General features: G+C 32.6%; 10 protein-coding genes and 2 long non-coding RNA genes across 12 annotated transcripts; 4 read left to right on the top strand and 8 right to left on the bottom strand.

Moving 5' to 3' along the window:
- The first annotated feature begins 21,875 nt into the window (after window positions 1-21,875).
- LOC140051563 (receptor-type tyrosine-protein phosphatase epsilon-like) lies at window positions 21,876-31,574 on the top strand. The gene is made up of 21 exons (XM_072096815.1): window positions 21,876-22,162; window positions 22,318-22,538; window positions 22,725-22,797; window positions 23,160-23,241; window positions 23,654-23,718; window positions 24,159-24,298; window positions 24,709-24,796; window positions 24,967-25,040; window positions 25,313-25,349; window positions 25,456-25,553; window positions 25,817-25,939; window positions 26,191-26,354; window positions 26,731-26,866; window positions 27,309-27,458; window positions 27,571-27,670; window positions 28,004-28,077; window positions 28,255-28,392; window positions 28,832-28,954; window positions 29,380-29,537; window positions 29,685-29,820; window positions 30,623-31,574. The coding sequence occupies exons 1-21, from the start codon at window positions 21,895-21,897 to the stop codon at window positions 30,695-30,697; spliced, it is 2,523 nt and encodes an 840-aa protein (XP_071952916.1). The 5' UTR covers window positions 21,876-21,894; the 3' UTR covers window positions 30,698-31,574.
- A 1,066-nt stretch (window positions 31,575-32,640) lies between these two features.
- LOC140052279 (receptor-type tyrosine-protein phosphatase alpha-like) lies at window positions 32,641-37,916 on the bottom strand. Its single transcript, XM_072097752.1, has 11 exons — window positions 37,843-37,916; window positions 37,540-37,697; window positions 37,319-37,454; window positions 37,092-37,241; window positions 35,507-35,558; window positions 34,972-35,048; window positions 34,680-34,787; window positions 34,173-34,286; window positions 33,705-33,865; window positions 33,141-33,273; window positions 32,641-32,904 (listed from the first exon to the last, which is right to left on the bottom strand). The coding sequence occupies exons 1-11, from the start codon at window positions 37,912-37,914 to the stop codon at window positions 32,824-32,826; spliced, it is 1,242 nt and encodes a 413-aa protein (XP_071953853.1). The 5' UTR covers window positions 37,915-37,916; the 3' UTR covers window positions 32,641-32,823.
- A 4,594-nt stretch (window positions 37,917-42,510) lies between these two features.
- Window positions 42,511-43,113, bottom strand: LOC140052282 (uncharacterized). Its single transcript, XR_011845613.1, has 3 exons — window positions 43,023-43,113; window positions 42,766-42,897; window positions 42,511-42,599 (listed from the first exon to the last, which is right to left on the bottom strand). It is a non-coding gene; the product is annotated as an uncharacterized lncRNA (long non-coding RNA).
- Window positions 43,114-44,117: 1,004 nt separating this feature from the next.
- On the bottom strand, window positions 44,118-49,774 carry LOC140052574 (scavenger receptor cysteine-rich domain superfamily protein-like). Its single transcript, XM_072098184.1, has 6 exons — window positions 49,708-49,774; window positions 47,494-47,805; window positions 46,866-47,180; window positions 45,376-45,687; window positions 44,516-44,853; window positions 44,118-44,252 (listed from the first exon to the last, which is right to left on the bottom strand). Exons 1-6 carry the CDS (start codon window positions 49,772-49,774, stop codon window positions 44,118-44,120), a joined length of 1,479 nt encoding a protein of 492 aa, XP_071954285.1.
- Window positions 49,775-50,066: 292 nt separating this feature from the next.
- LOC140052620 (receptor-type tyrosine-protein phosphatase T-like) lies at window positions 50,067-57,155 on the bottom strand. The gene is made up of 16 exons (XM_072098276.1): window positions 56,851-57,155; window positions 56,600-56,687; window positions 56,282-56,355; window positions 55,906-55,942; window positions 55,626-55,720; window positions 55,377-55,499; window positions 54,704-54,849; window positions 54,249-54,384; window positions 53,837-53,986; window positions 53,577-53,676; window positions 53,167-53,240; window positions 52,640-52,777; window positions 52,271-52,393; window positions 51,981-52,138; window positions 51,442-51,577; window positions 50,067-51,076 (listed from the first exon to the last, which is right to left on the bottom strand). The coding sequence occupies exons 1-16, from the start codon at window positions 57,106-57,108 to the stop codon at window positions 51,002-51,004; spliced, it is 1,911 nt and encodes a 636-aa protein (XP_071954377.1). The 5' UTR covers window positions 57,109-57,155; the 3' UTR covers window positions 50,067-51,001.
- A 10,798-nt stretch (window positions 57,156-67,953) lies between these two features.
- Window positions 67,954-92,862, bottom strand: LOC140052575 (scavenger receptor cysteine-rich domain-containing protein DMBT1-like). The gene is made up of 12 exons (XM_072098185.1): window positions 92,796-92,862; window positions 92,111-92,425; window positions 91,465-91,776; window positions 90,504-90,812; window positions 89,530-89,838; window positions 88,633-88,941; window positions 70,933-71,243; window positions 70,309-70,628; window positions 69,674-69,994; window positions 69,040-69,359; window positions 68,539-68,850; window positions 67,954-68,354 (listed from the first exon to the last, which is right to left on the bottom strand). The coding sequence occupies exons 1-12, from the start codon at window positions 92,860-92,862 to the stop codon at window positions 67,981-67,983; spliced, it is 3,579 nt and encodes a 1,192-aa protein (XP_071954286.1). The 3' UTR covers window positions 67,954-67,980.
- Window positions 73,291-75,462, bottom strand: LOC140052621 (uncharacterized). Its single transcript, XR_011845639.1, has 3 exons — window positions 75,342-75,462; window positions 74,806-74,941; window positions 73,291-73,955 (listed from the first exon to the last, which is right to left on the bottom strand). It is a non-coding gene; the product is annotated as an uncharacterized lncRNA (long non-coding RNA).
- LOC140052577 (uncharacterized) lies at window positions 92,686-104,672 on the bottom strand. The gene is made up of 18 exons (XM_072098186.1): window positions 104,489-104,672; window positions 104,050-104,263; window positions 103,596-103,720; window positions 102,439-102,604; window positions 102,009-102,200; window positions 101,365-101,570; window positions 100,807-101,259; window positions 100,281-100,488; window positions 99,935-100,019; window positions 99,197-99,366; window positions 98,781-98,894; window positions 98,444-98,569; window positions 97,795-98,136; window positions 97,068-97,406; window positions 96,928-96,963; window positions 95,694-96,635; window positions 94,967-95,268; window positions 92,686-94,695 (listed from the first exon to the last, which is right to left on the bottom strand). Exons 1-18 carry the CDS (start codon window positions 104,582-104,584, stop codon window positions 94,390-94,392), a joined length of 4,422 nt encoding a protein of 1,473 aa, XP_071954287.1. The 5' UTR covers window positions 104,585-104,672; the 3' UTR covers window positions 92,686-94,389.
- A 339-nt stretch (window positions 104,673-105,011) lies between these two features.
- LOC140052588 (uncharacterized) lies at window positions 105,012-114,871 on the bottom strand. The gene is made up of 16 exons (XM_072098208.1): window positions 114,769-114,871; window positions 113,655-113,812; window positions 112,876-113,089; window positions 112,149-112,273; window positions 111,700-111,931; window positions 111,339-111,536; window positions 110,781-110,986; window positions 109,948-110,271; window positions 109,482-109,689; window positions 109,239-109,323; window positions 108,781-108,950; window positions 108,117-108,230; window positions 107,842-107,967; window positions 106,801-107,733; window positions 106,378-106,679; window positions 105,012-106,199 (listed from the first exon to the last, which is right to left on the bottom strand). The coding sequence occupies exons 2-16, from the start codon at window positions 113,751-113,753 to the stop codon at window positions 105,894-105,896; spliced, it is 3,642 nt and encodes a 1,213-aa protein (XP_071954309.1). The 5' UTR covers window positions 113,754-113,812; window positions 114,769-114,871; the 3' UTR covers window positions 105,012-105,893.
- A 56-nt stretch (window positions 114,872-114,927) lies between these two features.
- Window positions 114,928-120,470, top strand: LOC140052591 (ribonucleoside-diphosphate reductase subunit M2 B-like). Its single transcript, XM_072098211.1, has 9 exons — window positions 114,928-114,945; window positions 115,407-115,526; window positions 115,946-116,427; window positions 116,654-116,718; window positions 117,327-117,473; window positions 117,916-118,006; window positions 118,699-118,846; window positions 119,010-119,280; window positions 119,633-120,470. Exons 3-9 carry the CDS (start codon window positions 115,962-115,964, stop codon window positions 119,786-119,788), a joined length of 1,344 nt encoding a protein of 447 aa, XP_071954312.1. The 5' UTR covers window positions 114,928-114,945; window positions 115,407-115,526; window positions 115,946-115,961; the 3' UTR covers window positions 119,789-120,470.
- A 1,355-nt stretch (window positions 120,471-121,825) lies between these two features.
- LOC140052274 (GTP-binding protein Di-Ras1-like) lies at window positions 121,826-122,822 on the top strand. The gene has a single exon (XM_072097746.1). It carries the CDS (start codon window positions 121,863-121,865, stop codon window positions 122,496-122,498), a length of 636 nt encoding a protein of 211 aa, XP_071953847.1. The 5' UTR covers window positions 121,826-121,862; the 3' UTR covers window positions 122,499-122,822.
- Window positions 122,823-123,842: 1,020 nt separating this feature from the next.
- On the top strand, window positions 123,843-129,053 carry LOC140051950 (uncharacterized). Its single transcript, XM_072097306.1, has 2 exons — window positions 123,843-125,438; window positions 126,757-129,053. Exons 1-2 carry the CDS (start codon window positions 125,337-125,339, stop codon window positions 127,711-127,713), a joined length of 1,059 nt encoding a protein of 352 aa, XP_071953407.1. The 5' UTR covers window positions 123,843-125,336; the 3' UTR covers window positions 127,714-129,053.
- The last annotated feature ends 1,078 nt before the right edge of the window (window positions 129,054-130,131 follow it).

A 130,131-nucleotide genomic window follows, 5' to 3' on the forward strand; every position in this document is an offset into this window, starting at 1 on the left:
TAACATATATAAGTCACAAAATTACATAATAAAACAAATCAACCAATCAAAAATGTTAACAAACAAAAGGCATAGTTATAAAGGCACGCCTCCAAAAGCTATGGTGTACAAAGCAGGAATGGTTGCTTATAAAGCAGGAAATTTTAATTTATTCAAAAGCTACCTTTCAAACCGCAAGCAATGCACTAAATTTAAACACACCCTTTCTGATTTTCTTCCTATTATTTGTGGAGTCCCTCAAGGTTCCCTGCTTGGGCCTCTATTATTTTTATTATACATAAATGATATCCATAATGCCTCAAATATGTTTTCTTTTCTGTTGTATGCTGATGACACAACCCTTATTTACACTGATAAAAATATAGATTCCCTTTTTAAAATATCAACCGAAAATCTACCCAAAATTTTAACATACTTTTCTGCAAACAAACTTTCTGTTAATCTAAAAAAGTGCTGTTGTATGGTGTTCAAAAATTCACAAATACCACTAAATACTAGTACTTTTAAACTAAAAATTAAAGATCAATTAATACCTATTGTTGAGAAAACTAAATTTCTTGGTGTTTATCTGGACTGTAAGCTAAATTGGAAACATCAGATTACTCAAGTCGAAAACAAAATATCCAAAAGTTCTGGTATCATATATAGATTATCATCTTTCATCCCTCAAAACATACTCCGGATTCTTTACTGTTCACTAATCCTCCCTTACCTCACTTACTGTAATATTATTTGGGGTAATACATACCCGTCCTACTTAAACAAACTGTTATTGATCCAAAAGAAAACCGTAAGATACATAGCAAATGCTCCTCCTTTATCCCATTCCAATCCTTTATTTTCTTCATTTGGTCTTCTTAAAATTCAGGATATTAACCATCTTCAACAAAGTGTTTTCCTCTATTCATGGCTAAACTCGATCCTGCCATCACACTTTAATGATTTATTTAGTTTCAATCTTAATTTTCATAACCACAGTACTCGGAGCGCAAATCAAATACGTATTCCTTTTTTTAAAACTACTTCTTTTAAACATAGCATTAAGTTCACTGGTCCTAAACTTTGGGATAACGTACCAGTTAATATAAAAAGTGCTTTGTCTAAGAAGAGTTTTTCTTTTAAATTGAAACGGCACCTCTTATCTAGTTATGTTTAATTATCCTTTCACTCATTGTAGTTTTGATATTTAGTCTTTTCGGTACCCTGAATCTAAAAGTCTTCATTACTGTTTTTGTCCTGTTTCCGGTTCCCGTTTTGTCCTGTTTTTTTTTTTTTCATTTTCTATGGGCTGCCTTATACAAGCTTTGCTTTTTAGGAATGTTGCCCCTCTTATTTCAATAATTTTTACTGCTAATTTTTATTTTCTATGAAAGACAAGAGAAATAAATGTTACTTTGATTGATATAGTTATACAGACATAGCAAATAAGGCTAAATTTATTCTCAAATATTAGGCAATCCAATTAGTTAATATTTATAATAACGAAATTATGTTTTCAATAATATTGATAATTGTAATTATAAGGACGAAAATACAACTGCATTTAACTATAGGCCTAAGGAAAACTATTACTCAGAGTCGAATATGTTATAACTGTTGAAAGATCGAGGGCGTGTTTAATCATTCAATGATTATTCAACTTGCTCAAGAAATTTATTTTATTTCAGTGATAATGAAAGCCCATAGTCCAGATAATGATTGATTATCAGCCTTGTGACTAGACTACCATGTGTAAAAAAAGTTATTTAAAAAAAACATTTTAGGTACATATTACATGGAAAATATCTTGAGAAAATTGAGAAAATATCTAAGCTCAACCAGGAACTCGGGTGTTGAGCTTTGGGGCGGATTTATTTACATAATTAGGTCATTCATTGGTACGACGAGACATACTTTAACAAACAGTGTGAGATAGATAATAATAATATAAATATTTGTCCAACAATAACAGGAACTATTCGCTAATAAACGAGTATTGGTTTCAGAATGCATATTTTTTTAATCGTAGGTTAGAGAGAGTTCCAGATTGGATCATGGATTCCGCGATATATGGAGATATAGAAGTGGAGTTGAAGTTGAATTAAATTTCACATTATTATTATTATATCTCATGTAACTCTTCAGGGTTACAACTTTTTTTAATGAAATGTTTCAGTAATTCAGAAAGCAATAATTCCGATGGCGAAGCGAAACAATTAAACCAACGACTAAAGCTACATTAATCTTACAACAGTGTATAGTAATTATCTAATTATTTTTTGTCAATAAAACTTTAATTATGCTTTATTTTACTGATCAAATTAATTTACCTAAATATTGTTATGTCTTTGTGCCATGTGTCCTCACAAATCTTGTTTTACTGTTTAATTCCATTATATGTTATGTTGGGTTAACAGCTAAACTTGAACTTTAAATCTTTAAACGCAAATGTTATGTTGTCCTCCACGTAACCCCGACAAAAACACTTCCTGGTACACTCCTTATCCGTTCTTATGTAATAATTGTTTTCAAGAATTGCAAGAACTAGATGGTACGCTCGCTTCGCTCGCGTACCATCTAGGTCGTGCCCACAGATGGTTCTCGAATACACAGTAATTTCAGCGTAACAAAACTGGCGATTTCAAATGTACGTACCGCAGGACTATATACATTGTCGTTTACAGAAACGAATAAATAGACACGATGATTTATGTAGTCAACTAAAATTAGCACCCTGGGAATTACTTCCGAAGGAGAAACTTATCACAAAATGAGTCAAAGTTTTTGATTTGGACTCATTTAAAGAAACCCAATTTGTGTTTTGTATGTAACATTAGGGTTCAGGGATGGGAAAGCGGATAGGTACAAAGAGGAACAATTTTTAAATATATTCTTTATCCACTCAGTAACGAAATATTGTTTTAATGTTTTATAGGCCTATAAATAATACACAGTAAAGTAAGTATACAGTAAAACATTTGCGATTTAATACTTTTTTTATTTTATTTATTTATTTATTTATTTCTTTTAAATAATCATTGTACACTAATTTTCCCCGTGTATGGCAAGAGATTCATAATTATATTAGAGAACATTCTTTATTTAGTTTAGTTAAAACTGTCACTGTCATAATCGATTGAAATATTAAAGTACCATGTCACGATACACCACTACGACGTTTATATTTGGTAATTATTAATTAATACAAACGTTGAGAAAGAACTGTCAGTATAAAGTTTATTTGTATATAATAATGTGTTTATATATCTAACAGTAGAGCCTATCCACAATCTCGCAAGTTTATTCTCAAAGGGCCCATATATTTACCTACCGTATGTGTTAAACCAAGGGCTCATAAATTTACCTACAGTACTTGTGTTAAACCAAACTCTGGCAGACTGAGAGATTGGGATGTTCCATTCATCGCAAATCAACAGATTTGTATAATCGTATATTAAATCTATCAAAATAGTATTTTTTAAAGAAAATCGGCCTGTCTTCAACATTATGATGGTGTACTCTAGCTGTTCAACCGGTTTTCAGCTATTAAAAACAATTATCGTAGGAGGAGATAGGAAAATGCGAAGCCTCCTCGCATTTTTGTGGCGGGTATTTTTCAAGATGGACATCCATTAGACAGTGTATACCACGGTCGGAAAACACCTCTATTTGGGGCAAATCGTTGAACCTAAATTCGTTTTAATCGTCAATAACTAATTATCTAACTTATATTAATTAGTAAACAGGGTTACATCAGGTGGTTAAAATCAGTACCGAAAGTACGAACCAACTTTATATACCATCGAGTAAAAATTATAGAAGTAAGGCGCGATTTACCGAATTTTGCCCTTACGTAAATTTATATATAGATAAAGCGATATGCTCTGTGATTGGTCGTTTGATTCCAGAGATTATTTACGTATGATTCTTAATGTGTTGGTATTAGTGTATCCACCTTGTGCATTTGAGTAGTAGTAGTAAGTGTCATCAGTGTTTTGTGCAAAGTTATAATTCCCTTGTTTACTTTTTACCATAATGATCTTTCAGTTATTAAGTTATACTTCCTCATTCTTCCCTGGTGGTCTTAGTTAATTACAGTATGCCATATCATTCAATGTATGTACATAAATCCCATTAAATTATTATAAATTATTATGGAACATTTCTCCCGTCTCCATCCCCTCTCACGCAATCCCTGAGTCCAATCATTCCAATTCACACCAAACAATATCCTGCGTACGGGCTAGAATTGTATAATTGTAATGATCAATTCATTTCCAAATAAACACTTTCCTATACATTATGTTATTACAAAATAAATATTCTTTATACCTGAAGATGAACACAAAGGCCTACAGTTTGAAATAAAGAATTCTCTAATGGCTTGTCACCTTTTTGGAATTTTTTTTCATAATATCTTCATGTACTTTTTTGTTCTGGTCTATATAATCATACAAGTAAGTTGTATTAATTAGTTTTATCATATTTATAGTTTCATTATTCGAAATAAATATCATTATATATTGTTATTCATGCTGGTAATGGATTGAAATGATACATTTTACCCTGTTGAATTGTGGTGTATTAGTTCCTGGTTATACTCTACATACTGATGTATGTCTATGCGCTTATCACACCCTTAACTATATTCACTGTTTGAATAGCCTTAACCTAACTCGGTTCAAAAGTCCGTAAACACAGACGAAGAGGAAATAATTGTGTTCCTTGTTTCATTTGTTAGTGGATAGATGCAATAGGAATGAGGATATCTATGTTTGTCTAAAATGTATAGATACAAGTATATTTAATGAGTTTGAAAATAACGGATAGAATTGTGAGAAACTACAACTATCATGAGCCAAATGTCAATATTCAGGGATATTCGTGTGAACATTTCCATCCTAACTTTAATCGTGTTTGTTACGGTAAGATCAGGTAAGCAACTCGAGTAGTTATGTAATGGTTGTCAAATGTTGGCAAAGAATACTTTGTAATGACAATGTCAGTGAAATGTTGAATTGGTAGGAACGTATTAGCTTCAGGCTCTATATAATGCCGAATGCGCTCAATGGTCCTGGACAGTTTAAAGGAATATAGTTGTTTAGTTCCTTCTGATTTCCATATTTTAATCGATTGGATATTTGTTCTCCTTTCATACGTTTCTATGTACATGTACGCGTTTTATGGATTAATTATTTGGTGTAAATTTACCCGTTTGTTTAAATCAGTTATAATAACACCATAGATTTACCCGAATAGTAGGTTAACGGGTATAGGCCCCACTCTATTATCCACGTAACGCACTTAAAGGAGCATAGTACCAATACTACAATTATTAACATTATTATAAAAATGCAACAAAATAGAGTGACAGTTGAAATTTATCATTTTTAAAATATTATATAGAGAGTAGAGTATTTTGACATTTCAATAATTAAGGACTTGACAGAAAGTTTGCATTATCAATCCTAGTGGGACTCTATCTATTTTATTAATAAAACAGGCCTATCATTTTTTACCTCCGCCAAGGAGGTATTGTAATCGATCGCGTGTGTTTGTCTGTCTGTCTGTCTGTTTGTTTTTTTTAGCAGGATTACTCAAAAAGTAATTACAAGATCTTTACCAAAATGAATGTACAGATAGATATGTGGTCAAGGACCACTCCATTAGGACCACGGTCCCAATTCTGGACCACTTTTAGTATACTTTTCAGACCTGCTAGTGTTAAAAGATAGGACAGAATTTTTCAAAAGCCGGCGAGCAGTCTTAAAGGCCAGGTGCGGGCAAAAAATTTATATTGATCATACATTCCAATAATTATCGATCTATAGTTTCCCCTATGTTTCATAATTTTTGGGATTTTATTTGTGTTACAGGAGCTTTTTAAAAATTAGCACTTTCATATCAGTGGGGGGATGATAGTTCAAATTACACAGTAAAATCTCTATTCTTTTGTACACAAATTTTGAAAATAGAGAGGCATTTTAAAAAGCTATGAAAAATAAATGGTGTGGTAAAAAATGTTATCAGATGACTAAATATAGGTAATATAATTTGAATTTTACATTTCTGGTATTTTTATTCACCCAACTTCAGAATTTTATTTTCATGCTATAGCAAAAATTATCCACCGTATATCCACCATCTTTTTTCACCTTCTAGGGAGTCACCAGACATGTTATTACATTATGTTAACTACCTAACTACTGAAAAAAAGTCTTTCTGTTTTTTTTTTGGCAGAATTTTGCCAAATTTTGTATTTGACCATATTAGGGGAAATTCATGGTTTTTCATCTTGATTTCTGTTACAAATATTTGATTTATGTACAATTAACAAGATTTTTATATTTAAAATTCATGCTAGTACCTGAGCTTTAAAGTAACAAGTAAATTGCATTTTCTCGAGAACTACATGTCCAAAAAACTTTATTTTTGTACAAGAGGCAGTTTGTTGTGATTTGTAATTTAAAAACATAATTTGATTAATTTACAGGTTTTTTAATACGAGTAGTTTTAAAAAACCTATTTATTTTAAAATTCACCCGTTTGTTTTTGGCTTTGCTGTTCTATTGTTAGTCAACTGATACCATTGTTAGTTGAAAGGGTGGTTACATAACATACTTTCCTTGTTATCACAATTTTTAAATGCCATGGTTCGCAACAACAAAAAACTGGATTTATTACCATTTTCGGCGTGTGAAGTGAACACGCAATACAACAATACGCCAACACGATAGCAAATTGTATCATAATAAAGACACGAATAGAATAAAATGAAAGCAAGGACAAATAAATATAGCAACAAAAATTAAATAATTGTATCAAATCATCGATCACACTTTTAACTAACCAAGCGCAATTAAACGTTATACAGACATTTCTAGAATCATCTCTATCATCGGCTTGCATGGCTTGGCATATACTGTAGTTCAGCATATCTACCACCGAGTAACCTGTATGCAAATTATGCACGAAACAAAAATACCACAAACTCGTTCCACAACATGCACCAGGGGCAAAATCACTAATTCCTTATGATTTGGCTTGACTATGGTGATATATGCATATAAATCCGATCACAATTATTAATCTATAAATCATGTAGGCCTAATAACCCATCATATATTAATCATTATTCTCTTTTCTATACTTACAAAATAAATTAAGCTGATATGACATTTAACTTTTTAGATGAAATCCTTGACCTCACAATATGGTGCCCAACTCCAACGGTTGACATTTCTAGTTCTAGCAGTGAAGTATCAACATTTGGAGGTTATGCTGGCTCTCCGGATATAACGGAGGATATAACACTTGGACGGAAGAGCGACACAGGCACTGGGCTACAAGGAAGAGCTGTAATGTGGAGTGATGGTGGACACACACTAGATTCTGATGATAATACAATGTTTCCTCCAGGTTCTGGCGTAGTAACAAGAAAAGACAGCGCACGTAGCGCATTAATTGTTGATATCGATGCTGGATCAGGTGCTAAAAAAGTTGGTGCTTTTTTCGCGACTGCTACAAAAGAGTCCATATCGCAAGATATATCTATCATCATATTGCCTGAAAATGGTGAGTTGTATTTCTTTGAATATGGAACAAAGTATAGATACTGATTTACATCATTGTAGTACAGCTTTATACCTATATAAAGTGCGTCTTATTGAGAGTCCGTATACAATTAAAATAAAATCTAGTTAACCGTTAGGCCTAGTTGAAATTTACATGAAACATTTTTTATTTAAAATAATATTAGGCCTAATTCGTTAATTCATTCATTCAATCGTTTAATCTGTTAATCGTAATCTCTGGTCAATAGAAAGTAACATTATGTATAAATTAACAAAATTAAACAAACTGTATACTGACTAATTACAATAATGCTCTACTATAATAATGGATTGATAATGTAACTATATAGTTTTAACTTTTATTATAATATAATTATATTATGGCAACGAATGATGAAATAACATTTTTCTGCATCCACCCAACTGTTATGTGATAGTTTGTTTAAAATTGTAGCCAGTGGTTTCCTGACCATGTAACACAATAGTTATTTCAATGAATATTTAATGAATTTGTATAGCTGAAGTCACTCCACTCCAACGGTCTATCACTGCCAGTATTGGTGACAACGTGACTTTACAAGTCAATACCACAATAAATACGTCCGATTTAAAATGGAAATTAAACAACGTTGACATATCAGAAGGCAATGGGAAAAATACATTGACTATTAATAATATCAGAACAAGTGATGCTGGAATATACGAATGTTATAAAAATAGAAACGGAAAACATGCAATGATGAGATTGATTGTTAGAGGTAAGTTACACTAGGCCTATTTGTGGTGTGTTTGTAATTAAAGGATTTGATTCAGTTAAAGACTAAACTGTATAAAATGCAATTTCTTTGGAGGGTCCCCATCCGTTCTCGTTCTGTCGCGGTCCCCTACCTAGGTGACCAAACAAAGGAGCAGGATACACATTTGTCTTGCCACAGACGACTAGGTACTCAGAGACAACAACCAAGACAGAGGCACCCCACAGATAATGCTGGCCAGGAAAAAGTATACTATACAATTCTAAGTCTAGAGCGTAGAGAGTTAAGGAATATTGATCACAAGTTAATACTTTAAAACATGATTAAACAGTCTCTATAGCTTTAAACTAAAACCAATAGACGGTGACTTATATAACTAATACAACAATGTAATTTAATTGTAAAACGATAATAGGGGCCTACGCAAATATCTTAGAATACTAATTAACAACTAAATACTATTTGGAATCAGCGTTTGTCTCAAGATAACAGAACATGATTCTATAATAATTAATACATAATACAATTAATAACATTTAACTAAGGTTGCCCTACAAGAAAACATGGAAACAATTGTGATGAAAATTGTCCAGTTTGCTACAATGGAGGAATGTGTGACCACGTGACTGGATTATGTGTATGTCCACCAGGATTTGAAGGTGTTGATTGCTCACAAGGTAACGTTAAGAATTTTTCTCACTTAACTTTCAATTTTAAATTGCTTTCCTTTTATATATGTTTTCATGAAGTTGGCAAAGACTGTAATACTCATCTGACTCTTCCTCACACAATATTGAAATGATGTGTCTTTTCTGTTGGTATCATAATTATGTGTATCCATTATATGCACTGATAAATTTGTAAACATAAATATGATTAAACTAAATTTGACACATTCATTCTATTATAGATATCTGAAAAAAGGGATTAAATTGTAAAATACTAGTTAAATTCAATTTGAGTTATCACAGATTCCTGTAACTACTTTTAGGATGTGGAAACAATCACTGGGGTCGGAAATGCGGCATTTTTTGTACGGGTGGAGGATCATGCTCGGGAATCTTATTGTGTCCTCCAGATCCTGTTGGATGCTCTTGCAATGCAGGCTATCATGGTGATACATGTGATCAAGGTGAGTATATGTTGAAATTCAAATTTTTTATTCTTATTCTTCTTATTTAATAATAACAACTAATAATTATTAACAACACTATAATGTCAGTTGCTTCAATAAAGCTATATTTATTTGTTTATTGAAACCAGCATGTACAGTTGGCTCTAACTATGGTGCAGGTTGTAATCAGGAATGTCACTGCAGTTCAAACTGTGACAACGCAAGAGGATGTTTAGGTGGATCCGGTACATGTAGCAACGGATTTAACGGAGACAAATGTCTTGGTAAGATGTGTATACTTATTTTTATTGCATGAAACAGTTCATGATTAATGTTACTTTGTGATGTTTAGTAATTTATGCTCATCTATGTTTTATTATTTATTTACGTTAAAAAATTTAAAAAAACAATTCACATTTCATTTTATAATATTATTTATACTTTTTAAATTTGTTTTATATTCAATTTTACGATAACCACCAATCAAGTGTTAAGCTAGCTACCAGCTTAGTTATTAGATAATACATTGTACTGTATACTTATTAATGTATAATGTCTAATGTCGTTATCTTGGTTTTTGTCTTTCAATGATTATTATTGTTTGATTCAATTATTTATTAATTAGTATTTAAGTTCCCGATTAGAATATAATCTATTATGGTTTATTATAATGGTTCATAATGAAATAATATTTTCGTTAGATCACGTGACATGTCTTGATGGAAAGTTTGGTGAATTTTGTCAGTATAGTTGTCATTGTGCCACCTCATCATCATGTAATAAAGATACGGGTTACTGCGATAGTGGAAACTGTGAAGATGGATGGGGTGGCAACGACTGCCAGATAGGTTGGTAAATTTTCCTATTCATCCACTACAGTATAACACACCTGAGTAGATTATTCTCATTATATTGGAGGATTATAGATCACAAAACATTCAATAACTACTCCATTGAACTCTTACGTCATCATGTACGTTTCAAGATTCAAGATTCAAGAAATTTTATTTGTCCATAAAAATGGAAATTCACTTTGCTTGGTAGATTAAAACAACAATATTGCAACAATTTAAAAACGTGCAGTATTATAACAGATTAAAAATACAAGATAAAAAGTTAAAAATACTGTTAGAAATGTAAAACTATTAAAAATGGCATTAACGTCTTACATTAGAATTAAAAATATGAATGCTATTTACAACGAAGGATTTTCTAGTTCTACAAAGATTTGCTCTTGGAGGTCGTAGCCTAATGCCTGATCTATTTAAGTTATAACAGTAATGTAACGGATGAGTGGGGTCTTTCATAATATTGTTTACTTTTTTTAGAATACTCTTTTCATAGATAAATGAACAAGGCGTTAGATCAGCTTTAATAATACGTTGTGCAATTTTACGTGGTCTCTCAATATTTTTCTTATCATTTTCAGTAAAGTTACCATAAAAACATCCAATGCTAAAAGATAAAATACTTTGAATAATACTTTGATAAAATAGAATTAAAATAGTGTTATCAACTCTAATTTGCTTGAGTTTTCTGAGAAAGTAGAGCCTTTGAGATGCCTTCTTGGAAATCATGAGAGAGTTTGACTCCCATTTTAATTTGTTGTCAATTATAGTACCTAAGTATTTGTATTGGGTTACTCTTTCAACCTCGGTTTCTTTAATAGTTATAACATTATGTTCAACTGCGGTTTTACGAAAATCTATTATCATCTCTTTGGTTTTAGTAATATTAAGTATTAAGTTCATATCTTCACACCAATTAACAAATCTTCCAACTTCATTAACAAATTCATTTACATTATGCTTACTATCGCAAAGAAAAGCACTAATTACAGTATCGTCAGCGTATTTTACAATATTGCAATCTTTACTTAAAATATTAAAACTACTAGAATAAAAAGAGAACAGAATTGGAGAGATAACACATCCTTGAGGAGCTCCAACACTGGTAGATTCTTTGTTGGATAGGATACCATTGCACTTAACCATCTGCGGTCTATTAATCAAAAAACTATATATAACTTTGGCGAGCTGAAGTGAGACATTAAAACTTAATAATCTATCAATTAAAACATGTGGTAAAATAGTATTAAAAGCACTGGAGAAATCAAAAAATATAGACCGTACATAATTACTTTTTGGTGATGATATGTATCATGGAGATAAGAATTAACAGCATCGTCAACCCCTCTATTTTTCTTGTATGCAAATTGATTCTTATCTGCATTACCAATATTTTCCTTAAGTCTAGAAACAATCAACTTTTCTAAGCATTTCATTAAATTTGAAGTAATTGCAATTGGTCTAAAATCTTTTGGTACACTAGGTTTATTAACTTTAGGCAATGGATTTATGATAGAAGTTTTCCATATGCGTGGAACAGTACCATTTCTAAAAATAATATTAAAAATATGAGTAAAAATTGGACATAGTTGGATATTGCACGCTTTTAAAATTCTGTTTGAAATCCCATCTGGTCTAGTTGCCTTATTGAGTTTTACACGTGCAAATTCTCTTAAGACCGCGTCTTCATTAACAAGAACATTATTATTATCATCATTAACAATATTAGTGTTATTATTATTATTATTATTATTATTATTATATTCATTATCTTTAAGATTGTTAAGTTTCTCACTGGTAGCCAACATGTCTGTTTCATATTGACCATCATCAAATCTGCAGAAAAATTTGTTTAAGGAGTCCACAAACTTCTTGTCACATTCACCTACGTATTTTTTCGGTTTTTCTTTGTAGTCAGTGAGCATATACATTGCCTTCCAGGCCGAACGCGTGTCTTTATCCTTTAAATGTTTTTCCATTTTAGCTTTATATTTTTGTTTTGCTTTTAATATACTAGCATCAATCTCCTTCTGAATTCGCTTCGCTTCATCTTTCTTACCGGCTGCATATTCTTTTTTCTTTTTAACTATGAGACATTTCGTTTCATGTAAAAACCATGGCTCGCAATTTGGGTACATTTTTGTCTTCCTTTTAGGTATAATGGTATCAGCACAATAGTTTATGTATGAACAAACAGCATTCACTTCAACATCGATAGAATTTTCGGATTCTGAGAAAACACCCCAGTCCGTAGATTCAAAACAACCCTTTAGCATATCAATTGCCTCAGTGCTCCAGATCTGCCTTTCTTTGATTACAGGCTTCTGTCTTTTTAAGATTGGCTTGTAGAGTGGTCTTAGAATCACGATGTCGTGGTCAGAGTTTTCCAATGGGGCACATGTTTTAGCATTATAAGCCTTTGGGATGTTTGAATAACACAGATCCAGAATTGCATTTCCTCGTGTTGGTTGCTGTACAAATTGTTTAAACGTAGGGAGAACAGTGTTCAGGTTACATTGGTTAAAATCTCCCAGAATGATTTTTACAGCGTCTGGGGAATGCGATTCAATATTATTGACCTGCTCAGCAATGTGTTCACACGCGATAGTATAATTTGCACCTGGGTGAATATATACTATAAAAATAAAAATTTGTGGAAATTCGCGCGGTAAGTAGAAAGGTCTGATCCCAACAGTAAGTACTTCATAGTCGGGTGTACAGGCTTTCGACCAAACCTTCCAGTTGTTACAAAATTGTTGGTTAATATAAAGACAGACTCCACCACCTGTAGTTTTACCTGAATTTATGGTTCTATCACTTCTCAGGAATGTGAAATTTTCAAGCTCAATGGCTGAGTCAGCGATTTCATCTTTGAGCCATGTCTCCGTAAAACATAGTAATGAAGCTTCTCTATATTCATGGAGAAATCGTATATTAGCTCGCAGTTCGTCCATTTTGTTCATCTTTCACATCATGAAATTATTTGTATCATTGCACTCATAAACATTTGTATAACATTATTTTACGCCATTTCCGGGTATTTCCCTAATCATAAGTATAGTCAACTGTTTGTACAGCAATTTATTTATTCTGGACATCATGAAAAGTCAAACATAATAGACCAACATACAAAGTAAAAGTTATCTACCTTACTCCAAAAAGCCATTTCATTCATAGCAGACACGAGCATGCCACTGGATCTATACGGTAGGCCTACTTTGGGTAATGCAACAACGCCTGAGTGAAATTATTATTATAACATGTAGGCCTATAGGGGTAGTTTTAAATTTTCAGCATACATTATTGCAATATACGCGTTCATTTGGAATTTTTTAAAAGGCAATATTTATTCAATACATACTGTAGATAGTATGTATAGTAATATTATGTGTAATATTGTTTGCAGCTTTACCAATTCTGTCATCTGCACCAACTATATCGAATATAATGGATAACTCAATAACAGTAAACTGGCCTGCTTGGGATTATAACAACGACTACGGAACCGGACCGATTCAGGAGTACGAAGTGCAGTACAGAAGTTCTATTAACTCAGATTTCATATCAGCAGGATCCGTGAATGGAAGCAAACCTGCGCCAGAATATGTAATAAATAATCTCAGTCCAGGGACCAATTATGAAATCAAAATAAAAGTAGTTAAAACGGCATCATCTACAGAGACCAATATATTTACTTACACTCCTACAGCAGTAGCAAGTACAGATGAGGGTAAGATGCAAATATAACAATGGCAATTGTTCAAAAGTGTTTTACAACAGTTTTACAGAAATGTCCTAATACACATTTTCAAAATCAGGGTTTATGTGTTTATTTGTTTGAAACTACTAATTAAAATTATTTCTTCTTTATTTTAAAATTTAAAAAAATTAATGATGGAAAAGGCAATTGTTTTGAATACCAGGCACTTGCAAATTAAAAAAAAGTGTTCCAGTATTTTTTTACCGTCAAATTATTGCTTAATTATTAATTTAATGTTTTAGGTGAAATCCTCGACCTTACAATCTGGTGTCCAACTCCATTTGTTGATATTAGTTCTAATATAGTATCAACATTCGGAGGTTATACTGGCGGTTCAAATCAAACACAAAATATCTTTCTTGGAAGAGAAAGCGACACAGGTACTGGGTTACAAGGAAGAGCAGTAAAGTGGAGCGATGATAATACAGATGGAGACACAACTGTACCACCTTCTGTTACAATGTTCCCCACAGGATCAACAGTAGAAGGATCAACGAAGAGTGGACGTACGGCCCTGGTTGTCGATATCTATGGTGATTCAGGCCTTCAAAAGGTCGGAGCATTTTTTGCAAACGCTACAAAGGACGGCATATCTCAGCATATACCTTTCATAATACTGCCTAAAACTGGTGAGATATAATTACAAAACAAGTTTTAGGTTTGGCTTTTGTCAAGCTACTAACTAATGAGAGAGGTATGCCTTTCCATTATGGTCAGGTTGTAGACTGGCAAAGTAGCGTTAGAAGAAACACACATGTCCTAACCTGTCCTGTTAAATCTTTAAATCCGCAGGGATTGATTTATAAGCCAGTTCTATTAATTATACATTTCTGCCCGGCCAACTCGTATCTTCTACTTATACATAGTAGGCCTAATGATGCTAATAATTAAATTAATTTTGTCTTTACATTTTATTCAAGTGGAATGTCTATATTGATAATTTATTCAACAAATCTTCTCGACCTTTATTAATACTATAGAACTGTCCGTACAATTGTTGTTTTTTATTTACATGCAAATCTACTGTTTTAGCTGACGTCACTCCATACCAACGTTCTATCACTGTCAGTATTGGTGATCACGTGACTTTACAAGTCAGTACCACAATAAATACGTCAGAATTAAAATGGAAATTAAACAACGTTGACATACCACAAGGCAATGGTAAAGATACATTGACTATTAACAATATCAGAACAAGTGATGCTGGAATATACGAATGTTACAAAGAAAGAAACGGAAAAAATGCAATCATGAGATTGATTGTTAGAGGTTGGTCTGCAGTACATATTCTACTAGAGTACTTCTACTGCTACTACATAATTAATAATAACGATATTAATTATTATATATTTATTTTACTACTACTGATCTAAGGTTGCCCTACAAGAAAATATGGACCAGTCTGTGATGTAAATTGTCGAGTCTGTTATAATGGAGGAATATGTGACCACGTGACTGGATTATGTGTATGTCCAGCAGGATTTAAAGGCGTTGATTGTTCAGAAGGTACCATTTTTAAAATTTTATTGGGATGGGGTGAAGGGTTTTGTTAACGATTGAAAAGGAATTCTAAGCATTTTGCTATGGACATATTATTATCATTGATTTCAAATAACCTATTTTATTAACTAATTTAAATATTTGAAAATATTTAAATTAGTTAATAACAACATGTAATTTGAAGATAAGCGTATGAAATGTAGACTTACCGACGGCGCACCAGGAAAAATCTGTAACCTGAAATTACTCTAAATATTCTATAGACGTGGTCATGTAAATAAAAATTAAAATAGTAGTTATTGAAAATTGAAAATACTGTTTTAAATTTGTATTTGTTTAGGGTGTGGAAACAATGGGTGGGGTCGGACATGTAGTACTGTTTGCGTTACAGATGGAACATGTTCTGGAGTCATGTTTTGTCCTCCAGATCCTGTTGGATGCGATTGTATTGCAGGTTTCCAAGGTAGTGATTGTGATGACGGTGAGTTACAATAAATTATAAAGTAAATGACATATTAACTGTTTTGGTTTTTTTTTGTGATTTCATAGTAGGCCTATTTATATTGTAATATGTAATTACTTATTCTAGAACACCATTACAGGATCACCAAAAATACAATATAAAATGTTATTTACTTACAAAATATATAACAAAGTTAAAACTGTACGTTAGACATTAAGAATACAAACATATTTGATTTTATTTACGAATTAGTAGGCCTAACTGAATTTAAATTCATAGTAACCATCCACTATACTATTAATTTATAATTTTATATAGTATTTTTTAATGATTTTCTTATTTAAAATAGCATGTAGTTCTACAGGGACAAACTATGGTGCAGGGTGCAGTCAAGAATGTCATTGTAGTTCAGCTGACTGTGACAAGGAAAGAGGATGTTCAAGTGGAGTTATATGTAGCAATGGATTTCAAGGAGACAAGTGTCTTGGTACGTAAATGCGATTTCTAATAATTGCATACCCTGCATTAAAAAATGTGAAACACCATAAAACAATGGTTCTTTCAATAAATATAAAATAATATTCTTAGGATTAAGGGGCTGTCATAGGCAGATAAATAGAGGGTCGCATCAGTTCTCCCGGTTTTTTTTTTTCAATGAACACATAGCCTACTTGAGGTTTTCTGGCGCAGGACTTGCCGAGCACTCTTTCTCAAAATCCTGGATTTGCCCGTATCGGCTTCGTTTATCTGAATATCTTTACATTATATCATATAATGGCCTACATCGGAGGAAAATTTAAGTAATCGTGAGATTGTTGGTCAATGATTAAATATATAGATATTTTTAAAATAATACAATAATAGATCGATATTTAATTACGCCTGATTGATTTGATTTATTTTTATATTTATGAAAAACAAATAAAGACACAAATAATAAAAAAACGCATTAGTATGGAATCAGTGATGCGACAAAACCCCCTCTCCCCAAATCCACATTGACATTTTTTCTACACATATTACTTTTCACAGACCATGCGACATGTCCCAATGGACAATTTGGTGAATTTTGTCAGTATAGTTGTCATTGTGCGACGTCAGCATCATGTGATAACAATACGGGTTACTGCGATAGTGGAAATTGTGAAGATGGATGGGGTGGCACCGATTGTCAGATAGGTTGGTAGTTTATTTTAAATTAATTTCAGAATATATTTCGCTTACATTCGAATTATCTAAGTACATGTCTAAGTTAATAGGCCAAATTATGACCGAAATAAATGCCTCGAATTTTCTTTAGTTAGTTTTAAATTATCATTGATAAACTTATTTAATTTTGTATTTTAAAAATATAATATTTCATGTTTGACCTTTTTCTAATTACATTACTAATTTTTAAAAAATAATTATTAATTATTAACACCTATAGGGTCTGTTTTTAGCATAAGGAGATTTGAATATCGCAAACTCGATGTTTCATTCTTTAACCGTGTTACAACCCATCCACATCAAGGAAATAGATTGTCTTGATTTTATACACGAGTATGTATGTTTTAACCTCCATAGCTTTACCACAGTTATTCAAGCAAGTTAACATTGCTGACGTCACAGCCACTAATATGACTATCGCTTATGGTTGGATCTTTGGTGAGGATTATGGAACTGGACCAGCTTCATCTTATAAAGTTGTATATAAAAGTGAAGAAGAATCAACATTTACAACAATCACAACAACTGATGACGTCTTTACAATTACTGGGTTACCGCCAAATCGAATAATTGAGGTGAAAGTTCGTGTTTGTAGGAATATCGGCGGACAAGATGTTTGTGGACCAGACAGTAAAGTTGAGACAGAAACAACTATATGTTCAAGTGAGAACACTCTGTTGGTTTATAAAAAAAACTCTGTATAGTAATAAGATATCAACATAGGAAAGTACCGATATCCATTGATATGTCATTGTATTAAAATCCGTAGTAAAAATCCCTCTTTTTCCTTCTTACTTTCTTTCTTCGTTCATTGTATTACAGTAGTTAAAATTGTTTTAAGGAGATAAATAATGAGTAACTAGAATAATTATGTTGATTGTAGTGTCGTTATTTATGTAGTTCACACCCCAATAAAAGAAACTGCATTTCTTCATCATTCAGGTCCATTGGTATCTCCACGTATTGCAGTTACGGCAGATAGTTGTTCTTCAATAACCATTACATGGCAGGTAGGTGTTTTTCAAATTACTCTTAATAATTAATTTTAGACAATCATAAAATGTCTTAATTAGCATGATTAATTTACAGTTCCTATCAAAGCTTTAGGCCTATTATAATTTTTTTTTTTTATTTGCAGCAAATAGATAATGATCAAGAGAAAATACAGTGCAACAGTTTTCATTACGGTGTATATTGTGAGTCAGATTCAGAATCTAGAACTATCACTGTCAGTGATGTTACATCAACTACTACAATTGATGGGTTAACAGCGTGCACGTGGTATAGCTGTAAAGTACGAATAGAGAACAACGCTGGATTCAATGGCTCATGGAGTAACACTGAAACAGTTGAAACTCACGCGAATGGTAAACTTATTTAAACAAATTTGGTCATTTGGTGTGTTTCCTCATTTCATACTATTTATTAATAACAATAATACCAAATAGCTTTTGTTATTGCTCAAATTACTTGGTAAGACTTTTGCATCATCTGCAGTCTTGTGCCAAAAATGATGAGCCCGTTTACGTTTACGACAGCAATGACACCAAGCCATTTGAATGTCCTGATAACTATAGTATTCTTCCCTCTTTCTTCCCTCTTTCCTTCTTTCTTTCTTTCTTTCTTTCTTTCTTTCTTTCCTCTTTCTTTCTTTCTTGGCATTGTGTAAACAATATATATATTATATAGGTATAAATCCTTAGGATTTAATAAACGGGAAAGTTTTTGTAAAAAAAATATTTGTTGTTTGCGACGATCATGAATAATGCGGAACAAAAATTATTCTTATGGATTTGTTCGTACATTTATTTTTATGTATTTCTTAGCTCCGTCCAAAGTTGGTGGGATTACTGATACTTCAGGGTCAGATTATATTTATTTATCTTGGAATGAAGTGGAAAATGGAAACTGTCCTGTTATGTATAACGTAACTTATCAACTAATACAATTTGATATGTGTGATAACACTAGTAATGAAGTCATCAATGAAGGTCCAGTTCAAACTGCTTCATACACCTTATCAAATCTGAGTGCGTATTCCCGATATCGAATCCAAGTTACTGCGGTGTCTAATGATGTAGCTGGAGCAGTATCAGATGAGCATACAGTACAAACAGAAGAGAGTGGTAGGCAAACAAATATTAGTTTATTAAATAAATCATTTTGTTTGACAAATCCAGTAAAGAAATTACTCACGTTCTTTAGCTTTCGCCATCTTGGCTGATGGCTTGATCACAAGTGATCCGGTCCACTGCTACTTCCTGAAAATCTGTTGTTATTGTTTCTAGGTGAAGTCATACTTTTTGTAGCAATGATGTGAATACGTGCTCGAGAAATACAGCCCCTTCGTCGCGGTTGATTGCGTTAGCCCCCCCCCCCCCCTCTTTCTGATTTGGATTGCCTCTCTGAGTCTACGCTTGAATGCTGTCAAGAATTTTGGCCCCCTCCCAATCGATGATGTGGTTTTCTTGAGCTGCATGGTCTGTGATGGCGGATTTTTTTTTTTTTCACATCATTGCTACTAAAAAGTATGACGTCACCTAGAAACAATAACAACATATTTCCAGGAAGTAGCCGTGGACCGGATCACTTGTGATCAAGCCATCAGCCAAGATGGCGAAAGCTAAAGAATGTGAGTAATTTCTTTACTGGATTTGTCAAACAACATGATTTATTTATTATCTACAAGTTCAAAAAAGTTCAAGCTCAAAAAACATTTATTTGTTCAACAATGGCATTATACAGTATAATATATAGATGTGTACATAAATGAAAACATTAGTAATAAGCCATCATTTGGGGTCTTCTCTAGAAGAAATCAAGTTTCTTGTCTCGAGAAAGACCCCAGAAACAATACACATACATTTAAACTAATAAAATTTACTACATAAAATAAAAAAAAAAACGATGAAATAAAAATAGATACTTTCAGTGTACTACAATCATAATAATATTAAAATTAGTATAAAGAAATAAGATATTTTTTTTAATTTTTACGAAAAGTATTTAGAGATTTAAAATGCTTTAGTTTGTTATCAAGATCATTCCAGATTCGCGGTCCTGAATGATTGGTGAAGAATTTATATACAACATGGATGAGATACAATAGGCCTACTTATTTAGATCTCTGTTGTAATTTGTAATCTTTGTTCTTATTAATCTCAGAAAATAATGTCAGTGTTCATTACACTGTGAGCACTGGTAATTCGTAGTGTGTTTTAATTCTAAAATAATGTTTAAAAAATCCGATCTTGCTTTAGTTCCAACTGGTGCTCCAACATCTTTAGAAATATCGTCAACTGATTTTGATTATGTGTCATTGTCATGGGATCTGCCAGAATGTGGTCAGAGGAAAGGTGATATAAGCTATGACTACAAGTTGTACTATAACGGATCAGAGGCTGTAGAAACAAGAACGTCTTTCACAGAAACTCAAACAATGATTAGAGATCTTGTTCAATGTACATCTTATACGTTCGATATAAGTGCACGGACGTCTAAAGGAATCGGACCATCTTCAGTTATTATCGTCACAACTAACCATACGGGTATTTCTAGTCATTATCTTTGATAATCATTCATGCATGCTTTAAATTGTGTTACACAAAGTTTATGATGGCGTTAGTTAGTAACGATTATATGTTCATTAACGATGATTATCTTCTGTATATTACTTAATTCGAGTCATAGTATAGTTTGCTGTTAAGCCAATTCTCAAAAAGTATCATGCAGTATCATCAATCATCATGTAGGCATATACGCTGTACAGCATCCCATATGAGATGCAAGTTGAAGAACACACGATACTGCATGCTGTTTATTGTCGGTAGATATGTTACCGGTCGAATATCAACCTTTAATCGTGATAGAAAAAATGCAAAACACTTTCATATCTGTAAATGTAGTGTAAACACTATGAACTTTTCTTTCAATGAATTGATCATATTCTATTACTGCATTGATTTGTTGGGAGTGGCCAAGACACTGAAACGTCATTCATATCCGACTATGATATCGGCAAGAATGACGATAATCACGTATTGTTCTGGTGGTGTTTTTTTTCATTCTTAAACCAGTGTAAACAATAGTTAATTATGAGCCTGTTTTTAGTGGTATAGAGAATGAAACTGATTTTTTCAATTTTTAATTCAGTTCCAGATCCCGTAGAAGACTACTCGGTGACGTCGACAGATGAGGATATAACTGTTATTTGGGACCGTGTTGAAAATGGAAATTGCTCTGTTGTATATGACGTAATTTACCGACTCACAAATCGTGATCAATGTCAAGAGTTGGATGAATCTGACTTCATAGACGCCACAAACTTTACCAATAATACATTTTGTAGTTTACATTATTTGGAGCCTCATTCTACGTATGAGATAGCGATTATACCTTCATCTGCAGAATATACTGGTAACTCTACTGTGATCAATGAAATCACAGCATCAATAGGTACGCCAAACCAATGTTCAAATCATTTTATTTTCAGGTTATTTAAAGATGCTTTTTCTAAAACATTAACTCGTTTAGATATTTCACACACATATTCAAATATTGTCTAAAACATAGAATTTAATTGATACAATTAGTAATTTGTTTAATTTATGCTCAACGTAATATCCTTTGATACAATTGTATTTGTTTTTTTTTTCCTTATCAAAAGCTCCTGATAAAGCGCCTGAGATAATGACAATGGTTGATCAAGAGCCGTATTCTTTAACTATATCGTGGTGGGAGATTCCGTGTGGTAGTCGTAATGGTGACATGATATATGAATATTCATTGAAAGATAAGAATAATGTTATTATACAAGAAGCAAGTACAAAGTCTAACACAGTGAATTTAGATGAAGATATAAAGCCATGTAATGAATATACTTTTGAAGTTAATGGAAAGAACGAAAATCTAGAAAAAGGACCAAAAACATCTGAACATATTCAAAGTGGCACTGAACGTAAGTGAATAATCGATCATGTTGTAATTATCTTCTATGTTAATATACTGTATAACACAATTATGTTATACAAATATATTATTTGTTTTAAAAATAGTATATCTTTTTAGATAATGGTAGAAAGCCTATTACACACCATACTATTACTTTTCTAGCTCCGGGAGATCCTGAAAATATCAAAGTAACTCCCGGAAAGGATACAGTTGAAGTTGAATGGGAAGCTCCAACCAGTAATGATTGTACAGTAGATAATTATACAGTGACACTGACGTCATCAGGAGGTGGTAAAATTAGCAAAACCGTTAGTGGATCAGTAACGAGTACGACGTTTAAGAGTGATGATGGTATCAAGCCAAACACAGAGTATACAGTTGAGGTCAGTTATTATTATAAATGATAAAAAAGATAATTGGTAATACTATAAAATCTAAAACCTTAACAGTTGTCTCGATGTCCCACATCAGAATTTTCACCAATTTACATTAATTCATATTTGTATACGCTTTAAGACATTAACAATTGATAATAGACTGATTTCCTCTTCTTGTTTTGTGTTATGTAGGTAGTAGCGAGTAATTCTGCTGGTTCTGGCAATAATTCCCCAGAAAAAGAAACGATTAAAACCGATCCTAGAGGTACAATTTAATTTTTATATTCAAATGCTTTCATACTCACTACCTTGCATGCAATATACAACAATAAAGCTCACACAGAACCAAATACTTAAACTTATTACAAGTATGTTTAAACAAATGTGAACTTTAAAGTTACGTTACTTGTAATATTGTTTCATTCTGTTTTTTGTTTTGTTTTGTATACCGCACGGAAATGGAATTAAATGCGTTTAAATAAGTGAGCTTATAAAAGGTTGTCTTGAACTGGACAATTACAATTGTATACCTTTACAGAATATTTAGTGACCATATGTTTACTGTAATGTAGTCAATATAAATGTTGTTAACGTAAGATTCATCAATGTGTATATCATTTATTTCAGCTGGATTGATTGCTGGACTCACTATTCCATTTGGTATTCTACTCTTTGTGTTGATTGTTTTTCTTGTGGTACTAAAGAAACGGTAAAAATCATCTAAATAATACGCGTTTCTAGGCTACATATCAGAACACTAGACACACAGTTTAGTCATATGAAACATCATCAAACTTATTATAATAAACATCTTAGATATTTTTCAGGAACTTACAGTAGTTCTTTTTCTAAATATATATTCAATTAATCAATAAAAAATCTATTAGTAATAATATATTTTTTTAAACATATTATAATAACAATAATATAAGTACAGAGAATATTTACAATTTAGCCAATAATGATAAAATATAACAATAACTATTATAAATAAATTATATTAAACAAGTAAAGTAATAAGCGAATTACATTATATTTGTATATTTGTTATATTTTAACTAGATTCTCAGATGAGAAGTAATACTTCGTCTTTGATATTTTGACCTCTCTGTCTATTTTAGGCAATCTAAAGACAATGATCAAGGAGTTGGTGGGATAGAAAATCCGAACCCCAGCCACCCTATGGGTAAGTTAAATTAAGCTAATTAAGTCAACTTAACATTTTGACAACGATTTTCACCAAATAGAAATTTCGTTTTGGATATTGTCTGTATCGTTTAGAAAGAAAATTATTACAGGCCAATTGAATTCCAATGAAAATATTCGTACTAAATCATTCTTTTATAATAATTTTATACAAATTTCAAATATGCATGATGATAATGATCTCCATGCATTTAAGCAAAAAGAAAGAAAACTGTATAGCAGTACTATTATAAAGGTTATGGTACAATAATGTAATAATCAAGGCCATCTACATGGCTGCAGTCGCGTGCGCAAGTTTGAGTTTGTGTCTACGGACCGACCGACCAACCGACCGACATAGTGAGCTAAAATGAATACGGTATAACATTTCCGTTTTTGTTGATAATTAATTATTACTTTAGTTGATTGATTCATATTTAGATCACATTATACCGGGACATGTTTCGCCAAGACCTACTCCAAAATCAACTTCCTACCAATATGTACGTCTGCGCGACCTTCAGAATTACGTCCGGAAAAGACAAGGCCATGAAACAGAAACTTTTAAAAAGGAGTTTAGTGTGAGTTTATATATACTTTTTAATTTACAAACAAATACCATAAAAATAGGTAATAACAATCACGATCAAGTTTGTTTTCTAACTCATATACCCTATTTATCATTATTGGCTAAGAATACTGAGATTTAACACGTTCTGCCAATTGAACGCACTTAACAACATCTTGGTACATTGGTCATATTATGTTTGGCGCTTTCCTCGTTGTAGGCCTACTTAATAAAGTGCATATTGAGAATGCCACTGATTATCAGTGTAACCCTAACCCTAACCCTTCATATTATTAGCGTTTATACGCCGATGGTTAGGGTTGGTACTGATTCGGCAGGTACTGCAACGGCAAAAACATTCAGTTCACTGTACATCAAACATAAACCAATCCACAACATAAATGCATTGTATTTTTTATTTAGGACATTGGATGCAGCATGTTACATCCTTGTATCGAGGCTAAGAAATCCATTAACAGGATTAAGAATAGATATGCCAACATTTTAACATGTAAGTTCTGGTGATGTTACTACTATGTCAATATATTTATTTATAAAATATATATATATAAATAAAAAGCTTCATAGTATTTATTTATACCGTTATGGTTGTTGCTATAAGTGGTATATAGTAAAAAATGTGTTTTTAACATTTATAATTATGTTAACATTATTTTCTAGATGACCACTCACGTGTGGTTCTTAAGGAAACCGATGACGATGAATCTGATTATATTAACGCTTCATATATCAAGGTACAATTTAGAAAACTGCACACTCTCAACGTACAATAATATACAATTTATAAATGATAAAGACACACAAATATATAACTTATTACTATATTCCAAGCTTTTATCACCTCTAAATATATGTACATAGGCCTAAGGAAAATGTGGATTAAAAACGGTCTGTACGCGAAGAAGGTGCTTTTATACTAAATAGTATTGATTTATTTCATATGCATACCGTTAAATGTATCATCATTAATAAGCAAAGTTTATGTTATTTCATTTTTATCTTAAAGTTCAATGGCAATTCTAAAGCGTACATTGCATCTCAAGGTATTTAATTATATTATTTTTCACCTGTTATACTACTAGGAATGTTTGTATAAAAGATGTTTAGTACTACAATGGTCATACAACTATTACTGTATATTATGTCTAGGTCCAAATGAAGCAAGTTTAAACGATATTTGGAGAATGGTTTGGAAAGAAAACAGCAGTATTATTATTATGGTTACAAATCTAGTTGAAAAAAATAAGGTGGGAAATTGAATATTATTTGACATCTTGCATTTTAAAACGACATGAAACGATATAATAATAAGTTAATATTAAAAACATCACTATCAGAATCATCCGCATTATGCTCGGAATTATAAACGTACATTACATTGTTATCGAATCTTTTTTTCCAATCGGGCACATTATTATTTCCATGGTACAGTTTGAAGACCATAACGGATTACGTATACAATCAGAATCGCTTATTATTTTAGCACAATCCAACGATTATATTATTATAGATTAAATGTAAACAATATTGGCCAGATGTTGGTGAAGCAGTAGCGTATGGACGTCTTACTGTTACAAATGTTGACGAAAAGATCACTTCATATTTCACTATTAGAAAATTTGAAATTAAAATGGTAAGTTAAGAAAATAATACAATTATTATTATGTAAATGGGGTGAAACAGTAATTTTATTTTAATTTTAGTATTTTTTAAAGTGTTATTTATAATTTTAAAAACCTTACAGTAAAGAAAGCACATAATTAATTAATTTATATGTTAGATATTTTCACAGGAATACTATACTACATAATATTTCGGATGATTTTGTTTTTGTTTTTTCTATTTATGGTTCAGTAAATAAGGTTTTCTTTTTCTTTAATTTAGGAAGGCCATTCAGAAACACGTTCTGTGCTTCAATACCATTTCACTGCATGGCCTGACATGGATGTTCCTGCCTCCCCAGCACCATTACTTGAGTTTGTCTACCAAATTAAAGAGGTTAAGAGGTCTCTTCCAGCCGACACTGGCCCAGCAATTGTTCATTGCAGGTAAACAAGTTTTTTCAACGTATTCTGTTTATAGCCTACGTCAAAGATTCTGTATGGTAAATGCATAAAATGGCATAATGTATGATTTATTTACTAGGTAGTGAATAATAATAATATTTAAGATACGTTAAACTTTATGAGAAAATAAATTGACGAATCAAAATAGGAAAACCTTACTAAAGATTTTGTTTGAATAGTAGAAAGAAATACTACGTATGGCAAAAAAAAGGATGATTCATTGGTTTTTTTAAAGAAGTTTAATTTTGTTTCTAAAAGAATAATAAGAATTTTGATGCTTTTTTTGCAATAAAAAACCTACTTATATTTATATGTTTATATAAGCAGTATACTGTAATGTGTATTTGTCATTTTTAAGTGCTGGCGTTGGACGGACTGGTACAGTAATAACCATTGATGCTATGTTGGACATGGCTGAAGAAAAGGATAAAATCGATGTATACAACTTTGTGAAAGAAATGAGAGAAAACAGATTTAATATGGTACAAACACAGGTAATAATTTGACGCATTCGTTATTAGTAAAATTGCCAAGTTTCACATTTAAAAAAAAATTGGAATTACTCATGGTTAGATAAATAACAAGATTTGACAGACTTTAAGTTTGAAGTAAGCAACTTAGAACGGTCTAAATAAGATTGCAAAATAAATGATAATGTTAGATTGGACTATCTTTATCTATCACTGTAGTTAAAGCAATATCATTGGAGTATGTGAAAGTAAAGCAAAGCTTAATGTTACTTTTAGTTAAACTTAGTGTCAACATTATTTAGCCATGGAAGCCCGAACCAACACAAGGTTGTTCTTCTCGGAGTCGTACACTCGTATTACAATCATGAAATACTAAGACGAAATGGAAACCTACAATAATATTAATACAATAATTGCAACACATAAAACAAATTTAAATCGTATTTAAATTGTATTTATTTCTCAGGGGCAATATATGTTTATATACGAGACTCTTCTGCAAAGTCTGTTTTGTGAGTCGACTCATATAACGACAGAAGCTTTTACAGCGTCGTTTAGAAAGTTAAAAGAAACCAACAGTCGACACGGAACGAAATTTATACACGAACAGTACAATGTAAGTGAAGCACACTTTATAAATGTCAATTTAGATAAACGTGAAAGTACATTTAACCTTATTATTCCTTGAGAAATGTCCTCAATTTACGTTTTTCTATTGGTTTATACAGGTTCTGATGGCGCTATTGCCACTTCCGTTGTCTGATAAAACAAGAGCAGGAAAAGATCCTGCAAACGTTGACAAAAATAGATATCCAAGTATAATACCAAGTAAGGCTTCAAATGTATCGTAAATAGTATCATTAGTATCATCTTCATAAAAATCAACGCATTGTTGTGTTCAAAGATAAGCTAATAATGATTACGATAATGCCAGGTTAAGATTTAAGTATGACAACTGGGGTAATGGTAACAATTAATAATGGTTGGCAGTATGTGGATTGATGATCGTAGTAGGCTTAATGACAGATGGCGTTAACTGTGATCGTGAGAATGATGGTGTAGTGTTGACTGGTGGTGATAGTGGTGATAGAGATGATAGGCCTAGTTAGGGAACGTCCGTGATATACATTATACTGACCTGTTAATTTGGTTACATTTCAGTCGACAGAGCAAGACCATTCCTAATGACTAAAGATGGAGATCGAAACAATTATATCAATGCATCTTTTTGTAAGGTAAGTATAGTGTCCATGATGTCTTCTTCTGCTAAACTGCTGAACTACAATGCGTCACTCGTAGTGTATATTGTCTCATTTAAATACCTTTTATATCTAATATATTCTTAAATTAATATCCTTAATATCTAAAGAAATGTTTTAAAGTAGGCCTAAAATTTAATTATTATTATGTAGGGCTATGGACAACGAGAAGATAAGTACGTAGTGACGCAAGCACCGATGCCAAACACGGTGTCAGACTTTTGGAGATTGATCTATGATTATAGTTTGTATATCATTGTGATGTTGAATGACGAAAATGCCAAGGATGAGGTAATATATATTCATATCCGCCCCCCCCCACCCCCCAACTTAAAGATGCCAAGGATGAGGTAACATATCTTATTCATAACTAGAAAAATCAAACTACAACCCAAAAAATGTATGTATAATATTGTAGGTTGTTATGTTAAGCTTGGTTCCCACTAGAACGCAACGCAAGGACGTAAGCCGTAACGCAAGCGAATTGACCAATCACAAGGAACGGTTCGAATAATCCATCGCTTGGATCGGTCAATTCGCTTGCGTTGCGGCTTACGTCCTTGCGTTGCGTTCTAGTGGGAACCAAGCTTTACTAGGATGGACCACCCTGGTCAGTGATAAATGCTTCACCAAAACTGTTTAAATGAAAAGGTTATAATATCCGTGTATTGTAATCCACACCCGTTGTTTGTATGCTTGTCGGTCACTAACTTACTAATTTAATTTGTAGTCTATTGGTACATACATTCCACTTGAACTTAATGTTCAAACAAAAATGGGTCCCTTTCTTGTTGAACTTGCTGCAATTGAAGATTACGGTTGTGCTATCAAACGAACATTGCAGTTATCAAAAGTAAGTAGGCATAATTCTTTTATATGTATATTTGAATATGTTATAGCTCCTATATCAGGGGGATTATCACCTATCGGATACAGTGATTAATTTACTATTGATAATCTTTGGTCACATGGGTTTAAATCAAAATGTTCGTTAAAAATGATTCCTTTATTTTCAGTTCATGATGTAGGATGTTTCATGAGGCATGGCATTCCACAACTTTTGTTAGTCAAGTTAATGTAATTGCTTACTAGTTGGAGTCTAGCAGACGTAATTGCATACTAGTTAGAGTCTAGCAGACGTAGTTGCATACTGGTTGGAGTCTACCAAACAATTGCTAAACTATTAGTGTGAAAACTCATCTGTGTTGGTGTATAAGTAGAAATCAACATTGTTATTGTGTTGTGATCATTAAAAATATATATATTTTTTTTTTCAAGGAGAATGAAAATCCCCGTGAAATACATCAATTTCAATATCGTGATTGGCCAAATGGTTCGGCGAAGCCTGCTTCGGCCGATTCTTTCTTTCAACTACGATCAGAAGTCGATAAATCTAAACGAGCAACTCAACAGAACATTGTTGCAGTACACTGTCTGTATGTATAACATAACTTTTGATTATACATCAACAGTTTGTTTCCAGATTTTTATTATAACGAGTATTAAGTACATTAAATTACCTTGACGATTAAAAATCCTATCGCGAAAAGTACAATAGCTTATTGTTCTTTGTTCACCCACAGAGATGGCAGGAGTCGATGTGGATACTTCTGCGCAGTAGACTCGATCATTCAGATGATTAATGAAGAAGCCATCGTTGACGTCTTTCAAAATGTCAAACGGATTAAAAGTACTTGTCCGTCTTTGATAAAGACTAAGGTAAATAAAAAGAATTGAACTTTTAAATCAAACCAACAAACACCATAATAATTTAGTGGTTCAAAGATAATTATTTGAACTGGTAAAATATGATGATGATTAGTATGGTTATTTGTAAAATGACGACTGAGATACGACATTGATTGAATGAATGATGATAGTAATTTATACCGGCACCTCTTTTGCCATGCCTTCAAACTATAGACCGGCTAAACTGCGCTTGTCTGTTTCCTCTATCTTCATCGGATCCACACGCGCGACACACTAAACTATCTTTGGCCGGCCTAGCCTGCGATGGTTAACTTTTGTTCATGGAGCTAACTTGGAGGGTTTAGTAATTTTAGCGGTTAGTTAAAATATGATGAATGAATATTTCGAAGCGACAAATTACCAAATGCATGCCTTTTTGTTGATGTTTACTTATTCGCAGCGAAACTATTTACTTGTCCTACTTCAACCAAGTCCATAGGTCCATAACTATATTATCTCTCGACTTCGCCTCGAGATATAGTATAGTCTCCAGTCACCTTGGGCTATAATATTATCCCACGACTTTGCCTCTTGATATAGTATAGTCTCCAGTCACCTTGGGCTATATTTTTAACCATGCCCCTCAGCCCAGTAAATATTACTACTGTATTATGATAGTATATGCAGTGGCACAGTGTGATGACGTGGTAAAATGATGATACTGATACCTTTGTTTTAGGAGTTGTTATGACATCGAATTATTTAAATTAAGTTTATTGTTTTATTAAATTTATGAACTGCATAACTGTTACATCTGCATTTTAATTCACAGGAACAATACACATTATGCTACGAGACGGCACAGTGTTATCTGGATTCATTCGACATCTACGGAAATTTTAAATAAAATATGGAAATTATAGGCCTATAGATATAATATGTTTTATAAAAAAGAGAGTTTATTATTATAATTTTTATCGATTTTACTGTTTTACTATATTTTACTACGTTTATATTTGATGAAAGATAGTGTTTTGTGATAAGTTGCTATTTTTGTATTTGTTTGTATTTCTCGTATCAATTATTTCTTTTATGGTAAATGCACTGAAAACGGTGAAATGAAACCCTTTTTAAAAAAGTTTAAGATGTATCTGGATTGTAATGGTAAACAAATAATTTATAAATTTGCCATAAGTCACAAAATACAAAAAAGATGACATATTTTGTTTCATATATTATTTTAGTAAATGTCGTACCAAATAGATAGCGTCAATCCATATCAAGAAAACAACCGTAGTTTAAAGTTTCATCAATACCTACAGTAAAACATTCAAACTAAAAACTGGATTAAATCTTAGCAAACATTTAATTTAAAGTAATAGTTCATTGTTCTTCAATTCAGAGGTCTACTTTACTTATGTATATGTTTTGGGGTGTTTTTTGTTTTGTTTTTTTTTTTTTGCAAACCTGTGTATAGGCTAGTGCGAGTTAGGAAAATAATTACGCATCATAATTTTTTTTTTGGAAAACATTATAAGTTAATCCATGACCATTTTGTGATAAATTAATTCCATTAGTATTGCTTATTTGAAATAAATTGTATAGAAACTGCAATGTCATTTATCGTTGAAATAAATGGCATCATATTATTGAGTAAAATCTGTTCCACTTAACGTGTCGTTTCTAAATAAATTTAGACAAAAAGTAAGACTCTAAGTAATTTAATTGCTTGGTGGTTTTACTATACTTTTGAATGTTCCTGTATTGTATTTCTTGTGTAAATTGCCTCCTTTTTTATATATAATTATCATTGGTTTTATACTTTTATACACATTTTAATATTGAGAAAATGTAAATATCTTTGTAATTCAGCTAAGGCTGCGATGATGATATTGAAATAAATGAAATGAAATGAAAAAAAAAAAGTGGTTGGTTTTATTCATAAATATTAGTAAAATTAAAACAAAACTACACTGTGTTGGTTCAAATCTGACACTCCTCGCAAGACACTGACGTTTGCCTCTCTCCACCCAGGTGTATAAATGGGTATTTTGTTTCGTCAATACCCAACTTTGCGCTTAGCTGCATATAGTATGTTTCCATATATGTTTGATCCAAAAATCCCCAACAAGCGGTTAAATTTGAAAAAGAAAAAATCTAAAACTACTCGTACTACCTGTACATTAAATCAAATTATGTTTTGAAATTACAAAATCAAATATGATAACTCTTTTGTCCTTTTGTACAAAAATTAAGTTTTTTCGGACAAGTAGTTATCGAAAAATGCTTCATATCGCCGGCTTTTGAAAATCGTCTCCTATCTTTTAACGCAGGTCATCTGCATACTTACAAATGTTCTATAGCATATTATTTGTTCCTAATTTTCTGAAATTATAACGCTGGTGTTCCTAAAATTGAGGGTGCTAAAAAACATTTACGAGATCGAAGCAGGTTGTGCAACCACGGAAAAAAATGTTAAGGCCCTGTCACAGCCTTGGGGTCGTTTTCACGACAACAGATGCATTGATGTTGTCGCCTCATGTAATGATGTGGTGGAAAAGGAGAGGTATACAAAATGATTTTTTGACGTGAAATAGTTTATTTATCATCACCGATGTCTTAAAACAACTCTTTAGCATTACATAAGATATGGTATATTACTGTTGTTATTTGGGTACAACTACTGTTAGGTAAGTACTGGATTTAAGTTACATTAAATCAATACATATTATTACGAAAACATAAATAATACTTAAATTAACACGTCAACAGTTTTCTTTGAGTTTAAAAATTAATACTTTTATTTTAACAATAGTAATATCTTAACTACACATATTCGAGAATTGGTATTAGGATATAACTACTGATAGATTAAGTTAAGCTGGATTAAAGTTATTGTCTTTAATAACCATAAATAGTATAAAAGCAGGACAGAACACGTCAGCAGTTTCTTCGTATTTACAGATTTATGATTTCATAAATGTCACACATGAAGCGTCGGCGCAAATATTAAAACACGTCAGCAGTTTGTATTTACAGATTTATGCTTTCATAAATGTCACATGAATCGTCGGCGCAAATATTTGCAATTTCATAACACAACTTGTAATGATTCTGAGGGAAATAAAGAAGAACAATTGTACATAAAAAAATGATGAAAAGAAAATATTATGTTTTTACTCATGTGTAATGTAGTGTCTAATATTAGCTTTATATGAAGTGATCATTAATTTAATTTCAGTTATCTCCTTCAACAAAAAATAGACTGAGCCCAACGTGTCCAAATTATATTTACTTAATTATGAATAAAGTAATAACTTGTGAAATCTGCAAAAATCTTTAAACGTTACCTCTGTGTCAAGCAGCGATGAAGAAACGCGTTTGATACGTTTCACTGTGTGGTAGACATCAACCAACGCGTTTGCATTCATCTTACGAACGATTATGTCCACTGCACAGAAAAATCCACTTCGGCTCTCGTCCCTAGAGTAACAAGATCAATAAAAATATTGTTGTGGCGATGGTTTAATAATTAGTAAAATCGTTGAAGAACATGTTAATATTCTGTTTGTTTATACAACATTAAAATCTTTTTCTGAATTATGGGATGGGTATTTGTGCAGTTTCGTCAGTGTTTTTCCTATGTTATCTTACGTTCAAGTTATATTGGTCATACATTCAAATAATTAACGATATGATGCGCATAGGCACCGTAAGTGGGCCTATAGACTCTACACCCATATTTCCTCAAAATATAATCTGCCCTAGTAAGTGTTTACCATATTTACCAATAATTTAGTTTAACTTCAGTCCATAACAAATTTAGACGTCTTTAGACATTGTCCATTTCCCTCTATTCAAGTTTGGTAAGATCGTTTATGTATGACGTATATGCAGATTGGAGTAATACTTACAAACTACAAACTGTAACATAGTCATCTCGGTTATTAGTTCGTTGAACTTCTCTGACATCGTCACAGAATTGTTTAAAGTATCCAAGATATGAAGGTTTCTGTGATTCTTTAGGCCAGTCCAGAAATGTCAGGTGACATATCTCACGTGGAATTTCCTTGCCCTAATAATAAATAAATCCCAGTAAAACCTGTGTATTTACGGAAATCTACGAGAGTAGGTAACAGGTGTACGAGCTAACCAAATATAAACTCTTATATTTTTAAAGTTTTTCTTCTTAATTTTAATTAAGGGTTTAGTTTTGAACCTTCCAAACATGAAAATCTGCTTAGTTGGCAGCTACCTTTTGTTTCTCAATTAGTGCATATACACTTTGTATTCGCTATTATTCAATTTAATGAATTATCATTTAAAAAAAAATTAGACTATGTTTAATTATTTGGTACAATTTTCACAATAGGCCTACTTACCTTAGTCAATTTAAGTATTCGTTTTAAAACGCAATCAATCTTCTCAGAGGATAAAACTTCAACTGTGAATTGACCTTTTGTCATCTTACGTTTAGGAACAAGTGAACCAATTCTCTAAATTAATAAAAACAGTAATCTTAGCATTGACTTATTATCATTCCAACTTGATAAGGTTGTTACTTAAATCGCATTGAAAAATAAAATCAACCAATTAATGTTAATAATTAAATAATTAATAAACTTTATTTTTGACTCAATAGCAAGTTTATAGTGTTTAATTTACTTTTAAAATGTGTGATGCAGCTGATAAATGTACCGATGGGTTTATACATTAGGACCAGTGTACTCTGGAAATGTGTGGAATAAAAATAATGTGTAATCCTTATGTGTGCATTATGATCAGTATATTCACTTAAATTGTAAGTGGACAGATTTGAAAAAAAAGATTTGAGACTAATCTAAAAGCATAATGGATGACTAGAGCACTCAATTACATTAATACGTTACCTCATCTTCTGCATCTAACATCACCACTGTATATGACTTGTATTTATAAATCATCTCCCAGAAATTATAAAAATCAGTTAGTGTTGATTCCCGTGGTACAAGATATGACTAAACAAAGAAATATTATAATAATCATTATTATATCATTACGTTGGTAAGAACAGTTTTCACAGTTTTGCAGATCATACAACAAAGTTTAAAGATAAACATAGGATATTACAGCATCAATATAATTCCATTTCGGAAATTAGATACAGTTGAATGTATTCGTGTTTACGTTAAAGTATCTTACGTTGGTACTTTTAGTATTGGAATATACAACGTCTTCTTCAATATCCATACCAATCAATAGAGGTTCAGAAACCTTAGCTATTAATTAAATAAAAACAAACATGTGAAACGTTTAAACAAACAAACTAATCAAACTCCTAAAAACGATCCAACGTTAATTTAAATGCATTTTTGATCTAAATTAGTACATATATCTCTACAAAAATGTACTTTCATCGCGAAACCAGTCATAACAATAACTTTTGCGACGAAATTACAAAATAGCTGGCGTTGTTGTATTTCAAAAGCAATAGTATAAACAAATATTTTCCGAACGCGAACAGATATTTTTTCGTACACGATTTTCGTACACGAAAAAAAGTACTATTAAACGATCGTTTAATAGTGCGAACTATTGCACGCCATATGACATACAATCGTCCAATCAAATTTCAGGAATTTATATAGGCGTTATATAAAATGTTAATAAATAATAACGCCATTATACTCTTGAAACTGGAGCTAATTTTAGTGGGACTAAAAGAGTGAACACTTACCTCGCAATGTGTAATCATTTTGTGTTTGGATTGATAGAAGAGCTTCAATGTTCTGTTAAAAACCATCGATAAATATCAAACATGATAATAATAGTAATAATAAGATTTTTATAGCGCACATACCACTCCAGAGTGCTCAAGGCGCATTTAAAAATAAAAAAGAAATAAATCATACAAATTCCTGACAAATAAAATGCAATTTCTTTGGAGGGTCCCCATCCGTTGTCGTTCTGTCGCGGTCCCGGACCCCTACCTAGGTGACCAAACAAAGGAGCAGGATACACATTTGCCTTGCCACAGACGACCGGGTGCTCAGAGACAACAACCAAGACAGAGGCACCCCAAAGATAATGCTGGCCAGGAAAAGGTATACAAAACAATTCTAAGTCTAAAAAACTTTAAGAAACCTCATGATTTCCATATGCCTTAATAATAAATGTGTTTTTAATAATTTTTTAAAAGTATCAACAGTTTTGCAAAATCTTATAGAGCTCGGTAGAGCATTCCACAGACGAGGAGCAGTAACGGAGAATGCTCTTTCACCCCATGAGTGGTGAGACTTAGGCTGATGTAGAAGCAGCGAGTCACTAGAACGCAGATTACGTCCGGGAACATACAGCCTAAGCATGTCAGAAATATATTCAGGAGCCATGCCATTTATAGACTTAAAAACAAAGAGTAATATTTTAAAAACAATGCGGTACCTAACAGGGAGCCAATGCAATATTTCCAAAGTATTTGATATGTGTCCATATCTTGGTAATTTTTTAACAACTCGTGCCGCTGTATTTTGAATCAGTTGGAGCCTGTGGAGTTGTTTTTGTGGTAGCCCGTATAGCAAAGAGTTTCCCATATCTAGTCGTGAAGTGACAAAAGCATGAACAAGTTGTTTAGCTGCTGTCTCATTCATAAACTTGCGAATCCTTCGAATGTTTCGCAAGTGAAAAGACGACGCAGAAATAGTTTTGGAGATATGAGAAATCATAGTCATACCCACATCCATTTCAACCTGCCTAGCCGGGTCAATTTGGGTTTCACCAATGTGAATAAAGCTTGGTGGCAGTTTTTCCAACTGCTGTTTTGATCCAAAGAAAACAAATTCTGTTTTTTCATCATTTAATTTAAGAAAGTTGTTTTTCATCCAGACACGCAATTCATAGATACAATGTTGGAGCAATTCCAAAGAAATGATCAATGTTGTATATTAATCAGACTGTTGTTTTTTTACTTTAAAAATTACATTTTAAGTACTTCATCCAAATATACACATTTAAAATTGTTAGGCCTAAAATTGTTATTATAGGTTTTGATCGACCTAATTAAGAGGGAGCTTTTCATTTGCGACGATTTACAACCTATCAAGAAATCAAGCGAAGAAGCACGTCCTAATACTTTCACATACTAACTATTCACTAGTTTTTATGTCGTCACAAATCAAAAACTCCATAATATTTATTCATAATATGCACAACACAAATATTATTTCGATAGTACTTCTATTAGATTCTTCATTCTTATATTTTACTTATTAACATAATTTGATGATATAAGACATTTTATTCATAGCAATGTTATGTTACCGTACATTTATCTCTTCTTGAATAACAGGTCTTCCTAGTATACTTCTTTTGATTTGTATTTCCTTGTACCGGTCAGGGAAGTGTGCCAATGATATGTTTGTTGCTCCGCAAAACAAACACTCCAAAATCATCTCATAGATAAATGCATACTGGTTCTGGAAAAAAATATAAACAATCATTTTCTTCCATGCAGTACATGATTAAAACTGAATAAAATAATAACGATACATACCTCTTTCAAACGAATATGAGGACAGCTACTAAGTGTTTCTTTGACAAAGTTGAAAACATCAATCTCACTGCTTTCTTCTGCCATATCGAGAATTGCGTTTACGACGATGACAGTTCCGGTTCTCTGGCAATCGGTACTTTGTCACAAAAAGAGAAATATGGAAGTTTTAACAGGTTCAATTCACTAAGAAATAATGTAAAATAAATGGATGTTTAAAATACCTATACACAAGTGTTGGTCCAACTCCAAATTCTTTCTTAGCTTTCCTTAAACTGTGTGTAAACTCAATAAGATGTGCAGACGTGTCTATAACATCTCCAGGCCATGCAGTGCAGTTATATTGATGGACAACACGACGCTCTGAATCACTTTCATTTTTCTGCAAAGTAATAAACAAAATGGATTTAGTGAGTACATTGTGATATTGAAGTAAATCAAGATAGCGGTAATGAAATCAGTAACATTAGTTATGTTGCTAACTAGAAAAATATTGTAATATATACTAAATATTTATCAAAAATTACCAGCATAATTTCGAACATTTTGATTGTAAAACCATTGTCATTCTGTTTATCTTCCAGTTTTCGAACAGACATCTTTCCATATTTGGTCTTTACGTATCCAGTTTCATCATGCAAAAAAATGACCTTTGAAATGCGTAAACAATATTTTAATAGTTCATTATTAATATTTTTAAAAATGTATTAATTATATTAAAATTTAAAAAATTTTGTCTTCTAAATTCCTTCAAAACACTTCGAGAGAATCAACACCATTACTATACTGTGGGAAGTATTGGATAACAAAACTTCATACCTTGTCGCCATCACATGCAATATTAACTATTACATTCAGGTTTTCTTGCCAAAAAATTTCCAATAATTTTTTTTCATTGCCTGTTAAAAGCAATAAAGCAGAACAAGCATTAAATAAGCCCATTTTTTAAACTGGTGCTACAGGACTTTTTTATTTTATAAGATGATATTTAATAACTTATAAGTGCTGACCGGGTAACTATTTATTAAATAGTATTTTCTTGTTTTGTAAAATTGTTCTTTCTATTATATATTCTTTTTGTTCTAAGAATAATAATATTGTTCTCACCATGATAAGCAATGTATGCATTCGGTTTTCCCTGAGAATTAGAATATGTTGGAAATACAATTAAAAGTGAATAGAAAATAATAGTAAAAAGTTAATAGTGAAAAGAAAATTGTCAACAATGTACATTACTGAAGATTACAGATTGTACATATGATGATATGATATACTTACATTGATGTAGCAGGCGTTTGGATTGTCACATTTACCATCTGCACGGCAACATGCATATTGACTATGGAGATCCTATAGCAAAAACACAACAACATACAGATATTGCCTGCTTAGAGGTGAAATATAAGATTTGGTAATGAGGTAATGATATTTTGCTCAAGGAAAAATATATTTTCCAAAGTGCAAGCTGAGGAAAATATATTATTCTCGAGAGCAAAATATCATTCTCAAGGGTATGTCAAATCTTATATTTCACCGATATAAAAGGGGATATATGTTATATTATATAGCCAAGAACCAGTAGAATATCTGCTGGGTCGGCTAGTTAGTCCTATGTAATTTTAAATAAGCCTACCTAGTTAGGCTACCTTGCGAAAAATAAACTCAAATAAAATATTCATTCGGGAGGACCACGCGTTGTACATTAACAAAATAATTTCCATAAATAATTCTACACTTTACAGTAATAATATTATTACTTTACAGTAAACATTGTACTTTTGTTCTGTGCAGAAATGCCAATGACGGGCTACTGTTTTAGTCCACATCAAAGAATGGTCAACTGTGTTTATAGCCTCAACTATGTAATACTAATGATGGGCAACTGTTAGTTTTGCATGATTCTATTCCTTTTACCATGTTCTATATTATTATTATATTAGATTGAAGCCATCAAACAAATTCATCTTCATTTCTGTTGTTGTGTAACATTAAACATTTTTAAACAATTATAACCGTTACATTCTTTATATTTAGTACCCAGCTGTGATTCATGAATGTTAAGACGTTCCTTTTTTAAAATTATACCTTTCAGTAATATTCTTAATTCAGTTATTTTGTATTACCTCAAACTCTGATTTAAAAGTAAAGATTCTTCCTTGTTTTCTATTTTTGATGTACGTGTGCAGATCTTTCAGCTTGACAGGTTGATTGTGATCAGTCACAGTTGACTCCATGGCAACTGCTTGAAAGTCATTCGCAACCATATTTAAACCGTCTTGCATTTCTGATAAAATTGGAAAAAGTGTAATATAAAAATAAATAAAACTAATATAAAAATATATTTTAACATGCTGTAAATTTTTATTTTATCTAACAAATTAATTTTTGTTAAGTCAATTAAATACCAACCTTATAGACAATAAAGACAGAAAAGAATGTATCACTGTGTATAAGTATAAGTGAATTTCAAAAGCAACAATGTTGAACTGACTGTTATGTTGGTTGGGATTTAAGAATTGATTTAAGATTATTAAGCATTATTATCAATATTTTTGTTGTAAGAAAGACGAATTGTGTAAAAAGGTTCTATCTCGTAGTACTTATACATCGGTACGTTTTACTTACCTATGTTGCCATCTACTTCTGTTTTCTTCTTCGATTTTATTGTAGCAACGATAACAAAGACACCGATAACGAAGACACCAACTAAAATGATAACTACCAACAAACCTGTTACAAACGAAAAACAGAAAGCATACAAAAACAAAAACAAAAATAAGGGATTAGTTTTATAGATTATTGTAGAACAGAACGAATCAAAGTGCTGTGGAAAATACAAATAATATAATAGAAGTTTATTTTATTAATCATTAATAGGCATACCCGGCACAAGGGATTATGCCTTCCTCCATAGCCTTTTTTTTTTTTAAATTCTATTTTCTTTTGTCCATCCAACAATCATCATAATTTTAATTATTTTACCTTATCATTTCTGTATACTATTTTGTATTGTATTGCTATGGAGGAAAATAAATGTCTTTTGAAAATAAATGAAATGAAATAGCCTACTTGTATGTTTGAATGCAGTCACAGTAATGGATGTTTTAGGACCGATTCCCTTTGATGTTCTTGCTTCAATCTCAAATGTATAAACTTTGGTTGTGTCAATTCCATCTATGGTTGTTTGTGTTTCTGTATATCCCGTCTTAGACTCTTTAAGTTCCAATCCATCAAGAAACAGTTTATACTCATAGGTTATTGAACCTTTTCTGTTGCCACATTTTGGAGGTTTCCATGATAAACTAATCGATTTAGATTTTGCAGACACAACTTGAAGTGATGCTGGAGATCCAATTGGAACTATAAATATATACAATAATGTCATGTAGAAATACCGATTACTCTAAATGTTTAAGATCAGTAAACTTATACAATACTTATAATAATGATGTTATTTCTGTGACAAGAGGCAGAACATAATATTTTAAAGGGAAAACATCATAGATTTTGTTAAATGATATACTGACTGTCTTCTCCAGTTTGAACGACAAGCTTATCTGCTGATGGCTGTCTTGCTCCATCTTCATTGGATAACGATGTGACCTGGATTTCATATTTGGAATATGCACTCAGATTGGAAATGATATACGAAGAAGTGTCGAAAGGGCCTTCTTCTACGGCGTCCACATGTACGTCCTCACACATATCAGCTTGTATTAGTTGGTAAGTGACGTTGTACGTAACAGGACAGTCTCCATTTTCCACTTCGTTCCAAGTCAACGAAATATTATTTGTCCCAGTAGTAACATCTATCCCATCAATTTTGTTTGGAACTATATAAATGCATAACATTAATTAGTAAATATTTTGTGTATAATTAACGTTTCATTGGTTGGATCTAGAAAAATGGTAAAAGTTAAAAATCATCTATGTTAGTTACGTTACTTTGGTTTAATAAATATTATTATAACATTCATACAGTGATTATTTACAATAATGATCATAATACAGAAAAATGATTTAAAACGTTCTCTACGAGGAAAGATTAATTTAAATCTTCCCTATTTCTACTACACCTTATCATCATTAACATCGTATCCTTACCCGGACATTGTGTTGGGAATCGTGTTTTAACTTGACTGTCCGGTCCACAAACATCTCGTCCGACGATGTTCTTACACACACGAACTTTCACCTCAATTGTTTGATTTGGCGGTAACCCAGTAATTGTAAAGACGTAATCAGTTGTTGTGATTGTTGTAAATGTTGATTCTTCTTCACTTTTATATAACACTTTATAAGATGACGCTGGTCCAGTTCCATAATCTTCACCAAAAGTCCAATTATACGAGATAGTCATATTGGTGGCGGTAACATCAATAATTTTAACTTGCTTAAATAAATACGGTAAAGCTATGTAAATGAATAAAGATTACAGTTAACATGCATTTGAAAAGACCAATACAAAATAGGGTGTGTGTTGTTCAGTTAACATGCATTGAAAAGACCAATACAAAATAGGGTGTGTGTTGTACAGTTAACATGCATTTGAAAAGACCAATACAAAATAGGGTGTGTGTTGTTCAGTTAACATGCATTGAAAAGACCAATACAAAATAGGGTGTGTGTTGTTCAGTTAACATGCATTTAAAAAGACCAATACAAAATAGGGTGTGTGTTGTTCAGTTAACATGCATTGAAAAGACCAATACAAAATAGGGTGTGTGTTGTACAGTTAACATGCATTTGAAAAGACCAATACAAAATAGGGTGTGTGTTGTTCAGTTAACATGCATTGAAAAGACCAATACAAAATAGGGTGTGTGTTGTTCAGTTAACATGCATTTAAAAAGACCAATACAAAATAGGGTGTGTGTTGTTCAGTTAACATGCATGGAAAAGACCAATACAAAATAGGGTGTGTGTTGTACAGTTAACATGCATTTGAAAAGACCAATACAAAATAGGATGTGTGTTGTTCAGTTAACATGCATTGAAAAGACCAATACAAAATAGGGTGTGTGTTGTTTTGAGAAGAGGCTTATATTTTTTGTTCTTACATGACTCTTATTTAATGCTTTTTGGCTAATATCCTAGATGTCTGGATTTGTAAAGAAATTTTATTTATTATACTAATGCTCACCTATCTGGCAGTCGATACCAGCCCATCCATCTTCACAATCCCAGCAGTAACCCGTATCTTTATCACATGACGATGACGTTTTACAATGACAACTATACTGACAAAATTCACCAAACTTTCCATCAGGGCATGTCACATGATCTTCGGAAAAACAGAAAGAAAATGTAAAACAGTATGCAACAAAGAAACCTTGCATACGACGTCGGCATATAGAATTGCTGTTTATATTGTACAATGATAGAGTAACGCAAATTGCCAGTTAGTGATAACTGGACGTGAATTAAGTGTAATAATACATTTAATTTACCAAGACATTTGTTTCCTTCAAATCCATTGTTACATGTAGCTCCTTCTCGACATCCTTTTTCTTTGTCACAATCAGTTGAACTACAGTGACATTCTTGACTACAACCTGCACCATACGTAGATCCTGTACATGCTATTTTGTGAAAGTATAATTTTAATAAACGTGTATGTAAATCCTGTCTCCATTTCTGTAGAAATGCCTGCTTGAGATGAAAACAGGTTATTAATAATTATATTGAAATTATAATTGTAACCTACCTTCATCACATGTAGTACCATGGAATCCTGTCGCACACGCACAGCCAACTGGATCTGGAGGACACAGTAAACTCTGACAAGGAGAGGAGCAATAAATACTACATGACCGACCATAATATCCGGTACTACATCCTATAACATGATAATATTAAAATGTCACTAATGTAAAAAAACACTAAATATAGCATAACTAGAAAACAATACTTTTGTACTTAATTACCTTCTGAGCAATCAGCACCTTTAAATCCTGCTGGACAGATACATAATCCAGTCACGTGGTCACATAATCCTCCATTATAACAAACCGGACAATTGTCATTACACTCTGCTCCATGTTTTCTTGTGGGACAACCTGATTTTTAGTAAATATATTATATTTTTTTTTTACTTTTTGAATCGTTTTCAATTATAACTAAATTTACCTGGTGTAAAAAATGAACACATGTATACTTGGTTCTGTATCAACCAACTGAAGATTTAAAAAAATGTCAAAAACTAACCTCTGACAATCATTCTCATCAGCGCATGTTTTCCGTTTCTGTCTTTGTAACATTCGTATATTCCAGCATCACTTGTTCTGATATTATTAATAGTCAATGTATCTTTACCATTGCCTTTTGGTATGTCAACGTTGTTTAATTTCCATTTTAATTCTGATGCATTGATTGTGGTACTGACTTCTAACGTCACGTGATCACCAATACTAACGGTAATAGATCGACGTTGGGGAGTGACGTCAGCTGGAAATATAATATAATAAGTTGTCGAAGTTACAAGATAATAAAATTCGGAGCTGGAAAATATCAACAAATGTTGCGAGTAGTTAATTATATTATACCCACCTGCCTCCACTCATTTATATTTCTACTAATCTATTACAAAAACATATCTCACCATTTTTAGACAATATGATGAAAGGTATGTGTTGAGATATTGAATCTTTAGTTGCAGTGGCAAAGAAAGCACCGACTTTTTCAGCGTCTGACACAAGAATATCAATTGTTATGGAATGTACACTTGACGTAACTCGTGTTCTTACAGTTGATTGGTCCGGGAACATCGTTCCAGAAGGAACCAAGCCACCATCATTCCAATTTACTGCTCTTCCATATAACCCAGTTCCTGTATCGCTTTCTCTTCCAAGTACGATATCAGTAGTTTTGTCAGGAAAAGTGGTATAACCACCAAACATGGTTGATTCCATCGTAGAATCAATGTCCACGGTTGGATCTGGACACATAACGGTTAGATCAAGGATTCCATCTAAAAAGTAATTTATTTTTAAGTTATTTTGTTTGTTTTAACATTAGCATATTATTTTCGGGTTTTTTTTTCTTTTAAAAGGAAGTAAAATATTTTTAAAAAGTATCATAGTCATAGTTTGTCATTGGATTAGTGTTATTTGTGCGTGCCATGGTCTTCAGAAGCATAATTTTGTAAAAATAATATATTTAATAAATTGTGAAAATAATTAATACTATGGCAAAATACACCCTAATGATATATTTACCATGCAAAGAACATCGAACACCAGCTTCACTATTAGGGTCGCAGTCGTGAATTCCAATACCATTTGATGGACATTGATTCAGACCAGTCTCTGTACCAACACATGCAACATTATCCAGCAAAATATCACCAGATCCCTGCCCAGATTCCTGCCCAAAATCTGTACCAATTAGTGCTTCGCTGAGGCCTGTGTACAACAAAGAATTGCAGACAACGGTGGCATCTTGAACACCCCATGAATCATCACAGATTGTCCCCCATTTACCCTGGTAAAATATCTCGACACGGCCCTCTAAAGCTGTGGTACTTCCAGCAAGACGAACTACAAGATATTAATTAACAGTTAACACTTGATTAAACAAAAACTGTCCACGTAAACAACTTAACATTCCACTGTATTCAGTATTTTGTTTCATTATTTTATGTTTACTGTCGTTTAATAGTGAGTCTGTTACATTCCTAAATGTATAGTTTTACCAACACAGAGAGGGAATTTCTTCCGTTCACTAAGGCCTTTAATATTTTGAAAATAGTGTAAAACATTAATTTATTTCTAATCTCCTGATTTGTTTGTGGATTTTGAGATCAAACAACGATTACCTATAATTATGTAGACATAGACAACGTATCGTAAATTATGTCAAAACAGCTTCAGTAAACTAATTGTTAAAATTGAGCATTTATTATTTCATTTTTTAAAAGAAAAAAAACCCATTATGATCATGCTTGATGTTGTCGAAAGCGACCTCATTTAAACGAGAAAAATATAAAATATTTACTTGATTGGAAGAATGATTGGAATCAATAGCATTAATACATACAATTTGAGCAAGGTGTTACAAACCTTTTGGCATACAGCGGACTCCAGCATCATTTTGGTGTCCGCACGATGACGTCAGAACACTATGGCCACACAGATGTAATCGTGGCTCAGTACCAGTACATTGAACACTAGTGAAGTGGATCGGACCGACTCCTTCACCAAATTTAGATCCAGTCACGGCAGAAAGAGCATCCGGGTAGTCTAATTGACGACAGACGACTTTTGCATCTTTCTGGTCCCATTCGTTATCGCAAACCGTACCCCATTGACCGTCCTTAAATACTTCAATACGGCCCTCGCTTTCCAGGGTGCCTCCTCTAAATCGAAGGGTAGCTGTAGGAAAAAACAAACATTGTAAATGTATTATGTGGCAATCATTGGATGAATAGGTCTATACGAATACATGTCGGAACATTATTATCTGTTTTGCCCTACATCTATATTATAAGTGAGAGAGTTTGTTTGTTTGTTTGTTTGTTTTTTCGTTATACAAATTTGTGTTACTGCACGTAACCTTACATATTGAGCATCAAAATTACCGCAATTGTACCGGGAAGGTTCTAAACTACATTTGAACATCATCCACCATCTTGGATCCAAGTTAGGGGCTGAAATGTGGTCAAAATGGCCCACTTTTGATGTTTGTTCGTTATACAAATTTCTGTTCCTGCATGTAACCATACATATGGGTTATCAAAATGATCGCAATTGTACTGGGAAGGTTTTAAACTTCATTAAAAAAAAGTCCGGGGATTTGGTTGGAGAGGGGGTGGAGGGTTGGGAGATAGGGTGTGAGAGTTGGGGTTCAGGGTATAGTGGGATTTTGCTTAGGCTAGGGGTAGTAGGCTATCAAATTGACCAGAAATGTGGTAGGAAATTATTAAAGTATTTTAATTATCACTGGGAAGGGGATGGGAGTTTGGGGTGGGGATGTAGGCCTATCACCATGACTGAAACTGTACTGGAACGGAATGTTTTGATTATGGGTTGGGAGTGATGGCTAACATTATTTGTACTGGAACTATCTTAAACACATCACCCAGTATCTGGGGTGTGTTGGGAGGGGGAGGAGGAGCGAAAATACTGGCGTAATGAAGTAGCCTATGATTTTAATTGTACTAGGAAGATTACTACATTTGAACTCTTCAGGAGAGGAGTTTGTTGATTGTGGCTGGGATGGTAAAAGAAGAAAGAAGGCTGGGGGACCGCAGTATCAAAATGAGATATTTTAATTATCAGCCAATATGACACCTATTCATTTACACAGATTACAACGTACTTAAACCATAGGCCTATCAGACCCCACTCATTTTGAAGCTAACGTTTAATTGAATTTGTTTGTTTTTTTTTCAAAAAGAGTGTGGGGTGTTATTGAAGAAAGATGGAGGTTGATGAGTATATAGTGCATCGGGCTTTATGTACTGAGAAGGCTTCTCAACACTAATTTTGAAACCCGCCCTGGGGCGGGTATTATTGCTAGTATATCTATATTTATAAAAAGATTTTCTTACAAATTCCGCAAACCACGCCAGCGTCTTCTTTATGACTACAATCATGTACATTCAAACCATTGTTGTCACAATCAAGGATATTGCTCTCTGATCCAGAACACGCTACATTATCAAGCAGGATGGGTGAGCCAGCATTCCCTTCACCATATGTGGCACCATTTGGAGCCTGAGTAGCATCTACATACCCTAGCTGACGGCATACTACTGTCGCATCATGTATATCCCAGAAATCGTCACAAATCGTTCCCCATTCGCCGTTGTAGTAGATTTCAACACGTCCTTCATATTGGTCTGACCCACCAACGAGACGAACATCTTGGTTTAAAAAAAAAATCATTAATTATCAAAAGTTACTGGAACACTAACTTCGTTTGTCATGATTTCAAATTTATATGTTATACATACACACAAAATGAAACTTTTTTATAAAATTATAATTCCGATTCTGAAAAAAAATATTACCAATTCAAAATATTAAATATGTGCAGATATTTGTATGGCAGTATGTTGAGCCAGACCTTTTCTAATTTTGTTATCGTTAGATTTCCTTTGGTGTCATATCATAATACAATATTTGTGACCATCTTACATTACTAAATACTATAAGTAGTTCAGAGTATTATCTTACAATTACAAATCACGCCAGCATCTTCAGAATGACCGCAATCGTGTACATTCAAACCACGGCTGCTACAATCAAGGATATTGCTCTCTGATCCAGAACACGCTACATTATCAAGCAGGATGGGTGAGGCAGCATTCCCTTCACCATATGCGGCAGAACCTGGAGCTCCAGTAGCGTATAAATACCCTAGCTGACGGCATACTACTGTCGCATCATGTATATCCCAGAAATCGTCACAAATCGTTCCCCATTCGCCGTTGTAGTAGATCTCAACACGTCCTTCATATTGGCCTGACCCGCCAACGAGACGAATATCTTGGTTTTAAAAAAACATTAACATATTGCACTCACGTATAAATATTGTTGATACTTTTTTATTTCAAATTTTCACTAAGTATAATACCAATATTCAAAATACTGTAATAATAGAATTGTTAGTAAGTAATAATCTAACAATCATTAGATATAACCTACACTGTGTGTGTAAAAGTGTCCATTGTTTGGTTTACAATATCTAATAACAGTCACCTATTATAGTAGGCATATTTTAAAACAATCTTAAACGCAAATAAGGCCCCAGAAAACAATTGAACAAATATAATTACTCGTGTAATAGGTTTAAATTTATGTTTAGAATCTTTGATTAAACTAGCTAACTATACACACTAAACTTACCTGTTTTTACCGCATCAAGCATAACAATAATGGAAAAGCCCACACAAACTTACCTGTTTTTACCGCATCAAGCATAACAATAATAGAAAAGCCCACACAAACTTACCTGTTTTTACCGCATCAAGCATAACAATAATAGAAAAGCCCACACAAACTTACCTGTTTTTACCGCATCAAGCATAACAATAATAGAAAAGCCCACACAAACTTACCTGTTTTTACCGCATCAAGCATAACAATAATAGAAAAGCCCACACAAACTTACCTGTTTTTACCGCATCAAGCATAACAATAATAGAAAAGCCCACACAAACTTACCTGTTTTTACCGCATCAAGCATAACAATAATAGAAAAGCCCACACAAACTTACCTGTTTTTACCGCATCAAGCATAACAATAATGGAAAAGCTCACACAAACTTACCTGTTTTTACCACATCAAGCATAACAATAATAGAAAAGCCCACACAAACTTACCTGTTTTTACCGCATCAAGCATAACAATAATAGAAAAGCCCACACAAACTTACCTGTTTTTACCGCATCAAGCATAACAATAATGGAAAAGCTCACACAAACTTACCTGTTTTTACCGCATCAAGCATAACAATAATGGAAAAGCTCACACAAACTTACCTGTTTTTACCGCATCAAGCATAACAATAATAGAAAAGCTCACACAAATAACAATAATGGAAAAGCTCACACAAATAACAATAATGGAAAAGCCCACACAAATAACAATAATGGAAAAGCTCACACAAATAACAATAATGGAAAAGCTCACACAAATAACAATAATGGAAAAGCCCACACAAATAACAATAATGGAAAAGCCCACACAAATAACAATAATGGAAAAGCTCACACAAATAACAATAATGGAAAAGCTCACACAAATAACAATAATGGAAAAGCTCACACAAATAACAATAATGGAAAAGCCCACACAAACTTACCTGTTTTTACCGCATCAAGCATAACAATAATAGAAAAGCCCACACAAACTTACCTGTTTTTACCACATCAAGCATAACAATAATAGAAAAGCCCACACAAACTTACCTGTTTTTACCGCATCAAGCATAACAATAATGGAAAAGCCCACACAAACTTACCTGTTTTTACCACATCAAGCATAACAATAATGGAAAAGCCCACACAAACTTACCTGTTTTTACCGTCTCAAGCATAACAATAATAGAAAAGCCCACACAAACTTACCTGTTTTTACCACATCAAGCATAACAATAATGGAAAAGCCCACACAAACTTACCTGTTTTTACCACATCAAGCATAACAATAATGGAAAAGCCCACACAAACTTACCTGTTTTTACCACATCAAGCATAACAATAATGGAAAAGCTCACACAAACTTACCTGTTTTTACCGCATCAAGCATAACAATAATAGAAAAGCTCACACAAACTTACCTGTTTTTACCACATCAAGCATAACAATAATGGAAAAGCCCACACAAACTTACCTGTTTTTACCACATCAAGCATAACAATAATGGAAAAGCTCACACAAACTTACCTGTTTTTACCGCATCAAGCATAACAATAATGGAAAAGCCCACACAAATAATTCTGAATGCCGACATAGTCCCTAGGGGTGACATGATGTGCTCAAATTGTCCTCCAATTCAACTAATATTTCGTAATGTTCTGACAGGAGGTGCGGGAGCGATAGGATAAATGTGATGAGAATTGATATTTGATCGAAAGTGAGTATTGCTAAAGATTACCAATACTATAGTGGCCTAGGCAATACTTATGTAGAGGAAGTTTTTAGAATTAACACACTTATTGCTTATTCTATATTTTGTTTTATTTTAATGACACGAAAAGTAATATACACCAGGAACTATAATAATTTGATATTGGTTACGGTACTATATTAAAAACGTGGCATTAAATGCTAGGAACTATAATTTGATATTGTTACAGCTACCTCCTCTACTAACACTTGGCTGCTCTTGATAAGCGGATATCATTGGATACTACATTGAAACCATCGAGTTTCCACAAAATTTCCTTGTGATCATACAAGTAAAGCGTTATAATTATAATATAATATAAATATATACTAACAATGTTGATAAAAAAAGAGACGCATTTATATACTAATCATTCAAACATTAACCATTGTTAAAAAATAATATGGAATTTATATAAAATATTTAGTTCCATTTGATGATATGACATAATAATCAATGTCTATGTCGCATGGCTATAACTGATGTTGCTGTTCAAAGCAAGCAACTCATTTTAAGATGATATTGAATTTATGTTTTTTTGATCCAATACAAAAGTATTACAGACGTTACGTTGTCTGGGTATGCTTGCGTATGTAACAGACGATTTACTGACAACATATTTCTACCATATGCAAGCCAGAAGTTGGGATGAGATTTGAAATATCTTAATTTGTTTCGTTATTAAAGTTCTAGATAATACATTCTACCTTAAAAAATAATAATTGTTATGTTATAGTGTGAATATACAGTAGAAGAACTATTAAACTTGGGTTTTACTGTTTACTACTGCTTTACTATAGATTCTACTATCATCTACCATTTAACCTTGCTTGAGACTATTATATAGATATTACTATCATCTAACAACACTATAGCAACCATTTAACCTTGCTTGTAACAATTACGAGTACTATCTTGTAAAAAGTACTGTACTGAATTTAATAATTTCAATTTGATAGTAGTGTTGCTTTAAAACATTGGAATATTAATATCTTAAAATATTGTTATTGATAGTCGATAATACAAACGGTATTATACAATCATGATTCTTTTTAAAATTCTAATTAGTTGTTATTGGAAGTTTCCATAGGTTTCGAACGAATCAAGGTAGTACTGTGCCGTCTCGTAGCATGACTTGTATTGCTCCTGTAAAGTAAACGTAACATTATCTATAGGCCATGTCATTACAAATACATCGTTACCATCAATTGTAAAGTAAATGTAACATTAGCTATTATCATCAACTTCCATTGTTATTCTTTTCGTTGTCATCCATATTAAAATCTTATCATCACGGTAGTCATTTGACATTGTTATCGTTACATGAATATTCCTTTTACAATCCCATGCCATGTTAATGCCTGGTGTGGATACATAATTTATCATTCTAACATTAACAACACTCCCCACGCTCCCACATTTACCATCACTGTTAATAAAAGTCTTCATTGATGTCATCACGATCGGAAATTTGTTTGTCATCATTCGTCATTAGTATTTAGTAATATTACCTTAGACTTTATCAAAGACGGACAAGTACTTTTAATCCGTTTGATATTCTGAAAGACGTCAACGATGGCTTCTTCATTAATCATCTGAATGATCGAGTCTACTGCGCAGAAGTATCCACATCGACTCCTGCCATCTCTGTGGGTGAATGCAAAGAACATTTATCATAATATTTCAAACCATCAATGCAGTGCATGACTGATGACTGATTTAGCAACATCCCATTTCTAAATGCTTTTGCCGTATCGAAATAGGAAATTAAACAATATTGTACACAAAGGTCTTTAAAGGCGCAAAGTCAACCAATTACACAATTATTTACTTATTACTTTATTTATATTATTAACAGATATTCAAAATCTTGTATGCGCACTTGTTGATGGCGTTACTTATACTATAGTCAAATATCATTCGGCTCCATCCACATTAAGGTCCTAATTAAAAGATCTTTCAGTTGTTGAAGTAATTTGGCCCGCTTGTAATAATTATTTAATAGTTTATTTGTTGTTTTTTTTTATTATTATTCTTGTTTGACACTTACAAACAATGAACAGCAACGATGTTGTGTTGATTCATTCGTTTACACTTATCAACATCGGATCGTAGTTGCAAAAAAGATTCCACTGAAGTAGGCTTTCCTGAATTATTAGGCCAATCACAATATTGAAAATGATGTATTTCCCGACGCTTTTGTTTAATCTTGGGAAATAAAAATATTGTTAGAAAATAAAATTTAAAGCAACCAGGTGTAAGAAAATGTTTAACATTTACTTGGATAGTTAGATAATACTTAAACAGTAAATGCAATACGCATCCAATGGGTAGGCCTACCTTTGATAAATGCAATGTTCGTTTTATGATACAACCATGGTGTTCGCTTGAAACAAGTTGAACAATAAAGGGGCCGACGATTGTTTTAACATTAAACTCTTGTGGAAAATAAGCACCGATCGTCTGAATAAATAAATATACTAATTTATTCAAATTACAAAATAGAAAAATAAATACAATAAATAATATTATGTAATAAATATTATTATTCTGGGAAGAATGATAGTCGACATAAAACAACAAACATGATATAATTCCATATAGAAAGCAATGGTCTTGTGTTAATCTATCTATTGATTTAGAAAATAACCTCATTTTTGCAATGCCTTTATAAAAACCTTTCTAAAAATACATGTTTATATTTATTACCTTATCATTGGTGTCTTCGTTGTTTAACATTACAATGGTATGCAAATTATATTCATAAATTAATCTCCAAAAGTCCGACACTGTGTTTGGCATCGGTGCTTGCGTCACAACATACTTATTATCTTGTAGTCCGTAGCCCTATATGATATAACATGATAGGCTCGTATCTGATCAATTATCTTACATTAACAATACTACAGATGATGTTCAAGACATTTAGATTATATTGATACATTAAAACGCCATAATGTTGTAACACTGCACTGTGTAGTGTTGGATAAATAAATTGAAGATATAAAAAGTGCTTATTTATGTTGTGCTTATTATTTATACATTTTCACGACGTTCAAATATTGTTTTTTCCGTGTAGAATGTTTACATTTACTCAAACAGTTGTATTCAGTGGCCAATATACAACTAAGGTTCCAAATAAAAGTGTGTACTGAAATACATTATATAAATAAAATACATTCTGTAGTCATTAAGTTGGGTCACTGAATGTCTCTCTTCCATTAAGATATACTTACTTTACAAAACGAAGCATTAATATAATCGTTACGATCCCCATCTGTAGATAATAGAAAAGGTATCGCATTGTCCACTGAAATATAAAATAAAACTGTACAATAATTTGCCATCTTCACCACATTAATCCCCAGTGGGCTAGATTATGAATATCATAATCATCATTATTATTCAGCATCAGTCGTAATCCTCATTATCATTATCTTGTTTTTTGATCAACAAAATATAATGCAGGTATAAGTTTATCATCATTATTATCAAGATTATGGACATCACCACCAAGAAATTGAATTACCATTTGTAGACATTTCTTTCTTTTTCAATCTGTTTTAATTTCACAAATAATTTGAAAATCACAAGAAATGTTAATCGATTTGAAATAAATATTGAATTGAATTTTATTGATACGTACACGGTACTATACGTGGATATCTGTTCTTATTGACGTTTGCATACTTAGTACCTATGCGAGTTGCATCAGGCGATGGAAGCGGTGACAGCGCATCCAGGACCTTTAATAAAAAAAACAATCGACATTTTTTTGGGAAAAAGCATCACAACATTATTTCTTATTATTGTTGTTTTATAAATTAGTATTCTAATTTCAGTTTAATAGTAACCCTTAGTAATATATATTATCCGAATACTGCAGTTGATTGATATATTACTCACACTCTGCTGTTCCTGTAATCGTTTTCTTCCAAGTCGACTATTGGTTTCTTTCAATTGATTGAAAGAATTCATGAATGCCCCTGTTGGTATATGAGTCGGTTCACAAAATAAACTCTCCAAAATAGTCTCGTAAATAAACACATACTGTTCCTAAAATGAACAATTTAGGTTTCCTTTTTAATTGTCTACAAACATAGAAATAATAAACCTGTATAATATTCCAAAAATGTCTAGTAACTGAAAAAAACAACATACTACTCAAGCCATAGTCGTAAGAATCTAAATCATAAATATAGAGATCTAGTACAGATATAAAGGCAGTGTGGCATACCTCTGTCAAAGAATATCGATTGATATAGTATTGTGGTTTGTATTGTTAGTTGTACAATTACAGTTGTTGACATTCACTTACCTGTGTTTGTACCATATTAAGCTTGTTTTCTCTCATTTCTTTCACAAAGTTGTATACATCGATTTTATCCTTTTCTTCAGCCATGTCCAACATAGCATCAATGGTTATTACTATACCAGTCCGTCCAACGCCATCACTTATAATAACAAAAATCAAATCATTTTACTCTTCCACATTAATATTCACTGCAATGCCTTTAATACTTTTAAATAATACTTTTAACAACGAACTATGACAATGATATGTAATTAGTTTGCCGACAAGTTTTTAAAAATTCGTAATTTAAACTGAAAGTTTGTTGCCGTGTGTTTTTTTTTCTACAAAAAAATTATTTGGAAATGTTTCATTTGGTAATATTAGCATTCTTTAAGATAATTATTAGAAAGATAGAAATTAGTGTATTTCCAATCTCTTTAAATGATATACAACTACTTTAAAATAAGTCTTGTCTTTACCTGCAATGAACTATCACTGGACCAAGAGATGTTTTTGCATCTTTTATTTCATAAATAAACTCAAGTAGAGGTGCTGGAGATGTAGGAAGATGTATGTCCACCCATGCGGTGAATTGGTAATGTCGCACAAATTTCTCTGCTTTGTTCTAATTTTGTTAATAATAACATTCAGTCATCTTTAGGTATACCTTCAATTCATTATTTAGTTGGTACTAATTCGTATAATTTACCTTTAGATCAATATACTTACAGCAATATGCAGAATAGTAAGCCTGTCTACTAGCAAACGTTAAGTTTGCAAAAACGGCCGAACTCGAGGTTTGCGCAGACAAAGGTTTCCTAGTAAAGCCGAGGCTAAACTAGGAAATTTTAAACTGTGAGTTTACTTGTTCACCCATATCTTCTTCTACACACGCGCACTGCACTGTCCTCTCCACGATTCTGGGTCTGTTTTAACGTGTTACTCCTGGTGGATGTTGCAACTCTCTCATTTTCTCTTTCTGATTATGTGAACCATCGAATTAGTATCGACTGTTATATGGGTTCTGTTAGATTTCCGGATTGTATGTATTTTCATGTTGCCGAAACACTCGAGTAGATGAGGTATGGCAACCCCAATTATCACATCCGAAACTGTTACCATAAGACAGAAATAAAAAAATAAAATACTTACTATTTTCAACCTGAATGTCCTAATGGTGAAATTTCTATTTACATTTTCGTTTACATTCTGAACAAAAATATCACCATATTTATTTGTTTCTCCTGCTTCAGGCCAGTACTGTATACATTTCATCTACATAAATAAAAATATACAAATAAACGCATAATATTAATTGGATGTTATAGCTTAATAAACTCAATAATAAGAGCAATAGGTTGCCACTGTGAATAAAGGCAATAGTGAATCATGTGACCTTACCTTATGTTTCTCCACTAGATTTGTAACCATAACAATGATATTGCTTTCTTGCCAAACCATTCTCCAAGTATCATTCACGCTTGCTTCATTTGGACCTGTATGTATTTAATGGCATCATTTAATATGTATAACATTTGGATCTGTATGTATTTAATGGCATCAAACGTTTTTAAATGTATTTTAAATATGTAAAATAGTATGATATCTTAATTTCATTTCTATTCAAATCGGTAATTATTCTTGAAATGCATATTTATACATAATAATATTTTTTAAATACCTTGAGATGCAATGTACGCTTTAGGATTGTCTTTAAACTGTAAGATAAATTTTAAAATAAAATCTTTATTTCATGAATAATCATACTCAAAGACGCTTTAAATAGCATATTATTACCCAGGTCATTTTTTTTATCAAACACGTATGGAAACATAATCCAATAATACAGCTAGTAATCAGCGCAAAGCTGTGTCTAACCGGCTACCCATTTTATACACCTGGGTGGAGAAAGTAAAGTATCTTGCCTAAGGATACAAGAAATGTAGCAAGAGTTGGATTAGAATCATGATCTCACGATCATTCATCCAACGTCTTATGAAAAATGAGTGATCCAAACTTATTAATAACTTGTTAATATATAACAACTTTGTTTTAACCTTGATATATGAAGCGTTAATATAATCGGATTGACCATCATCAATGTCCTTTAGAATCACACGTGAGTGGTCATCTAGAAGAAAAAGAAAGCCAAATGGTATTACTCAGTAATGGTATCATCACGGGACACGCATTTGACGTATAATAATGATATAAATGTAAGAACAATTATTAAAATAACGTTTTATCATAAAATAATAATGTTATCTAATCTGCAGACCGTAATACTGTTTCGATCTTAATATATTTATTTTATCAAAATGCACAATTTCACTTACTGAATTCATATTGTAAAAGTTATAGATATAATAACTTACACGGTAAGATGTTTCTAAATCTATTCTTATTCGTGTTGTTATACTTATTAGCTTCGGTGCATGGATATAAAAGTTGGCATCCAATATCCTATGTTTTAAAAGGAGCAAAATGTAATATAAAAAATAAACATTACAGATAATATATTGTGTTTGTTACATTACATGTCATTATAAAAGAACCTAAAACCAAAATATACCGTACAACAAATATCAATCAATTTTATAGATTTTAACCAAGCAACTAAACTCACGTCAAACTCTTTTTGAAAGGTTTCAGTTTTGTGGTCTTTTCGTTTGCGGACGTACCCTTGAAGATCGTGCAAACGTACTGGCTGATAGCGGGTTTTTAGTTTCGATTTTGACACAGATTTCTGTGATGGTATTGGTGTAAGTTTCGGCATAGGATTTGGACCAGGTTTCAGTGAAGTCATAGGTTTCAGAGTATTTATTTTCGGGTTAAGTGAATCATCTCCAAGTTCATTTTCGTCGGAATCTGTAGACAAAATCATTTAGTAATTGATAAAACATGTTTTTTTTTTGTTTTTTTTGGTAAGGCTTACCCATCCTACAAATTGTTTCTTCTTTCTTTTAAAGTTTTGGCTGATAATAATAATAATAATGTGAAAAAAGGGTCATGTGCAAAAACATTTTAATACTACTAATATAACTTGCTGTGAGAGCAAATAGCATGGTGACAATTCTCAGTGCTGAAACGTACAATAAATAATATTTATTTAATCAAGTGAATACTTAATTATAGAATAATTATAATTCCAATTTATTGAATGGGGTATAATAATGAAGCATTTGATTTTGTTATACATACCTTGTCCGTAAGCGTTATATAACACGTTCGGTACAGCAATATTGTCAGTTGTATCGTTAAGTCTTCTAAAAGTTGTACTGATAAAATAATTTAAAGAAATTAAAAAAAAATTAGATTCCACATGCATCAAATTCACTAAAAATAAAGTTAGGCTTACGTGGTAGGTAAAGAATATATTATTGAAATTCGTGGTGACGCAATTACGCAACTAGGTATGCCACATTCAAAATAAGCTCTCTAAACCATCATTGCTATTTCCCATCCCAGCTCAACAAACTTTTATACATTTTTGATTGTTAATGCATTCATTCATTTAGCCAGACATTTAGCAATACAAAAAATCAAAACATGAATATCAAAAATGAATTAACTAAATTACTGTAAATTCTTGTCCAAACTAAGAGATTCTCAATGATATAGCTTTTATTAACTTAATGATATACATATATAATGGAACAATAAATGATTGTAGTCTACATTATAAACAATACAAACCCTATATTGTCCTACCTTCGTTTGAATATCACAACCAATACAAGTAGTATCACCAAACACACAATTATCAGTCCTGATATTAGTACAACTAAATAAGAGAGGAAATTATTATTTTCATATTATTATGTCGATAAATAGAACAATTAATATCAATACTAAGTAAAAAACATAGGACAAATTTTATAAAAATAAAGAAAATGAATAAAACAAAATTAATGTCTTTACGTACCTCTAACTTGTGTCTTATATGCTGCGCTTATACCTCCATTGTCAGCAGAAGTACCCATATCATTACTCGCCACCACCTACAAGCAAAAACAATCAGGCAACCCAACGTTTATTTTTGTAGAAAGGTATATTTTGAGTGTTGACTGATCAGTTTCAGCAGGAAAATATTGGTAAACATTTTACTACAAAAAAATGTGTGACAGGATAACTTGCCTAAATAAAATGTGAAAGTGTAAAAACAATTAAACAATTTATTTTTTGTCTGTACGTTTATAATTATAACTGACCTCAACGGTATACTCTGTGTTTGACTTGATACCATCATCACTCGTAAACTTCGTACTCGTTACTGATCCACTAACGGTTTTGCTAATTTTGCCACCACCTGATGACGTCAGTGTCACTGTATAATTATGTACTGTACAATCATTACTGGTTGGAGCTTCCCATTCAACTTCAACTGTATCCTTTCCGGGAGTTACTTTGATATTTTCAGGATCTCCCGGAGCTAAATGGAATACAATGTTTACTGTATAGAAGGCCTTAGTAAATTAATAAAAACATTTTAAACAAATAGAGTTATTTAAACTACATTCCTGATCAGTATTCTTACCTACAGTGCCACTTTGAATAATATCAGATGTTTTTGGTCCTTCTAGATCTTGATTCTTTCCATAAACTTCAAAAGTATATTCATTACATGGCTTTACAGCTATTTTCACTGTGTTAGACTTTGTAGTACTTTTTATAACAACATTACTCTTGTCTTTTAATGAATATTCATATATCATGTCACCATTACGACTACCACACGGAATCTCCAACCACGATATAGTTAAAGAATGTGGCTCTTGATCAGACATTTTCATTATCTTAGGCGCTTTATCAGGAGCTTTTTTAAGAAATAAAGAAGAAACTATTATTAATATAATCATGTTATAGGATTTTGTGGATTTTAGGATGTTTTATATTACCTTTCCTCTGACCACATTCCTGCAAATCATATGACAATGTTTAGAATCAGTTGGAACTAAAGTAAGATCATATTTCTTTTTTACATTTTAGAATCACAACATACTATGAATTAATACTAATAGTTTACTATAGTGCATTTACTGTATGATATGCCAATCAGTGGCGTATCCAGTTGGGGGGGGGGGGTGGATACCCGGACCCCCTTCTGATTTCGTGTTCGTCGGCACATCATCGCGTCCGTCGGCAAACAAAGGTGCCGGGGGAAAAAAATAGAGTTAGGATAATAAGAATAAACTATTATTCAGACAATAATTGAACTGTAAACATAATTCTTTTGAGTGTTTGTTTATTTACATATCATATCATTGATCCCTTCAGATCAACTATTTTTTATTTTCATTACATCTAACGAAAAACGTAAAAAATGTGGTCAAAATATCTTATTATCTAGAACGTACGTACGGCCGTACGCGTACGCGCTAAATTGTTTACTCAAAAGTCTTTGAATGGTCCGGTGACCTTACCCTATTCAACCTTGTTTTTGCAGCTGAGCCTCTCATGACCTGGGATTTGTATGGTTCCTACGCTAAGATTATATAGTTCCACATGCCATATGCTTTTTTCTCTAAGATATATTTATTATAAGTGCCAAAAACCCGTTTTTTTTTTCTCTCGATATGAGTCCTTTATTATTAAAATTTTCTAAAGAAAAAGCACACATACCATACAAAATATCCATGTATTTCATTTTTGGAACCGAATAGCCCGCGAGGCTCAACTACAAAACCACCATTTTGTGATATGATGTCATCGTAAGCCAATCAAAGCTGAGCTTTCTCGTGATTGGGATTGCCCACGGTTGAATGATTTTGGATTCTGGCTTAATTGATCGGTGGATGCGAACCCGCAGCGGAATCTTTTCTCTCGCGCGTGTACCATGAATCTCTCTGATCGTTACTACACACAAAGTTAGAGCAATGAATTTTTCCAAATTCCGTTAATTAAACAAATTTATATATTTTATAAGCATTTAATAACATGTTTTATTGATATTTTCAATGGTGATATATAAAATAAATTACTAAAAAACGTAATTATATGTAATTATTTTAACCAAAAATGGCACAGTTAATAGATTCGTCGACTGAGGCCGCAAATTGTTTTACTTCTTTCGTGGCTAAAAACGATCAATTTCGGCGATGTTTTAGAACCTATATTTCGAAAACTACAAGTCAGATTTTCGTAATTCATTCTTTATTGTAATATTAATACAACATACTAACATATAATGTTTAATTTGGTTTTAATTTTGCATCGTTATCCCTATAAGACAACATGACTATGCAATCCTATAACATAATTGATGTGTAGGGCTAGGCATGTGTACAGTACACGTAATGACCCTGATTTTGTCGGCAAATTGGCAATTCCCGACTTCAAAATCCTGGATACGCCACTGATGCCAATGACCTAAAGAATAGGAACACAGTCTAGTAAACATGATATTAAGAAAGGTATAGTGTATCTCCTCGAATTTTTATTTAAATTATTCACCAATCACCACTTCAAGACATCGTGACGAAAGATGTATTCTATGCAGTAATATATTGTTAATAAAAGTACAGTATTCATTGGGTTGCCTACCACTTTCTTCTGTTTGTACTGTATGTTCATCTGATGCTGCTCCAGCTACGTCATTAGACACTGCAGTAACTTGGATTCGATATTGAGAATACGCACTCAGATTTGATAAGATGTATGAAGCAGTTTGAACTGGACCTTTATTGATGACTTCATTACTAGTGTTATCACACATGTCAAATTCTATTAACTGATAAGTTACGTTGTATATGACAGGACAGTTTCCATTTGTCACTTCATTCCAAGAAAAAGAAATGTAGTCTGGCCCTGAAGTATCAGTAAGTCCTTCAACTTTGGACGGAACTAAGAAATACATAACAATATATGTCTGTTAGTAAAAAAATAAACAAACAATCTGATATTATATTCAACGATTGTTAGTAATGCCTGCTGACCCATCTGGTAGATTAATCTATAAACGAAATAGAAAGTAATACAATACATTGCAAATACGATAAGATAAGATGCAACCTATCAAGTTGTCTTCAAACTGTCATCTCGTTGCGAAAGCGGCTCGACAGACACTTTTTTGGTTTTTGTTAGGAAAATGGTCGTCACATATATCTACACAATGTTACAACACAATCAGACGGAAGATGTTATTAAAAACAAAATTGGGGAACACACAGTGCAGCCAAAAGTGTGCCACACCTACAATTGGAAGGTTAATGTTTAAACAAAAATTTAATTTTAACATTTTTTTTACCAATTTCGAGAGTTTTAGTTGTTTCAATATTGCTCCATGGTCCTTTGAATCCAGCGTTGTTCTCTATTCGTACTTTACATGTATACCACGTGCACGCTGTTAACCCATCAATTGTAGTCGATGTAACATCACTGACAGTGACAGTTCTAGATTCTGAATCTGACTCACAACATACATCATAATGAAAAGTGTTGCATTGTATTTTTTCTGCATCATTATTTATTTCCTGCGGAGAAAAATTAAAGCTATAACTATAATTGTAATTCTCATAGTTATATTCAAAGAAGAAGAAAATACAGAATCAACACCCACCTGCCATGCGACTGTTAATGAAGAACTGGATGGATAAACTGCAATAATATGTAGAGAAACCAATGGCGCTATAAAAAAAAAACTAACCAAATTAAGAAAGTATCGTTACCTCCTTTGCCTTTGAGTGTAAAAATACAAAATAGCAACAATGTAAGCTTATTGTCAAGGTTAATTATTCTAGTCTAGTCACAATTATTTTTCTGTCAAAGGTTTCTATGCTTGTTTTCAGATGATGAATATGAATGGTTAATTGATGTTTATAAATATATTGATCAATTGATCTTACTTGAACATATCGTTGATTCTGTCACAACTTGACTGTCTGGTCCACAAACATCTTGTCCGTCGATGTTCTTACAAACACGAACTTTCACCTCAATTGTTCGATTTGGCGGTAATCCAGTAATTGTAAACACGTCATCAGTTGTTGTGATTGTTGTAAATGTTGATTCTTCTTCACTTTTATATAACACTTTATAAGATGAAGCTGGTCCAGTTCCATAATCTTCACCAAAAGTCCAACCATACGAGACAGTCATATTGGTGGCTGTGACGTCAGTAATTGTTATTGTCTTAAATAAATGCGGTAAAGCTGAGGAAATGAACACGACGTATATTATGGAGTGATTAAAATGTGCATCTGGTTTTGGATATCCATGAATTAGCAATCAAAAATTAGCTAAATTAACCCTTCTTAACCCTGTCGAGAAGAAAAATATAGTAACGGGGATGGGGAATAATACATTTAGTTACTTACTCTATTTGGAAATGTTATTATAGTCATTCGATTATTATGTATGTACTATGGATATTGACCAAAAATGAATAATGAATAGAATGGTTTTAGAATAGCTAAATTTAACAGTAATGTATAAGGGATACATTGATTAAGCTTGATAGTACATTGACGTTTTGGTATTGATCACTTTTGGTAGAAAAAATATGGTAAGTTATTATACATTAAATGTTAAAATTTACTCACCTATCTGGCAATCGTTACCTCCCCATCCATACGCACAGTCCCCACTATCGCAGTAACCAGTGGTTTTGCTGCATGAGGAAGATGTTTCACAGTGACAACTATACTGACAAATCTCACCAAATTTTCCATCAACGCATATCACGTGGTCTGGAGAAAAAATACATTGTTAGTTCTTTTTCTCTTTTGTGCATACATATTTAGTTAGGTTAAATAATTTGTCTATTCCTATTCCATGAAAGAAAGAAAGAAAATACATGGAGGAAATGAACAACAAAAATGTAAATATTGAATAAATCATCATTATTCTATTCTATTTGTGTATTTGATTGTGCATACAAATTATGCAGTTCTAATCATGTATCATATTATCATATTTATTATTAGGCTATTATGCTGTATTTTATTGACTCTTATTAATGTTTGATCATATTCTTTGATAACATGTATCTTGAACATGTATCAAGTAAATCAGGTATACGTTATAGAATATAGTCTTTAATTGTTCCCAGGATAGAAACGATGGCCTTCATTCATCCACATTTATTTGAAAGAGTCCACGAAAAACAAGCATGCATTTACAGTAAGTTAAATGGTACAATAATATATAAACTATTTCAGGGATCGGAATCAGAAGTAAAAAAACTTGTTTTATACCAATCCAGAAAAACGGAAAAACAACTGCATGACATCATTAATAACAATGATAGCTATTTCAAATATTTCATTTAACAAATGCAACTACGGCACATTATGATTTTATTTGGAAATAATATGTTTCCAAACATATTATTAAATATGTTTAGGTTTTTGTTGTAGTTTCTGTAGACAGTTTATTACATAACTTAGGACCATGTACTGTAACAAACAATTTAGTCTTTTTAGCCAAGTAAATGTGACTTCCGATCTGTTGGTATTGCTAAGATGATAAATGTTACTTACTTTATGTTTGAAAAAACATAAAGTTAAAACATAAAGTTAGAGTTTAGCAATAAATTATTCACATTATCAATAATGGATACAACTTGTAAGCTATGTAGATCGTAAATATTTAGAATGTTTAACTTCTTAAATAAAGCTTCACTACACTATGAGCTATAAAATGGGATAACGAAATAATTCTTACAACTCGTTTCTGTAACTTAAGAATTTTCATGATATTAGTGGTAAAGTCGGCTGCCCAGATAATGTTGCAATATTGCAAATGAGGAAAAATAATAGCATTATATAAATTAAATATGTTGAGAACAAAATTAAACTACAGCTTAAATATTTTACAAAAAGTCCAATAAATTATTTACAATTAATTAATCTTCGTAAGTTTTGTAACTGGGCAAATTGTGTAGGCCTATCACCATCGGTCACGTATATAACAGCAGTAATTTGAGATCAATGGTATGAATATTATATTTGCATATCAAACTAAATTTACCAAGACATTTATTTCCCTCATATCCACCACTACATGTAGCAGCTCCACCTGAACATCCTATTTCGTTGCTACAATTTGAACTACAATGACATTCTTGGTTACATCCTGCACCATAGGTTATCCCTGTACATTCTGTTTAAACAGATAAAAACACTTAAATAACAATGAAAACGTATATATTTGCTATGAAACTGTTATATAGAAGAGAAAATGATGCAATAATTGTAAAACAAAACAATGAGATCACAAAAGAAATCCAATAATAACATAATAGTTTAGATTTAGTGGATATTAGTAATATTTCCCAATTTACATTAATTGGTTTCCATCTTACCCTTTTCTCAATTTTGTTTCTCAGTGTTAACTGTTCGTGGGAGACCAATGCGAAAACAATTACATTTAGCCAACATATAAATTAAAAACTTACATTGCAGAGAGACAATAGTTTGAAACTGTCGTTTATGATTTACTTAAGCATAATATTAATAATTTATTTATTTACAAACCTTCTTCGCATGTATCGCCATGGAAACCTGCAATACAATCGCATCCAACAGGATCTGGAGGACATAACATGGTTCCTGAGCATGTTGATCCTTCTCTACCCGAGCACTTAATACCGCATAGTCGACCCCAATTATTGTTACCACATCCTAAAAAGTTTTGAAATGTTAAAGATGTTATATATGTCATATGTCATGTTGCAACTGAATTTTAAGTTATACATATCTAGTATTTAGTTCAGTAACCGAAAATGTTCAGACAAAATTACGGAGCGCCGTCCAACACACTACAGTACCTATTCTGTCATACAAACCATGATTTGTATTTTACAAACCACAGTTTGTCTTTTTATTATAGATAAATATTATTGGTTTTTTTTATTTTAGTACAAAGTAAACCAACGGCTTTTATAGTTGGGCATGTGCGGCTGTCAAGCTGACTACCTCAAAATTGATTGCCTAATGAGAGTAGATTTGCCCCAAGTCTGTAATTATCTTTTTTATGTTAGTCCACCAGTCGAATTTTTTGAGTTTCTTGTCTGAAATACGAGTATTATATTATATGTATGAAACGTTATATGTGCCAAAATATTTATCTTTATAATTACGGGATCTATAGTGAGGGTTGTAGCCAAACACAGTAATAAACGACACGGGTTGAAATAAGTTATAACACTGGGGTAACCACCTACTCTTTCCAAAAGATGCACTAGGTTCGAGTTGGATGTGTACATTGTAGTACCTCCATATTTAAGTCTGTGGTCGAAGAGTGCCTTCAAAACTGAAGCAAATATTATTCATGTAGCTCCCAGTGTCTCTATATCCTAACCACTCGACCACTGGACTCGATTTGAAGTATATTAATATTTTACATGAACGAGATAACCGATAGGTTCACACTCTTGTTCAACCTGGGGTTATTTTGGTAGTTATTCCTACCAAGCAAATCACAGGTTATCTTCAGTTTTGGGTTTATTATCTGAATGTAATACCTGTTATTCCAAGAAAAAAGAAACGCCAACTCAACTTAGTTATCGTTAGGCGTACTAGCTTAGCTAGCAAGGTATGGTAGTACCATCACGGACCAAGTCATTACAAATTGAGTATATATTGAGTTTTTTCTTCTTTTTTTTGTCATCATAGTCTGTTCCTCTCCCCCCCCCCCCCCCAGTCGCCTATGTCGCTATCACTTTAACCCGTTTTTAAATTAATATGGCAATGCTTTTAATCTACCTTGTGAACAAGTATCGTCTTTAAATCCTGCTGGACATATACATAACCCAGTCACGTGATCACAAATTCCTCCGTTATAGCAAACTGGACAATTATTATCACAAGTTGATCCATATTTCCTTGTAGGGCAACCTTTTTTTATTATTAAGATAGCAGAAAACATCATTAACGAAAGACTAGCATCAAATAATAAATTGATAAGATTTTTTTCTGTATTTTTTTTTTATTTTGAGTTTCAGGTAAAAGTTATATTATGATTACTAAATAGTTAATTACAATTAATAATGAATAATTAATTTTTTAGGCATATTCTTAACGATGAGTAAAAGGCAATAGATTGAGTTGTGTTTACACAGAGTCGAACAAGTTATAGTAGTAAGGAAAGCAAAAACAAAATAATTGTTAACAACTCACCTCTGACAATCAATCTCATCATTGCATGTTTTCCGTTTCTGTCTTTGTAACATTCATATATTCCAGCATCACTTGTTCTGATATTATTAATAGTCAATGTATCTTTACCATTGCCTTCTGGTATATCAACGTTGTTTAATTTCCATTGCAATTCTGATGCACTGATTGTGGTACTGACTTGTAAAGTCACGTGATCACCAATACTAACGGTAATAGATCGTCGGTATGGAGTGACGTCAGCTTTTAAAAAAAAATGTCCTCTTTAAAGTATAATGTAAATTATCTAGGCCTAATTATCAAATTGTTACAATTTAAATTTGATTGCTTTCCGGGAGCGTGTGTGTGTGTGTCTTGTATGTCTATTTGTGTTTTGTTTTTTGCTCTTATTGACACTTTGTGTACATTAATATAATATGTACACAAAGTGTCAATAAGAGCAAAGTCTTAAATCTTCGACTCCACCGGGCTTGCATTTCTTTTTTAATATAAATGATTTGCTTCCTTTTACCTGATAAATAATATTTGTTTTGATGAAATGAATACTAGTTGTATTGTTATAATTGAAAAAGAAAGAAGAAAATAAATGATTAAACTTGGTCTAATAATGTATATGATAGATGTTATGAAAAAAGTGTACAATTGAAATATTCTACGTTACATAATCCTTTTTTAATATAAATGTATATAATTTCTCCCGTCAATATTAATAGGATGTTGCATTAAATGACATTAGTAATGACATAGAAAACATTTCTTACGGGAATTAGATAGTTTGATAAGCTGTATTGAAAATTAGACGACTCACCATTTTTAGGCAAAATTATGAAGGGTATATGTTGAGATGTATTGTCCTTTGTAGCATTTGCAAAGAAAGCACCGACCTTTTGAGGGCCTGAACCACCATTGACATCGACAACCACGGCAGTACGTCCATCTCTATCTGATAATAATATCATTGATCCTGCAGGGAACATTGTATCTGAAGGAACAAGCGTGCTTCTTTCTTGATATTGATAACCATCACCATCAACATTATCATCATTCCCTGTTACAGGTCTTCCTTGTAGCCCAGTGCCTGTGTCGCTTTCTCTTCCAAGTGTTATATTTCGAGTTCTATCTGGTTCATCGGTGTAACCTCCAAATGTTGACACTGTGTAATCATCAATGTTAACCATTGGATTTGGGCACCAGATAGTAAGATCAAGAATTTCACCTGTTACGTACAATTATTGTGTTACTTTACTGAGAATAATTAACAATACAAGATAAATAGGTCAATTTTGTATACGAACTTTCTATTCTCATCGAATATGCAATTAACGTGCATTGTTACAGCATAGCTGAGTAATTTAGAAACAAATTAGAAATAAATAATTATATATTTCATAAAATTGAAAAAAATTTATAATCAAATATATAATATGTAAAATTCACATGATTATTTCACTATTTCTTAATTTTATGGCAAACTGTTTGCAAAGAGATACAGATACATTGCTAGTTGTGCTGTGATTTTTTTTTTGTGGAAGGCGGTACGCGTTAATAAAAAATTTCTAAATGTTGACAATGGAGGAATACAAAAATTAAAAGCTATTTCAATCTTTCAAATTTGGTTATCGTCAATAATGATGATGACATTATACAGTATAATATTTTTGGGTAAAATACTGCATTTTTATACTAAATGAATTTGTGTTATACGCACTTGGAAGTTTACATTTTACACCCACGTCCTCCCAATGATTACACTTAGGCTTCCCCCATACGCTATGGTCACACGCTGCTAAATTAGTCTCTTGTCCATCACACTCAACCTCACTAAAATGTATTCTTCCACTGCCCGCTCCAAAAATGTCACTATTTGTAACCTCCGCCGCTCCAAAGCCAAGCTGCCGGCAGACTACATCGGCGTCAAAGCGATCCCAGTTGTCATCGCATACTGTTCCCCATTCCTTGTTGTAGAAGTACTCAATGCGACCCTCAAATGAGTTTAAGCCATCAACTAAACGAACTATAATATAGAAATGTGTTCATCCAAAAAATATATATATTTTCACCAATAGTAAAAAAAAAACAATGCCGCTGAATTGTTGTCGGAAGCGATCACATTTAAACAAGAAAAATAGAAAATAATTACTTGGTTGGAAGAATGATTGGAATCAATAGTGTTAATACATACAATTTGAGTTACAAACCTTTTGGCATACAGCGGACTCCAGCATTATTTTGTTGTCCGCACGATGACGTCATAACACTATGACTACACAAATGTAATTGTGGCTCTGTACCAGTACATTGGACACTACCGAAGTGGATCGGACCGACTCTTTGACCAAATTCAGATCCAGTCACGGCAGAAAGAGCATCCGGGTATTCTAATTGCAGACAGACGACTTTTGCATCTTTCTGGTCCCATCCGTTATCGCAAACCGTACCCCATTGTCCGTCCTTAAATACTTCAACACGACCCTCGCTCTCCAGGGTGCCTTCTGTCAATCGAAGGGTATCTGTAGAAAAAACCATTGTAAATCTATTATTTATTCATCTATTGTGACTATAAATTATCTGCTTATCTGCCGGTATCCTTATTAAGCACCGGGTCAACCCTTGTTTTGATGAACAGGCCTATACGAATAAATAACGGGACATTATTATCTGTTATACATATATTTAAATTTATAAAAGGATTATCTTACAATTTCCGCAAACCACGCCTGCGTCTTCTTTATGACTGCAATCATGTACATTCAAACCATTGCTGCTACAATCAAGGATATTGCTCTCTGATCCAGAACACGCTACATTATCAAGCAGGATGGGTGAGGCAGCATTCCCTTCACCATAGGCGGCACGACCTGGAGCTCCAGTAGCATCTAAATAACCTAGCTGACGGCATACTACTGTCGCATCATGTATATCCCAGTTATCGTCACAAATCGTTCCCCATTCGCCGTTGTAGTAGATTTCAACACGTCCTTCATATTGGCCTAACCCACCAACGAGACGAACATCTTGGTTTTAAAAAATAATCATTCATGTGTTTTATTATAAATAACTGAAACATTAACTTCGTTTGCCATGATTTTAAATCCATATGTTATACATACACACAACATTTTAAAAAAATTATAAAAATCATGATGCTGATTCTGTAAAAAATATTATCAATTAACAAATTATTGAATATGCTCAGATATTTGTATGGCAGTATGTTGAGCCAGACATTTTCTAATTTTTATCGTTAGATTTCCTTTGGTGTCATATCATAATACAATATTTTTGACCATCTTGCATCACTAAATACTGTAAGTAGCTCATAGTATTATCTTACTATTTACACAAATCACTCCAGCATCTTCAGAGTGCCCGCAATTGTGCACATTCAAACCATTGCTGCTACAATCAAGGATATTCCTCTCTGATCCAGAACACGCTACATTATCAAGCAGGATGGGTGAGCCAGCATTCCCTTCACCATAGGCAGCACGACCTGGAGCTCCAGTAGCATCTAAATACCCTAGCTGACGGCATACTACTGTCGCATCATGTATATCCCAGTTATCGTCACAAATCGTTCCCCATTCGCCGTTATAGTAGATTTCAACACGTCCTTCATATTGGCCTGACCCACCAACGAGACGAACATCTTGGTTTAAAAAAATAATCATTCATGTGTTTTATTATAAATAACTGAAACATTAACTTCGTTTGCCATGATTTTAAATCCATATGTTATACATACACACAACATTTTAAAAAAATTATAAAAATTATGATGCTGATTCTGTAAAAAATATTATCAATTAACAAATTATTGAATATGCTCAGATATTTGTATGACAGTATGTTGAGCCAGACATTTTCTAATTTTTATCGTTAGATTTCCTTTGGTGTCATATCATAATACAATATTTGTGACCATCTTGCATCACTAAATACTGTAAGTAGCTCTCAGTATTATCTTACTATTTACACAAATCACTCCAGCATCTTCAGAGTGCCCGCAATTGTGCACATTCAAACCATTGCTGCTACAATCAAGGATATTGCTCTCTGATCCAGAACACGCTACATTATCAAGCAGGATGGGTGAGCCAGCATTCCCTTCACCATAGGCAGCACGACCTGGAGCTCCAGTAGCATCTAAATACCCTAGCTGACGGCATACTACTGTCGCATCATGTATATCCCAGTTATCGTCACAAATCGTTCCCCATTCGCCGTTATAGTAGATTTCAACACGTCCTTCATATTGGCCTGACCCACCAACCAGACGAATATCTTGGTTAAAAAAAAACATTCATGTGTTTTATTAAAAATTACTGGAACACTAACTTCGTTTGCCATGATTTGAAATCCATGTTATACATACACAAAAAATATTTTTTTTTTATAAAATTATGATGCCGATTCGGAAAAAAATATTACCAATTAACAAATTATTGAATATGCGCAGATATTTGTATGGCAGTATGTTGAGCCAGACATTTTCTAATTATTATCGTTAGATTTCCTTTGGTGTCATACCATAATACAATATTCGTAATCATCTTACATTACTAAATACTGTATGCAGTTCAGAGTATTATCTTACAATTACAAACCACTCCAGCATCTTCAGAGTGCCTGCAATCGTTCACATTCAAACCATTGCTGTCACAGTCGAGGATATTGCTCTCTGATCCAGAACACGCTACTTCATCCAGCAGGATGGCAGCATTCCCTTCACCATAGGCGGCACGACCTGGAGCTCCAGTAGCATCTACATACCCTAGCTGACGGCATACTACTGTCGCATCATGTATATCCCAGTTATCGTCACAAATCGTTCCCCATTTGCCGTTGTAGTAGATCTCAACGCGTCCTTCATATTGGCCTGACCCGCCAACGAGACGAACATCTTTTGAAAAAAACATTAACATATTGCACTCTTGTACTTATTCCAATATTCAAAATACTGTAATAATAGAATTGTTATAGCAATAATCTAACAATCATTTGATAGACATGTACACTATGTGAATATCAAACAATTATCTATTTATTAGTTTCTATAGCGTCTCTATTCAGAAACTTTAAATTTGGTTTACAATATCTAAAATATCAGTCACCTGTTATATTAGGCATACTTTTAAAAGTCCAAATAATAAGATAGTATAACGTTAATTTAATTAAATCAGAGCACGTTAAAAAAGTATCTGAAATTCTATAAACGTATAATTAAGTCACTGGCAGTTAGGATCCAACAATCTTAAACGCAAATGAGGCCCCAGAGAACAATTTAACAAATATAATTACTCGTGTAATAGGTTTAAATTTATGTTTAGAATCTTTGATTAAACTAGCAAACTATACAAACTAAACTTACCTGTTTTTACCGAATCAAGCATAACAATAATGGAAAAGCCCACACAAACTTACCTGTTTTTACCGCATCAAGCATAACAATAATGGAAAAGTTCACACAAACTTACCTGTTTTTACCGCATCAAGCATAACAATAATGGAAAAGCTCACACAAACTTACCTGTTTTTACCGCATCAAGCATAACAATAATGGAAAAGCCCACACAAACTTACCTGTTTTTACCGCATCAAGCATAATAATAATGGAAAAGCCCACACAAACTTACCTGTTTTTACCGTCTCAAGCATAACAATAATGGAAAAGCCCACACAAACTTACCTGTTTTTACCGCATCAAGCATAACAATAATGGAAAAGCTCACACAAACTTACCTGTTTATACCGCATCAAGCATAACAATAATGGAAAAGCCCACACAAACTTACCTGTTTTTACCGCATCAAGCATAATAATAATAGAAAAGCCCACACAAACTTACCTGTTTTTACCGCATCAAGCATAACAATAATGGAAAAGCTCACACAAACTTACCTGTTTTTACCGCATCAAGCATAACAATAATAGAAAAGCCCGCACAAACTTACCTGTTTTTACCGCATCAAGCATAACAATAATGGAAAAGCTCACACAAACTTACCTGTTTATACCGCATCAAGCATAATAATAATGGAAAAGCCCACACAAACTTACCTGTTTTTACCGCATCAAGCATAACAATAATGGAAAAGCCCACACAAACTTACCTGTTTATACCGCATCAAGCATAACAATAATAGAAAAGCCCACACAAACTTACCTGTTTTTACCGTATCAAGCATAACAATAATAGAAAAGCCCACACAAACTTACCTGTTTTTACCGCATCAAGCATAACAATAATGGAAAAGCTCACACAAATAATTCTGAATGACGACGTAGTCCCTAGGGGTGACATAATTTGTACAAACACAATGTGTCCTCCAATTCAACTAATATTTCGTTAAAATGTTCTGACAGTGGGTGCGGGAGTGATAGGATAAATGCTCTGATGAGAATTGATATTTGATCGAAAGTGAGTATTGTTAAAGATTACTAATTGTGGCATAGGCAATACTTATGTAGAGGAAGTTTTTAGAATTAACACACTTATTGCTTATTCTATATTTTGGGTTTTTTTTAATGACACGAAAAGTAATATACACCAGGAACTATAATAATTTGATATTGGTTACGGTACTATATTAAAAACGTGGCATTAAATGCTAGGAACTATAATTTGATATTGTTACAGCTACCTCCTCTACTAACACTTGGCTGCTCTTGATAAGCGGATATCATTGGATACTACATTGAAACCATCGAGTTTCCACAAAATTTCCTTGTGATGATACAAGTAAAGCGTTATAATTATAATATAATATAAATATATACTAACAATGTTGATAAAAAAGAGACGCATTTATATACTAATCATTCAAACATTAACCATTGTTAAAAAATAATATGGAATTTATATAAAATATTTAGTTCCATTTGATGATATGACATAATAATCAATGTCTATGTCGCATGGCTATAACTGATTTTAAGATGATATTGAATTTATGTTTTTTTGATCCAATACAAAAGTATTACAGACGTTACGTTGTCTGGGTATGCTTGCGTATGTAACAGACGATTTACTGACAACATATTTCTACCATATGCAAGCCAAAAGTTGGGATGAGATTTGAAATATCTTAATAAATTTTTTTCGTTACTAAAGTTCTAGATAATACATTCTACCTTATAAAATAATAATTGTTATGTTATAGTGTGAATATAGGCCTACTGTAGAAGAACTATTATACTCAACAAACTTGGGTTTTACTGTTTACTACTGCTTTAGTATAGATACTACTATCATCTACCAACACTATAACAACCATTTAACCTTGCTTGTAACAATTACCAGTACTATCTTGTAAAAAGTACTGTACCGAGTTTAGTAATTCCGTTTATTTCAATTTGATAGTGTTGCTTTAAAACATTGGAATATTAATATCTTAAAATATTGTTATTGATAGTCGATAATACAAACGGTATTTTACATGATTCTTTTTAAAATTTTAATTAGTTGTTATTGGAAGTTTCCATAGGTTTCGAACGAATCAAGGTAGTACTGTACTGTACCGTCTCGTAGCATTAGTTGTTATTGGAAGTTTCCATAGGTTTCGAACGAATCAAGGTAGTACTGTACCGTCTCGTAGCATGACTTGTATTGCTCCTGTAAAGTAAACGTAACATTATCTATAGGCCATGTCATTACATAACATAACATTAGATATAGGCCATGTCATTACAAATACATCGTTACCATCAATTGTAAAGTAAACGTAACATTAGCTATAGGCCATGTCATTACAAATACATCGTTACCATCAATTATGTGAGGGCGTGTGGTGATGTGTGTTGGACGTTCGACTACTGACCGTTAGACCGAGGTTCGAATCCAACTCTCGCCGCATTGCTTGTATCCTTAGGCAAGATACTTTACTTACGTTTGCCTCTCTCCACCCAGGTGTATAATTGGGAACCCGGTTAGATCAAGACACAACTTTGCGCTGATTACTAGCTGCATATATGGGAGTATGTTTCCATAGGTGTTTGATCAGGAAATGACTGGGATAATAAAATGTTCAGCACATTGAGAGCTTGCTTATATAAGAATGAACTATTATTATTATTAGTAGTAGTGTTATTATTATTATAACTGTAAAGTAAACGTAACATTAGCTATAGGCCATGATATTACAAATACATCGTTACCATCAATTTGATTACATTGCTTCACTATATTTACAAAATTATCATCAACTTCCATTGTTATTATTTTCGTTGTCATCCATATTAAAATCTTATCATCACGGTAGTCATTTGTCATTTTTATCGTCACATTCCTTTTACAATCCCATGCCATGTTAATGCCTGATGTGGATTCATAATTTACCATACTAACATTAACAACACTCCCACGCTCCTACATTTACCATCACTGTTAATAAAAGTCTTCATTGATGTCATCACGATGGGAAATTTGTTTGTCATCATTCGTCATTAGTATTTAGTAATATTACCTTAGACTTTATCAAAGACGGACAAGTACTTTTAATCAGTTTGATATTCTGAAAGACGTCAACGATGGCTTCTTCATTAATCATCTGAATGATCGAGTCTACTGCGCAGAAGTATCCACATCGACTCCTGCCATCTCTGTGGGTGAATGCAAAGAACATTTATCATAATATTTCAAACCATCAATGCAGTGCATGACTGATGACTGATTTAGCAACATCCCATTTCTAAATGCTTTTGCCGTATCGAAATAGGAAATTAAACAATATTGTACACAAAGGTCTTTAAATGCGCAAAGTCAACCAATTACACAATTATTTACTACATTATTATGTGGACTCATTACTAATAACAGATATTCAAAATCTTGTATGCGCACTAAGATTGTTGATAGCGTTACTTATACTATAGTCAAATATCATTCGGCTCCATCCACATTAAAGATCTTTCAGTTGTTGAAGTAATTTGGCCCGCTGTGTAATAATTATTGAATAGTTTATTTGTTTGTCTTTTTTTATTATTCTTGTTTGACACTTACAAACAATGAACAGCAACGATGTTGTGTTGATTCATTCGTTTACACTTATCAACATCGGATCGTAGTTGCAAAAAAGATTCCACTGAAGTAGGCTTTCCTGAATTATTAGGCCAATCACAGTATTGAAAATGATGTATTTCCCGACGCTTTTGTTTAATCTTGGGAAATAAAAATAATGTTAGAAAATAAAATTTAAAGCAACCAGGCGTAAGAAAATGTTTAACATTTACTTTGATAGTTAGATAACACTTAAATAGTAAAGCCAATACGCATACAATCGGTAGGCCTACCTTTGATAAATGCAATGTTCGTTTTACGATACAACCATGGTGTTCGCTTGAAGCAAGTTGAACAATAAAGGGGCCGACGATTGTTTGAACATTAAACTCTTGTGGAAAATAAGCACCGATCGTCTCAAAATATAAAAATAAATACAATAAATAATATTAAATAAATAAATGTTATTATTCTGGGAAGAATGATAGTTGACATAAAACAACAAACATGATATCATTCCATATAGAAAGTAATGGTCTTTTGTATGCAAAACTAAGAAGCCAATCACACATCAGACTCCTCCTTTTAACTTAATAAATAAGTAGGCCTACAATTACGGCTACTTCGTCCTTTGACCTTTATTGATTTAGAAAATAACTTCATTTTTGCAATGCCTTTATAAAAACCTTTTTAAAAATACATGTTTATATTAATTACCTTATCATTGGTGTCTTCGTTGTTTAACATTACAATGATATGCAAATTATATTCATAAATCAGTCTCCAAAAGTCCGACACTGTGTTTGGCATCGGTGCTTGCGTCACAACATACTTATTATCTTGTTGTCCGTAGCCCTATATGATATAACATGATAGGCTCGTATCTGATCAATTATCTTACATTAACAATACTACAGATGATGTTCAAGACATTTAGGTTATATTTATACATCAACACGCCACAATGTTGTATCACTGTTGGATAAATAAATTGAAGATACAAAAAGTGCTTATTTATGTTGTTATTATTATTTATACATTTTCAGGACGTTGAAATATTATTTTTTCCGTGTATAATTTATACATTTACTTACTGTTCATAGTGACCAATATACAACTGAATCCCAAATCTAAAGTTTATACTGAAATGCATTATATAAATAAAATACATTCTGTAGTCATTAAGTTGGGTCACTGAACTCTTCCATTAAGATATACTTACTTTACAAAACGAAGCATTAATATAATCGTTACGATCCCCATCTGTAGATAATAGAAAAGGTATCGCATTGTCCACTGAAATGTAAAATAAAACTGTACAATAATTTGCCTTCTTCACCACACACATCCTAAATCCCAGTGGGCTAGATTATGAATTTAATAATCATCATTATTATTCAGCATCAGTTGTAGGCCTAATCCTCATCATCATTGTCTTGTTTTTGATCAACCAAATATAATGCAAGTATAGGTTTATCATCATTATCTTCAAGATTATCGACATCACCACTAAGAAATTGAATTACCATTTGTAGACATTTCTTTCTTTTTCAGTCTGTTTTAATTTCAGAAATAATTCGAAAATCAAAAGAAATGTTTTTAAATGTTAATCAATTTGAAATAAATAAATATTTAATTGAATTGTATTGGATACGTACACGGTACTACACGTGGATATCTGTTCTTATTGACGTTTGCACACTTAGTACCTATGCAAGTTGCATCATGCGATGGAAGCGGTGACAGCGCATCTAGAACCTTTAATTAAAAAAAACAATCAACATTTTTGGGGGAAAAGGGATCACAACATTATTAGGTTATATGCATGATATGCATATAACCTCTTGATTCTGTCAAAATCTTTATTTATTTATTTATTTATTTATTTATTTATTTATTTATTCTTTCCTTAGCACTATTTGTCCGTCAATTATCTTGATATCAGTTTCATCTAACTAAGTCAATTTTTCAGAGTATATTCCTTATGGCCAGGAATCGATGTGGTTATGTTTTCACGGTGCGCAATCAAACATTACGCGGTCTACGCGCGATTTAACGAAATCACGTTTGTAATCATATCTTCACAAGCATGAATCACTTTTAAACAAAATTTGGTACTCATAAATTTCAGGTCATATTTCATCATATAGCAATACAATTACGTGCGTAGCGCATATAACGCATGCGTACGCGCGCTTAAAATGTTCAAAATTGTCAGAATTTATTTCTTATTATTGTTGGTTTATAAATTAGATTTCTAATTTCAGTTTATTAGTAACCCTTAGTAATATATATTATCCGAATACTGCAGTTGATTGATATATTACTCACATTCTGCTGTTCTTGTAATCGTTTTCTTCCAAGTCGACTATTGGTTTCTTTCAATTGATTGAAAGAATTCATGAATGCCCCTGTTGGTATATGAGTCGGTTCACAAAATAAACTCTCCAAAATAGTCTCGTAAATAAACACATACTGTTCCTAAAATGAACAATTTAGGTTTCCATTTTAATTGTCTACAAACATAGAAATAATAAACCTGTATAATATTTCAAAAAAGTCTAAAAACTGAAAAAACAACATACTACTCAAGCCATAGTCGTAAGAATCTAAATCATAAATATAGAGATCTAGTACAGATATAAAGGCAGTGTGGCATACCTCTGTCGAAGAATATCGATTGATATAGTATAGTATCGTTAGTTGTACAATTACAGTTGTTGACATTCCCTTACCTGTGTTTGTACCATATTAAGCCTGTTTTCTCTCATTTCTTTCACAAAGTTGTATACATCGATTTTATCCTTTTCTTCAGCCATGTCCAACATAGCATCAATGGTTATTACTATACCAGTCCGTCCAACGCCATCACTTATAATAACAAAAATCAAATCATTTTACCAGTTAAGGTCACTCTTCCACATTAATATTCACTGCAATGCCTTTAATTCTTTTAAATAATACTTTTAACAACGAACTATGACAATGATATGTAATTAGTTTGCCGACAAGTTTTAAAAAATGCGTAATTTAAACTGAAAGTCTGTTGCCGTGTGTTTTTTTTCTACAAAACTGTCTTATTTTAAATTATTTGGAAATGTTTCATTTGGTAATATTAGCATTCTTTAAGATAATTATTAGAAAGATAGAAATTAGTGTATTTCCAATCTCTTTAAATGATATACAACTACTTTAAAATAAGTCTTGTCTTTACCTGCAATGAACTATCACTGGACCAAGAGATGTTTTTGCATCTTTTATTTTATAAATAAACTCAAGTAGAGGTGCTGGAGATGTAGGAAGATGTATGTCCACCCATGCGGTGAATTGGTAATGTCGGACAAATTTCTCTGCTTTGTTCTAATTTGTTAATAATAACATTCAGTCATCTTTAGGTATACCTTCAATTCATTATTTAGTTGGTACTAATTCGTGTAATTTACCTTTAGATCAATATACTTACAGCAATATGCAGAATAGTAAGCCTGTCTACTAGCAAACGTTAAGTTTGCAAACACGGCCGAACTCGAGGTTTGCGAAGACAAAGGTTTCCTAGTAAAGCCGAGGCTAAACTAGGAAATTTTAAACTGTGAGTTTACTTGTTCACCCATATATTCTGATATACTATTTTTACACAACTGTCTGTTATTACCAAAACTGATTTTGACCAAATGTTCATACCATTTTGTCTTCAAAACCAGCCATCAACCTTCACAATATTTAGTGCTCATAAACGTCAGGTCATATTATGCCTATAACATCATACAATAATTTAAAATACACACGCGCACTGCACTGTCCTCTCCACGATTCTGGGTCTGTTTTAACGTGTTACTCCTGGTGGAGGTTGTAACTCTCTCATTTTCTCTTTCTGATTATGTGAACCATTGAAATAGTATCGACTGTTATATGGGTTCTGTTAGATTTCCGGATTGTATGTATTTTCACGTTGCCGAAACACTCGAGTAGATGAGGTATGGCAACCCCAATTATCACATCCGAAACTGTTACCATAAGACAGAAATAAAAAAATAAAATACTTACTATTTTCAACCTGAATGTCCTAATGGTGAAATTTCTATTTACATTTTCGTTTACATTCTGAACAAAAATATCACCATATTTATTTGTTTCCCCTGCTTCAGGCCAGTACTGTATACATTTCATCTACATAAATAAAAATATACAATAAAACGCATAATATTAATTGGATGTTATAGCTTAATAAACTCGTTAATAAGAGCAATAGGTTGCCACTGTGAATAAAGGCAATAGTGAATCATGTGACCTTACCTTATGTTTCTCCACTAGATTTGTAACCATAACAATGATATTGCTTTCTTGCCAAACCATTCTCCAAGTATCATTCACGCTTGCTTCATTTGGACCTGTATGTATTTAATGGCATCATTTAATATGTATAACATTTGGATCTGTATTTATTTAATGGCATCAAACATTTTTAAATGTATTTTAAATATGTAAAATAGTATGATATCTTAATTTCATTTCTATTCAAATCGGTAATTATTCTTGAAATGCATATTTATACATAATAATATTTTTAAAATACCTTGAGATGCAATGTACGCTTTAGGATTGTCGTTAAACTGTAAGATAAATTTTAAAATAAAATCTTTATTTCATGAATAATCATACTCAAAGACGCTTTAAATAGCATATTATTACCCAGGTCATTTTTTTATCAAACACGTATGGAAACATAATCCAATAATACAGCTAGTAATCAGCGCAAAGCTGTGTCTAACCGGCTACCCATTTTATACACCTGGGTGGAGTAAGTAAAGTATCTTGCCTAAGGATACAAGAAATGTAGCAAGAGTTGGATTAGAATCATGATCTCACGATCATTCATCCAACGTCTTATGAAAAATGAGTGATCCAAACTTATTAATAACTTGTTAATATATAACAACTTTGTTTTAACCTTGATATATGAAGCGTTAATATAATCGGATTGACCATCATCAATGTCCTTTAGAATCACACGTGAGTGGTTATCTAGAAGAAAAAGAAAGCCAAATGGTATTACTCAGTAATGTTATCATCACGGGACACGCATTTGACGTATAATAATGATATAAATGTAAGAACAATTATTAAAATAACGTTTTATCATAAAATAATAATGTTATATCTAATCTGCAGACCGTAATACTGTTTCGATCTTAATATATTTTTTTTATCAAAATGCACAATTTCACTTACTGAATTCATATTGTAAAAGTTATAGGTATGATAACTTACACGGTAAGATGTTTCTAAATCTATTCTTATTCGTGTTGTTATACTTATTAGCTTCGGTGCATGGATATAAAAGTTGGCATGCAATATCCTATGTTTTAAAAGGAGCAAAATGTAATATAAAAAATAAACATTACAGATAATAAATTGTGTTTGTTACATTACATGTCATTATAAAAGACTCTAGAACCAACAAATATCGTAAAACTTTAATAAACTCAATTTTACAGATTTTAACCAAGCAACTAAACTCACGTCAAACTCCTTTTGAAAGGTTTCAGTTTTGTGGCCTTTTCTTTTGCGGACGTACCCTTGAAGATCGTGCAAACGTACTGACTGATAGCGGGTTTTTAGTTTCGATTTTGACACAGATTTCTGTGATGGTATTGGTGTAAGTTTCGGCATAGGGTTTTGACCAGGTTTCAGTGAAGTCATAGGTTTCTGAGTACATTTGATTTTCGGGGTTGGTGAATCATTTCCAAGTTCATTTTCATCGGATTCTGTAGACAAAATCATTTAATATTTTAAATAATTTTTTTGTAAATCTTACCCATCCTACAAATTGTTTCTTCTTTCTTTCAAATTTTTGGCTGATAATAATAATATTGTGCAAAAACATTTTAATACTACTAATATAACTTGCTGTGAGAGCAAATAGCATGGTGAAAATTCTCAACGCTGAAATGTAAAACAAACAATATTTATTTAATCGAGTGAATACTTAATTATAGAATAATTATAATTCTAATTTATAGAATACGGTATAATAGTGAAGTATTTAATTTTGTTTATACATACCTTGTCCGTACGCGTTATATAACACGTTCGGTACAGCAATATTGTCAGTTGTATCGTTAAGTCTTCTAAAAGTTGTACTGATAGTAAAATACAAGAAATCGATCAAAAACTAGATTCCACATGCATCAAATTTACTCAAATTAAAGTTAGGCTTACGTGGTAGGTAAAGAATATATTATTGAAATTCGTGGTGACGCAATTATGCACCTAGGTATGCCACATTCAAAATAAGCTCTCTAAACCATCATTGCTATTTCCCATCCCAGCTCAACAAACTTTTATACATTTTTGATTGTTAATGCATTCATTCATTTAGCCAGACATTTAGCAATATCAAAAATCAAAACATGAATATAAAAAATGAATTAACTAAATTACTGTAAATTCTTGTCCAAACTAAGAGATTCTCAATGATATAGCTTTTATTAACTTAATGATATACATATATAATGGAACAATAAAAGATTGTAGTCTACATTATAAACAATACAAATCCTATATTGTCCTACCTTCGTTTCAATATCACAACCAATAAAAGTAGTATCACCAAACACACAGTTACTAGTCCTGATATTAGTACAACTAAAAGAGAAAAGAAATTATTCTTTATGTCGGTAGATAGCACGACTAATATCAATACTAAGTAAAAACAAACTCTATTAAAATGAAGAAAAATGATATGAATAAAACAAAATTAACTGTCTTACGTACGTACCTCTAACTTGTGTCTTATATTTTGCGCTTATACCTCCATTGTCAGCAGAAGTACCCATATCATTACTCGCCACAATCTATAAGCAAAAACAATCAAGCAACAACAATCAGGCAACCCAACTTTATTTTGTAGAAAGGTATATTTTGAGTGTTGACTAATCAGTTTCAGCAGGAAAATATTGGTAAACCTTTTACTACAAAAAATATACCTTGGTTAACTTGCCTGAATAAATAATGTGAAAGGGTAAAACAATTGAACAATTTATTTTTGGTTTAGTATGTTTAAAATAATAACTGACCTCAACAGTATACTCTGTGTTTGCCTTGATACCGTCATCACTCATAAACGTCGTACTCGTTACTGATCCACTCACGGTTTTGCTAATTTTACCACCTCCTGATGACGTCAGTGTCACTGTATAATTATGTACTGTACAATCATTACTGGTTGGAGCTTCCCATTCAACTTCAACTGTGTTCTTTCCAGAAGTTACTTTGACATTTGCAGGATCTCCCGGAGCTAGAAAAGTAATAATATGGTGTGTAATAGGTTCTATTCCATTAGCTATACTATTTTTCAAACAAATAATATATGGCCTGGAATAAAAAAGGAATAAAATACATGTTTACGGTATAGTCCTAGGCCTAGGCCTATACCGTAAACCGTAAACATGTAAATTAATAAATTAATATGCATAAGTAACGGCTTTTACCTATAAATCGTTAATGAAGACATTTTAAATAAATAAAGTTATTTAAACTTAATTCCTGATATATTAATGTAGTCTTACCTACAGTGCCACTTTGAATAATATCAGATGTTTTTGGTCCTTCTAGATTTTGGTTCTTTCCATAAACTTCAAAAGTATATACATTACATGGCTTTATATTTTCCTCTATTTTCACTATGTTAGACTTTGTAGTACTTCTTTTTATAACAACATTATTATTATCTTTCAATGAATATTCATACACCATGTCACCATTACGACTACCACACGGAATCTCCAACCACGATATAGTCAAAGAATACGGCTCTTGATCAGACATTGTCATTATCTCAGTCGCTTGATCAGGAGCTTTTATAAGAAATAAAGGAGAAACTATTATTAATAATCGTAACTTACAGACATAATTTATATCACATTTCCTCTGACCACATTCCTGCAAATCCTATGACAAGTAGACAGAATGCGATATTTCTAAAAGACCAGTTGAACTAAAGTAAGATCATATTTCTTCTGCACAAGTTATTTTAGAATCAAAACACACTATGAATTAATAGTTGCACTTATAGTAATGCACACAGATATGATAATAACCTACAGAAATAGGAATATAGACTAGTAAACTGTGATATAGTGTATATGCTCTACTTTGTATTTAAATTATCATCAATCATGTGACGAAAGATGTATTCTATGGAACATATTAACACTACTTAGTAATATATTGTTAATAAAAGTACAGTATTCATTTTTTGCCTACCACTTTCTTCTGTTTGTACTGTATGTTCATCTGATGCTGCTCCAGCTACGTCATTAGACACCGCAGTAACTTGGATTCGATATCGAGAATACGCACTCAGATTTGATAAGATGTATGAAGCAGTTTGAACGGGACCTTTATTGATGACTTCATTACTAGTGTTATCACACATATCAAATTGTATTAGTTGATAAGTTACGTTATACATAACAGGACAGTTTCCATATGTCACTTCATTCCAAGATAAAGAAATATAATCGGGCCCAGAAATATCAGAAAGTCCATTAACTTTGCTTGGAACTAAGAAATACATAACAATTATAATGTTAGTAAAACAATGCCAAACTTCCGATATTATATTCAACGATTGTAAAGTCTACCGTAGATTAATATATTACAGTATATAACAGAAATAAAGAAATAGAAAATAATACAATAAATTGCAAAAATCTCTTGGATGCTAAATATAAAGATGCAACATATCAAGCTGTATATAATCATTAGGAGAAAGAACTTTTTTTTTCTCGTAGCGATAACGGCTTGACAGACATTTCGTTGGTCTTTATTAGGCAAATTGTCGTCACATATATCTCTACACAATTTGTGTTAGATTCTGACAAAACAATTAGATTAGATGTTATTAAAAACTAATAACAAACAAAATTGATAAACACACAGTGCAATCAAAAGGTCAATACTCAAAAAACTAGTTATGTTTAACCATAGAGATATTATAGTTCACTATAATATCTCTATGGTTTAACATTGTTTTACCAGTTTTAGTTGTTTCATTATTACTCCATGGTCCATTGAATCCAGCATTGTTCTCTATTTGTACTTTACATGTATACCACGTGCACGCTGTTAACCCGCCAATCGTAGCTGATGTAACATCACTAGCAGTGACAGTTATAGATTCTGAATCTGACTCACAATATACATCGTAATGAAAACTGTTGCACTGTATTTTTTCTGTATCATTATCTATTTCCTGTAGAAAAAATCTATTTATGATTATAATTAAGATAATATAAGATAATAAGATTTATAAAGCGCGCTCCACAAAGTGCTCAAGGCGCTCATAGTTATATTCAAAGAAGAAAATACAAAACACCAACCTGCCATGCAACTGTTAATGAAGAACTGGATGGATAAACTGCAATAATATGTGGAGAAACCAATGGCTCTATAAAAAAAATTATTAAATTAAGAAAATATTCCCTCTTTTGCATTTGAGTGTAAAAATACAAAATAGCAAAAATGTAAACTTAGGTTAATTATTCTAGTCACAATTATTGTTCTGTCAAAGGTTTCTATGCTTTTTTTCAGATAATGAATATGAATGGTTAATTGATGTTTATCAATATATTGATCCATTGTTCTCACTTGAACATATCGTTGATTCTGTCACAACTTGACTGTCTGGTCCACAAACATCTTGTCCGCCGATGTTCTTACATACACGAACTTTGACCTCAATCGTTCGATTTGGCGGTAACCCAGTAATTGTAAAGACGTCATCATTTGTTGTGATTGTTGTAAATGTTGATTCATCTTCACTTTTATATAACACTTGATAAGATGAAGCTGGTCCAGTTCCATAATCCTCACCAAAAGTCCAATCATACACGATAATCATATTGGTGGCTGTGACGTCAGTACTATTAACTTGCTTGAATAAATACGGCAAAGCTAAGTCAAAAGAAAAAAAATATATTGCATTATACAAGAGCGTATCAAATTATTGATTGGTCAAAATCTCGAATAATTGGCAATTATTTAGGTTGTGTCCTTGTAGAGAGCGTGTTTGTTCTGTTTTGTAGGATATTTTGCAAATTTATTAATAACTAACCTATCTGGCAGTCGTTACCGCCCCATCCATCTTCACAGTTTCCACTATCACAGTAACCCGTATCTTTATCACATGATGATGACGTTTTACAATGGCAACTATACTGACAAAATTCACCAAACTGTCTATCGGGGCATGTCACATGATCTTAAGGAAAAAAACAGATAAAATACACACAAAAAATAAAAATAACAAAATACACCTTGTAACACACGTCCACAATGAGATCCACAAGTGTTACTGTTCCATTTTTAATAATAATAACATTATAGAATAACGCATAACTACTAAATAAACATTTTAATTTACCAAGACATTTATTTCCATCAAATCCATAGTTACATGTAGCTCCACTTCGACATCCTTTTTTGTAATCACAGTAATATGAACTGCAGTGGCATCCTTGATTACAACCTGCGCCGTAGTTTGTCCCTGTACATGCTATTTTTGTGAAAAGTATACCAATTTGAACAGTTGGATTTTTTTTATTTATTATTTTATATTTTTTTCTGCAAAAAAGTTAGCTGAACGCGTTTTTTCAGGCCATTAATGTAACAGCTAATAAAATAACTTCTGTTTTTTTCTTTTTTTTTCTCATACGCATCCAACAGCGAGTGAATCGTCAATTACAGGATGGATAAACTATTTAATACTTTATACTAAATCTCATTTAAGGCTTAGGAAGTGGAGTTCAAAGAGTCGTGAGTTACAACCCTGGCACTAGGTCAGGATTGAATCCCGGACCTTAGGATTGGAAGGCAAGCACGTTAACCACCAAGCTACAGCTCTTAAATGTATTATTGGTAAATAAAAGTACATTTCTTTCTTCTTGATATATGTTGATCCGTTTAAGATATTGCATGCTTGTAATTTGTTTTAATGTTGAGTGATTTTTAATAGCACTGTACTACTGATACCTTCTGTGAATACTACATTGTGAAGAACTAGAAAAGATCGTTTAAACTTACCTTCATCACATGTATTACCATGGAATCCTGCCGCACACGCACAGCCAACTGGATCTGGAGGACACAGTAAACTCTGACAAGGAGACGAGCAATAAATACTACATGACCGACCATAATACCTGGTACTACATCCTATAATAGAATCATTTTCAAAAATAACAAATGTAACAATTTGTTTTTTGTTTAATATAGTACGTTATATTATTTACAATTGCAACAAATTCCTAATATCATATCGTTTTATTATAATTAGGTGTATTATTTAATGTCAGTTATCCTGACTTTTCAATGCTCAAGTAATTTTGCAATTTTATATATTTTATTCGAACTTTATCTTTTACTTCTTGTTTGTTTGACGATACTTGTGTAAGTGGGCTAAGCCTATATATTTTTTTCGTAAAATTACATTAACACATAATACGTATTTTGTCTTTTTGTGAATCACAAACTAAAATGAAATATATGTAAACTTTAAACTTACTTTAGATTACAATTTTACTTTCTGTTCGGAAGTTTAGCCACATCATTAATGACTTTGCCTCGACTAGTACAGTAACCAAGCAGGACCTTAGACAGTTTGAGAAACTTAACAAGAAGGTCGCAAAAGCAGACGCGGATATCAATTTCTTAAAGAATTGCAAAACGTTCGGCGTTTTTCCCAGATTTATTACAATTAAATTAGAATAATTAATTCGTTTTAAAATCTACCTGTAATCAAAATAGAATACAGTAATTACCTTCTGAGCAGTCAACACCTTTAAATCCTGCTGGACAGATGCATAACCCAGTCACGTGGTCACATATTCCTCCATTATAACAAACTGGACAATCGCCATTACACTCTGATCCATGTTTTCTTGTAGGACAACCTATTGATTATCAACTATTATTTATTGACAACAAAAGTATTGTCCAGATTTAGCCTTTTTTGGTTTTTAATTTTTTTAATGGATTTGTAAAAGGAAACACATGTTTATTTGCCAACTGTATTAAATAACGTATACGTAATAATTCACCTCTGACAATCAATCTCATGATTGCATGTTTTCCGTTTCTATCTTTGTAACATTCGTATATTCCAGCATCACTTGTTCTGACATTGTTAATAGTCACTGTATTTTTACCATTGCCATGTGGTATGCTAATGTTGTTTAACTTCCATTTTAATTCTGACGTATTTATTGTGGTACTGACTTGTAAAGTCACGTGATCACCAATACTGGCTGTAATAGATCGTTGGAGTGGAGTGACGTCAGCTATGGATTAAATAATGTTTAAAACTTATATGTGCAGATTAAAGCATTCTGGAGAAACAATGGCAATATACGATTGTATGTGGTTATTTAAAATGATTTACAATTATACTTATACTCTTGAGGTAATTTGTAATTATTTCTGTTACAGGTATAGGTGTGCAACCTACTTAATTAATTATTATTATATTACGATTCAACTACTAAATAACCAATCAATAAATGCTAAATGGAATAACTATGTATATATCTCACCAGTTTTAGACAATATTATAAAAGGTATGTGTTGAGATCTTGAATCTTTAGTTGCGGAGGCAAAGAAAGCACCGACCTTTTGAAGGCCTGAACCATCATCGATACTGACGATGAGGGCAGTACGGTCACTTCCAGTGTATTGTTCAACTGTTGATCCTGTAGGGAACATAGTACCAGAAGGTACAGGTGTGCTTCCACTTGTATAATCATCACTCCACATCACAGGTCTCCCATACAACCCAGTTCCTGTGTCACTTTCTCTTCCAAGTATTATATCAGTAGTTATATCAGGAAAAGTGGTATAACCCCCAAACATGGTTGATTCTATCGTAGAATCAATTTCCACGGTTGGATCTGGACACATAACGGTTAGATCAAAGATTCCATCTAAAACCAATAATTAATTATTAGTGAATTATTTTATTAATTTTTTTGTAAAATGATGCTTAAATATTTTGTTCAAATTAAAGATAGAAATTATTAAATTATACATAATAGAAAAGTGGTTGCCGTCCCGTAACCTCATTACTACTCGTGATTCAGTGTTTTAATTTCTCTGAAGAAAGATGAAAGAATATTAGTAAATTATTTTATTGAAGTTGTTATAAAAGTAATACGTATGCGCAGAGACTACCTATATGTTGGAATAGTAAAAACGTTAAAATAGTGTAACATTAGCGTATTCTATGTTATATACTTACCATGCATAGAACATCTAACACCAGCATCCTCATTATGACCACAGTTGTGAATTCCAATACCATTTGATGGACATTGATTCAGACCAGTCTCTGTACCAACACATGCAACATTATCCAGCAAAATAGCACCAGATCCCTGACCAAAATAGGCACCAGAAAACGCTTTACTAATGCCTGTGTACGACAAAGAATTGCAGACAACGGTTGCATCTTGAACACCCCACGAATCATCACAGATTGTCCCCCATTTACCCTGGTAAAATATCTCGACACGACCCTCTAAAGCTGTGTTACCTCCAACGAGACGAACTGCAAGATATATTTAACACTTAAGTAATAAAACCTCAAGTAGTTAATAACATTGCCCATATTTACTTATACAAACAACTTAACATTCCTGCTTATTAGATTTTTAAGCGCGGATTGACGACAAACTAAATAGATTTTAATTCCTTCTTCTTCAGTAAGGTCTTGAATATTAGAAGATTGGTGTAAAGAAAAATGTACTACTACTTTAGTTATGTTTTCGTTAATGGCGATTTGATGAAAATGAGCCATATCAAAACACAAATATCTATCATTATGTAGACATAATTACTGTTTTGATCTTAACTTCTAGCACACTTTCGATAAGTTATCAGTGACGTGTTCTGAGGGAAGTAAAACTTGCACTGGACACAACAATTTTTAACGTCTTGGAACAAATATTTGATTTTATCTGAATTATTAAAGAGAGAAGGCACATTCTGTATTGTATTGCACTCATATACATATATTGCATAATAAAAAACATGACGTGCCTAAACACATTACTCCTAAATACCTTTAGCACAATTTGGACCAATTAAACAGTCTGTCCTATGGTAAATTAAGATAAACATTTCAACAAATCCTTACCCGCCATAGAACATCGAACACCAGCATCCTCAGTATGACCGCAGTTATGAGTTCCGATATTCCTTGACTGACATTGATTCAGACCAGTCTCTGTGCCAACACATGCAACGTCATCCAGCAAAATGGCACCAGATCCCTGACCGAAATATGCACGAGAAAACGCTTCACTAATGCCTGTATACGACAAAGAATTGCAGACAACGGTGGCATCTTGAACACCCCACGAATCGTCACAGATTGTCCCCCATTTACCCTGGTAAAATATCTCGACACGACCCTCTAAAGCTGTGGTACCTCCAACAAGACGAACTGCAAGATAATATGCAACACTTATAGTACAATATCGCCCTTATTTACTTATACAAAACAACTCATTATCCTATTTCTAAGCTCTATAAATAATGTTTTAAACAAACAAAAAATCTTCAGTGTAAATTATGAATATGCGTTATCACTATATTTATTTCAGTTGAATTAAAGCTATGGTAACGAAGAGAAGAGTGAAAATACCACGAATATAAAATTGGCCTATTCATTATTAAGTTTCTCTCCTTATTATCTAGGTACGTCAAATTCTGACCAAACTTATCCAATTATGAATGTAAAAATGTTATTAGAAGCATCATCTATATTCATATAATATCGCCCAAAAGTTGTTACTATCTGTGAAACCGAGCTTTTAATTTATCTTTATCCTATCGGCTATGTTAATTCTGTTTTTCACTAGGCGAAAATTCGCGCGAATTGAAAACGTTGACTAATGCGTATGCGTATTCATATTATTATTGTTATTATTATTATTATTATTATTGGTATAGTATTTTGTGACGCGATAAATTGCGCAACTAATCAGAACTCATGAATGCTCGATCCATACAAATTATTCGCCTAGTGGAAAATTGTTGTAATTTGTTTAATCATTTTTGTTTTATTATCATAACATGTGATGGTAATGTGAATTTATGATAACGCACCTGGAATTCCACATCGAACACCTGCGTCCTCGCTATGATTACAATTATGCTTCCCCCACACGTTATGGTCACACGCCGCTAAATTAGTCTCTTGTCCACCACACTCAACTTCATCAAGATGTATTCTTCCACTGCCAGCTCCAAAAATCCCTCCCTTTGTAGCCTCTATTGCTTTACTGAAGCCAAGCTGCCGACAGACTACATCGGCGTCAAAGCGGTCCCAGTTGTCATCGCATACTGTTCCCCATTCTTTATAATAGTAGTATTCGATACGACCTTCAAATGAGTTTAAGCCGTCAACTAAACGAACTGTAATATAGAAATGTATTTTAATTTTATTAAAGAGATCCCCTGAATATCAGTTAACTCACTGGGCCGATATAAACTGGAAGGGTTACCCTCTTTAAAGATGGTTGAATTTTGTAAAAAATAAAAAATGTAAGAAATAATAATAAATAAATTATTGTTGTCTATTTGTTTTTATTTATTTCGGCAATAAAGAAAATCATTACAATAAACAAAAACAAGAAATAATTTAATTTAATTAATCAGTGTTGAGAACTCTTCTTAAGAATAAAACAATACAATATATACAATTACTTAAATATGAAATAAGAGAGATACATATAACTCATAAAAACAATTATTCAAATTAACAAGAACATTATTATGAAAAGTTAACCTCGTGAAAGGAACATAGTATAAGTTGTTTTGAAGAAAGAACATTCTAATTCATACAATCTAAAGAAGAATATTGAAAACAAACAGTAGAATTCCAAATGTGGTCTAAATTGATGTCACAGAATCTATTTTTAGTTAGGATTACCACCGTCAAGTCATTGGTTTTCTTTATTTCATGAATCAAAATGTTTTCAACATCAATACTCCAAATACTATAATGAATTAAAAGCACAGTGCTGGGTTTCCAAGAATAAATATTTGTAAAACCAGTATTACCAACCTATTGGCGTACAGTAAGCTCCGGCATCATTGTTGTGTCCGCACGATGACGTCAGAACACTATGGCCACATAGATCCAATCGTGACTCATTACCAGTACATTGGACACTAGTGAAGTGGATCGGACCGACTCCTTGACCAAATTCAGATCCAGTCACGGCAGAAAGAGCATCCGGGTAGTCTAATTGGCGACAGACGACTTTTGCATCGTTCTGGTCCCACCCGTTATGGCAAACCGTACCCCATTGACCGTCCTTAAATACTTCAACACGACCCTCACTTTCTAGGTAGCCTCCTACCAATCTAAGTGTAACTGGAGAGAAAAATTAAAATGCTTAAATACTAGCCAAGTAGCACATCATCAAGGAAGATTATTTCAATTTATTTCGATTTTATGATTCAGGAGGCTAGTAGATTATCGTAAATGCCTTCATCATTATCTCAGATTAAAATGAAAGACTGTTATATCTGTATCTTATAATAATTTAAATAAACATCAAAATACGTGCACTACACTGTACACACTTTTCATGTGAAACAATAATCTTCAGACGTTATGTTTGGTTTTGAATAGTTTAACACTAGCCATATAATATAAAGAACACAAATGCATTAGTTATGAAATAAATACAGTAGTATGATCTTACAATTTCTGCAAATCGCACCAGCATCTTCTTTGTGACTGCAACTATGCACATTCAAACCACGGTTGCCACAATCAAGGATATTGCTCTCTGATCCAGAACACGCTACCTGATCAAGCAGGATGGGTGAGGCAGCATTTCCAGGACCATATGCGGCATAACTTGGAGCTCCAGTGGCTTTTACATATCCTAGCTGACGGCATACTACTGTCGCGTCCTGCATATCCCAACCATCGTCACAAATCGTTCCCCATTCGCCGTTATAATAGAGTTCAACGCGTCCCTCATTTTGGCTTGGACCACCAACGAGACGAATCTCTTAATGAACAAAAAAAAATGTGTTTTTTTTTAATTTTGGCATAATTTTATTTTATTTTTACTTATAAATATAGGGGAAGAGGATGAGGCAGGAAACAATATCCTTACATTATTATTATTATTTCTTTTCTCATATTTGTTTGATGGCCATCCCAAAATTAGTCGTTACGGCATTACGAAAATCTACCTGTCTTATTTTTATTTTAATAATACTAATAATTTAAACAAAAACAGCAAAAGTTTCTTTACAGGTACAGTTTACAGTGTTTTTATTTTTAAATGATAAATAAGTAATAAATAAATGAAATGTGGGTGTACCAATTCTAGGCTATGGCTGCTAGTTTTGAAATACAATGCAGATTAAACTTACCTGTTTTTACCGTATCAAGCATAACAATCATGAAAAAGATCACATAACTAATTCCTAATTGTGACATAATGAGCTTTAACCGTCATCCAGTAATTGTTTTTGTTTATGTTTTTTCTCCAAAAAACAATATAATTTGTAAAAAGCTAGTCACTCTGAATCTAACTATTACCGAGTAACATGAAACGCGGAAATGCAAACGATTTTACATTTTGTTGCGAAATACGCTCTAAACTATTAACAGGAATTAATATTTAAAAATGATGAAGTTTGATGAAGATTAGTAATTACATTATTAAGCAAACAACTAAACATTTCAACAATGACATTTACTCGTCGATTAAGGAAATAATTACATGAAATATCGTTAAATCAATAATATAAGTGTTGGCCAATCAAAGTGTGCTCATTACTTCATGTCAATTTTTAGACTGAATGTATTGACAAAACTGACAATTGACAGATCATGTTTTATCGTAACAGAGATATTGTCCCAAGATAAAAGTCATACGATATGACCACTTAATGTACTGCTATTGAATTTAATTATTGCTGTGAGCTAAACATTGTATATTAACTAGATCTATAGTATTGTAATAGTCTGCTGTAACTATACTGTGGAGTAGCTTTGCGTCAGGGTGTTGAGTCAGATATTTTGCCATACCATGAGGTAATTTGTACTTTATACTAAGTACATTGAGAACACTTTTCACAGGTGGGACTATTCTCAATGTACTTACTATAAAGTACAAATTACGTCAGAATATGGCAAAACATCTGAATAGATATTTAGTATATTAAATATTTGTTTATATTTTATTTATTCATTATGTCGATCAAATGGATCACACAAGGATAAAAACACAGAAATGTACAACAAAACAACTTATTCGTCGTCGTCGTCGTCGTCATCATTATCATTATCATTATCATTATCATTATCATTATCATTATCATTATCATTATCATTATCAAACAACAATATTAAACCAAGCAAACTAGACGGCACTCCGAGAGTGCATACGCTACCTCCGTCTAGGCTTACTGTAAAAATTGTCCTACATAAAACAATCTCCATCGGAACCCTTTTTTATTGTGTTTTGTAAATTAATTATACTTGGATGTGAGTTTGGTGTAATGGGTAACCATCTAGATTTATATTTCCAAAACATACAAATAAACCATGGCGTTATAGTGCATAAACCTATGATACCTTAAAACATCTAGATGGTCTAAAGTATGTTTCTGTTTTAAGATGTGTGATACCAACACTAAACCCAGCCTAACTACACTCGAGAAAACCCAAGATTCAAAAGCCTACACAGAATCTTTGAAACGTATAACGGAACTTAAGTACTTTAGATTAAGGTAACCTTAAACTAATAATTTAATTCTTTTAAACAAATTTTCTGGTAATATATCAATGTCTTTTTATTATGTATGACCTACCATGTTTGTACCAGGTAAGGCTATATTTTCTTAACGGTGGTAGTTATGAAACCATATATATGATTTATTTTTTATAAACTGATTATGACTAAAACCAAAATATCTTGCTCATTTAACACCATGAGCCAAGTATTTTCATTGGCCAATGTTAGTAAGAAAAGAAAAATGTGGATGGCGTTACTAGATTGCTTAGAGAGTATATTTGTTGACGACGAACATTTTGTACTTTGACTAGAATTACTTTCACGTCTCCTGCGTCAATGTTACTTATCATGTTATTTTCTGGAATAAAATAATTAGGTAAATTTCTTTTCTGCAAAAAGTGGATAAGAAAATTTTGAAGATCTAGAAATCTATCACCCAGATTAGAATCTATCCAATCAGTTGGAGATGTTCTCTCACAAAGCCAAAACATGGTGGTCTTCATGTGATAGGAGGACAGTACCTTCGGTTCCTGTAATGAAAATAAATCAAATATAATACTCCATTAAAACAATCAATATCGAATTTGAATTCATAGACTATATCGTGTCGTCTTCCTTCGCCATCTACATAAAGTGGTTCATTTTAAATATAAACAGTTAAAAAATTACCTAGCTTAGTTCATAGTCAACATACCAAGTACTAGTATTGTAGTGTTGAAGTCTAAATATTCTTTACTATCTTGTATCGTGCAACAACGGTACAATTAAGTGACATTTATTTTATTCACAATTCAAACTCACCTTAAAGTGTCTTCTCCAAAGTAGCTTGAAAATCATGTAACATTTACGTTGTTGGTCTGTAAATGTGTGTGCCAACGTACGTTCTGCCACAGAAAATGACAACCGCCATTCTAAGTCGAGTCCTTTTCCACCAGGATAATATTTTGGAACAATATGGTAGCCGTCTGCAATAATCTTTTCTACAGTTGTCTTTTGAGGCCATTTTCGTTGTCTTGATACCCAAGAATTGGCAATGGTAGGCCAATTTACTCCATTCAAAGCGATAGCTACATCAACTGTTTGGTCAAACTGTAGTACTGAACCTGTGACATTGTCAATCAATACGCATTTTTAGGTACATTATTGTATTTGTCTATCGGTGGGGAATTAATTGATTTGAATATATACAAACTATGAGGATTAAGTATCATTTACTGGATACTTTTTTGAAGTGTTCTTAATTCTGTTCTTCTTGTATTTGTATAGTTTGGGTATTGGACCATGTAGCAGGGCTTTCTATAGGCCTAACAATATATATTTTAGGGTTTTTTCTCTGCCTTTTTCTTAACCTACCGGTACGGTATATTCCACTATATCTATCTCAACCTCAATTTGTATAAGTTGTTATTAATCTGTCGACGATTTCTTGAGTGTTGTTAAAAAGTAAACCATGGGCCAACTGATAAAATCATACTAAGGAAGCATTACAATTCTGGTATCATAACTATGAATAATTTGTTTAACCTACCAAATGGTTCTTGTGATTCGTAACAAACAGAAATTGTTTGTACGGGTCCTTCTTGAACAAGTCTCAGTTTGCCTTTAAACTCATCTACTTTATTGTTTTCATTCCTAGTAAATTCAGACTGAACGGCTTTGAGTCGTCCTCTGGTATATTGCTCTTGGATACCTAATAGTTTCGAACGAGTTAAAAGCATTTCACCACTTGAAGATCTCGCACAAAGATGCTTGGTAAATCCAAGGCTCGTGTATGATTGAAGACTCTCTGGAATAAATATTGTTACGTAACCAGAATGAACAGACGGACGCCATGTAAAAGTAGGACACTCTTGACGTTGTTGGCGATTTCCAATATCTTCCATTTCTGTTATAAAAGATTTTTTGTGAACATCTTCTTTTTCTTCCATCATTCCTCTGGGTACGTCATTAGCAATCGTAAATTCTTCACAAGTTGTATTATGAGGATCTTCGGCAGCAATAGCAAGAGGAATCATCAAGTCCATTTCATCGTCTACGTAAGACATTCCAGGACCGCTGTTATCTGATATTGCAAAGCCTTCGCTCGTGCTGCCTGTCCATACAATGCCACTCATATCCTTGATGTTATCAAAGCATGGTCTCATCAACTCAAAAACCTGCTGAAATCGTTTAGGCAATGTATTTGTGTTTTCTGGCGGCGTACTATGTTTCTGAAACTTTGCTAGCATTTCACTTTGAATCCGAAGAATTGTTGTTATAAATGCCACGTGCTCGTTTGAAATCGGATCCACTCGTGTAGCGGGATCACTATGTATTTTATACAAACTTACAGAACGTTTGATGACTGTCTTTATGTCGATTTCATTCAGATATCCTTTTCGAGACCTCTGGTTAATCTCGTCGTATTCAGCAGATGAATTTTCTGCTTTCTTAAAAGCTTCTGTCAAAAAGCGGTCAGACCACCTTACACCTGAATATGAAACATATAAAGTAAGCTAAATAGGAGCTTAGTGAATGTATTGTTAGATAGGGCATATTACGTTTGCGTTTATTTCCGCAATAACTTAATGTGACACTATAGAACAGACTGGTGTTCTATACTAACATTTATGATTATGTGAACTAGTGCTGTTCCGCCGCACTACTATCAAATCGATTTTGAACAATACCATGAAAGAGACTCTTTAACACACTCGGCGTGGTACGAAACAGCGCTAGTTTCTTAATTATTATAATAACAATATTTAAAAACAAAAACTCACTTTTCATTCGGTAACCAGTTTTTGAACTGCGTCCACCTTCATTTAAAAAGAAAAGATAATCAAATACATAACAAATAATATAAATAAAAAACAACGCCGATGCCACCCACTCAATCGGGTAGTAAACTAAAGCATGTTACCTTTCCGTGTTGTTTCTACTTTTGCTTGATGACTGTAAGTAAACATAGTCTTGCCCTTTTCTGATGACACGTTTTTAACTACTTTTATTCTGATCGCATATAAGGTTCCTGGACTGAGGTTAGTTATCTCAAATTCCGGTTTAGTACTTCTTTCGTCCACTGAACCAGCTTCTGTGAACTCTGACCTAGGGACAGTAGTTTTGTATTCGACGACGAACTCGTCGATTTGCCGTTCTGTACCACAGTCGTCATTACTGACGTCATAAGCAGGCCAATATACACTGATTGAGCTATCCGTCTTATTCAATAATTTTGGCGCTGACAACATTGGTATAGCGTCTGTAAAAATGCAATCGAATATTAATTATTATTTTATTCTACTTTTATGAACAAGTCAACACTTGTAGATAGACTTTACGATTTTGTGTATATTACGTTGTATAATTGAACTCCGACAATTTTTACGCCAAATATAATTACTATACAAAATAAACCTACATCTACAGCAGACAATCATTACTAAACAATTAAATGGGATAGTATACATAAATTATAATGCCTAACAAGAGAGGACGATCCACTTGCGTTGAAAACGACGCAAAACAATGTGTGCTGAAGCTGCTTCAACCTTCATTTAAAAAGAAAAGATAATTGCTTAACAATTAATTATAGACAAAACAACGCCGATGCCACCCACTCAATAGGGTAGTAAATTCAAGCATGTTACCTTTCCGTGTTGTGCCTAATATTGCATTAGGACTGTAAGTAAACATAGTCTTGTCATTTTCTGATGACACGTTTTTAACTACTTTTATTCTGATCGCATAAAAGGTTCCTGGACTGAGGTTGGTTATCTCAAATTCCGGTTCAGTACTACTTCCGTCCACTGAACCTGCTTCTTTGAAATCTGATCTAGGGAAAGTAGTTTTGTATTCAACGACGAATTCGTCAATTTGCCGTTGTGTACCACAGTCGTCATTACTGACGTCATAAGCAGGCCAATATACACTGACTGAGCTATTCGTCTTATTCAATAATTTTGGCGCAGATGACAACATTGGTATAGCTTCTGTAAAAAATGCAATCGATATTAATTATTAATTTATTCCACTTTATGAACTACACAACTACTATGAACAAGCACTCAAATTTTCCAGTCGACGTACCATGCAGTCGGCTAGCGCATGCGCATAGCATAACAATGCCGTAATAGGGAGCAGTTGACATAGTCGACGTGAAATTCTTGCTTTTAAAACGTCGCGAAATAATGTGTGCTTGAAAGGCCTGGCCTTCTATCTGCCGAATCTGTCGTAAGCAGACACTTGTCCGGACCTGAGGATGTTGAACTGTAAAATACATCAAGGAAGTAAACTCACTACTTTCTCGATAAATGTTTTTCAGGTTAGGATTTTTATCTTCATTAATGAAGTCAAGTCCATAGGGTCCTCGAAGGCGTGACAATGACGTAGACTTTCCACCAACAACCTTAACAGAAAATTGTTCTTTGAAAAGAGAAGAAAATGTCATATCAAATATCCTAGTAATTATAAAAAGTATGTAGACCTAAATGAAAGATTGGGATAGCGTGGTATCAAATTTAACACAAGCAAAAGGCCCTATTTTTTGTCTTTAAATCCATCCGATGTGGTATACTGTATAGTTGACTCAATATTTTACTTTATGATTAAATATAATCTAATGCATTATATTTACCGAAGGGTTCATCATTCGTAGTGTCAGGTGATTCTTGAAGAATTATTTGTCCAATATTTTCGGTGATTGATACTTGTACGCATTTTCCACTTGTCGCAACTAGTGCATACACAGCTAAACATAAATCAATGAAAGGCGTATTATTATCATTATCATCATCATTATTAATATTATTATTAATGGTCTTGTTTGTTAAATTGTTTAATAAATAATTTCCTGTAAAAAGGAACCATAGTGTACATAAGGACAAAGAACTGTAACTGAAGATAAAATTAGTACTTTTGTATCTTAAGATCTTATTTTTAATTAACAGATATGTTTTTCAATAATTTCAGTTGTAATGTAATGTTGAGATTTTCCAAATAAATTCAAATTAGGTCAACAATAATCATATTCATCCTTTAATGGGAACTCACCTCCAGGAATATTCCGAAATGCGATGCCTTGATATTTCCCATTATATAGAAAAGCCAAAGTACCGTCTGGATGTAAAACAAAGCCTACTTTATCATCAACTTGAATATTTCTTAGGTTTAGTTTGTACCCTCCACCAATCGTTTCAAAATTACAAAAAAGGATATTGTCTCTGAAAACAGAATTGTGTATGAATCGTGAGATACACATATTGAATACCACAATTCATTTACAGTAAATTATTTTTTCATTACAATATTTTATTTATTTCAATTGTTTATTGTTATAAAAAAAAATATAGTGCCATGTTTTTTTATTTATGATAATACATTGTTGGGATCCTACAATTAAAGCTATGCTTACAGAATGGGATGTTGTTGTTGATATACGTTGTATGCATTTTCACTGGAATAGTTTTTATTCTCGAGAAATAAATGTGTTGCAGTACGGCCAAATTGATTGATATATTTCTAAACTTCTCTTACTGATGTGTGGCAATACCAACCAGTTATACTGCGCTACAATGTAGCTCTTCCGCCTATTCTATGTTAGCCATGTTTGTTTGTTTTTGCGAGAGTCAACAATTATTGCTTACTGCCCTTTAGCCAATGAATATTTAACACAGGGAAGTAACCAATGTATCGTAGAAAAATCAAACTTACAACTATAATATTCCTGATTACAGAAAGGTTTCATGAATATATAATGAAGAATCTAGAATTTGACGTTTTTTCACAAACCTTAAAAACCAGAATCCACTACCTTTTCCAAAACCATCTCCTTCATAAAAGATATCATCGGGAAATGAATTGTAGATACAGACGCCTAAAACATAATATTGATTTGCTTAATTATCAAATTAAACAATAATTAGAAGATATTTAATGATTCTAAACATCCTAAATAAATTCCACGAAAAATCCAATGAATTAAATATATTTTTCATTAAAAATCAAATTTCTGGACGGAATCATACAAATTTACACACACCAAATTGTGGAACATGATGAATATATTATTATTATTATTATTAATATTAAAGGTTCAATCTTGATTGCATAATAATGTGGAATAATGATATCCTACCAAACTCCATTGAGCTGTTATGACTGTCATCTACTTTGTCAATTTTTAACTCGAAAAGTCTTGACGTCTGAATCGGTTGGTTAGAAACAAATACCGCTCTGTTATGTTTCACACCGCTGTTTATACGATAAGCGATAGTTCCATCGCTGTTGACTTCGCCGTGATCCCTGACTGGTTTCAAAGTATACGGAACCGCAGCTGTATGTTCCTAAACACAATTAAAACATGTATTTATCAGAATTCGAACATGACTCTTTTTGGCTATTATTTTTGGCGATGTCTACTGCAGCTTCATGGTCGCTGGACATGTTACCGTACGAGAATCGAGTGAATAATAACAGTAAAGATGGGGATACCTGTAAGAGTAAAAATTACTATCGAGTTTGTACATTATAGAAGCCTTCGATTTTTGTCGACTAGGATTATTGTGTGCAGGAGGGTGGAGATGGTGTGACGCGCTTTCTCAGACGATGATAAACGAGCAAATCGAAGGCTCCTTATTATTAGGCTATAATGTTACTCTTACTTGTTTACTTGTTTTTGTTGTTATTGACAGTTGGACATCTTCTTCGGTTGTTCTACTGTTTGCATTGCTATTTGTTTCTGTCATTTTACTGGTTATATTAACATCTCTCTGGTCATCTGTTTCATCTTCTTTACTGGTTACATTGACATCTCTCTGGTCATCTGTTTCATCTTCTTTACTGGTTACACCATTTTTCTCTTCACCAATAAGTTCATCCATGTTACTGCTTGTGGTTTTGCAACTTGCTTTTATCTCTGTCTTGACGACCTTACTGGTCACATCAATTGAATGTGAAGCATCCACTTTGCTGGCTTTGCACATTTCCGTACCTTCTTCGTCTTTGTTCATTGTATTACTTTCAGTTGGCGTGTTGTTAGAAGCCGTGTTAGATTCTGATTTCTGGGTTATGCTTTGGCCTCTGTATTTATTAGTTTGTTCTTCAAGGTTTATAAGCTAGGAATATAGAGATAAAATCAATGTCTTACCAATAAAAAAAAAATCAGAATAAAGAGGTCCCTTTTTGTCTTTCTTTTTCCATTTAAGAAACATAATATTTACCTTTTGTTTAAAATGCTGATAATATGCGTCAGTGATTGTGTGCATTAAGTTTAGTGCTCCATGTTCAATAAGTACTTCCGGGTCACAATCACTGTAGTTAACTAGAATTTCGATTGACGTTTTAATAATTGTCCATTTCAGCTCATCTGTATAAACTGTTTCTGTTTTCGCTTTCCATACATCATTAATGATACGAATAAGTATATCTGTTAAATGAATACATTTATATATTTTTTTCATTATATATATTATTCATGTTTAGTTTTTATTTGTCTTTTGTTTCTCTCACCTTTTCTTGAAATTTACAATTTAGATAATATAATTTTGGACAAGAAATTATAATACCGTCATAGTAAAAAAAAAAGACATGGTATTGCACTGTACCTTACAATCTAATTTGGTTAAAAATTTGTTAAATATAAAAAATAAATAAAAAAGTGATCAGTTACTATCAAACAACAATTTGTCCTTCAGGTATTTATCCGATAATTATCCGATTTGAATGAGATAATTATCGGTACATTTATCTCGAGTGGAATCGTTTAAACCCCATTTCCGCAGACAGTTTATCGGTAAATCATCACTTAATCTTTATCGGTTAATTTTTGGTGGCGGAAACACGACCTAAAAGCAGTAAATATTACCTGGCCATCCATGCTCATTCATATGTTTCAGAACACTTTCTCTCTCATGTTGTGGTGCAAGAATCTTTTTCACAGCAGTAACAATGTCTAAGACGTCATTGTTTGCAAAACTATCACATTGCAATAGAACGCAGTAAAGATTGTCCAACATCTGAATATTATCAAGACAATCACTTTCCGAAGTTTTTTCGCCTGAAGTAAATTATTACAAACGTTACATACCTATTAACCTACAATAATTATACACTGTCCACCAGTACCACCTCATGCGCATCTTTCTATTTTCAAATTTACATTTAAAACTCTATGTTCCTTTATAAGTTCTCTTTAACCTTTCCAACTCCTACCTTTCCAACGCCTACCAAAACAGTAATATCGATTATATTTTGCTGAGCATTCCAAACAAAACAATTATGAATATAGTAATTACTTTTATCTTGTATGTCATATCCTTCTTGGCATTGTTCATCAGTAGATGGGCAAGCAACATCACTAACTCCCCAGTCGCTAAGAACTTGCTTTACGTAGCGTACAAGTTTCTCATTGTCAGCATTCTTTAACATTTTGCATAGCAATGGCACAGATTTTTCAATTATCTAAATATTAAATATTATTTTTCTAAACATAATAATATGAAGTATGCTATTATTTAATCAAATTTAAATTATTTATTTTTATAACAGTTCAGTGAACTTATGCTACGCACTGTGTACTAAACACGTAATCGTTTGTGTTTATTTTAAAACATTATTATTTTGGTATTACAAGAAAATACAATCTTGTATGAGTATAAATTAGGGTACTGCATAAATATCTTTTGAATTAAAACAATTGTCTGTAAGATTATCGAGTTTCATTTAAAAGAAGGTAATGACAAAGAACAGAGTTGTGTAAATGTGTATACGGTAATTCAACATAAACTAATTTCATAACAATTTAAAAATGTGCAATCTATAATTTGTTTTAAAGATGAAATATATTTTTAGCTGTTGTTAGACTAACAGTAACCTCGGTGTTGTGAAATCTATTATAAAATGGTAAGACAATAACACTGTTTCTAGGATGAACAACATTATATTTATGCGAATTTGTTGACCTTTTTGATAAAAGATGTGAAAATTACAATTTGCTGCTGTTTTAAATCTACCATTAGATTTTGAAAAAATATAGAGGAAATAGCATTGAAACATAATCTCAGCATAAAACTACGTTGAAACGCTAGTTTTGTGTTCCATGGTGGAAAAGCTTTTATATATTGTTTCAGGATTTATGCTTCAGTTAGAAATAATAATATTGGCATAGATATGAATGCATTCTTTTGAATTTTTAACCGTGAAGTTATTATAGTGGGGCAGATTAGAGTTCGGTTTAATCTATTCATTATTATAAAATTAAAATCACTTCCTCTTTGGCGCTCTTGAAGCGTTACCGTACTTCAAGACATAGATCTATTTTCATGTTTGATTATAAATTAACCTTGTGCGAGTCCCAAATGTATTCTCCAATGCTCACTTATGACCAACACACTTGTTTTAATTAATTTACTATTCTAATTTGTATTTTAAGACAAATATGACGTCATCGTACCTGATCTTTGTTGAGAGGATGTACAGCTAAATTAACGAGTGCTTCAACCAATTCCTGTACAGAGAATCCTGTTGATTTACCTGAGAGTGTGTTATCCAAAACTGAAGTTATCTCATTTATTACTCCTAAGAAATAGAAAAAGTGTCAACTTTAAAAACAAACAAAAATACATAATAACTGAAAATATTACAAAATATTACAAGCAGATAACTTAATAGTACATTCTATTCTGTGACTTTATTAGGATTAGGTCATTATTTCACCCAAAAAAATATATAGAACTATTTTGATTGCTGTCTCAATGAAATCCAGTTAATGTTGATAAAACAAATAATAAATCTCTGTAATGCTATTTGGTGTAATGTCTAGTTTTGTTTATATTGAAAATAATCTCTTGAATGGAAATTAAAGATAGATAATATAGTTTTGTTGTAATTGATATGATTCGTCCTACCGTGTTTATCCTCTAGTAACTCCACGTCGATGACAGGATCTGCTATGTAGCTAATTGCTATCAGAGAATACAGACATCTCCATTTTGATGGTGAACCTTTAAAGATGTCAAGTATTTTCCTCCACTCAGGAGTGCGAAACAACTCTCGATTTTTTCTACTTTTAGACAAGTTGCTTATAACACACAGTGAAGAATTTAAAAGCAGTTCCATCCTCTGTAATAATTTAACATAATGGATAAATATTTATTTTGATACTATTATAATTAATAATATCAATAATATAGTGGGCTATCATCTTCACAGCATCATCATCAGATAAAACAAATGATATCTAAGGATTTTAATTTGTATTAGGATTATTCAAGCAATGACAACATCTAACAGTACATTCAATTTTGTCATCTTATCATCAATTATTATACAAGAGAATTACAATACCTGTGAAGTTTTCAGGTCATCTTCCCAAAAGTTTCCTTGACGAGGGGGCATCAAAGGGCCCGATATTGGTGGAAAGAGACTTTCCAATTCTGCCATGTTTCTGCCAAGTCTTAAAAATAGAGAATAATCTTGGAGGTGGTGTGAATGCGCGCGACGCAAGCTTGGCGAAGCCGCCACGATTTCGTAGTCGTTTCTAAACAAATACCGAAAGAGTCTTTTATTTAGTGGTACCGCTTAAAACATATTATCAAAAATTGTTTTGTTTGAAACAGACAATATTTCTGTAATAATGGTAAGTATGCTTCATTAAGCAAAGTGTTTGTTATGGGAAATCATTGGTCTGTATACACAATCAAATATTGAACGATTCCTTATGTGATCCTCCTCAATATAAAAGAACTTTTAAATTTGGTAATAGTACATAACATTGTAGAACTAATTGCGAGTAATAATCCGACCGTGAAATAATAAAAACAAACTCGTAAAAATGTTGTGACGGTTTTTCTTAAATACTTCCAAAACAAATCAATTTACTGAGTGCTACCAGCATTGTTTGGTCTTTACACTACGGTATTATTATGAACCTGGTATTATGCTCACATTCCGGAAGGGAAACCGGGAACGTAACGTTGTAATGATCAGAGGAATGTTCTTTATCAAACAGTTTATTTCAGTTAATTCGTTAGCACGTACACCATCATTTTCATGAATTATTGGGGCACCTTTTTAGTTATATAGGTCTATTTGTATTAGCACATTCAGTTAATATATTCATATGAAAACTAAACAAGTTATTATACAAATTACTACCGTTTACTGTATTTATTGATATTTGATCTCATATTTTTCTACTTTTAATAGAAGGTTTTATACCGTTTTAATTCCCATCTCTTGATTTGAATGATAAATTAAGCAAACCCTTAACATACTAAATATTAATAAAACAGTTTTTTACAAAAATGTTATGACTGTTCGTTTTAGTATGCAGCTATACATTAATTAATAGGTCCATGGTTTTTGTATAATATATTTATATTACAATAAACTTATAGTGTTTACCGCATGTTTTGCAAATCTATCTTCAGTTATGCACATGTTACAAAGTGGGAAATGTGAATTTACTAGATATATGTAAAAAGAGGTTTAATAGTTATGAATTACAGATACTATAAATTTCACTCGTCATCGTCAAAGCAAACTCTGATCGCACTGTGGCTTCTCTAACAGTATTCTGAAACTATCTTCTGTCTTCAGTCATCCTACTTGCTTTCTCCATAGAGGGAGCCAAACACATCTGTTATAGTCTTTTCCCATTTGCATATTGGTTTTCCTCTTCTCTCTTCCCTGGAAAATAAGCCTCCAGCACTCTCTTCCCCATTCCATCTTGCCACTACTAATGCCACTACTAATTAAAATTGAAGAATGATATTGGAGCAACCAGATCTTTCAGATAGAATGCTTGGTGACGACGAACATTCTGCACTTTGGCTAGAATTACTTTCACATCTTCTGCGTCAATGTTACTTATCATGTTATTTTCTGGAATAAAGTAATTAGGTAAATTTTCTTTCTGTAAAAACTGAATAAGGAAATTTTGAAGATCTAGAAATCTATCACCCAGATTAGAATCTATCCAATCAGTTGGAGATGTTCTCTCACAAAGCCAAAACATGGTGGTCTTGATGTGATAGGAGGACAGTACCTTCGGTTCCTGTAACAAATTACCAATAATAAACATTAATACAACTTATATTTAAATAGCGGTACTTAAACAAACCAAGCTAAAACACACTTAATGGTCATCTCCGACACTCCAGTTATATCAGACTAAACATGCTTAACTTTTAACTTCAACGTTCGGTGCCATGCAACAATTCAAATAAACCCACCTTAAAACATTTTCTCCAAAGTTTCTTAAAGACCATATAACATTTACGTTGATTTTCTGTAAATGTATGTGCTAATGTACGTTCTGCCATAGAAAACGACAACCGCCATTCTAAGTCGATTCCTTTTCCAGCAGGATAATATTTTGGAACAAGATGATAGCCGTCTGTAATAATCTTTTCTACAATTGTTTTTTTAGGCCATTCACGCTTTCTTGATATCCAAGGATTGGCGATGGTTGGCCAATTTACTCCATTCAAAGCGATAGCTACATCAACTGTTTGGTCAAACTCTAATACTGAACCTATAACAACAAGTAATTAAACATAATGTAAATACATTCACTACAATTGACTAATTACTGATATGGACTACACTACATAACACTTTCAAACTAATAATTATAGGATTTTAGTCATACATACCGCCTGGTTCTTTTGATTCGTAACAAACAGAAATTGTTTGTACAGGTCCTTCTTGAACAAGTCTCAGTTTTCCTTTAAATTCATCTTTTTCGTTTTCATTCTCATTCTTGGTAATTTCAGACTGAACGGCATTGAGCCGTCTTCTGGTATACTCCTCTTGGATACCTAATAGTTTCGAACGAGTTAACAGAATTTTACCATTTAAAAATCTCGCACAGAGATGCTTGGTAAATCCTAGGCTCGTGTATGATTGAAGACTGTCTGGAATAGATATTGTTACGTAACCAGGATGAACAGACGGACGCCATGTAAAAGTAGGACACTCTTGACGTTGTTGGCGCTTTCCAATATCTTCCAGTTCTGTTATAAAACATTCTTTGTTAACGTCTTTTTCTTCTTTCATAATTCTACTGCTCATTTCATCCACAATTTTAAAATCTTCACAAGGGGTTGTATGATGAGGATCTTCGGCAGCAATAGCAAGAGGAATCATCAAGTCCATTTCATCGTCTACGTAAGACATTCCAGGACCACTGTTATCTGCTATTGCAAAGCCTTCGCTCGTGCTGCCTGTCCATACAATACCACTCATATCCTTGATGTTATCAAAGCATGGTCTCACCAAATCAAAAACCTGCTGAAATCGTTTAGGCAATGTATTTGTGTTATCTGGAAGTTGTTTATTTTTCTGAAATAGTACTATCAATTTACTTTGAAGTTCAACACTTGTTGTGATGAACCTCATGTGATCGTTAGAGATCGGATCCACTCGAGTAGCTGGATTATTGTGAGTTTTGTACAAGTTAACAGAAAACCCTATCAATGTTCTTAAGTCTTTTTCGTTTAAGTATCCTTTTCTAGATCTCTGATTTATCTCAAATAGTGGATTAAGCGCCTGTTCTGTTTTCACATAGAACTCATTTATCGAGTCGTCTAAAGAATTAAAAAAGAAGTTATCATTATTTTTACTACTGTACCGAAACTTGTTATTTTCAAATGTTTATAATATTTTGATAGTTTGAGAAGACTTAGGACACTAACCTGGTTTATTGTAGACCTCTTTCATTTTCGGATGTGTATCTTCATTAACGAAGTCAAAACCATATGGTGCACGCATGCGTGACACGGACACAGGATTATTGCCAACAGTCTTAACAGAAAATGATTCTTAAAAAGTGAAAATTCAGGTTACAGATACATACGCCATGTTATAACTATCTTTGTGATGAACACAATTCTGGTGAAGTATTAATAAGTCTTTTTTTTATTAAAACAAATAGAATTTTGATTATCAAAACTACGAAACTTTTCTTTACCAAAGGGTTCATCAACGGTACTGTCGGGTGACTTTTGCTGAAGTATTTTACCAACATTTTCTGTGATTGACACCTGAACACATTTTCCACTTGTTGCGACTAGTGCATACACACCTAAATTGAAAATAAAATAAATATCAACGTCTACATAAATCACTTTATTTCAACCTATTTTTTTAACAATGATTGATCAAACTCACTGTTATTTTATTCATAATACACTTACAAAACATGAAATAATTTATAACACACTCAATCAAAGTAACATATATTTCTGTTCATAATAATTATTTGACAATAATTTGATTAAAGTAAGAGAGGGCAAAAAAAAAATCAAAGCTTGTGTGAGGCAGCCCATACAATTACAAAGAAAACAGGATAATACGGGAACCGGAAGCAAGACAAAAACATTCTTCTACAACATAGTATTACATGCAGGACAATTCCAATGTTGTTTAACGTTATGTTATGCCAATAAACTGTAATGCACCACATAATACCACGACTATATGCTGTTTCCCACTTTCAACTACAATTTTTGTTTTCCTAAAGTCTAACAATTTACTCCTATAGAATTGTATGTGACAGTATAAACAGGTATTAGAACAGAACTCACCTCCAGGAATATTGTGACAGTATAAACAGGTATTAGAACAGAACTCACCTCCAGGAATATTCCGAAATGCGATGCCTTGATATTTCCCATTATATAGAAAAGCCAAAGTACCGTCTCGATGTAAAACAAAGCCTACTTTATCATCAACTTGAATGTTTCTTAGGTTTAGTTTGTACCCTCCACCAATCGTTTGAAAATCGCGCCAAAGATCATCATCTCTGTAAAAAATAGTTTCCATAAACATTCTTTTCACAATTAAAATTGAATGTGTTGTAGTCATCAGTCAATTTCACTTTCGCAAACTTGCTCAAAGCATTAAAGCGAAAGTTAGTATGATCCATCATCGTGTTTTGATTTGTCAAATACTTGTGGCACGCTTACGTGGTGGTAACTAATTTTATTTACGAATTAAGTCAGTTCATAATCAATCAATACCTAATGTATGATGATGTGTTTACTTCATACATCGTTCGGTATTTAATTGGTTTATTATCATCACTACCAACCTTAAAAACCAGAATCCACTACCTTTTCCATAACCATTTCCTTCGTAAAAAATATCATCGGGAAATGAATTGTAGATACAGACACCTACAAAAACAAGAAGCAACGGTAACGACAGTTACTTAACAACTTTGCACTTACACAATGATGTTAATATCAGTGTAGCAAATGTTTGATAAATTAATTAATGATTAAACATATTTCAACGTTAACTTTTAAAAAAGGAAAAGTAAATGATATCCTACCAAACTCCATTGAGCTGTTATGACTGTCATCTACTTTATCAATTTTTAACTCGAAAAGTCTTGACGTCTGAATCGGTTGGTTAGACACAAATACCGCTCTGTTGTACATAACACCGCTGTTAATACGATAAGCGATAGTTCTATCGCTGTTGACGTCACCGTGTTCTCTCACTGGTTTCAACGTATACGGAATTGAAGCTGTTTGTTCCTAAACATGAAATATACGTATACATAAAGGGAATATTGTTATAAAGTTATTTAGCTTCTTTTAAATCTTCTCAATTAAAAAATAATTTGGTCTAAGAGTTACTGTTTGTGTTATCTTACAATACAAGTCTCACTATTAGTAACTATGCCTAGATATTTTTGTATTGGCATTATGCGTCATATCACATCACACTTTTTTTGTCAAACTAGTATAGTGTAGATTATTGTTCCATGGTTGGAATATCCTCGTTTCTCTTACTTGTTCACTGGTTGTGTTATTTGTTTTCAGCTCTCTACTGGTCGTGACATTTGTAGTATGGCCGCATTCATCTTTTCTATCTCTACTTGACAATACTTCTGCTTTCTGAATTGACATTTCCTCTGACTGTGGAACATTTTCTTTTGAAAAATGTGAATGGGAGCCCACATCAATGTTACTGGCTATACCCAACTTTGTTTCTTCTTGTTTACTGTCAACCGACTTTCCTTCTGTCATGGTGGTTGTAACACTCTTGTCTACTTCTGATACTTTTTTTGTGATTTGACCTCTGTATTCACTAGTTTTTTCATCAAGGTAAAGAAGCTATGTAAAACAAAATTAGAACCAATTTAATTTTTGGAAAAATCGGTAATGTGTACAACCTGGCGTGAAAATGTTTTGAAAAACCCAAATGTTATCAATGTTACAGTACTCAAAACTAACATGCGTACCACCAAACGGCGCTCACTCGTCTGTTCACAACGACATAGGAATGGACCAGTACACGGGGTAACACCTAATATTCGGAAAAATGATCTTGGTTATTCAAAGTGCACACGACCAGATATGTACACTGGACCCTCCAGTTTTAAATCTGTGATCTGTTCTACCACCAGAACAATGAAGAGTGCCTTGAACCTGTGCCAATTGTGTAGCTCCGCCTTAACCACTCGGCCACTTGACTCTACAAATACAATACTGATGGTCTATAGACGTATAAGTCCAGATTATTGATTTGTAAATTATGAAAGTTTTTATTCAAACGTTTGCATAAGTTCAGGCAGACTTTCTTTGAACTTAAATTTCCATCACCCAAAGAAACAAAATGTTACCTTTTGTTTAAAATGCTGATAATATGCGTCAGTGATTGTGTGCATTAAGTTTAGTGCTCCATGTTCAATAAGTACTTCCGGGTCACAATCGCTGTAGGTAACTATAATTTCGATTGACGTTTTAATAATCGTCCATTGTAGCTCATCTGTATAAACTGTTTCTGTGTTCGCTTTCCATACATCATTAATGATACGAATAAGTATATCTGTCAAGGTAATACATGTAGAATAAGATTATCAGACTATTGTATTCGTAATTGTAAGGTTCTTTATTATAATCATCGACTTTAACGTTTATTGGCAAAAACTATTTCTTTCGATTTTGATTAATACATTTTTATTATATAGCTATGAATCTCATTCAAACTGTTTGTATCTTGCCAAACAAACGCCTAAAATAAAAGGAGAATACATTAAACATTAATTAAAGATAGTATAATTATATAGGCCTATATATTCGTCGTTATATCCCAAATACTCACGGGATACTTCTTAACATCGTAATCAAATTCGATTTGTCGCTTTCTATATTATAGTAGACTAGTAAGTGGATATTACCTGGCCACCCATGTTCATTCATATGTTTCAGAATGGTTTGTCTTCGATCTTCTTTTGAAATCATCTGTCTAACGGCAGTAACAATTTCTATGACGTCATCACTCTCAAAACTGTCACATTGCAATAAAACGCAGTAAAGATTATCCAACATCTGAATATTATCTAAACATTGACTTTCGTTATCAAGACATTTTTCGCCTAAATTAAAAATTAGAATTTTATTAATTTATAATCACATTATAAACTTTTCTGAACAATTTATAAAGTTATACAAAAATTTATAGACAATTTTATTTATTTTTTCGATATGTATTTCATTATTTGCATGCAATTGATTAAAATTGAAAATTAATTAAGTTACTTTTCATTGTTATTTCGTTTTCTGTTTGACGATCGTGTTCAACAACATCAGACGATGACGTGCACTCGACGTCACTAAATCGACGATCGTGTTCAATAACATCAGACGATGACGAGTCATCGACGTCACTAAATCCCCATTCGTCAAGAACTTGCCTCACGTACAGCCTTAGTCTACTCTTGTCATTTCTTTCCATTATTGCGTACAAGAAAGTCAACGACTTATCTATTATCTGCTCGCAGAAATGTGTAAAAACTAGTTTTATTAATAAAGACCACATAATTAAATTTATTTTACTTAAAGACAGCTTGTTATGAGAGTTTGTAAATAATTGCTTTGACCTAATACAATATTAAATTAACTTTGAGAAAGCAATTTTTCTATCATCTTACCAATTCTTTATCTGGAGAGAGTTAAAATAACTATTTTTAAACATGACGTCATCGTACCTGATCTTTGTTGAGAGGATGTACAGCTAAATTAACGAGTGCTTCAACCAATTCCTGTACAGAGAATCCTGTTGATTTACCTGAGAGTGTGTTATCCAAAACTGAAGTTATCTCATTTATTACTCCTAAGAAAAGTAATGAGATCATCAAATATCTACTTAGATGTATAATCTATCTAGAGCTTGGTTCCCACTAGAGACACAACGCAATGACGTAACGCAACGTATTGACCAATCACAAGTTATGGATTATTCGAACGGTGGCTTGTCATTGGTCAACTTGATTGCGTTGCGTCTCTAGTGGGAACCACGCTATAGTGCACCGCAAGTAATTTGACCAATCACGACACGTCAGATCACCAGGATGTACGCTTGTGATTGTTCAACTCACTTGTGTTTCTTTACTCCATGGTTTCGCCCGGGAATTAAGGATTATTGAAATATGCCTACAAAACTTTTATTTTTGGACTTGCATCTTCAGAACTATTTAGCACATTTGTTTACATTTTGAATGCGTATTCATCGTCAGCAGAGCCCTTCTATCAGTTTGTATTATTAAGTTAATTTATGTGAAATAATCAATAATTGATGATTCATCCTACCGTGTTTATGTGAAATAATCAATAATTAATGATTCATCCTACCGTGTTTATGTGAAATAATCAATAATTAATGATTCATCCAACCGTGTTTATGTGAAATAATCAATAATTGATAATTCATCCTACCGTGTTTATCCTCTAGTAACTCCACGTCGATGATAGGATCTGCTATGTAGCTAATTGCTATCAGAGAATACAGACATCTCCATTTTGATGGTGAACCTTTAAAGATGTCAAGTATTTTCCTCCACTCAGAAGTGCGAAACAATTCTCGATTTTTTCTACTTTTAGACAAGTTGCTTATAACACACAGAGAAGAATTTAAAAGCAGTTCCATCCTCTGTAATAATATAGTTTTACAATAAAAAATAAAAAATGTGTACATTAATTGTATTTTCCTTTTCTGTTATACTATATTTGGATGGAGAATTGAACCAAGTAAATAACATACATAAGACTCTTTTGTGGGCTTTTAATATTGTGGGATGATTTTCGATGCTAATCTGCTATTCGAGATTATGCTCTTGTAGACTAAACAGGAGCTACAATATAAATGCTGGAAATTGCTATTAAAATTACCAATACGACGTTTGTGGTACGAACCAGTCAAGAGCATGCAGGATCAAAGCACCATTCATTCGGAAGACAATGAACTGCTACAATGAATGTATTATAAACACTATATTAATATATTACCATTGAGTCGGTATGAGTATGTGGCATTAACTCAACTAACTCTAAAAATGATTTGATATTGTTTGTTTGTTTCTCCTTTGACATTTCCGTTACAGATAGTATCGGAGTTGTATTTCGACTAAACAAAGGAAGAAGAAGATGGTATTCTTTTCGTTCAGAGGTTTTACTACAGTATGAATATAAATTTAAAATGTTTATGAATAAACTACCTTTGACATTGTCGGATCATCTTCCCAAAATGTTGCCTCCGACGTCATCGAAGGATGGATACCGGAGAGTGGTGGAAATATACTTTCAATTTTCTCCATTTTTCCCTGGTCTCCTTTTTACAAATGAGTGTCAATCATTTACTTTCCAAATGACTACCCTATAAACCAATACAAATAATGTGTTTACACTGACTTTAAATAGCTGTATGGGGCCGGCCTCTACTAAAATAGGGTTATTATAATAATGTAGCTGCTGTTTTAGTAGGTAGATGCATGGGTGGCTTTCAACAATACCAATCTATTGAAATTGTGGCTACAAACAAACCCACTATTGACAAAACACAATATTTTCTTTATATAGGCCTACAGTAATTCTGATTCAATACACTCTTTATATGCTATTCATACATAATAGGCCTATCATAATTAATTCCGTCTTACTAGTCCTGAAAGACTAGATCGTCTCAGAAAAAGAATTTGTTTTTTTTTGGGAAAAATGCCAAATCAAATCAAACCGTATTTAATAGGCCTACATTTCTCAAGATGGGTAACTTTTTTTAACAAATCATAAAAAGTGACTAGACTCCTTTTTTGTTTTTGTTTTAGCTTGTTCACATAGACGTAAGACGCAACCCTGCTGAACATTGGATAAGGGTACAAAGAATCTAGCTATTAACAACCAAACGACAAAGCGAATTCACTTGCATTCCATGACCACCTGGACACATTGTCATTTTGTTACCGCATAACTCGATACATTCCGCTGCAGCAGAGCAAGGACGTGCTGGCCTTTGTTTTCGGCAAGCACAATTGGTGAGTGTACGTTGCGCTTACGTTCTTGCGTTGCGTCTTTATTGTTAAATAGTTAAAAAACAAGAATATAATAGGCCTCCTCCCGCCGTGCGTACGTACTCATTGAATTTACCCATTCCAATAAGCCTAAAAATCCTAGTAGTAGTGTCAGTAGGCCTTTTTACTAATATAGCTAACAATAGGCTAGGCCTATAGTATAGCTAGTACGTAGTAGGCCCGACTACGCCATCCATGATAGAAAGCGGTTTCTACATAAATAAATCTACATATTGACAATATGATTATGCCAAGTATGACCTACTTGCACAGCATCCTAACCCAGATCTGCCTAACCTGTCATTCGAGTGGTTGCAGGGAGGAGGGGTCCAATGGTTGGTTATTGATTGAAGATCGATGGTATATATAGATATAAACGTGAGAGTCTACAATAATAACATCAATTCCGGAAGTGGGATGATAGAGGGCGTACTTGAGATAGGTATATTGATTGTAGCTATTTAAATTTTAAATAGAATAAAATAGATTTAGAGAAGTGCATATTATTTAATATATCGTTATTGAACATATCGACCAAAAAGTGTATCAATGTATCAACGGGCACTACAGGTAAATTTTAATTCAAGTACACATATTTTGTACTGTATGGCCTTTCATACATAGTATTACGTCATAATATATTCTGCATTATTTACGAATGTTTTTTATGCAGGTAAAGTAACAATTGTTTTTTGTTATCATATTTATTTATACAATCCTATTGCGTGTGGTGGTATGTAAGAAATATTAGTTTTGCTTTTTATCATTAATAATTAATAATTTCCTCGTTTTCTATCACGCGCAGAGAATGCATTACTGCCGTTGGCGTTTCATACCTATAATATGACGTCATAATAGAAAGCCGTATTTTGATTACATAACATGCATGTTTGACCTTCGCAGTCTCTCAGATCATGTCTCGGCCCGTTGTTGGTGTCTTCGTTGTTTGCTGCTAAACTTATAAAATATAGTAATCAGTCGTTCTAGCGTCTTCATTTTCAAATGTTTAGTTCCACAAAGTCAGTAAGTATCGCACCTTTATCTTTTTTATATATTTTTTCAGCACAAGGAGTTGATTAAAATACTGTGTAGGCCTCCTACGTGTGTGTAGGCGATACCACGAGGAGGCTTGAGTGATGGGCGGCGTTGTGTTGTGTGTGTGTGTGGAGATGCATGCAAGGCAAGGACTAGTGTAGAGTGAAGTCAGCCTGAGTCCTGAATATGCAAATCAATATTCTGCTTTGTTATTAATTATGCCAGAGAGCTAGGCCTAGGCCTTATCAACCACCGGCTATGTGTTTTTTTTCGTTCATTGCATTTCAACCAAATACTAAGTTTAATTAAGGCCTATTATAATAATTATATTTATTAATTTATACAATTTACAAGTTACAACTGATAATATTTAAGTGCCAGGCTTGTATTTTTTTTTCTATTTTCAGTAAATGTTCCAATATTATGTTATCATCACCAACACCTGTGAAGAAAGTTTGCCTTAAAAATCTAAAAATGCGTCTCAATAATGAAGAAGATGGTGACCATATCAATGCACATAGTGTAGTGGATAGCAACCAAGAAACAAGAGAAGACAAATTAAATAGTTATTCCAATGATACCAATGGAACATTGAGTGATGAAAATGATGATGATAACTGTATACAAGCATCACAGACCTCACAAATGTCTGTTGAAATAAGTTGTTCTCAAAATGTTAGCACATTCTGTAGTACTAGTGAACAACTTGACAGAAATAATTTATCAAAAGACTCGATGGAAGTGAAGACATCACTGGGAAAAATCAATGGTAGCAGACGACGTAATTTGGATGATGATGAACCATTATTAACAAGTAAAGGAGCCGACTCCTATGTCATTCTGCCAATTAAAAATCCAGATCTTTGGTTATATTACAAAAGAGCTCAAGGTACTTTTATTAATTCAGTAATCAATTTATGCATTTGTTTTTTATTTCAATTAATTTATCATATTTTAAAACATAACTACTGTACATTGTCATGGGATTATAATAACTTTACAGTGTTCTAATTAAATATTGTTTTTTAGTAAATGAAGTTGGGTAGCTAAATTTAGATTACCGGTATATTGAACAATTGAATATTAATTTTGTTATTTTTTGTGGATGTTCACAGCCTCATTTTGGACTTGTGAGGAAGTTGATCTTGGAAAGGATGCTAGCCATTGGAAATCACTAACAGTAAGTAAAGAAAAACAAACACAAATGTGCGATACTCGGGGTACAGCCAAAGAAGCTGTAATGACATCATAAGACAGGATGTAACGTCACATACACATCAATAACCTCGCTACCAAATACGGCTATACAGTACCATCTTCGAGACGTCATATGGTTTGAAATTAAAAAATATATAGCTTTGAGAACATGTCACTGTAGTATATTCATGCCAAATCCCAGCTCAATACTACAATGAATAAGGAAGGAGTAGTACTTTATAAATCGCACTTTTTACTCAATAGTGTCGGATACCCCGAGTAAAAATATGATGAAAAAAATTCTATGCCAATTGTTCAATCAATTCACAAGTAAAAGACTGATTATGAAATAATGACTACAATGCAAGTACGTCACTCAGCCACCGTAATTGGACCAAACGCGATTGATAAATTGTCTAAACTGTTGATTTTGTCAAAAGTTTTTGTATTAAAGTAACAGTTAATTAAGTTACTGTATAAAATAATTTGCTATATTTCAGATCTTTAAATTTTTCTGGTAGCAGTTTGCAAAAAATAAACAAAAACAAGCTGCTGAAAAAGATCTTATGGTTTTTTGTTTTTTTTTTTTAGGATGATGAGCGTACATTTATTTCTCAAATTCTTGCATTTTTCGCTGCAAGTGATGGAATTGTAAATGAAAACCTAGTTCAAAGATTTAGTCAAGAAGTGCAAATTACAGAAGCAAAATGTTTTTATGGATTCCAAATAGCTATGGAGGTAGTGTACAATTTATTATAATTATTATTTTCTTTAAACATAACATCAACTTCAATTTATCCCAACTCTTTCATTCCAAGAGGTATTGGCCTTTTCAATAGAAGATATGTTCGTTAGTTATATTCTTTTGTCTTTATTTAATTCTGTTTTTATATTTATTGAGAGAAAAAGCTGAGAACTCTGTAATTTCCAAATTTATGGATGAATAAAGCAATGTCTATGAATTGCAATAATAAAGTTCAACGGTATGCAATCCTGTATGCTCACACTATTATGTGTTTTAGTGTTATACTGCCCTCTTTAGACTGATATTAGTATTGATCATACATTACAATATTATTCAACACGCTTAAATGATTGATTTCATGTTGCTTAATCTCATTCATTATTTTTACCGAATTTTTATATATTTTGTGTGTCACTGTGTGTTTTATTTTATTAGAATATACATTCTGAGATGTATAGCTTACTGATTGATACTTACATTAAAGACCCTATCGAAAAGAAACGACTTTTTAACGCCATTGAAACAAGTAAGTGTACAGTAACAGTTTTATAAATTCTAGTTAAATCAAGTTATAGTCTGTTTTTATTTTGATTATTTATTTGACCAGCATTTCAACATAAAATACAATACAACATACTGTATACAAATGCTGGGAAGGAACAGCTTAAGAAAAACTGTGGCCCAAATAAGCCAACTACCCACTCTTGTTGTATGATTTATACATACAAATGAAATGAAATGAATCAATAAGTAACATTTAAATACATTTTTAGGTTGAAAACAAATATAGCCTACATTTTTGGTTTTCACAATTTGCTTGTGCATGTGCAGCCCCTATTAAAGATTGAGAGAGAATACTTACAGTGGCGGTATGACATGACCCTTTCATAATTTAAACATTCAACATCAGAAAATAATTTAAATTTCAGAAATATTTCATCCCTATCAAAAAACTCTAATAAAGAAAAAAACAAATTCGCAAACTCTAAACTTAAATATATAGAATACTTCTCTATCTACAATACATTTTTGAGTTATGGAGCATACATTATGGTGCATACATTATGGAGCATACATTATGGAGCATACATTATGGAGCATACATTTGCAAACACAAGCAACAAAAACATTACAACTATTCAACATACTTTACATTAAACTTTAAATAGATTTTTGCATATACTTATTAAAATGTACTTTGTTACCATTCTTTCTCAGTACCATATGTAAAGAAAAAGGCCGAGTGGGCATTTGATTGGATCCATTCGCAAGATGCTACATTCGCTGAGCGTTTAGTAGCGTTTGCTGCCATTGAAGGCATATTTTTCTCTGGTTCTTTTGCAGCTATTTTTTGGTTTAAAAAAAGGTTAGTCAATTTGTGTTATAAATATTGTACTGTCCTGCTTCAAATAAAATTATTTTAGAACTTTACATTTTTATATCATTTTGAACATGACCTATTTTACAATATGTTGCCATGGAATCCTTCAGTGACAATATTGGCAAAGATGATTTTCTTATTTTTGTAGAGGGTTACTCCCAGGTTTAACATTCTCAAATGAGCTGATAAGTCGAGATGAGGGGCTTCATTGTGACTTTGCTTGTGCACTCTTTCGACACCTAAAACACAAACCAGCTAAATCACGAATCGCAGAGATTATAAGCTCAGCCGTTGCTGTTGAAGTGCAGTTTTTAGTGGAAGCTGTTCCAGTCAAAATGATCGGAATGAATGCTGCCCTCATGAAGCAGTATATTCAATTTGTAGCTGATAGGCTTCTGCTAGAATTAAATTGTGCAAAAGTGAGTATTAAAACATCTGTACATATATCATTCAATACGGTAACAATTTCTAATAAACATTTTTATTTATTTTAAATGTTGGCGACAATTTTTCAAGCGCATGATTTTTAATTTTGAAGAAAGTAACTCCAAAACTTGGATATTGATTCTGAAATTGACTTTACTTGATTGCGAAAGTATTTTAATCTTATTACAAAAGTTATAATTGACAAAAAAACAAGATGATCGACAAAATTAAGGTTTTGTTTTATTTATATATATTTGTATATTTGCAATCTCCTTGTCATTTTGTTGCAAAGTTGTATGAGAATCTTTTTATTCATAAAAATATCAACATTTGTATTTTTTTCAGGTTTTCAAAGTAGAAAATCCATTTGATTTTATGGAGAATATCTCATTACAAGGCAAAGCCAACTTTTTTGAGAAGCGTGTTGCAGAATATCACAAAGCCAACGTTATGGTTCCAGAGACTGCACGACATCAGTTCACATTAGATGCAGACTTTTGATTCTATGGTTACATGCCATGGTTACATGCCATGGTTACATGCTATGGTTACATGCCATGGGGACATGCTATGATTACATGCCATGGTTACATGCTATGATTACATGCCATGGTTACATGCTATGGTTACATGCCATGGGGACATGCTATGATTACATGCCATGGTTACATGCTATGCATTTCACCTTAAAATCACCTATAAAGTATATGTTATGTTTTTGCAAACATAGCTGTCTATAGTTCCTTGTAAGTCTTCCTCATTATAACTTGCTAGGGTGCTATAAGTATATTAATTTAAAAATAATATATCTATGATGCGTCTAGGATATAAAACAAGAAGAAGGAACTACAATTGTAATGTTGTAAACCACAGTTTTGCTACCTCATAAATTTACAAGTATGTTTGTGTATAGCAGCTTATTAATTAATTGTCGTAAACTAACCAAAAAAAGAAAAATAAGATAGGACAAAATTGTTTTAATAGATTGTTTTAAAGCCAGTATTTAACTTCCTATATTGGTTGATTCCACATTTGTATGGGTCAGTATTTGTGTATGGGTGTCAGGGTGTATATTTGAGTACGCTACAGTGTATTTTATTTTAACACATTACTTTGGTATGTGTATATCATATTTGTTCATATTTATTAATTACAGCAATAAATACGATTTTACTAAACGGCATTGATTTGCTCAAATTTCGTTTTATTTTTTGTATCATTACATTTGAACAAATGAAATACGAAGCTTCCTTGTTGTAAGTGCTGTCCCTGCGCTGTGTCATTGTGTTTCTACTCGTTCTACGATAATAACAAATGCAATAGTTCGTCAAATGATACAAATTCTCGTTCCAACGCTAGTTTGCTGATTTGGGGTGACTGACAATACATCTACCTGTACCATAACCAAAAGACAGAACAAATACAGTAACCACCAGTCGTGAAACTTTAAAGCATGTGGTTACTGATTACTTGGCACGTTTTTCTTTCATTGTTTACGGATGTGCATCTAAACCTATCCCATCCGCTTTACTTTATCCTGATACCACACCTTATGTCTGACTTATGACGTCAGCAGACAGCAATATGTACCTGTCGCCAGTACCGGTATTGATAGATATTCAACAAAAGTCAGTTTACTATTAGCTGGACAGGGTAGAATTTTACCGAGCTTTCATAAGCATACGTAACAGGCGTGCGCTACCCTCCCACATTTTTTGCTGTGCATTAAACAGTTCAGATGTTGTTTCTACCGTTTACGAATTATTACAAACGAAATAAATGTAGGCCTAGTGAGTCTTCGTTCTTAAACGTGTTTTTTATGCATCCATGTGGATAATATAAAGGTACAACAAAGCTTTACTATTAGGCAGCTTAGTACCGTTAATAAGCTGACAAAACAATACAATTTGACGTTGTTAACCTAATACTACCATCACCATATCAATATCGTCATCTTAATAATTCATCGTTTACTTTTATGACTCAATTTAACTGTTATCCATCCACCAACAATTAGCGACGTCAAATGTCGATTATCTTTAAATAATTATCGTAAAAAAGGTCCGTTTGATGTTTACAACATGTATTATGTAGACATTGTATAGATAGCATAGATATGGCATATGGAGTTAGAGCTGGAAACAAGTTGAACGTGTTGCACCTTGTTGCAGCCCATCACACACTTTGAACACAACTTGCTATAAAACAGTGTTGCAGTACAAACTGAAACAAGTTTGTTGCTTATCAACTTATTTTACATTAAACAATAGTAAAATGATGTTTATGAATATTTTGAAGACATAATGTAAACATATTGCTAACTTTGATCCTTCGGAAACGTTTTTTTTTAATGTGTAAATTTGTATTTTGATAATATCTAATCTGATGCTTTACTGATAAATACAGCAAATATACACATGTCTGTACACACACCTACATTTCCGTCCGTTCGTCATTGGATAACACACAACACGTCACAGTACAATATACTTTTATGGCGTAAGTGAGTACTTATTATTAACAAAGTTCTTTAGGATTTTGTCTATTGTTTCAGTAAGTAAAACAGATAATAAGGATGGAAAGCCATGGACATGGCTCTGCTATTGAGCATTACAGAGTGGTAGTGATGGGAACTGCAGAGGCTGGTAAGAGTGCTCTTGTACAACGTCTACTTCACGGTGAATTCACTGACGGCTACACACCCACTGTGGAAGCTTTATATCCGTTTACAGAAGGTAAACCGGCTAATTGTGAGAAAATATCTATCGAAGTTCTCGACACGGCTGGCTCGTATAACTTTCCTGATATGCAACGAATTTACATAAGTTCAGCAAATATCATCTTGTTGGTATATTCTCCTGATAACTATGAGTCTTATAAAGAAGTGTTAAAACTACGTGAACTTATTAAAGATCAACTTGAAGACAAAGTGGTAGGCATGGATGTTCGCATGGTGGTAGTCAGTACAAAATCTGATATAGATCATAAACAACAGAAAATAACATTAGCAGAAGCGGAATTAGAGTTTATTCAGTGGGATATTCCTGTAGTAGAAACGTCAGCTAAGGAAAACACTGGTTTTGAAGCCTTAAGGAGTTACATAGCTGATTATATAGGGAAAAGAAAAACAGGTGGAAAACAGAAACATCGCCTTTCACGGCTATTATCGAAAATAATGAAATCAAAAAGTGATGACGAAGAAGGGACATAGATTTGTATTTCATATTATACATTGTAAATTAAAATTATTTGCTTTGCAAGTGAGCTACTCTGCCATACATATTATTCATGAATTCGATTACGCTATACCGTAAGTTGATAACAAATAAATAGAGCAAATGATTTTAGTGTAACTATAAAGCAAGTTGAATCACTGGATATAACAAAATACATATAATGAACAACTATGGTGTAGGCCTAGTAGCTGCTGCTGGAACAAATAACTGGAAATTGTCGAGTGTCAACCTGCCGGATCAAGCTATTGCATGAGTTTACATTAGAATTTGTTTTAATAAGTTTTTAATTTTAAATACCTTTGCCAGTAAATAAAAGGAATTTTTTAAGTCGTTTTATCTTATTCCAGCTAGCATCTCGATATTGCACCAAACTAACGTGAAGGAAAATGAAATTGTGGATAAGATATTTACACTATGTCTAAAGATTGAACTTAATATACATTTTGAAGTTTTAAAATTATGTAGGCCTATTATGTAGGCCTATTATGTAGGCCTATTATGTAGGCCTATTATTTGTAGGCCTATTATATTTACTTGCTCGATATTCGCTTTTGACAATTCTGTTTCTTTCTATTTGTTTTGTACTTTACTTCTTTTATTTTAAGAAAACGTAATGTGCAGAAAGCGTAATGTGCAGAAAGCGTAATGTGCAGAAAGCGTAATGTGCAGAAAACGTAATGTGCAGAAAGCGTAATGTGCAGAAAGCGTCATGTGCAGAAAGCGTAATGTGCAGAAAGCGTAATGTGCAGAAAGCGTAATGTGCAGAAAGCGTAATGTGCAGAAAACGTAATGTGCAGAAAACGTAATGTGCAGAAAACGTAATGTGCAGAAAGCGTAATGTGCAGAAAGCGTAATGTGCAGAAAACGTAATGTGCAGAAAACGTAATGTGCAGAAAACGTAATGTGCAGAAAGCGTAATGTGCAGAAAGCGTAATGTGCAGAAAACGTAATGTGCAGAAAGCGTAATGTGCAGAAAGCGTAATGTGCAGAAAACGTAATGTGCAGAAAACGTAATGTGCAGAAAGCGTAATGTGCAGAAAGCGTAATGTGCAGAAAACGTAATGTGCAGAAAGCGTAATGTGCAGAAAGCGTAATGTGCAGAAAACGTAATGTGCAGAAAACGTAATGTGCAGAAAACGTAATGTGCAGAAAGCGTAATGTGCAGAAAGCGTAATGTGCAGAAAGCGTAATGTGCAGAAAACGTAATGTGCAGAAAACGTAATGTGCAGAAAGCGTAATGTGCAGAAAACGTAATGTGCAGAAAACGTAATGTGCAGAAAGCGTAATGTGCAGAAAACGTAATGTGCAGAAAACGTAATGTGCAGAAAGCGTAATGCGCAGAAAGCGTAATGTGCAGAAAACGCGCAATGTGCGGATATAACGTAATGTAGAGATAAGGTAATGTGCAGAAAATCTATAGATAACATTTTTGTAGATAACAAAATGATTACAACATTTTTTTGTAAAGATATCTAAAATCTGCAAAGTTTTGGTGCAAAGAGTATAGATACCGAAAGTGAAATTTAAGTATAACTTTAATAAGACCTTTTTTTTACAATATAAGAAGTCTGTTCAGTCGTGTTAAATTCATTGAACCATAATATAAGAGAGATTTGGTAAGATGAGAGTTGGAAGTACGAACTTAACGTGATTCGTCGAACTACAAATTGAGAAAACTTACAAATGCTGTCAATTTCTGATAGCACGATCCTACAGTATTTCCTGCGCTACGCTTTAATACTCGGGTGTCACTACAGTGTTATTTAAAACTTGTACGGTGTCACTACAGTGTTATTTACTACCCGTACGGTGTCACTAACCGTGTTATTTACCCGTACGGTGTCACTAACTGTGTTATTTACTACCCGTACGGTGTCACTAACAGTGTTATTTACTACCCGTACGGTGTCACTACAGTGTTATTTACTACTCGTACGGTGTCACTACAGTGTTATTTACTACTCGTACGGTGTCACTAACAGTGTTATTTACAACTTGTACGGTGTCACTAACTGTGTTATTTACTACCCGTACGGTGTCACTAACCGTGTTATTTACCCGTACGGTGTCACTAACTGTGTTATTTACTACCCGTACGGTGTCACTAACAGTGTTATTTACTACCCGTACGGTGTCACTACAGTGTTATTTACTACTCGTACGGTGTCACTACAGTGTTATTTACTACCCGTACGGTGTCACTACAGTGTTATTTACAACTTGTACGGTGTCACTACAGTGTTATTTACTACCCGTACGGTGTCACTAACCGTGTTATTTACCCGTACAGTGTCACTAACTGTGTTATTTACTACCCGCACGGTGTCACTAACAGTGTTATTTACTACCCGTACGGTGTCACTACAGTGTTATTTACTACTCGTACGGTGTCACTACAGTGTTATTTACTACTCGTACGGTGTCACTAACAGTGTTATTTACAACTTGTACGGTGTCACTAACTGTGTTATTTACTACCCGTACGGTGTCACTAACGGTGTTATTTACCCGTACGGTGTCACTAACTGTGTTATTTACTACCCGTACGGTGTCACTAACAGTGTTATTTATTACCCGTACGGTGTCACTACAGTGTTATTTACTACTTGTACGGTGTCACTACAGTGTTATTTACTACTCGTACGGTGTCACTAACAGTGTTATTTACTACTCGTACGGTGTCACTACAGTGTTATTTACTAACCGTGTCACTATACAGTATTATTTATTATTTTTAGTATTTGTATCAAATATTTTATAGTCGAACAGCAATGAGCGCCCTCTCCTGCATGTTTCAATAAAGGGTAATAAATATGTATAAAGTGTATTGTCAATTGTTGTACAAGACCAGGGAACAAATTACGATTCTTTCTAATGAAGTGAAACATAATAGTGTCTATAGAGCCTCACAAACGGTATGTATTATGCAACATGTTACATTTTTATTTATGTACTATCAAAGCATTGCTATCTAAAGAACATAATTACGATCATCCTGGATCGATAGGGCATATAGTATATTGTTGCTTACGTTGTATATAATTACGTGTTATTATGCGTATAGTAAAAGTATTCACATTTATTGTATTGGTTATGGTTGAGTGACGTGTGAAATTATTATTATGTAGTAGTCCGTATTAGTATATTGACACAGAAGTCTAAACTAGCAACATTTAGGTTGTAAAGTCGAACAAACTCCGATTTTGTAAACAAACAATTGATAAGTTATCATTATGAGTGCATCGTTTGTGTGTCAGTAGGCTTACTGGTAATAATGGTAATGTTCCACCAAGTTAACAAAAATATAAAAAATATTTAGCACTCGAAACAATTAACATGTACAATAAAACAGCATTCGAAGAAAAATTATACAATACACTCTCCAGTAAGAAAAATTACAAATTTAGAAATGTTTCACTAAAAAAATGAATAATGAAATCAAACTGAACATAGATTTAAATGCTTAAAGACCAGCAACTTACCGTATTTTAATTATTTAAGAAATATTAGGTCTACTAATGAGTATAAGGATACTTGTTTCAATCGACATTGAATCAATCTTTTTTCCGAAGTCAAAGGTCAACTGCCTGTATCAATAACCAAAAAAAATGATTTATTCATTCATTAGTGGAAAATTACTTTCATTTATTGTGATTTACATATAAAATATACATACAAACATTACATACAAAACATACATTGCTCTGAGATACAAACAAAAAGATGTATTTAAAATCATATCGCTCGTGCTTTAGGTCTGTGGTAGTAATTTCTACAGGGTCATTGGGTCTTTAATGGCCTTTGAATCGTGTTCATTTATTTGTGGTTTTCTATTCTTATTGAAAAATTCAGTTCCTGACCTTCCTAGTATTTGTAACTTGTATTATTTTTTTAGTGGATTAGACCTTGCTACTCGACAATGTGTCTCTCTAATAGGTGCGTCCCTTGAATAAGATTGATCGTAATAGACGCGTTTTACAGTAAAAGTGTCACCATAATTGATGTGTCCTAAATGAGATGTTCCACTGTATTGTAAGGACTTCGATTTGAAATCACAAACCTGTTGTTTAATAGCCTATACTTTAGAAATGTTCTTTCTCCTGAGAACAGTATCTTCTTTAAGATTACACGCACATGGCCTATAAGAATTTATGTTTAGGCCTATAGGCCCAACATTTAATTTTTATCATTATTTCTAAATATTTGCTTAATGTACTTCTTTCTTTTTTTAAGATAATGGCGGCAGAGAGCGAGTATAATTTTGATGAAGACGAAGGTGCGAGTGGGGGGAAGAGTGAGGTTTTCTCCTCGATTAGTTCTTTATTAAGTTCACCCCCTGAACTGACTCATTCATCTTTACAACACAGCACAGACTGCTTAGCGAAGGCCTTTAAGGATCTGATGGCCGATCGGGACAGACTTTGGGAGGACCGTTATTCCGATCGTAACAAAATTGTACAATTAAGCGCTAAACTTCTAGAAAAAGAATCAGAAATTGAAAAAGTATATGAACTACAGAAAGAAGTAGATACATTTCGTAAAGCTATAGATGGTATGTGGAAGAAATTGGTGGATCAAAATTGTACTGACAAAGAGCTGAAGAAAAAGGATGTAGAAGAGAAGATTGTGATTATACAAAGTTTGCAACTAGATCTTGCTAATGTAAAGAAAAAACATAATGAAGAAACCGAACAATTGCGCAACCAAATTGTAAACTTTAAAAAAAGTAATACGGACCTTAATAAGGAATTGGTAGAGAAAATGCGTTTGTTAGCAGAATGGAAAAATAAGTTTGAATTAATGAAGGAAGAAAACGCTCGGCTTCAAACGAAAAACGCTCGGCTTCAAACGGAAGTCCGTCGACTTAGTGAATCGAATCTCGACGAATGCATTTCTTGCAGACAGAAATTTGATCCTAATACTTCAGAGGATAACGAATGCCAGTACCACCCACTTCCACCAATGGGGTTGACCCAGTGGCAAAGATGGCCTGTAGCCGAATTTGTTGACAAACAGCGCTATCATAAGTACCACTATTACGCATGCTGTAATACGTTGACTAAGAATAGGCCAAGAGGATGCATTCCAGGTCGTCATCATGTCAACTGGAATGTCAATCTCTGTGCTGTTTTCCAAGAAAGAACATTCATGGAAAATGAGGACCAACGACCTACAATCATTGACAATTAATGCACTTTTTATCATCTATCAAATCCATTAAGTATAATATGATATGCCTATATATGGACATGATGATGTCATATCACTCCCATATTTGGGTATATCAATACAATGCCATATTTGGGCACATCACACTTTTTTTGTCAAAATAGATTGATATTGTAAACAGAGCTTTAGACACCTACTGTTAAGTAGCCCTGTCCAATAATTAATATCCGTCAAAAGAAATTTCAACTAGCAATACTGTATCAAAATTACGTTTTTTGATTAGGATCTTCTTTCTATGTAAATACAGGTAGTATATTGTTGTAATGTAATAATTTTGTTCAGGGTTAGAATAGGGTCTATGACACGGGTCACATGTGGTTTAAATGTGATGCTGTATCAAGTAATTCGCCTATGATACTGGGCAAATTTAGATAAAGTATCGAGAATCGGCTAACAGTACACCGAAAAACAATAAACAACACAGACCTACATGTACTGCCCAATAATAAAGTGGAAAAGACCATCGAATGGATTATGTAGTGATCATTAAAGTAATTTTTTATACGAATAGTAAAAGAATGCATAATTGTGTATAGTAATAAAATATTCCTCCCTTTTTGGTGAAGAATAGGGGAACAAAAATATGTATTTTACTAATTTTAGACCTTAAGTTACAAATAAAAACTAAAACTATCATAATGTTTTTCCGTCCAGGTATATTTAGAACAGAAAAGAAACTGCGAATTCTGATTCAAAAGTACCTTAGATTTTAAAGATATAAAAAGGTGAATATAGAGCATAGAAATCAACGAAAGTTTACGAATTAATAATAGGGACAAGAAAGGGAAATTCCCACATAGTTTTAAATTATGACCCGCGTCGGACCAGTAGTAGCAGCGCACAATGATCAGGCTGAATTGTACCTTAAACTTCATGCGTTCATTATGTTACGTTTCAGTACAATTAATTCAAGTATTGTTTTGTGAATACTGTATTGAATGTCATGTGTATTGAATTTATTTATTTATCGGAATGTAGTATGCCAATGTCATAGAAATACATTGATTCTAAAGTTCAATCCAATCTAGCTACGGGCACATTTTAGTGTTTCCCATAATAGGCCTAAGTATATAAAGCAGCAAAAAAATAATAGCCACAATACAATACGTTTTATTGTGGCATATTTTCAGTTAATCTGCAAGTGTAAATAGGAACAATACAATACGTTTTATTGTATCATATTTTCAGTTAATCTGCAAGTTTAAATAGCCACAATACGTTTTTAAATGAGGTTGAAGGGAAGACGTTATGGGACCAGAGCTTAATTACTAAACTATAATAAAGGCGAGCGAAAAAAAGAAAGCTGTTGTTACCTTATATTTATTCACTTTCTGTTTTGATTATATTATGATTAAATATATTAGTGCATTTATATTGCATCCTTTTATAATACATTAGATTGCCTATACATGTTGTTTATGTTGTTAGTAAGCTTCGTTTCGACTAAGCAACGTAGCCAATCACAAATAGTTGAATCTTATTGAAAGTCAAGCTTAAAATACAAAAAGAATTGTGGTAGTGATGCAATCATTCCTTCCCTACCACAAGTAACAAAGGGACAACTTTGGATCCGCTGTAAAGGTAATTGAAAGGAAGCAATGAGTCACGAACCTATCTTGAATTAAAATGAAATAAAAAATTACAAATTAAAGTGAAAACTCTAAAATAACGTTAATTTAAATAGTGAGAACTTCTATATAGTACCAAACCAGAAGATTTGACCTTCAATGAAAGCATTAAAGACAAAGTGGATTAAGGGTGTATGAGATTAATACAAATAGAATTATCTATGGTGCCTTACCAATAGCGAATTTTATTATAAATACAGGAATATTTTTTTTTATTATGTCATGAAAGTTCGATATTTATTATTTTAGTTCTTCTTAACGAATAATTAGTTAATTAATTGTTTGTTAATTGCACTGACAATGTGTGCAACATCTGAATAGCAAATCCAATCCAGTTTGGGAATATTTACCTTGTTTAACAAAATTAATTACAATGCAACTATTCAAAATCAGTTTTTTAAAACATGAAACACATATTTAGTGATGTTGCAGCATTTTATCAAAACAAAACATTTCTGGCATTGTGTCAAATTTATCTCTAGTTTGTATGGGTTTGACTTTTGCTCGTTTATTAGGAAAACAAATAAGTGTAACTTTGATAAACACATTCGTGAACACATTCGTGAACACATTCAATGCTGTGAGAAGGAATTGCAGAATGGAATTATGAACGAAGTGTGAATACAACACAAGAGAGAATAAACTACTAAAGGTAAGACGTCACAGCTGCAAGTTACCAAACATGAATCATTATGTATATTCGTTATACAGCATATGTTGTTGTTTAGTTGTCAAATGTTAGTATTTTATT

Source organism: Antedon mediterranea, chromosome 6 (assembly GCF_964355755.1).
Source record: "Antedon mediterranea chromosome 6, ecAntMedi1.1, whole genome shotgun sequence".
Lineage (NCBI taxonomy): Eukaryota > Metazoa > Echinodermata > Crinoidea > Comatulida > Antedonidae > Antedon > Antedon mediterranea.

What these genes read in the sequence shown, in the direction of transcription:
- LOC140051563 (XM_072096815.1), top strand. Translation starts at nt 21,895, where the DNA reads ATGACAATGGTTGATCAAGAGCCGTATTCTTTAACTATATCGTGGTGG. An exon ending in TATTCAAAGTGGCACTGAAC is followed by an intron (nt 22,163 to 22,317) that starts GTAAGTGAATAA and finishes TTACTTTTCTAG; the next exon opens with CTCCGGGAGATCCTGAAAAT. An exon ending in ATATGCCAACATTTTAACAT is followed by an intron (nt 24,797 to 24,966) that starts GTAAGTTCTGGT and finishes ATTATTTTCTAG; the next exon opens with ATGACCACTCACGTGTGGTT.
- LOC140052279 (XM_072097752.1), bottom strand. Translation starts at nt 37,914, where the DNA reads ATGTCTGTTCGAAAACTGGAAGATAAACAGAATGACAATGGTTTTACA. An exon ending in TTATTCAAGAAGAGATAAAT is followed by an intron (nt 35,559 to 37,091) that starts GTACGGTAACAT and finishes GGTTTTTAACAG; the next exon opens with AACATTGAAGCTCTTCTATC. An exon ending in GAATACTTAAATTGACTAAG is followed by an intron (nt 33,866 to 34,172) that starts GTAAGTAGGCCT and finishes ATTTATTATTAG; the next exon opens with GGCAAGGAAATTCCACGTGA.
- LOC140052574 (XM_072098184.1), bottom strand. Translation starts at nt 49,774, where the DNA reads ATGTCGGCATTCAGAATTATTTGTGTGGGCTTTTCCATTATTGTTATG. An exon ending in TGCTGGCGTGATTTGTAATT is followed by an intron (nt 47,181 to 47,493) that starts GTAAGATAATAC and finishes TTTTAAACCAAG; the next exon opens with ATGTTCGTCTCGTTGGTGGG. An exon ending in AGTCCGCTGTATGCCAAAAG is followed by an intron (nt 44,854 to 45,375) that starts GTTTGTAACACC and finishes AATATCTTGTAG; the next exon opens with TTCGTCTTGCTGGAAGTACC.
- LOC140052620 (XM_072098276.1), bottom strand. Translation starts at nt 57,108, where the DNA reads ATGATTTTGTCTACAGATTCCGACGAAAATGAACTTGGAGATGATTCA. An exon ending in CCTTTCAAAAAGAGTTTGAC is followed by an intron (nt 56,688 to 56,850) that starts GTGAGTTTAGTT and finishes TTTAAAACATAG; the next exon opens with GATATTGGATGCCAACTTTT. An exon ending in TTAATATGGTACAAACACAG is followed by an intron (nt 53,987 to 54,248) that starts GTAAGTGAATGT and finishes TGTTCATTTTAG; the next exon opens with GAACAGTATGTGTTTATTTA.
- LOC140052575 (XM_072098185.1), bottom strand. Translation starts at nt 92,862, where the DNA reads ATGTCACAATTAGGAATTAGTTATGTGATCTTTTTCATGATTGTTATG. An exon ending in TGTTCGATGTTCTATGGCGG is followed by an intron (nt 88,942 to 89,529) that starts GTAAGGATTTGT and finishes TATATCTTGCAG; the next exon opens with TTCGTCTCGTTGGAGGTAAC. An exon ending in AGGCGTGGTTTGCGGAAATT is followed by an intron (nt 68,851 to 69,039) that starts GTAAGATAATCC and finishes TTTTTTCTACAG; the next exon opens with ATACCCTTCGATTGACAGAA.
- LOC140052577 (XM_072098186.1), bottom strand. Translation starts at nt 104,584, where the DNA reads ATGGCAGAATTGGAAAGTCTCTTTCCACCAATATCGGGCCCTTTGATG. An exon ending in GTTACTAGAGGATAAACACG is followed by an intron (nt 103,721 to 104,049) that starts GTAGGACGAATC and finishes TCTATTTCTTAG; the next exon opens with GAGTAATAAATGAGATAACT. An exon ending in AGTGGATTCTGGTTTTTAAG is followed by an intron (nt 99,367 to 99,934) that starts GTTTGTGAAAAA and finishes TTCTGTTTTCAG; the next exon opens with AGACAATATCCTTTTTTGTA.
- LOC140052588 (XM_072098208.1), bottom strand. Translation starts at nt 113,753, where the DNA reads ATGGAGAAAATTGAAAGTATATTTCCACCACTCTCCGGTATCCATCCT. An exon ending in CGAATCAAAAGAACCAGGCG is followed by an intron (nt 106,680 to 106,800) that starts GTATGTATGACT and finishes TTGTTGTTATAG; the next exon opens with GTTCAGTATTAGAGTTTGAC. An exon ending in TTTGGAGAAAATGTTTTAAG is followed by an intron (nt 106,200 to 106,377) that starts GTGGGTTTATTT and finishes AATTTGTTACAG; the next exon opens with GAACCGAAGGTACTGTCCTC.
- LOC140052591 (XM_072098211.1), top strand. Translation starts at nt 115,962, where the DNA reads ATGTTATCATCACCAACACCTGTGAAGAAAGTTTGCCTTAAAAATCTA. An exon ending in ATATTACAAAAGAGCTCAAG is followed by an intron (nt 116,428 to 116,653) that starts GTACTTTTATTA and finishes GGATGTTCACAG; the next exon opens with CCTCATTTTGGACTTGTGAG. An exon ending in TTTTAACGCCATTGAAACAA is followed by an intron (nt 118,007 to 118,698) that starts GTAAGTGTACAG and finishes ATTCTTTCTCAG; the next exon opens with TACCATATGTAAAGAAAAAG.
- LOC140052274 (XM_072097746.1), top strand. Translation starts at nt 121,863, where the DNA reads ATGGAAAGCCATGGACATGGCTCTGCTATTGAGCATTACAGAGTGGTA.
- LOC140051950 (XM_072097306.1), top strand. Translation starts at nt 125,337, where the DNA reads ATGTATAAAGTGTATTGTCAATTGTTGTACAAGACCAGGGAACAAATT. An exon ending in TCTATAGAGCCTCACAAACG is followed by an intron (nt 125,439 to 126,756) that starts GTATGTATTATG and finishes TCTTTTTTTAAG; the next exon opens with ATAATGGCGGCAGAGAGCGA.